The sequence below is a fragment of the Passer montanus genome, unplaced genomic scaffold (assembly GCF_014805655.1).
Source record: "Passer montanus isolate IOZ18808 unplaced genomic scaffold, ASM1480565v1 scaffold5, whole genome shotgun sequence".
Taxonomy (NCBI): Eukaryota; Metazoa; Chordata; class Aves; order Passeriformes; family Passeridae; genus Passer; species Passer montanus.
The window spans coordinates 6,369,468-6,488,475 of record NW_024369929.1 but is presented as its reverse complement, the minus strand read 5'-3'; the positions used below and the strand labels follow the sequence as shown (position 1 = coordinate 6,488,475).

At 44.0% G+C, this 119,008-nt stretch overlaps 3 protein-coding genes and 1 long non-coding RNA gene across 13 annotated transcripts; 3 read left to right on the top strand and 1 right to left on the bottom strand.

Annotated features, from left to right (window-relative positions):
- The first annotated feature begins 4,382 nt into the window (after positions 1-4,382).
- LOC120509043 (tropomodulin-3-like) lies at positions 4,383-28,709 on the top strand. Of its 3 annotated transcripts, XR_005629144.1 has the most exons (12): positions 4,383-4,544; positions 5,165-5,338; positions 10,451-10,647; positions 12,008-12,164; positions 19,041-19,163; positions 19,747-19,836; positions 20,344-20,474; positions 21,416-21,523; positions 22,948-23,091; positions 23,421-23,565; positions 24,630-24,769; positions 25,672-28,709. XR_005629144.1 is itself a non-coding variant. In XM_039723255.1 (10 exons), the coding sequence occupies exons 2-10, from the start codon at positions 10,522-10,524 to the stop codon at positions 25,701-25,703; spliced, it is 1,056 nt and encodes a 351-aa protein (XP_039579189.1). In that variant the 5' UTR covers positions 4,383-4,544; positions 10,451-10,521; the 3' UTR covers positions 25,704-28,709. The 3 variants fall into 3 exon arrangements, 1 of the variants encoding a protein (XP_039579189.1); XR_005629143.1 differs by lacking the exon at positions 5,165-5,338; XM_039723255.1 differs by lacking the exons at positions 5,165-5,338; positions 24,630-24,769.
- Positions 28,710-29,053: 344 nt separating this feature from the next.
- Positions 29,054-39,442, top strand: LEO1 (LEO1 homolog, Paf1/RNA polymerase II complex component). Of its 5 annotated transcripts, none has more exons than XM_039723313.1 (13): positions 29,054-29,173; positions 29,913-30,626; positions 30,871-30,975; positions 31,440-31,534; positions 32,204-32,349; positions 33,823-33,907; positions 34,224-34,318; positions 34,595-34,729; positions 35,410-35,545; positions 35,855-36,041; positions 36,313-36,410; positions 37,881-38,019; positions 39,152-39,295. In XM_039723313.1, exons 1-13 carry the CDS (start codon positions 29,116-29,118, stop codon positions 39,157-39,159), a joined length of 2,001 nt encoding a protein of 666 aa, XP_039579247.1. In that variant the 5' UTR covers positions 29,054-29,115; the 3' UTR covers positions 39,160-39,295. The 5 variants fall into 5 exon arrangements, with proteins under 5 accessions (XP_039579247.1, XP_039579246.1, XP_039579249.1 ...); XM_039723312.1 differs by having other exon boundaries at positions 30,868-30,975; XM_039723315.1 differs by lacking the exon at positions 37,881-38,019 and having other exon boundaries at positions 39,152-39,442.
- Positions 39,443-53,559: 14,117 nt separating this feature from the next.
- MAPK6 (mitogen-activated protein kinase 6) lies at positions 53,560-116,709 on the top strand. Of its 4 annotated transcripts, none has more exons than XM_039723600.1 (6): positions 53,560-53,669; positions 107,697-108,903; positions 109,563-109,707; positions 112,736-112,900; positions 113,534-113,735; positions 114,337-116,709. In XM_039723600.1, the coding sequence occupies exons 2-6, from the start codon at positions 108,349-108,351 to the stop codon at positions 115,433-115,435; spliced, it is 2,166 nt and encodes a 721-aa protein (XP_039579534.1). In that variant the 5' UTR covers positions 53,560-53,669; positions 107,697-108,348; the 3' UTR covers positions 115,436-116,709. The 4 variants fall into 4 exon arrangements, with proteins under 4 accessions (XP_039579534.1, XP_039579532.1, XP_039579535.1 ...); XM_039723598.1 differs by lacking the exon at positions 53,560-53,669 and adding an exon at positions 89,110-89,307; XM_039723601.1 differs by lacking the exon at positions 53,560-53,669 and adding an exon at positions 102,702-103,175.
- Positions 113,779-118,496, bottom strand: LOC120509209. Its single transcript, XR_005629189.1, has 2 exons — positions 116,738-118,496; positions 113,779-113,842 (listed from the first exon to the last, which is right to left on the bottom strand). It is a non-coding gene; the product is annotated as an uncharacterized LOC120509209 (long non-coding RNA).
- Between the last annotated feature and the right edge of the window lie 512 nt (positions 118,497-119,008).

The following is a 119,008-nucleotide window of genomic DNA, read 5'->3' as shown; positions in this document are numbered from 1 at the left end:
TTAGGCTGCAGGTGGGTGCCCGGCGCGGCGGCTGCGCAGCGCGGCCCCGGCCCTGCCGGGCACGCTGGGACTCGTAGTCCGGCGGGGCCGCGGGCACCGGCAAGCGGCACCGGCCCGACGGCAGCGCAGCAGCGGCTGCAGCTCCCGCAGCTCCCGCAGCTCCCGCAGCTCCCGCAGCAGCGGCCCTCCCGCCCCCGGCCGGGCCGCCCTCCCTTCGCCCTGCCCTGCTCAGCCCTCTGTGTGCCCCAAGCCTGCCGGTGAGGTCCCAGCTAACCCACATGTCGCCTTTGGCTTGGCACCATGCAGGCTGAGCCTTGCCCGACACGGCTCACGACAGACCGCGCTGTGCCCTGGGTGCTGTGCCGGCCGCGGCCACCGCCCTGCCCGGTTCCCGGTCAGCGCTGGGCACGCGTGCCGCCAGCTGGTCCCAGAGAACGCGGTTTGCTCCTCTCAACACCTGCTGCAAACCGAGCCAGCCGAACAGGTCCTGCAGCAGAAACCTGCTGGCCCTCACCCTGAGTCAAGATGTGTCACCCCAGGGAGCCAGTTTTGGAGTAGAGGGTGCTGGTCTCTGAGACCATTTTGATGGTTTCCCTTTCTTCTGTTAATTAGTATTGGCAAGTCAATTTTATTTGTTCTATTATTCTATAGTAAGGTTAACCTTTTGTTGAAATTATATATAATATTATTTGAGGGAACCCCTTTTAATTAAGCATGTCCATAAATTAATTTATCAGAATGCTTTCATGGGGTGTTGTGATTTAGTTGAACAGAGGCCCTTGGTTCTGAGCACTAAGTGATGAGACACAAGCAGCAGAAAAGCTGTTCCAGTGGTTGGGATGTCTTTAAGTTTCATTTCACATTGGCAGGAAAAGAAGACATTGCCTTGTTAAGAAGCAGATGCTGCACTAGAGTTGAATTTTCCTGCGGGAAAAAAGTACAACTAGGAAACACCAAACCTGCCAAACACCTCAGGTGTCTGTAGCAAGACCTAGAGCAGAAAACTCAGGCCACTATGAGGGGCTGAAGGGTCACGGTGGGGGTTTTGCCACTGCTGCTAAGGAAAACACCTGTATCCACAATAGTATGCAGAGTGTAGAAAAATCCTCCAAAGCTGCAGTTACCTGCTTGGAACCTCCTTGCCTCAAACTTTGCATAAAATGGGATATCCAGCCATAAGTTAACAGCTTTTTGCCAAACATCTAAAATGTTATCAGAGCAACAGAAATGGGAAATAATCAGATTCATTTATTCCACAGTCTTTCCCTTTCCTTCCCTGCATTCAAAGAAAACAGGGTTTGCATCTGTGGTTTTGTTTGTTCAGTCCCAGAAGCATCAGGGAAGCTGAACCAAATTGCTTTGAAATCTTCTGCTCTGTAACTTGGTGGCTCAGGCTGAAAAGCAATATTTTGACACAGATCAAACCCTCTTTTGGGATTTAATCTTGGTCTGTAGGATCAGGGCTTGAATGAGTCACTCATAATTATACAAATACTGGGAAAGGGAAATGTGTGCTATCTACACAGAGTGAAAGTTAACATTAGGGTATTTGTTTTTTGATAAACTTCTACAAGTTTTTTCACTCAGATTTTCCTGTCACGCCTTAAAATGTATTTATTAGGTTGATATGAAGGAAAATAAATCCTTCCATGCTGCTTTATATCTGATGACAAATTCACTTCGTATTACTTTCTGTTAAAAATGTAACAATCCTCTGCAATGAGTATAGAGCTTGGCTGAAGTCAAGGTTCTGTTCTTCTTTGGCTGTGGTTTCATGTTTCTTTCTTCCTTATACCTCATGCATGGAATTTGCAATCAAGAAATTAGAAATATGATCAGTTTCTGTTTAAGAAAAGGTGCAGGTCACCTGTATTTACGAGGCATTCCAACAAAACCATACACCATGAATAGATTAAATGCAGATGTACTAGATAATCTTTCATTCTTCCCAAACTGCAACATTAGAAGACAAATGTATTCAATACAATTCATGAATCTGAGCTCCATCCCATGCCTGGGCTGCAGGAGATCCATTTATGGGCTATGCCTGCTGTGATACATTTACATCAAATGCCTGTGGCCACCTGCACTGACCACATTTCCCATGTGTGGCTTTTCCCAGGCTGGCACATCTGAGAGGGGAGGGTAAGGTCCCAAGAAGTCCTTTTTTCCCCTGGCATAGCCTTTTAATTTTATTTTATTTTTATTTATGTATTTGACCTGTTGAAAGAAGTGCAGTGGCAGAGTAAACACCCTAAGGGTATAACACAAAAGGGGACAACTACTCTTGAAAAAAATGTACTCCACTCTGGGGGATGCCTTTGAGAGCTGGGATCCCGTGGATCCCAAAACAATGCATTTCCTGGCTCAGCCTTCCCTACACCCAGTGACAGTTTGTTTCAGAGGCTCTGTGGTGAATGCAGCCTAAATGTTTGGCATTTTTCCAATTCTGTCTAAACTGGGCTTGCTGCCAGCAGGTTGTACCAGTAAATCATTAACTGGGGCACCCAAAAGCAAGTTTTATTTCGCTGAACTATGTGTGGCCAAAATGTGGTCAGTTGTTTCAAAATGTTTGTGGCATTTTTAAAATAAAAAGCCACAGGGGCTGTTGTTTTCATCTGGTTTTCTTATGACACAGATTCTAAGTCTTTGCTTAATTAATTCCTGCTAGAACTGGAGCTTGTCTTCTAGACAACATCTGGACTTGATTACTGTGTGCTGCATGTTTTGATTTCTTCTCTTAAAGACCAGATATTGATCAAATTCAGTGACTTGTGAATAAAACCCCCTGGTTCAATTCCTGATCAGCAAATTCCAGACCTAGGGTGGAGAAAATAATTGACTCTTGGTCACATGTAAAATTACTGAATTGGGGAGATACTTTTGAAATGGTCTGGAAAGAAAACCAGTCTATGTGAGCAGCCTCCATTCATATGATCTTGATGGTTCAAGTCTTAAAATGTTGGCCAGCAGCATTTCAACTGGTCAATCCCCAACTATATTTGGATTGGAAGTTTTTTTGTTGCATTGCTTTGATAGCTAATAGGATTTTCTTGGACTGTTTTATAAGGTGAGGTACAGTAAAACATTAAATAACACTATGGTCAAGTCCTCTGTTATTTCATCCAAACTTGCTTCCTGTGAACCCTTCTACATCCTTAGCACAATAAATCCTGAATAAATGCATTTCAATTTAGACACTGCATTTGCTATGGTAGCAACACTAATAATAAATATCTGTGCCAGTTAATTTGCAGCAGATATCCAGCTGAAGCACAATTTTCATTTTGTGGTTGTGGAAGGTGAGACACAGAACAGATGGCTATTTGAAGCCTGGGGCCCACCTGGCAGGCATGCCAGGAACAGGAACAGGCTGAAAGGTGGAAGGGGTTGCCACAGGACACATCCCATGTGAATTCCCGAGGCAAGAAGATATTTCTGTCTCAAGTCACATACTTTGAATCAATATTCTTCATTTTTACCACATCAGCACTGTGGAGAGTAAGTATGTTACGTTTTAATCAGCTTAGGATTATGTTGGAGGCTTCTTTTCCTGCTGTGCTCAGCTCAGTGACCAGCAGTGAGGAGCTCTGTGCTGCATCTGCTCTTGCTGTGCATGTGCAGTTTCAGCACCAGTTTGAATTCCACTGCTGTCCAGGTCCCTAGCCACATTATAAACCTTTAAAAAATTGTATACAGAATATTGTTTGCTAACACGTGGTGCTTAGTAGGTAGCTGAAACATCCTCAAAATCCTGATTACGCACACAGCAGCACACAGGGCACCTTGGTGGTGGGACTCCCCGTGTCAGCAGGAGCGCTGCAGGAGCTCTGCCCGCAGCCTCCCAGGAGCAGCGCTGTGTCCCCGTCCTTGTCCCTTTGCTCAGGGAGTGACGGGGCACTGGAGGCCCCTGCGCGGGGACCCGCCTGACAGCCCTCAGGGGAGGCTGCATGTTTTGAGCAGACGAGAAACAAAATGCGGGCAGAGGTGCAGACGAGGAGCCTGAGGTGGCCAAAGGAAGAAAGAAGCCACACGGGAGATGTGGCAGGCCGTGGAGCGCCCTGGTACCCGCGGGCTGGGCGGCGCGGCGCGGTGCCCCGCGGCAGCGCGCTCCGGAGCGGCCGCCTCACGGCCCGAGGCTGGGCTGAGGGACCCGCGGATCACCCCGATCCACCGCCCTGCCGGACAGCGGCCCCTTGCACAGCCCAGCCTGCTCAGAGCGCAGAGCAGTGGCCTCGAGCACCTCCATGGCCGGGGCCGGTCCCCGGACAGGGACAGTGACATGGACAGGGACATGGACAGGGTCCGGGACCGCCACCAGCCCCGTGCGGGCCCCGCCGCTCCCACGGCCCCGCCCTCGGCCGCGCGCAGGCGCGGGGACGGGGGTGCCGGGCCGGGCTGGGCTCGGGTGGGCACAGCCCTCCGCCCGCCGCGGCTGGAGCTCGGTGGGAGGAGGAAGACGGGCTGGGTTGACGCCCGCCCGGCCGGCCGGCCGGACCCCGGCGGCTCAGGGGGCCCGGAGCCCCGCTGGTGCTGCGGAACGGGTGGGTCCGGCCGGGGCGGCGCTCGGCCCGACAGCGGGGTCCTGCCCGGGCAGGCTCGGGCGGTGGCGCGGGGTGAGGGCCCGGGGAGCCGCGGGGCGCGCCCGGCTGCGGGGCTGGGCTGGGTGTTCGGAGAGACCTCGGAGACTTCGGAACCTCGCCCGTGGGGCTGGTGCCCGTAATCCCTTCGGTTCGCTGCCTGCCTTTGCCGGGGCTCTCGCAGCGCTCGGTCCCGCGGTCGGTGACGGAGGGATGCCTTTCCGGGGCGGGGTGCGCTCCGCGCCCCGGGCCCCGCGGCTCCCGCGGCTCCCGTTCCCCCGCTCGGGGCTGGTCCCGGGAGCACCGAGCCTGGGGGCCTGCTCTGAGAGCCTGGCGCTCTGCGGGTAGGCGCAAGCTGTGTTGAAATAAGTGGTGTTCTAGGGAGGTTGCCGTGTACTTTAAGTTTGCTGCAATGTGTTGGATCATTCCTCATAACTGAAGTTTGGTTACTTAGGTGTCAGGTGTGGAGGGCTTGAGAGGCAGCCAGTGGTGTAAGGGAGGACCTGAAACTGACTTGTACTCAGAAGTTTTCCTGAAGTAATAGAATGGAAATGAATTCAATTTCTTCTGCTGTTCTGTTCCAGGCTTGTAAGTTTTGCCACTTTCCTTCAATGGATGAAAGATACCTGAATGTTTATTGACACATTCAGTTAGCTTGCATCTGAAGTTTCTTTTTGACTAAGACACCAGCAGGCAATTCTTCCAGGAGCAGATACTGTACATTAATGGGCAGCAGGTTTCTATCGAAAAACATCCAGGTATTTTCTGAAAAAAAATTATGCTAAACATCCCTCATCCTGGCCAGTCAGTAGATTCCTGCATGTTGGAGGGAGAATGGACAGCTGGAGTGGTGATTCCTGACCGAGCAACTTCTCGGGGCACCTGGGATTTTTATCTTATCCCAGCCTGGTATTTATTTGGGATTGTAACACCTGCCCTGCAGCAAGTTTGGTGAGCATGCCATGGGTGTGCTGAACTGCTGCCACTTCCATGCCCTGTGCAGCTTGCCAAAGCTTGGCTTTGGGGCTCCTGGCCCTGTCACCCCTGCCTTTGCCTGGGCTGACTGGGTTTGTCTGTTTAGCCCTGCAGTGTGGGTGAGCAGTATTCAGGAGCAGGCACACAGGAATAAGTTTTTATGGGACAGTGCCAGCTTGGCAGCTCAGCCATCACTGGGAGCACCCTGTCTGCAAGAGAGCTGTGTCCCAGTTCTGTGTCATTGTACACAGGATGTATAAAAGAGCAAAGTGGGCTTTGGTCACAGGTGCCCTCTGATACAGAGGAGGAGCTTGCAGGAGCTGGAAACACAGATGTGTTCAGATTTCCTTCATTATGGAAGCATCTTCATGGTCTGTGTAGTTACTCTGCAGTAGCTGCCTGTCCCCCTCCACTCCCTGGGTCACTGTGTGGACAAATGTGACATTAGAGAAGCTCAGTTTGCCATGTATAAAGCTTAGTGAATTGTCTCTTTGAACAGAATGAAGCCTTGGGCTTGCTTTTCTAGGAAAATAGCCCAGAATAGTTGTGTCTTCTGCCTGAAAAACACAATTTGCCCTGAGGAGAAGGGTAGGCAAAGGGGAGCTGCCACCTGCTGGCTCCAGGAGGCTCTGGGCTGGGGGGTGTCTGCTCCTTCCCGGGGCAGGACAGCCTGGATCCTCTGCCCTACCCCAGGCTGGGGGTTTGGAAGCCTCAGGTGGCTTTATACAAGCTTTCTAAGATAAGAAAGATAGTGTTGGGCTGTTCAGCAGACTTAGGAGGCATTACAAAAATATCCTAAGGAACCTGCTGGGATTATGGTAATATTTATATTTACTCATTTTTCTCCTTGCTTTAGTAAGTAAAGATAGCTCTTTCAAGTGCAGTACATTCTTCATAAACAGTTCTGTATAATCTTGCACACTGGAAAATAGAATTGTTGCCATCGTAGGGGTTCCCTGGGGAAATGCTCAGATTAGGCTCCCCCAAGCAGCTGGGAGGGTCTGGGGCCCTGCGTGGTGCAGGAATGCTGACAGCCCTGCAGACCCCCGGGGTCACCCAGAGGCTGGGGGCAAGGAGGCTCATGAGGAACAAATGAGATTAAAGTGAGCTCTGAGTGTGCTGGCCAAACCCAGCTCAGTTTGTTTTTCGTGATGTTGCTTCTATTTTAAAATCCAAGTCACGGAAGCCATTTACAGTGGGCTTTAACAACACTGTTGTTTCCTGTGGGCAACTTATATCTGAAGACTTTCTCCTGTTTGTGTCCCAAGAAATTATGTTCTTGAATACAACAGAAATTTCAGGGGGGGCAAGGGGTGGAGCTTTTGAAAGATAATTGGAAGCTTGCTATTTTTAGAATCTTCTGGTTTTTAAAAATATACTTTCAGAGAGGAGGGAGAAAAAATGTTTTGACTTGTGCATAAAAAGTGTGTGAAAGTTGTTTGACAGTCTTTTAAGTGATTATTCAGGTAATGGCATATAAAATGACATAAAGTTACTGCTGTTTTCTCATTTCTTTAGTTCTTCGTTGATTTTCCAGTGCAGGAATAATGGCAAGATTTTTTTCTCTGTGATGTCCAGCAGAATTTCTTCCTTTCTGATTTTTCAGCTTCTCTTCTGCTTAACAAACAGAGAATTGACATTTGATAGACTGAAAGTGGTGGCTTTCTTTCCATTTCTCTAAATGTGGCTATGAAGTTGCTGGAGTGAAGAACTTCATGTTACAGTTATATATCTGAGAAAGAATATTATCTCTGTGGACTTTCATACAATGTTTTCATGGTAAAGCTAAGAAGGATACTTAAAAGTAAACTAGCTCTGCTCATGAAAAAAGGGCAAACTATTTGCAAAGCCAAAATTGATGGTTACAGTTTTTTCCCATGATTTTGCATTAAGAGCATATATATATATATATGGGTGTGTGTGTATATATATATAAAATGTGCCACAAATTATCACAGGCCAAGTAACTGCTCCTTCTAAAAGCTTGTAGTTTGTTTTGCATGTGTCTCTATGCTGAGCTGCTACAGGAGTGATGGAAAGCAAATAGAGCACTAAGTGTGTTTAATGGGAGGTGAGAGGCTTGTTTGATTAGATTAGGGCTTTAGCTGGCCTTTATGCCCTTTTTAGGCAATGAGAATTCTTTACACTGTGTTTTAAAACCTGATTTTTAGCATGTTGTATGCAAGCGTTGTATATGCTGTGTTTTCTTTTGTAGGGAACGTTTCTGAGAGTCATTGCCAAGCAACCTCATTGTGCTCACCCGTGCTACCATCATACAATTTAAAGGTGTCTCACATTAAGGATGCTTTTATATTTAAAAAAATATCCCTGATAGATACTAGAAAATATGTCCAAAAATTTGTATTTGCCAGGCCACATGTGACTTTTCACTTCTTGCTGAAGTGAAGCCTCAGTTACAGAAACTGGGGTTTTTTATTCTGCTGCTTTATTTTTCACATTTGTGTGTGTGTGAACCCTGTACCTGAGGATTTGACTTGACTTCTTTGGTTGTATACAAACAAGTGAGACTAAGGGCTGTGACCTGAAAATTAATATATTACAAAGGATGAGTAGTTTTCCAATATGAAACATCCCAATGCAGTAAATAAAAGGTAATTAATTCTGGATGACAGCATTTTGTGGCAATTAATGGAGAGGAAATACAGATGATGTTGATGAAGATAATGTATGGTTATGCAGTGCAGCTCTCTTTCAGAGTAAGGGCAGCATTATTCTGCAGCTTACTAACCATTCTGCTCCCTGTAATTACCTGTTAAAACTGCACCTTTTAATATTTGAATGCAAATGGACATGCAGAAATGTGGTGAAGAGCAGTGTCTTGGTGTAGGGCTTGGATGTGCAGCCTGGTCACAAAGAGTGATGTGTAATGAGCTGCAGGAAATGTTTTTCTCCTGTGATCCTGTGTAATGGCTTGAGCTGTAAGGAAGGGCAGAGCATTAAGGCTCCAGGAATGAGAAGTTCACATGCAGATTGTGTGGCATCAGCTAATTGTCCATCAGCTGCTTGCACCTGGAGAAACAAATACTGGCAGACTATGAAAACTGTAGGAGGTGGCTCTCCAGGCCACAGAGTCACTCCTTTAATAACTTTTGGAACTTAGGAAAACATAGGTGTGCTACCCTCTGCATTTTTTGCAGCCAATAAATTGGATGTCTCTAGCTCTGTAGCCTCTTGCAAAAGGTCTGGGCTCTTCCAGCATGATTTGGTTTAGTTCAGAGGAAGCCAGAGTTCTTTTGATGTATTACCAAAAAAATGAGAATTCCTCCTTATGTTTGAGAGAGCTTTGCAAAGGTCAGCTTCGGTCCCATCAGTGTCAACTGTAATTCACAATAAAGCTCTTCTGTTTATATCAGCAATACTTTTTTAAAAGCAGACATCCTGAAAATAGCTGAATATATTCCTCATTCAGGTGTAGATGTTGATAGGACCTGGAAATTCACTGGTCTTGCAAAGGCACTTGTTAAAACCAGATTAATTTTACAGGTACACTTGACTGAATGGTGTGGATGAACCTCTGTGTGCTCAGGTCTGTTTAGTGTCTCTGAATTAAAATGTCACCAAATGTAACTGTGGCAGCCAGGGAGACCTTTCTGGATGTAAACAGCTGAGGTGGAGGAATCCTGTGTGAAGGATTCCATGGTATAGCCTGTATGTATATACAGCCTGCCTTTTCCTGCTACTTAAGAGGCAGCGACTAAATTGATCTGGTTTTGAAGGACAGTGTAAGTGTGCATTTGAAGTAATGCAGTTGTATTTATGGTGAGCATCTGTCCTTGGATAGGGGCTACTGGAGAAAAAAAGATTTTTACTGTGTGCCTGGTCTGTGTTATTTCTCTAGAGCCAAAAAAAGGGATTAAGGAGAGTCATGAACAGGAATGTATACATTTAGCTTTTGCTTCTCAGATACCTTATGGACTCTCTTGCTTAGTTACAGAGAGTCATCTTTGTCTGTGTGGTCAGCTTGAAGCAAGAATTTGGCTGAACAAAAGGAGAGTCCTAGAACTTGCTTCAGAAAAATGAGAGGAAACAACTTGTCTGCTTGAACACTGATGGGATTAACTGTTTTTTCCAAGACAAATGCTCAAAAATTGTGGGTGTTAGAAAAGATGTTCCCTGCCCTCTCCTTGTCTGTGAGAAGTGCTTATAGAGACTGTACATTTTGAAGGACCCTGGTTTCCTCTAAATACAACATTTAGTGACCAGTTTATTCTTTTTTTAAAATTTTTAAATTTTTTTTATGGTCGTAGGATTGACTGGAGTGCTGCCACTTAGAAGCTGTATTTCCTATGCTTTTCATCAAGCTATTGTAATTTTCCTTGGACAGAACAGAATGTTGTTTCAATGGTAGTGCTATAATTAACTTGGAGGCAAACTTCCTTTGTTTCCTCTGTAGGTAATATGCAAGGGTATGAGTCAGTAATAACCAATTACCTTGTTTAGAGGAAGTTATCCTTAAGTGCCCTTGAACTGTTGTAGCAACAATAAATTTGGAGCATCTTAACTCTTCTTTTGACTTCATTCTGTGTAAAAAATGAAATTGTTAAACTGGACTCATGAAGAGTAGGATCTCCTACAACCTGCCCTGCCCTGTGGGAATTATGGCTTTGGTGCTCTTGTCAAGAGGACTGGCTATTGAGTTTGATTTGAAAATAGATATAGCTTAATTAGATATAGTTTGATTACTGATGGACAAAGGCATGGTGGGACAGGATTCTATCAGTGAAGAAGCACAGCTTCCAGGTGCTCCCTGTCAGCTGTAGAGTAACAGATACCAATACTGGTAACAAAGCTTTCCTTTCACAGGTGTGCGTGGAGGCTGAAGATGCTTTGTGGTTGGGATATTAACCTTAACTCTGCTTATTTCTTTTTAAAAGTTTTTCATAGATCTGGATAAGAATTGAGACTTGGTTTTGAAGTGCTTGAGGAACTTGCTACTGCCCAAGTCATGACGCTCCCATTTCGAAAGGACTTGGACAAGTACAAAGATCTCGATGAGGATGAAATTCTTGGCAAACTTTCGGAAGAAGAACTGAAGCAACTGGAAACTGTTTTGGATGATCTTGACCCCGAGGTAGGCAGTAGCCAAGAGAAGTTTTATTTTTTTCATTTGTTCCATTACTAGTCTAGTTTTTTGGACAGAGTCTTTTCCATAGCCTGCTGATGATCTCAGAGATATATATGTGTATATAATGCTTATTTCCTGTTTGCAAGGTGGACACAACTGCAGCAAAGGAAAACATAAGAAGGGACAGCTGGGAGGAGCTTTCCGGGATTGATTTATAAATAAGAATTGCTGTTGTTCATGTTCTTGAAAAGAAAGTTTATTTAGAAAGGCCTGTTTAACTTTCCTGTTTCCAGTGCTGTCTGGTAAACAGCCCTTTTGCATCCATGTTTGTTTTATTTTTTCTGCTGTGGAATTTGGTGGGAGTGGGAGGGTGCCAACCTCCTCTAATGATTCCTGGTCCTGTATCTGGTAGGTTATATCTATTCCTGTCCTCATGCTGACTTCGTGAAGAGAAGACAAGTAATTGCTAAGCTCCTGAATGATTCTGTCAGCATGGGGTGCCGAAAAAAGAATATTACAGCTTTCTGCTACAAAGAGCTGAGTTGTCCTCTACAGATATTGGAGCTAATTGCAGACTTCATATTTGTGTTCTCACCTCATGGTTCTCTCTGGTTTTGCTTTAATAAAATCAGGATTAGTTTAATCTTGATGTTCAGGGATCAGTTCAGAATATTATGATCACCTGTTCTTCACTGCAAGATATTGCAGCGGATGGCTTTTGTTGCACTGCAAGATATGGCAGATATTGACTTTATGGATGTTTTAACAGAAGAGGACTGGTTGTCTTTCATGGCAGTTTGGAAATCCTATACATTTTGGTCATTTTGTACTAATATCCTTTTTTTTCACTTTACTTGAAATATATTGATATTATCAAAGAAACATCCCACCTCGAGTCAGGTCAAAACTAGAAATACTGTATTAAAATAATAGTGGACTCAGTTGTCTTAAAGACTTAAAATCACATGGATGTAAGTGACAGAGGAAATAGTATTTTGCTGAATGTCTAAACTGTAAATAGCTGAGTTTTATTTAGTACTGCTCATTTAAACAGTGCTGATTCTAGCAAAGAAATGCAAAGTAGCTGGCAAATTGAATGCTGGGAGCTATTGCACTTAAGGAATTGCTTCTATCCTACTGAGAGCACAGTGTGCTGTATTTTCATTATATTCTCCATGTCTAGATTACCTTGTGTCCTTCCCTGCCCCAAAAAAAGGAAGTTAGCAGGGGGATCAAAGATTGCCTACAAAAGATGATGCATCAGGGCTGAACCTTGCAGAGAGGGAGAAGGAAGTGGGAAATGAAACTAAGCAGGTGCTCAGCCAGACTTTCTAAGCTGTTGTTCTTTGCTGCATTTGTTTTGCAGAACGCGCTGCTGCCTGCAGGCTTCCGGCAGAAGGACCAGACTGCCAAGAAGGCCTCGGGTCCCTTCGACAGGGAGCGGCTCCTGGCCTACTTGGAGAAGCAGGCGCTGGAGTACAAGGACAGGGAGGACTATGTGCCTTTTACAAGAGAAAAGAAAGGTAACACCACCCCTTCCTGTGTAAATCTCTGAAGTGGAGGAGCCAGTACTTCTGTAAACCAAATTTGATGGAAGCACTGGCAGCTGTAATGCTTCTCACTCACAGCATTTCCAAATGGCTGCTGCTGTGCAGGGCCTGGAGGTTTCCTGTTCAGGCATTTGTGCTGCTGGGGCTGGTGTGCACTTTGTGTGTAGCACAGGAAGGAAATAAGACTCAGAGATTTTATCAGAGATTGCGAAGTTCTGATGGGCATGGTATCCTCAAAGTAAGAGCTAACTCTGATTTCAGTCAATAATGACAAATGCTGTCATGGTGCCTGTGGCTTATGCCTTGTGTTGAATACAGACAGCAACTTTTGTAACACTGCATTGGATTAGAGAAATAGCAGTTGACTGATGTTGTGGTAGACAGTAATGTTTGAAGATGGTGTAGTCTGACAAGGCCATACAAGTGGTGTATGCAGTCATGGTGTTTTTCTAGCATCCTTACTGAAAGGTTTAATAAGATTGCATAGTTACTCCTGACTAATTATATAGTTAACATCATAAGTTTTGAAATCTGTCAGTGGTTTGTGGTCTTTTCTTAAGGGTTTGAAACCCTTTAATTCTACTTAATTCTCTGGTGTGAATCATTGCTTATTTCAGAATTGAGTCTCCATTCATTCACTGAGTTTGTGTATGTGATTGTGAGGTCTAGTTGGTGAAAATGTTGTTTGGGGTATTTGCATTTTCTCTTCCTGTGCCAGATAGCTTTACCTGACAATGCTGGTGCCTCCCTTTTTTTCTTGAAGTAATGGAGAGTTTGTGGCTTTACAGTGTGCTGCACTGTGTATGAGGGACTTCCTTCACAGAGTGTTTTTTGCTTTATTTTGTAGCTCAGCTCCCTTTGTGTCGAGAGATAACTGTGGCACTCTGCTGACACAGAATGGGAGTTTGGTGACTGAACCTGTAGGAGTAACCAAGTGCAGGACCATGCAATGTTTTGATTTCAGAAGATTGTAGAAGGCAGAGGCACCCATAGCAGCAGTGCCTTGGTGGTACCTCTGCTGCTGCCAAGTACCTGCTCATGTTGTGTCCAGCTGTGCCTGGCTTCTGCTCTCTCCTGACACATCTGCCAGTCTGTGCTGGAGGCAGACTGATGGTTAAGTGTCATTGAGTTCAGTATGTTTGGGGCTCATGGGTGATTGGGGAATCCTGGAATCCTGTGCCCAGCTCCATCAGGGAGTGAGCTGGGCAAGGAGGATGTGCTCTAACACTGCATTTCTGTTGACTGCTAGTGCTTCTTTCACATAGATGGCTCTCTATGTGCTTACGTCTACATGCACACATAAAATATTTGCTTGGTAGATAAAATCTGTGAGAATCTTGCAGAGAAACAGAAGGGTCCAGCTGTAATGCAGAGCTTGGTTAGGAAAGATCAAATGTCATTTCCTTTATGTAATAAAGTATTACTAAATAGTCTGTCTGCATGTTGCAATGAGTCATACCAATGTAGTAAAATTTCCTGTATCTCATAAAAAAAAGTTGCTATTTACTAACTCCTGTCATTTATTTTAGTGCTATAGGAGAAGAGAAAATAATATAAAAAATTCAATGTCGATTACTTTCATTAAAACTAAACATTCATTAACACAAATGTTTAGTATCCAAATTGATGCTCTGCTGAGTGGGCAGGAGGCAAGAAGGTCAAGCTCATGTTGTAGTAGGTGAGGGATAACCTTTTCTTTTCCCCTCATGAAAGTATTATGGTTCAAATTTGACTTGCTGCCACATTTGTTGCCATTTTGCACAAAATGGCAAATGTAAATAATTTAATATTTTAAATCAAGAAATTATTATATTGATCCAGATATAGAACTTGGAAAATCTTACTTGATTCTCCTGTTAATTTAGGAGAAATGTGACAAATATAGCCTTCAGTTCCAGAGGTTTTGGGAGGAAAGAGAGGGATAGGAGCTGCAGCTGGTTTTTTTTGGTGCCATTTTTTGGGTCAGAATTTGCTAAAATATTTCTGTGTCCCTGGCTGGTCTTGTTGCTCTAACTTGTTCCAATTATTCATTTCATGGAGCAAGAAGAGGGAAAATCTACCCTTCTCTTTCCTTTTTCTGTTTTAGTAGAACTGATGTCCTGCCTGGTGATTTGGTCTGCAGATTTATCAAAGAAGCTTACCCTAGGTTAATTTTAAATATCCTGTCTTGCTACTGATTCTGATAACCTTGTTTTCCTACTAGAGTGTGAAGGAAAAGGCTCTGTTCCAGATGCCCCAAGTACCACCTAATTTTGGGGTAACATGTTAAAATAGTGTTGCTACTCTTTCAGTGATAGATGATGTAATTTCTTCAGGTCTTTGGAACCTCTTCTGTTTTGTGCTATGGCATGTGGAAGATCTGAAACAATGTAATGTCCTGCTGTGGTGAAATGAACAATGTTAAAGAAATGTAAAGTTTAATCCCTAAATTATACTGTATTCAATTTTCTCAGGGCCTTGATTTTGTTTCTAAAAGCATCCTTAAAAACTTACTTTGTTTTAAAAAAGATTTAATGATTTAAGTCACATTCTGTTCCAATTAAGTGTTGAACCATACAGTAAACCATTGTTCAAGGGATTCATGAGACCAATGTGGTAATAATTGCAACAGAACTAGCTTTGTCTCAATGTGTGTATGTAATATGTCATAAAGATTTTACAGGGTATACTGCAAGGAGAGGGGGCTCTCATCCAAACAGTAAAGCAAGGCTTCAGCACTGAAGGCTGTTGCCCTCAAGTGTGTTCCACTCATCTGACTGAGTCTGACCAATGCTCCTCCTCCTTCTCTCTTCTCTTGGAACAGCAGAAGACAATTATTGCTGCTGAGATAAAGAAATATCTGAGACAGTAATGTACTTTGTGCTGTATAGTGCAAGGCATTAGCAAAGTGTTGTGTAAACTAAGCTTTGCATTTCTAGCCTTTGCACTCTTCTCATTGTGGCTGTCTCTTCCCTTTGCATTCTTGCCGGGGTGTGTTTGTTCTGTCTACATTTACAGTTCATGTAACTTCTGCTTTAGGCTTGGTTTGGTTTGGTTTTCCCCTTCTCTGTCACCCAGAAAACAGAGTGAAACTGTAGCCATCTGGCTAAAGCTCTTTCATTGGCACCCTGCTCAGTTGCTGCTCCAGATCACCATTGCCTTCTGCTGCAGCAGGATTTGGGATGCTGTGTTATCTGTTTGGCATTGAATCACTTTAAAGTCTTTAAAGGAAGTGTGTTACATGTTGTGAAGTTAAACTAATATCCTGTAGGAGCTTTGCAGAAACAGCTTGTCAAATTGATATTCTCCATACAAGAGCACTAGAACAAAATAACATGTGATACTCCAGCCTTAATGTAAAACAGTTTTCTAATTTACTGCTATGTGGTCTGTAATCAGATCAGATAGCAGATAACAGCTCTGCTTCTGCACTAAGACATTGAGGAACTCACTTGTAAGTTGAATTAAAAACATTAGTATTTAATTGTGCTTACAAGGGAATTGATAAACTTAAATCTGTTACATGGTAAGAACTGGAGATTGATGAAGTGTGGATTATATATATTTCTGAACTAAGGAAAGTGCAAGGAACATAAGATGTAAGGAGTACATCAGATGTTGCTCACTTCTTCTTGATCTCAGTGATGAGAAAAGCTTGTATTCAGTTGTTCTCAGGTAACACTTGATTTTTTTTTTCCCAAATGGAGTACCCCAAAAGTGGAATTTAGACTTCCTTCTGCTGTGCAAGGTGTGGCTGCCACTGTAGCCACCCCACTGTTATTGTGGGGTGTGTGAGAATAGTACCAGCAATGGCCCCACTGAACAGACCTGATTTCTGCAAGGTACTGAGTCCCACCTTAAATACTGTGAATTGGTGTGGGAAATGTCCAGGGCACTTCCATAAACACCATCCAGTGTTCCTGCCTTTAGAGCAATCCATTTGGGGGAACTTGGAACTGAAAGTTCATTCTGTAGCAGAGGAGGTCTGTGACTTAATGCTGGATGTGCAGCATCTAGCATGTAGCTGAAAGGCATGGAACACCTGCCTGTATAATTATTATAAAAATGATGTGAACATCCCTGAAATTTGCCTCTTCACGTTGTATTGCTTCATCTTTGCATTATCCTGGCTGGCTGTAAAGGAGCTGTCATGTTCCTTCATGTAATCAAATCCCTGCTATTTGGAAATGTTCCACTTGAGGGCCAGGCAAGCTGCACATCTCATGGGCTGCACAGATGTGTAGTGGTTTTTGGTTTTATTTAAAGCTTGCATTAGGAGGGGGGAAGGGACTTGCTGAACTGTACTGGCAGCAGGCCTTGAGTGAGATCATTGTCCCCAGAGACACAGGGGTCTTACCCTTCTGGAACTAAATTCATTGCTAGAAGTGGGGAGTGGGGAAGGATCTACTTTTGTATGTGCATTGTAAACCTCTGATTTTTGTTCTAGAATGAGACGAAGCCAATGAATGAGAAATTATGTACACAAGGGTGTGACTTGTTTTATAGCAAAAACTGCTCCTGACCCAGCTCATGTGACTGGAGTTGGCTGCAGTGAACATTTCTGGAGGGCAGTGGCTTTTAACATTTTTACTTTATTAAAAACTGATTATACTTCTCACTTTCTTTAGGTTTTCTAAAGAGTCAGGCACGTATGCATAAGTTTAATATTACTCTTAGGAAGCAAATATTTGAACCAGACGTTTCTAACCTATGAATGTAAGAATTGCTGAAAAGCAACATCAGGAAAAGTAGTTCCTTTTTTGTGAGCACTGTGGGATGAACCAGACAGAAGGCTGAATTAGGTTAAAATACATTTTTGCTAAGTTGCTTTTAATTGAGATTAATTTCTTTTTCCTGGTCTCTTCCTGCTGCGCTGGTGCTGCAAATAGGATGGCTGAACTGAGGCTCAGGTGCTCAAATCCCACTGTCCTCCTTCCTTGTACTGCAAAATCCTCACCTTTTTACTAGTCCATATTACTGAGGGAAAATAACACAAACATAGCTGCTGAAAGGCTTTAGATCATGTGTATGCTGCTCAGAGTGTTTCATGGATTGATGAAAAAAGCTTGTCAAACATTCTCTTCTATAAACTACAGTTTAAGTTAAAGGTTAATCTCTCCCCAGTAGGTGATGCTGGCAAAATAAAATGATAGAAATGTATTGCATCATTTATATCAAAACAACCTGAAACAATTGCTACATAAGCCTTCCATTTATGAAGAAGAACTGTGTAATTTCTGAGGGTTTTCTTTTAATCCTGAATCACCAACAGTTTCTTTTGCACTGTCCATCAAAGCTGAGGTAATGCATGTCAGCTGCACTTAACTACTGTTTGGAATGGGTGCAGTTATGTAAGGAGGTTTGTTTTCTGCTTCTAAATATGGATAATGACCATTTATACAAGTTTCCAAAGAGATAGCAACCCAGGAACAAAGATACCGTGTTGCTAGCAACAGCTCTTGGTCATCAGACTGTGTTGTCAGAGAAAACCTGATGTGCTTCTCTGTACTCTGTGCTAGTGGGCATGCATTAACTTCCTTTAAAAGGAAAATGACCACAAGCCACTGTAATCTAGAGAAGATATGGAATACATGATTTTGGGTTTAGTGATGCTAAACTCCACCTACTATCACTGTAATTGGAACATTGGGACAATGATGATTCCTCTGTGGAAATACTTTTTATAGCTATGGATATGGCAAAGGATGGGCTCCTGAATTAGGACTGAGGCTTCATAGGATGATTATCAACACCACTTTCTACTCCAGGAAATAACAAAAGGAAGTTGGAACTCATTTTCCATTGCTACTTGTGCAGATAGCTCAGGCAAATAGGAAAGTTTGAAAAACTTGAACCTTAAACAGCTGTTAAGATTTGATTCACAGTTGTGTAGTTGGGAATGATTTCTCTCAAATCCATCAGTACAACAGCTTTTGTTTGCCATGTTAGTTTGTCCTGAATCTAAGCACCCCTTGCCTGTCCTGGCTCTTACCCAGTGGAAGACTTCTTTGTTCTGAAGGACCAGTTCTAAAGCATTCACAGCTGAACTGGTAGAAAGCCTTTCTCATGTTCTGATTTCCTACCCTAACTTCCAGCTAAAGGTGTATGCAGGAATTATGATAACTACACAAACCTCTACCTAATTCATGTATTCTAAAATAAGTTTTCCCATTACCTGCCTGTAATAACTTAAATATTGGTGTAGAATGTTACTGCACCTACCTTTAAGTTGGTTGGTGCAAATACTACTCCTGGTTCTTTTGCCATTGAATTGTCGATGACCTTTCTAAGTATCATTTTAGAAAACAGTGTCACTGGCAGAGAAATTTGTTACCATGTTTTGTGCTGTTCACAAACCATGGTTTTCTCACTCAGCTTTGGTTTTTTGCTTCAGAACTGAGGTTAACATCTGAAATCAGAAATATTTTGTATGGTGTGAAAACTGCAGTAAATAGTCAGGTGTGTGATTCCAGTGATATTCTGTGATAGTCTGTCTTTGACACATTCCCATTACAGTTCTGCCTGGGTCCCTTTTTCCCTTGAGAGGAAACTCGGCATTCTCTAGTGATACTAAATCTTTTTTACTAAGTCTTTCTAGACTATTCAAAATGTATAATGCAGGTCTTTATGTTACTTTCTAATCCTTTGGAGAAGCAAATAAGGTTGGAATAATGATCCAGATTCCTGAAAATTTATTCTTGTTTATACTCTTTCCTCATCTCTGATTTGCAACAGCAGAAGAGCCCTTTATGTTGTCTGTGGTTCTCCTAGTATTCACTAAATGTAATGTTCTTTAAATACATAGTATTTGAAACATAAGTAGCAATATAATACAAAGTAACATCAGACTTTCCATTTTGTTTACTCCAGGGAAAATATTTATCCCCAAGCAAAAGCCTGTACAGTCTTTCACAGAAGAAAAATTCTCTCTTGATCCAGAACTGGAGGAAGCCTTGACCAGTGCCACAGACACAGAATTGGGTGACCTCGCAGGTGAGGGTTTTTGAAGGATGGATGGGCTGGTACATTTAGAAAAGAAAGATCTATGATTAATGTGGTGGTGTATTGATATGACTACAGGATGTTGTAGTTGTGAAAGAAGCCACATTATGTTGTTTGCCAGTTTGCTTGAAGTGTTTTACTTTGTTGATTTGTGATAATTTGTGAGGATGTTAATTATTTTGGCCTGCAAAAATACCTGATTTTCAGACTCAAAACCTTTACATATATTTCTCAGACTGGCTGGTTTTTGATGTGTATGTAACTGCTTTTTCTTGAGTATAACAATGGGTTTGTATGTGCCTGTATTCCTAAAGCTTCATTTTTGTGATTGAGCTGTACTTTTTAATGTCGGTGCTGGAACCTGATGAGGTCAGAACTTTCTGAGATATGAAAGTTAACTAAAATGTCTAAAATTAATTATTTTTTCTACTTTTTTCAAATAATTAAGATATTGAATGGCTTTTTGTACTGATAAGTATTGTATAAACATCAGGTTTTGTTATTTAAAGGAACCCTGCATCTGATCTGAATTAGTCAGGAAGAGTAAAAACTGTTTATTGCTTTCATTTTTCAGCAATACTGGGAATGTCCAACTTGATAACAAACAATCAGTTCTGTGATGTAGTAGGAAGCAGTAATGGGATTGACAAAGACAACTTCTCAAGTAAGTGTGTATAGAAGTGCTAGAAAAATCAATTCTCTGTACTGCATGCAGTTAGTATAGCATTCACCAAAAGTTTTTTAGACTCTTCAGTCTTAGTGTGGAAATGTGCATGCCTATATTTGCTAATTGAGTTCTGGCAAGAGTGGAATTCAAATATATATACACTAAAGTGTCCTCTGCATTTAAGTCATTTTTTGGTGACAAAAGAGGCATAAGCATGCATTGTGTGTGTTGGTTCTTAGGTTTTGTATTTCTGTTTGTAATTCAACTCCTATGTGCTTTCTGGAAAAAAAAAAGGCAGAAAGGCTGTGATGACTTGGGAAATTCAAGAGAATTGAACTTTATGAAAATATGGTCAGGAGAGGATGGTATGCTTTTTTGGTGGGGGAGAGATGTAAATACTGATGAAATGATCTTTAAATACAGTAAATATTTGGAATGTGTATAATTTATTCACAATGAGTGTGTGCAACCTGTTTGATTACATTTAAATGCCTTACTTTTCAGATATAGTAAAAGGTGAAAAAATGTTGCCTGTTTTTGATGAACCACCAAATCCCACAAATGTGGAGGAGACACTGCAAAGGATTAAAGATAATGATTCTCGTCTTGTTGAAGTTAATCTAAATAACATTAAGGTAATTTCCTGAAGGCTGCAGTAAATATGCTGCTTTTTCTCAGTAGAAGACACTTCTAGCTGCAAAACTCTCTAAGAGAGCATGATAGGCTTATTCTAAGTACAGCAATCTTTCTGCTGAATGTTGTAGTGTGTATAAGCTCAGAACCTGCAGCTAAACCAATAAGCCATCTTGGTTTCTTTTGCCAAATGTGTATTTAAAAAGTCTTAGACTTTCTCAGTGCCAGCCCAGATTTCTGTCGCTGCTAAGCTGGCAGCAGTTCCAGCAGCTCATTATCCTGGAGTTAACTACTGTGTTGAATCCTTTGTCCTTGATGAAGCAATGTGCACTCAGTTTCTATTGCAAGCAAAGCGATATTTGTGCCTTTCATCCTTCTGATCCTTGTACAAAAGGGCTGGTGGAAGTTAGGGCAGATTCTGCTTCTAAGTGTAACAGTTGTGTTTTTACACATGACAAGCTTTTGTATATTTGCTTGAAAGAAACCAGAACTGCAGCACCCCTGACTTGCAGTGCAGACACCAGAGACAGCCTTGCCAGCAACCAGAGCTGCTTGTTCCCCTTACTAAGGGGGGGAAATAAAATCCATGGTTTAAGAACACTGTGTAGCAGGTACATGCTAGCCAAAATAACTGCCTAAAAAGGCAACAGATCAAAGTTTCTGATACAATGAACTGAGACATTTGCTACCCTAATTAATTCTTTACAATTATTCCTTTTAAGCTTGGTTGCTACTGTTCTGTAGAAATGATTGCCTTATAGAATTGGTGACTCTTACAGCCGTTGCATCTTAGGGTAGGTCTTCACTGTGAGACTGCTGGAGACCAGTGGTAGTAAATATTGTTGGGCATTTTGCTGTAAAGGGAATAAGATAGTGGCAGAATTTGGCGGGAGGGGATAAACTTGTGTATCTCAAGAGAGTGAAATGCTATTTTTAATTCAAGAACATACCAATTCCAACGCTGAAAGAATTTGCAAAAGCCTTAGAAACCAACACACATGTGAAGAATTTCAGCCTGGCAGCCACCCGAAGCAATGATCCTGTTGCTGTTGTAAGTACTCATGAAACCAGCTTTGAGTGGGGTGCAAGGGAAGTTAGGATGAAAAGGCAATGGTAAGGGATTGAATTCAATCCAGTTTAAATGCTCAGGGATGAAAATGTTTCCATTCTGCTACACTGTAAATTATGTTTTCTTTAACAAACCTTTGTTGTATCTAAGTTGGTAAATGATTACTAGTAACTTAATACGCAGCAATGCTTCAGATGTGTGAGGGAGAATTCTTTTTTCCAGTCCCTTTCCCTGATTTTTCATTTTGCTAACCTACTTCCTTTTTTTCTTTCTTTCCTAATTGTTTAGTTCCTGCTGTTCATTCCAGTAGCCAATAGTTCATTCAAAATTAATTTGCAAGAAGCACATTTGAGGACTTAAAAACACCCGTAATATTTTTCAACTAACTAGAGTTTTAGTTGAAGTTGTAAAATACGTATTTATCTCCCTGCTACCAAAGATTGGCTTGAATAGCATAATAGTAGTCAAAGTATCTAGCTTGATACAATTGAAATTTAAATATAATTTATTGTCAGGTTGTTTTTTTCTATGTTGAATTAAAGCAGTACCTTATTTAATTACAAATAAAGAGGTAAGAAAACAAAGCTAAATGTTTTGCCAGGACAATCCTTTGCAATTGTTTTAAATTCAAGTTAGAAAAAAAGCAACTAGTTTGAAAGACTCCATTGAATGAACAAATGAGCATTTGAAAGCTTTGGGTTTGGGTCAATTTAAAAAGTTTTCTTTTCAGCAGGACTAGAACATTTAATAAAATCTATAAAGGCTTTTTTTCTCAGGTGTGGTTTTGCTATATTTTTTTATTGTGACTTGATAGGAAAAAAATTCAAAGAGTACAGTTTTTCTGCCAATAAACTCAGCAGTTAGCCATTCCTGTTTTCTTCCTTTCTCAGAAATAACATCAGGTATAAAAGTGCCTTTAGCTACATCCTGCTACTATGCTTAGAGCTTTGAATTTTACCTCTTCCTACCAAATCTGTAGACAAAAGCATTTTCAAAGTCAGATCTCCTGTTTACAAATTAACCATATCTAATTCTCCTCTCAGTTGACTAATGCCCTTTCTTTGGCCTTTGCTTGCAGCCTGCATTGCTCGTTGTGTGCTGTGAAGGCTTACAAAATGGAATTGGTCCAATATGCTAATTTGACACCATTTATATTCTGTGTAGCTTTTTAGTTTGTAACAAGAGAAAGACAGGCCTTCTCTTGACTGAATGCTACTTAAGAAGGGAATGTAGATAATGCCTGGCTAAAGAGTCATCTCAGTCTCAGTGAGAGCTTGCAAAGTTACACCTTGCATCTCTGAACTTGCTGGTTCCATGGTACTAGTTAGTGGAAGTGGTTATTGCTGTGTCCTATGAGGTACTGCAGCAAAATCCAAAAGTTTAATGATGCTTTCTTACATTTAAAGGCTCTTGCAGATATGCTGAGAGTAAACACAAAATTAAAAAGTTTGAACATAGAATCAAACTTCATCACTGGAGTTGGAATTATGGCATTGGTTGATGCACTGAAAGACAATGAAACGTTGATGGAGATCAAAATTGACAATCAGGTAAGTGAGGTGGTGGTGATACCATAGCTAAACCCAGCTAATCCTAATTGACTGAATATTTTTGCAAGACCGCTTGTGATAAACTCTTAAAATATTTTATGTTTAATTATCTTAACACCATCAACAATTGCCCTTAAGCATCAGAAGCATCCAGCTGAGGTTGATTTCTGTGCTTTAAAATATACAAATAAATTTTAGGACCTTCTGCCTGTTTGATTAACTAGAATGAAGCAGACTTTTCATTGACTGATATGTGGAAAGTATTTTGATCTCTTTCAAGATGAACACACCTAAGCTCTGTTGTCTTTGTGTACCTTTTATTTTAACAGAGGCAGCAGCTGGGTACAGCTGCAGAAGTAGAAATTGCCAAGATGCTTGAAGAAAACAACAAGATCCTCAAATTTGGATACCATTTCACACAACAGGGACCTCGAGCCAGGGCAGCTGCAGCTATCACAAAAAACAATGATTTGGGTAAGACCTGTCATTATTAATTGACTGGGTGTGTGGCACAGGCTTTAAAGGGGTTATTCCCCTTCTCTCTTGACAAAACCAGGATAGCACAAGATTAGTAGTTTCAGGTTTCTCCTGTGCTTTACTCCTACTTTTTTGTTGCTGCTTGATGTTTTCTGTTTTGTTGCAGGGAATTTTTAGCATAGTCTAGAACAAGAGCATTCAAATTTCATGTGAATTGTGGCAAAGGGAATGAAAACAATAGTTTTGATCACCCAGTTGTATTCAGATAAGATTAATTTCCTCTTTAAAAGCAGTACTTGAAATTAACAGTGTAGGATGCCGTGTTCCATGCCAGTATCCCAATGTCACTGGGATTGCTTGAGCGAGGAAACTGAACATACTGTCATGTACAGGGTACTGGGTAGTCTCTTCCTTGGTGGTTCTGTTCATGTACAAGTAGCTGATAGCAGTGGCATTTTTATTTGCTGCAGTCAGGTTTGTTGGAGCTCATTAGTTAGAATCCTAATTAAATGGATCAGCAGAAAATTGGTTAATGACATAGCACATGAACGGAAATAATTTGTATAATAATGTCAGATACTTGAGTCACTCAACTACAAAATAATGTCCATCTGTTCAAGTAGAACTTCATTTTAAAACTCTATATAATTAAATCTTTTTGGTTGAGATGCTTTGTGGTGACCTCTCATCGGTGTGAAAAGGAGCCAGCAGTTTAGTAGTAGTAGCAGTAGTTAAAGAATATATTAGAGGGAATGACACAGGAAATTGGAATTTGGTTTAAAGATCTGATTCCACTCTGAATAAAGGTTAAAGTAGAAGAGAACAGCTCTCAAAGATATGGATGAGTAACTAGAATAGAGCACAGAGAGATAAGAAAGGCACTCAGACATTGCATATCTGTTTCTCAAAATAGATTCTAAACCAGTTGGGTTTTATATCATAATGCTTCAGGTGTCTCAGCTTTCTAAGATTTTCTCTCTCACTAGTTCTCTTATTAGTGCTTGACTGTTCAAAATCTATGCTTCTGTTGATATCTTGCCTTTTTTCCTTTGCTTTCTTAGTCTGGAGTATGGGAGTAAAAGTTTCTGCAAATACCTTTTCATCTCTCCAGCCCTGAAGCTACAGAGAAGGTTACTCTGAATACCCACTTGGGTATTGAGCACTGAAACCGAGATGTTGGAAGTCTCTAATTTCTCTCTTTGTACGTTCCTTCTAAAAAAAAGTCTACATGTTTTTCTTTTTCCATGCTCACACTGTGTTGTACCACTTTCCTGTTCTTTGTCTGTGTACTTTTAACTGCATGATTGGAGAAGTCTAGGGCTGGAAATTCTTTTCATCTGTTTTTGCAGTTTGATGGAAGCAGGTATGAATAACTTCTGCCACCTACTTTCCATTGAGTGAATTTGAGAACACATTTACTTTCTTCTTATGTAGATGTGCTTGCTTCACTTTTTTAAACAAAATGGAAATGTCCTTTATGTGTCCTAGAAGACCTTTAGTGCCATTTGCTTTGTCTGCACAGAAAAGAAAAACATAATTTGATAGTGTGAAAACATCAAAAACAATACAAGTCTTCAAGAAATCTCCAGTCATTCAATCAATATTGCATATTTTCAAGTCTTAATAACATGAGCTCTTAGTTATTTTAATAATAATTTTTGTTGCTCTTGCATTTTCTGACAGTTGAATGTTTTTATTAATAAATAGAAGGTTTTAGGCTGTTGATTGTGACATCTGGTTGTGTATAAATTGTGTTAGATATACCATGAAGCTCTTGTAGTGTTTCTTTTGAAGCCATGTAAATTAAATTCACCTGTAAAAAACTGCAAAAACTGTAAAAAAAGAATCCTGGCTAAATCTGCTTATCAGACAAAAGATGATTAATGTTTCCCACAAGTCCTTCCTTGGAAATATTTGCAACATTTTTGTGAATAAGGCGATAAGCTCGGCTTATTTGCTCAAAGTGCTGTTTAATGCTAACTGTTAGCTACCTTAATTTGTGGTACTTCATGTGACAAAGTAACTGTTCCTGTTACAGAAACACAAAAAATAGTTCCAGTGCTAATACAGCAAAACTTGTCTTTCCTGTCTCCCTTGCTGCAGTTCGGAAGAGGAGGGTTGAAGGAGACAATTAGCGAAGCAATGCCGGAGCTGTGGAGTCAGCGCGGGCAGCACCGTGGGCTGCGGCACTCCTGGACTGCATTGACCTGGGTTAGAAGGGAAAAGACTGGAAACCCCATTCCTCTTAAAGCAAAGCAATAGAATCCTCTGCTGGTGTGCAGCACGGTTTTGGGATGGATGGAGACACAGTAACTGTGCCAGTCTCTGTACCATAGGTTTTGATTGGGTTTTTTTAAGAACTTCTTTTTTTTGTATTTCGAGACTTTGGCTGTGCTTTCTACTACAAATGTAATTGCAAATCAATGGTATAATTGTCTGTAGTCAAAGAATGGGACTCTTAAGATGATTGGGCAGATGCTGGCCCAACTGAAATGTTTGTAAGAAAATCTGGGGGTGTGTGTATTTAGCAGGAGGAGTGTGTATATTCCTGACAACAATGTGCTAGAGAAAAGGGATTCTTCACCCAGCAGCTGCACTCATGTACAGCTGTTCAGCTTTGTTCATCTGCACTGAAGAGAAATCTTTCACAGCAATGTTATTTGTAATTCTACTGGTTTATTTTTCATTTGTTCTTGATACTGTAATCAAGTTCAAAGGCATCCTTTTAAGTCAAACAAAAATAAAGTGGCTAAGGACTTCTTCCAAGAAATTAGAGGGACTAACACAAAAATGGAAGCCTTGGAAAACAAGGAAAAAATTTAGGAACCTTGCAAAAATGACGGTTCTTCTGTTACACCTTAATCCTTAAGGTCTTTTTCAAAAGGTCCCATAACTGTGTCTTGCTCTGTATCTAAACTGGATACATTTTTAGACTGATTTCATGTGTTCATCAGCATTATTTAGTTTATATTCTTTGTTTAAAAATTGTTATCTACATTCATAAGTATCAATTTCTCTAGAAGTAGTGGACATTCATATTTAAAATTCTGCATAACTATACAGGAAAAGCAGCCTTAACTGTAAAACCACTGGCCTAAGTTGCATTACATTGAGCTATTTGTACTTCATACAAATCTAACAGTTTTCAATAACGAAGTAACACTTTTAAGAAAGAGTTTTTCCATTCTATATCTGTCTTGATGTTGAAACACTACCTAAGACATGCAAAACCAAACCAATATATTGTGTCAAATCTCTAGGGCATAGTCATTGTTAAAGTGTTTGAAGTTCTATAAGCAAACTAATAAGGCAACAAGAATCACTTCAACTTCTGTACATAATCACAGTACACTTTGAAATATGAAAATCTAGAAGCTTTTTGGTGTAGGTCTGTTTGGACTGCCTTGTACTAGTTTGCTTTGAGATCACAGAAATGTTCTGCTGGACTGCTTGGCTGTATTTATAGCAACAGAGGACTCAACTGACAACTGTTTTCATCCAAAGATCATAATGTGGTGAGCATTTATGTGTAGAAAATATATTGGACTGAGAATTTTGGATCAGGTTATATATACTGTAAAAACAGAGCCAGTTTCTGACACTGTGCCCACGCTGTAATTTGTTGCAATTCTTGGTTTGGATCTTTAAAGAGAGACTTCATCCTGGAAGTGACTTCAAATTTTACTGCAACTGTACAGAGAATTTTCAGCTATAGTGCCTTCAGTGGGGATGTATATAACTGGTTTGTACTTGTGGAAGAACCTTTTTTCCCCCCTACTTCTAGATTGGCATTTTATTAGAATTACAAATAAATGTGTGCTCTGAAAACCAAGTTGGAATTAATTCAGTTAAAACCAAAGACTACACTTACTGTAACCTCACAACACCAGAAGTGTTCGGATTAGTAACAAAAAGGGCTTCTTTTGGTTTGGGCTTTTGTAAGTTTTCAAGAACTTTTTAGATTTTGAAATAAACTTTGAAATAGTTCTAATACAATATGCCTACAGTCAGAAGTTAAGTGTATTTTTACAGACAGCCACTGGTGTACAAACATGGCCAAAGCATGTCACGTGCTGAGTTGCCTAAAGCTGTACGTTACTTTTGATTTGCTAGGCACATTATCATTCTGTGTCAAAAAGCAGGCTGTAATGTCTTCCTTCATTTGTTGAAGGGCTGTGTGTTCACAGAATCTGTTCATGTATTGGGATTCTATGATGGGGTGTTTTATCACTACCTAAAAATATTAGGCAGTTATCTCCTACTTGAAAATGAAGGAGAAAACTGAAAAGCTGGATTATGGAAATAATAGCCCAAATCCCTTTCTTGCTTTTATTTAATCAAATTTGGCTGTTTCATTATTTATATTCCAATCAAAGGCAGAGCCATTTAAGTTTCAGCTCTCAGGTGTCCTGTCACAAATGATGGTTAAATGGTTTAACTCTGTAGACAACAGCTAAAAATTTGACTGCTTGTGACTTTCAGGACAGATACCTGACAGGCTGGGCATGGAAAACAATTTTTTTCAACCAGAAGGGTTTAATCATCCAAATTGTTGTGAGACCTTTGGTGTGGGGCATGGAAGAGTTAACAGCAATCACTTTTGTGCCTGCAGTGTGTATCGTTTTTGGAATAAATGAAGAAATTCAATCTGTAGCCAGGATTTTTCAACAGTCTCAGCAAAGGAAGTGAACACTGATGTAATGCCACCGAGTGGGGTGAGATCCTGCCTATGATTTCAGATTGTGAGTGCAGGAGTGGTGTTACTGTGACAGCCGGTTACATTAACACAAGGTCTTTCTGAAAGAGATAGTTTTCTTACTGATTATTTTTCCGGATTAATGCAGAAATCAAATGACTGCGTATGTTGATTGTGTCGGTTCCAAGCTAAGCATGGAAACATAACCAATATTTCAGAGCAATTACCTATTTACTCTTGTATTTTAAAGAAATAGCCTCACTCTCTCTGCAACTTGAGTAATCCTGCGTTTGTAAGCTACAAACGAGCAAGTGTTCAATTTAAATTTCCATTGGGGAAGCAGGTATTGAGTATTTTAGCATATCAGCACTGTATGCTGTCAGATTGTAAAACAGCTACTAATCTTTGGATGATTAAAGTACTGTATTCTTGTTGTGGCTTCGGGGTTTTGTTCGTTTGCTTATTTTAGGTCTGTACTGAGTTGCTTCTCGTGTTTCTCTGGGAACAGCGCCTTTCCCGCCCGGCGGGGCAGGGAGCGGCGCGGTGCCGCTGAGGGGAGCGTGTCCCTCAGCGCGGGGCGGGCGGACAGAGCGCCACAGCGGCACCTGCGGGGCCGGGCGGGCGCCGCGGGCAGGGGAGGGCGGCTGCTCTGTGCGGGGCGCTGCGGAGGTGCACCGGGCACCGACAGCCCCGGCCCCGCGATGCCGCTCCCCGCCCAGGCCATGTCCCCTCACGGCCGCGGGCGCGGCCCCTTTAAGAGGAGGTGCCCCCTTTGAGGGCGGCGGGCGGCCTGCGCGCGCGCGCCGCTCGGTGTGACGTCACTGCGCGGCGCCGTGGGCCGCTCTGCCGCCATGGCCGACATGGCGGATCTGTTCGGCAGCGACGCGGACTCGGAGCCGGAGCACAAAGGTGCGGGCGGCTTCTCGCCTCCCTCTCTCTCGTTCGCTCTCCCTCCACCCGGGTGCCCCCGCCGTGGGCTGTGCCGCCCGCCCGCCTCGCCTCTGCCGCTGCCCCGAGCGCGGGCGAGCGGCGCGGAGCCCGGGCCGGGTCCGGTGCCTGCAGGGAAGGTTGTTCGGCCGCAGCCGAGCTCTGGAAACAGTGGGACACCTGTTTTAGGTCCCTGCCGTTTTACAAATTCTTGTACGCGTTCCTGTAAATTACTTTTCAAGGCAGGCGTTCTTTTATTTTCCTGTTGGAAACCGCATTTACCAGCCTCGGCAGTGAGGAGTAGCTCCATTGTCATAAACCTCCCTGGGTAGATGACTTGGATTCAATACAGAGTGACAGTTTTGGATTTGTAGGGTCTTATAAGCCGCGTTTATATAGTTACTTGTTTGAGTCTTCACTATTTTAATTGTTACTTTCGTTTGTGTAATTCTTTATTTCTTCTACAGTTTTAGAATCTAGACCACAGCTTGTGGTTTGAAAGTTTTGGGCCATCCATCATTTTTCAAAGTGCTGTGCCTTTATTAGCAGCCATTTTATTTTACTATTCTGGCTCCCTTTGCTGACCTTGCTGACCATTCTCTGGAGGTTCTCTCTGGGGGCTGGTTCTGTTTTCGGGGTTCTTGTGACAGCAGTGCACATCACCTCTCGTGCCTCCCCAGAGGGGCACCCTGACTCCTGAGGGGCCGCGTTTGTTTTGCAGACTCCGACTCCGGCTCCGACTCCGATTCCGAGCAGGAGCACGCGGGCTCCGGGAGCAACGCCTCTGGCAGCGACAGCGACCAGGACGACGACAGGGAGGCCATCAAACCCAGCAACAAGGAGCTGTTCGGAGACGACAGCGAGGACGACGGCGCCTCCCGCCACTCGGGCAGCGACAACCGCTCCGAGAGGTCCTACAACCGCTCCGAGGGCTCGGGGCACGAGGACAACGAGGACAACGAGCAGTCGGACGCGGAGCAGCGCAGCGCCTCCGAGGCCGCGCACGACGACGACGAGGACGAGCCCGAGGAGGGCAGCCACCGCTCCGAGGGAGAGGGCTCTGACAAGGCGCACTCCGAGGACGAGAAGTGGGGCAAGGAGGACAAAAGCGACCAGTCGGACGATGAGGAGAGGCAGCAGAACTCTGACGATCAGGAGAGGCAGCAGAACTCTGACGATGAGGAGAAGGTGCAGAACTCGGATGAAGATGAAAGGCCACAGGTGTCTGATGATGAGGAAAGACTCCAGAACTCGGATGAAGAGAAAATGCAGAACTCTGATGATGAGGAAAGGCCACAGGCCTCGGATGAGGAGAAGATGCAGAACTCTGACGACGATGAAAGGGCCCAGCGGTCTGAGGAGGAGAAGATGCAGAACTCTGATGATGAGGAAAGGGCCCAGCACTCTGATGAGGAGGAGCAAGAGCACAAATCTGGTAGGAATGAATACAGAAATAATGATTTGCTGCTGGTTTGTTCTCTCTTTATTGTTTTGTTCACATTGGCCTGAAAAGATTGAAACTTCACTGTAAAGGCATTGATTTCATAGTTTTTAACTATAGTCATCTTTGCAATTTTTTTTTTTGATGCAGCACTTTGAGGGCTTATTAATAGAGAGGAATTTTTTAATTTGTGGACCAAAATTTTTAATTTGCTGAGAATAATTGTGCTCCTTAGCAGAGTCTGCAAGGGGCAGCGATAGTGAGGATGAAGTTCTGCGGATGAAGCGGAAGAAACCAATTGCATCAGATTCAGAAGCAGAGAGTGACACAGAAGGGCAGAAAGGTAAAAGCTGGGGGGGTTGTGGGATTTTGGGTCCTTTAATCCTCCTCTTGAGCCTGCAATTCATCACCTATAAGCAAACAGACATGAGCAGTTCTGTGTGGGATGCACATGCTGATCCTCTCCACATAGCTCTGAGAAGTTTTCTCTTCTGCAAATATTCTTTCATGCATCTTTACTGAAAGATATTGAAAAATGGTTCCTTTAATCAGAGCAGCCTGGGGAACCTGTACTATGTTTTGTGATGGTTTAGCTGGCTAAGGAAGAGGCATTTATTTTCTGAGAAGTAAAACCTCCAAAATGCGTAATGAAATTTCTTTACATCTGTTCAATTACTTGAATAAGGATTATCTTAAATTCTTCTATTGCCATTTTTCAACTTGATTTCCTTATTTGATAAATAAACCTTGCATTAGGGTTGTGTGTTCATATATGTGTGGTTTAAAATTGTAATTTTTCTGCTGAAGAGCATGCAGATGTCATGGATCTGTTTGGAGGTGCCGATGACATTTCCTCAGGGAGTGATGGAGAAGACAAGCCACCAACCCCAGGACAGCCCATTGTGAGTGGACTTGACTTTTGAGATAATTAACATGCCATTGCACTCTGAAATGCAGAACACCAATTGATTTGGGTAATATTCTAGTGAAAAAAAAGAGTAGTGACATTAAGTAGCGTTACAGATAATTTTGTCTCAGCTGAAAAAATTATAAAAATTTTATACATAACAATATCAGATTTAATCTGCTGTACCCCATCCCTGCTCCACTTTCTGAACTCTAAAAAAATTATAAAGAATAGTTTGATTGCTACCAAATAAAAACCACAGCCATAGCTGTCTTTGGCATCTTATTACAGCTATTTGAGAAATATTTTCATTTTTATGATAATGTTTCATCTTTTATTGATAATAGATAAAAATACCTTCTTTAATCTTGTAGAAAGTGTCCCCCAGTCTCCAGTGCTCAGCTGAAAACTCTGTTGGCTCCTTTGCTGTTCTTTATTGTCTTTGGTCTCCTGAGTTTGCACTGGTGCTTGAAGTCACTTAATGTGCCACGTGACAATGCTGCATTGAATTCCTTTCAATGAAAATGCCTGAATTCTTTAATCCAGATCTTCCTGACCTCTCTGTGCCTATGAATGACTTTTCTTTTAGCAAAATGTAATTATTAGAGCAGCAGTAGCCGGATAGATTTTTTTCACTTATGCTCCTGTTCTGTTTTTTCACTAGGATGAGAATGGGCTGAGTCAAGAACAGCAGGAAGAGGAGCCTATTCCAGAGACCAGAATAGAGGTAGAAATACCAAAAGTAAACACAGACTTGGGTAATGATTTGTATTTTGTGAAGCTGCCCAACTTCCTCAGTGTGGAGCCCAGGTAATTGCACATTAAATACAGGATTGATAAAGTCTTTTAGTGTTTCCCTATATTGCTTTTGTTTAGTATATGTTTACCCTATTTAAAGTTGTTGACATTAAGATGCATATTTTTGGTTGTGATTAGTCAATAGTAATGGCTGTTGTTTTCTAATCAGGTAATTTTATTATGAAGGTGGGTTTCAGCTTGATTGAATAACTTATTGTCTGTAAAAAACAGACAAAAATGTGGTTTAATTGAAAGCACATGCTGTCAGTTGAATTGTAAGCATAAGTTTAGGCTCTCAGAGATGTGAAAGGCAAATGCACCGACTTTTATGCACTTTCCAGTGATTCAAAACATCATTTTGAATTTCAGAATAAGGCCTTTTTTATTTGCATATGTTAAATGTACTATTTATGAAGAGGCTGGTTACTTGTTTTCCTATTCATCTAACCCAAACTGAAGGCATTTACTGGAATGACTAAGGAGTAGGCTGGTTACTTGTTTTCCTATTCATCTAAATGAAGACATTTACTGGAATGCCTAAGGAGCAGCAAAATCTATTATGAGAACTGTTTGTGATGTTAGGTTTGGCCCTAAAGGCCTCCTTCAGCACTTGCAGCACGGTGCTGTTGAATCTGATTGTTCTGCTGAGCACCTTTCTTGCCTTGTTCCCAAGGTGCAGTTTGAGCTGGCAGCACAGCCTTGTTGGGGTCACACCTCAGCTCAGTCATTCTGCTGGGCTGGGGCTCCAGGCTGTTTCAGGGAAGAACTGTTCCAAATCTGGGTAGTGGCTGCTACCAGTGAGAGAACTCCTGGTGATTTCTGGAGGTCAGACAGGACTGAAAACAGAATTGTACAGTAGCAAAGTCCATCACTTTTCCCTTGAGCAGCCTAGGAACTGTGAGGAAGGAGGTTAGGGAAAGGGTTCCCCCCACTCACTCACTTGGTTCTGCAAACATTTTGTGGCACAGTCATCAGATTTTTTTTGGTGGAAGAGAGGAAAAACAATCTCATCTTCCTTTCTCTTTGGTTGGTTTTGAGATTGAAATAAAAACAAAGAAAAAATCAACAAGGATTGTGCTCTTAGAAAATCCCCAATTCACCTCATTTATGAGATATTTCTTTCATTTTATTTTCCCTGTATGATCTCCTATATTTTTTGTTCCATGCTTAACCTGACCTTATCATGCTGACATAAGGAAACAGAATTTTCCGAGGCAGACTTGTTTTCTTCAGCTGGCACATTCAGAGAGTGTGAATGTTACCCTGTAGCTGATGGTAGAGAGGAGCCTTGGGTCAGACCCCCAGGCTGGGAATCAGTGCAGTGAATTCCCTGGCTGCAGGAAGGGCTGTCCCACACTGCAGTACCTGCTGTTGTGGGCAGGAATAATCTGAACCTCTCAAGCACCTGTTAACTTGCAGAACTCTGCAATAATCTTCTTTAATTTTCTTAGAAGAATAAAGAATATGTTGTAAAATTCTTTGCAGACCTTTTGATCCCCAGTATTATGAAGATGAATTTGAAGATGAGGAGATGCTTGATGAAGAAGGTAGAACTAGGTTAAAACTCAAGGTATAGTATTCATTTTCCTTTTGTCTTTTACACTCACCTAGGTACTTTCCTTCAAAGTCTGTTTCACATCTTTTGGAATGATGTTTTGAGTTTTCAGATTAGGAAAGTGTGGGCACTGACTATTTCAGTAATAAATTTTTTAAAAGCTTGATAGCTGCATTTCACCTGTAAAAGCAATACTTTGCACCTTTATTTCTTTGCATTATGCCACAAATTATCAAGCCTTTCTAACTGCGATTCTTGACCTATATAGAGTGTATTTTACCCCAGCATTCCTTATGAGCTAGAAAAACTGTCTTGTTTTTTCCCCCTACAGGTAGAAAACACAATACGATGGCGGATGCGACGAGATGAGGAGGGGAATGAGATCAGGGAGAGTAATGCACGGATAGTTAAATGGTCAGATGGAAGGTTAGTTTGCTCCCTTTGTTACTGAAGTAATGCAGTTGTTCTTGCTGTGACATGCAAAATTGGAAGGTCAGCAAACTTTGACATCAGTTGTGCACAGTACAAATTATTTTAGTCCCAGTGCTTTGAAAGGTTTATGCTCTGCTTAGTTTAGATTGACATATAATTATTGGCTAGATATAAAAAGGAAACATGAAGCCTTTCTCCATTTAGAAATGAGGCAAAAAATATAGACTGCAGTGGTTTTATCAAGTGACTGATGTGGGAATCTCTTTTAAGCATGTCCCTCCACTTGGGCAATGAGGTCTTTGACGTGTACAAGGCGCCGCTGCAAGGAGACCACAATCATTTGTTCATCAGACAAGGGACAGGCCTGCAAGGACAGGCTGTGTTCAAGACCAAGTTAACCTTCAGGTAAACTGCTGTTCTATATCAAATGTTGATACTGTTTTTGCAATTAAGTGTTGTAACTGGTATAGAAAGATTAGATATACCAGTTTGTAAAGCTTCAGAGCTTCACTGGTTAGTAAGAATGTGCTATTTTCCAAACTCAGTTTTTCAGTAAGATTTGTCCTACATTAGGTGTCTAAGTTGGGAATGTTAATGTGCCATTTCCTGCATTATGTAGGCTACCTATAGGTTTTTGTATTCATGTTTAATTTGCATTTTTACATGTAAGTCCTCATTTGAGTCAGAAAAAATATTACTATTCCCTGAAATTAATCTTTTGTCTGAGGTACAGTTGCTATCAAGGTGGCAACTGTTTCTTGAGATATTGATGTGAACTGTGAGGAGGATGTATGTGTAGGTTGATAAGGGTCAAAGATTGTAGGATTCTAGCATAATTAAGGGTTTAAAAGGCCGTAGAGATATTTGAGTCTAGCTGTTAATGGTTGGACTGGTGATTTTACTGAGAGAAGACTTGCTGTCTCCAGTAGCTCTTACAGTGCACATAAATACTTTTCAAAAAGGGTTGGTGCTTTTACTTTTGTGCAGATGAATCTAAATTCTCAATTATGCTGGCCCTACCATTGTCTTTTGAAAATTGATGTGTTCCTTAAAGAAGTTTTTAACCCCTAGCAATTTTTTACCAGGCCACACTCTACAGACAGTGCCACTCACAGGAAGATGACTCTGTCTCTGGCAGACAGATGTTCCAAGACCCAGAAAATTCGTATTTTGCCAATGGCAGGCCGTGATCCAGAGTCTCAGCGCACAGAAATGATCAAGGTACTGTGGCATGGAACTCTCCAGTGTGCTGGTTTAATCTTAATTATCACAGCTGTAATAGAGCTGGACATTTTTGAATATTCTATGTTTTATGAAAAACAGTAATGTTTTGGAGTTTTAAGCAAGAGTTCCAAACCATGGGTGTGGCTTGCAAATGACAAAACAAGGAGAATATTTGCAGCCTTTACACTGCTGTGTAAAAGGCTACAGTAGAATACGAGAATAATGATGCTACAGTAGGATAGGAGGTTGTCTTGAGGAGGTTTGGGGGTTTTTATCCCTCAGTACCTTGCTTGTGTGTTTGGCCAGAAAGAAGAGGAGAGGCTGAGGGCTTCCATCCGCCGGGAGTCGCAGCAGCGGCGGATGCGCGAGAAGCAGCACCAGCGCGGGCTGAGCGCCAGTTACCTGGAGCCCGACCGCTACGACGAGGAGGACGAGGGGGATGATGCAATCAGTCTGGCAGCTATCAAAAACAGATACAAAGGTGGCATCAGAGGTAATCATGAACCTTAACAGCATGTCATTACGGCCTGTGTGATTCAGACAGGGTAATTGCACAGGAGAGCCTTGGTGAGACAGGATTTTGCCCGTTCGTTCGATACATGAGGAGACGTTAATTGAGTTGGTATGAGTTTATTTTGTTTACTCTGGACTTAGGTTCTGCAAACATTGTGTGGCACTAAATATAAGACGTTTTTAATATTCTCTCTTCCACACCAGTTTCAGATAAACATATTTGGCTTTTTGTTTTTTTCTGGAATGTGCAGAGGAACGTGCTAGAATCTACTCTTCTGACAGTGACGAAGGCTCAGATGATGATAAAACCCAAAGACTACTCAAAGCAAAGAAACTTAATAGTGATGAGGTAAGAGAAGGACTTTGTTCTTAAGCTGCTCATTTTTAATGAGGAACATTTCCTTCACTAAATCTAGTGTTTAAACTTGGGGTTTCTGTGGTTTCATTCACACCATGATGAATGTGTTATTTGACTTGGCATGCTTTCCATGGTAATTAATCACCAATTTCTTATGCACTGCATTAGTTCACAGACCTGAGTGATTCCCAAAGGAGGACACTATTGTTATTGCTGATTTAAAGATGGAAAAATTTATGCAGAGTTATGTAAAATGAATTTACTGAAATTATGCAAGCAGTAAGAAGACTTAATATTGAATCCTAGTGCAGTGTTACCTAAGTTACATGGTCCTCTCCTGTTTATTATGGAAATAGTGGAAGCATTTTCACATAGTATTTCTGCTCTTTTTAAATAGAAGAGTTAAAAAACTGAGTTAAAAAGACTTACTGTCCTTTACTAAACATACATGTCCCATCACCCCAGCATCATCTGAAACATTGGGCCCTGATCAAATTAACTGTTAGCTACAGCAGTAGTGCTGTTTCCCAATCTAAATGGTGTTTTATTGGTTTGTAATTTATGACTGCTGGGTCTTATTAACTGAGTTTTTGTGAACATTGTATTTGAGGTTCTGTTCAAGTCTGTCACTGCTGATACAGCACTGCAGTGTTACACAAGGAGTAAGCTGCTCTCATTTTCATTTCTGTGCTGTGTTTCCTGTAAAGTCCCAGGGAGGCCTCACTCCCCAGCCCCCTGGGTGTTTTCTGTGTGCTGAATGCAGGTTCTTGAGTTCTGCTCTTACAGTCAGCTGAGTTATTTGCACTAACAGGCATTGTAATGTGAAGTGGAATTAGTAAAAATTAGTTTTGTCTTCTAAAGACATAGATTCCTGGATTTTTATGATACATCAGAAAAATTTAATATATCAGGGAATATAACAGCCATAACGAGCCATGTAGTCAAATCTGTAATTTTGTGAGCCCTGTGAGCATTTGTTAGTAGAAATTGAATTGTTTATTTTTAAGACTCTTACTAGATGTGTTAGTTCATGATACAGCAATGTGAGGACTTGTCAGTTCCATTCTCACAGAAGAAAAGGTCTAATCAGCAGCACTTCTCTGCTGCCTGAGGAGCAGCAGCCTCCATTTTAAAGAGTGGCTGGAAGGTAATGCTGCTGCGGGGCCTTGGAGTGGTGCTGCAGTGTCACAGAAAGCCCCAGTGCTGCTGCAGCTCCTGTGTTCACTGCCCGCAGGGGGAGTGTGCTGTTCAGTGCCTACCCACACGTGTGGAGCTCTGGCTTCCTTGTACACTCACTCGCTTTTACCTGCTGTCAGTCAGCAGCACAGCACAAATCTCTGTGCTGATAACAATTTGTTACCGTTACTGCAAATGTCAGTCTGTTATTAATAATATACTTTATCACCACACAGCAAGTAGTTTCACTGTTGCTGCAGTTAATGGGGATATTCTGCTGAACAGGAAGATGACTCACTGAACAATAGCCCAGCTAGATTACAAGAGAATGTTTGTTCTGAGGAAGAAGCTATCATTGAGATTCCCACCCCTGTTAATTTCTGTTTTCCCTGCTTAAAATTCCTTCGTAACTGCGATTCTCCCGGTACGTACTGAACACATTAATATAGAATCAAATGCTTTTGGATAAATAATTATTCCTCGGAGTTCTGAAACACTAAAGTTATAGAACTCAATCTTTCCTCCTTAAAATCCAAGCAAGTTGCTTTAAAAAAAAAACCAAACCAACAAACAAAACCAAACCCCCACTTCCAAAACCAACAAATGGAAAAAGGGATGAGGTTACTTAGGCCTGAGAGTATTTTTAAAGATACACTTCTTTTTAGCTATAATTGAGTTACCACTTGTTCCTCATGTCACTATTGATGAGTTTTGCATGAACAAGTCATGATTTAAAATGTTGTTTGGATGGATGATTCAAACTGAACTCATGGAAATATACATGGAGCAAAAATCAACCTGTTGACTCCATGACCTAAAAACTGAAGATCAACCCTATAAAAGTCTTTATGGTATTTCTTGTAAGCAGGTAATTAACTCAGTGATTTGAGTTCCCTTGACCAGCTTTTTGCAGCCTCATAAACTATAAACTCTTACATATCTTGGACTGTTAACTGGCTTTGATTCTGAGTGATTCCTCCTAATTTTTTTTATTTATGCCAGAGAACAGTTAGTTTAGTTTTGTCTTTCTGATGAGCAAAATGCCTGCCCACTTCCTGAATTCCTTCTTTGCTTGAGTAGCTCTGATTCAGGCCATACAGGTATAAATAGTCTGAAAATTTAGCAAAGCTGCAGGGGCTGCTGCAGGGAGTGTGTCTGTATGCTGGAGAACTCACTGCAAATTCGAGGAGGTGTCCATGCTCATGAGACCTCTGAGAGTGCCCCTCATGCTGTAAATGCAGATATTGCAGAGAGACTCTGTGCATGCCATGCTCAGGCAGAGCAGGTGTGGATGCAGGGCCAGCAAGGGGATGGAGCTGCAGCTTCCTGGACCCTCCTGCTCTGGGGTGTGACACTGGGAGCAGCCACTGAGTGCTGAGGGTGAGGACTAGCACAGAACCAGCCCTGCTTCACAGTAGCACAGAATGGAAAAACTACAAGTAGTAATTTTGCTTTTCTTACAAGAAAGACTTTGAGGTCTTTTTGTTATTGTTCTGTGTTTTTTCTACCTCAGCTGGAAGTAGGGTGGTTTATTTTTGTCATTTTTTTGCCTTCAGGAGGGTGAACCTTCTGGAAAGAGAAAAGCAGATGATGATGACAAAGCAAGTAAGAAGCCTAAGAAATACGTGATCAGTGATGAAGAGGAAGAAGATGATGATTAATATTAAGGAAGCGCAGCAGTTGATTTTTTTGTTGTTGTTTTTTCTATATATATGTTTATATATATTGTACAGTTCTGTTAGAGCACAGATGTAAGTAACCATAAGGGGCTTATTTTGATAAAGGAAAATTCCTATGTCTGCGTTTCTGGTGTGAATAAAGTTTTTTTGACTTCCTTTGACTCTTAAGAGTTTTGTCTCATTGCAGCAAATGTTGCACCAGGGATTGTCACAGTGCTGATTTTAATCTTGCACAGTGCATTTCAGTTTTGAGAACTGTAGTAGCTGTTTACCAAGTGAATTGGTCATTAACTTAGTGAGTTCATTAGGAGAAGCCATGTTAACCTCTGTGGAATGCTTAAATGAGAAGTGTGCCTGACCAGGGTGTGATGATGGAGCTTGCTAAGAACATACAGTGGTACAGTGCAACTCTGTTTCTTCCCTAGATATTCCTTATTTCCTGTTTACTGGACAGTACATTACTATGCTGGTAGAATTTGCTGACTAAAAATATTTCTTGCCATGTTTGAGTAAATCATTTTAACTGCATGAAATTCACAGTTAACTGATCACATAAGATGTTTCTTTTTCATGCATTGAAGTCCAAAATGAATATTTGCATCTTGCCAGAGCAGTAATAATAATAATAATAACAACAATAATAATATTCATGTGCTAGTGATGTAAATGTCAGAGTGAAAGCACTTATTTCAACAAAACTGACATTTCTGCCAGCAGAGCTGAAAGTCTCCTTTAAAAGGTGAAATTAATCACAGTGCAAAAAATGCAACATGACAATTGTGTCTCACAATCTCATGTAATTCTTATGATGCCATTTCCTCTTGTTTCTGGTAGGTTTTATAAATATTTTTTTTAGCTGGGATGTCACTGGAGGAGAATGTTCTAGACAGAAACAATTCTGTGCTTACACTTCTTAAAAACACCTTATTTGACAATACAATACCAGCTGTAAAACAGCAGAAGAAATGGCTGAACTTTTCCACTCTTTCAGAGATGAAATACCATGTGCAGTTTTTCTCACTGATGAGAGAGCATGCATATGTTTTCTGTGCTTTCAGCTTTCTTCTTTTGGCTGACTTCTCACACAGTCCTGCAGAGCCTGAATGTGACTTGAAGCTGAGAAAGCAGAAGTAGCTGAACTCCCCTACAACCGAAACCATTGAGTGATGCTGTGCAAAGTTTATGATGTGGATTTGTGCTACACAAGCTGAAATAAAGTAGCTGGTAGTTATTGAAGAGGGATTGGTCCCCATCTCTCTCCTGCCAAACTGAATTTGGCTTTTTTTCTAAAACAGAAGGGACAAAGTGCTTCTTAATGACCATTTTGTTTGTGACATTCCCTGGCTCTTTGACTTAGAGCTTTCAGCCTGGACACCTTGCCTTTGTCACCTTTAACTGGGATAGTTGTTTGCCACAATGCTCTGCCTCCACTTCTCCTGTCTGGAAGGCACAGGAGCCTTCTGGCTGCAGAGCACACAGCTCTGCATGTGTTAATATTTTCTGCTGAGCAGCTGACTGCACTGGAGACTGCGAGTAAGAAAAAGTGAAAAAATTCACTTGGAAGTCTGAAGGCCTGAGAAACTCTTTTTTTATACTTAAATACTTATCTGAGAATTTCTGTGCCTCTTTCATGTGCAGATGAAGTCCCCCAGCTGCTGGAATTTTGACCCTGTAATCCTCTTAGTTTAGACCTCTGCTGGGAGGCTGGCTCCTTACATGAGGTTACCTGCTCTCCACTGGTAACCTTCTCAGGAAGAAGCCAGTTTAGGAAGGGACTCATTCTAGATGGATGTAACATGCTGTACTTTCACATAAAAGCCTCCCAGATACCTCTAAAATAACAAATTTGGCATATGGAAAAGACAGCATAATTTCACTGGTAATGTGTTTACTTTTATAACAGTTTAATGGAAATGTTGGCTATTTTTATTTTTACTACACTCCTCAGAATGAAAATGTTTTAATCACTTTTGTAAGTTTGATGACTACTTAGCTGACTAAGCCTTTACTAAGTAAGTGGTCCACTTTAGCTTCCAAAAATGAGGCTTTTTGTGGATTACAAAGATGAAAAGAAGTAATTTTTTACACTGTCCTCTTTTGTAAATTACTCCTTTAAAGTTTTATTAAAATTTGGACTTTTAGAAAGTGTTTTCTCAGCTTAAATTGGTTTAACAATCATCTTGTAATTAAAGTCACTTGAATGAACTTAGCCTTATCCCCAGTATTTTTTCAGTTGTGGGTCCAATGTATGGTTTTATTTAACTCGAAGACAGATTTTGCTCTCCCTTTTCCCAGCCTCCCAGTCTGTCTGTTGATGGAATGAGGGTTCATAAAGCCTGTTTTAGTGCCTGGTGAGTACTTGTGGTGGGTTGGTAAAAGATTCAGGTGTGCTGCAGTGTCAAGAGACTCAGCCCTGACCTCTCACTGCCTGAGTGGGCTCTGCTGTGAAAGCAAAATACTCCAGGTAGGAGGGGGGCAGATCCCTGAGGAAATAAGTTTTCTCCTTCCTAAGTAGGATGTGCAAATGAAGCTATCTTGGGAAGAAAGACAAGTACCTCCAGTGGAAAGTACAGGAATTACTAGATGTTCTCTAAAGTCATCAGGACAAAATTGTCTTTATTTCAGCACTCAGTGCAGCGTGCAGTCACAGGCTGTGCCTGGTCTGTCCGTCTTCATTTCAGGTCTGGGCTGAAACCTTTCCAGAAATTTGCCAAACCAGCCAGGAAGCAGCAGCACAGCTGCCACAGGGCAGTTTGAATAGGGGCTGTCAGAGCCCAGGGGGTGTCACAGGGAGCAGCCCTGGAACTGGGATGTCCTGGGAGTTTCTGTAGCCTTCAGGTCAGGGAGGAGCAGCCCAGCTGAGCACAGCACCCTGAAGGCATTGCTGCCCACTGACCAAAGTATTCCATTATGGAATTACATCTTCAAATAAACCCAAGGGCACTTCCTTCTCTTGCAGTCATGGATAGTGGGAATATATAAGGAATATATTGACTTTTATCTTGACAGCCAGCTAATTTGATCTGGCTGCCCTTACTGTAGACATGCTGGGTAGGATGTTGCTGTGAATAAAAGTGTTTGCTGGGTATTAAAATAGCCACATCTAATTTTAAATATCCTTAATTCCAGTGAGATGAAAAAAATATGGGACAGGGGAATGAATATTCAAAGATACCAAATGTTGTCCTGTAGTGACTGAATGAGCTCCAGAGTTTTCTGCAGCTCTAACTGCTCCTGTTCTTATCACAGAGGTAACATCTGTGCATCTATTTAGGTTATTTATGGTGCTTGTCTGGTTGATAATTAGGTTTGTGTCTGCTGTGACTGGTTAGGTCATGTTTTCCCAGGATCTCCATTTGCAAATGGCTGGTTTTTGTTTTAGAATAAGAGTGTTGTAGAGAGCTCCTTCAGAAGGGCTCCTTCCTGCCCACATCAGGGTTGGTGCTGCAGTCAGCTCAGCCCACTGCAGTGTTTTCCCCTCATCTAAGGGGCTGCAGATTCTTTTGGAAGCAGTGGGCTTGCACTTGTCTTGGCTGAAGGCTTTTCTGTTGAGAGCTGAGTGAGTGATACTGCTGTTTGCACAGTAGGGTCAGGGCACAAGGAATTAAGAGCAAAAACCTGGAAGTTTCACACCTGTTAAGACCCTTGGTGACAGTGAGGGAAGCTCTTCAGAACAGGTACTTTGGCTGCAGGTAGGCTTTGGCACAGGGAATCCCAGGGGATCTCAGGCTGGGAGGGAGCCATAAGGATGGTGAGTCCAGCTCGCTGCTCCTCAGAGCTGCTTCAAACTAAACCATGGGACTGAGAGCAGTCAAACACTTCTGGAACTCTGCCAGGCTTGGTGCTGTGACCTGGGGCAGCTGCTCCAGTGCCCAGCCACCCTCTGGGCAAGGAGCCTTCTCTAAATGTCCAAGCTGAGCTTCCCTGACAGAGCTTCCCCATCTCCCCGTGTCCGTGGCTGCTCCCCAGGGCTCAGCCCCTGCTCCCTCGAGGCAGGGGGAGGCTGCAGAGTGCTCCCCTCCATGGCCCTGCTGCCTGGGGGCCACTTGCAGCTGGGCATCACTTTAGAGTCATTCTCAATTAATTCTAGATGATTCCAGCTTGGACTGTGTCTTTGTAAAAAACTGCTGCTTTGATAGTGTCCTGAAGTTCCTTCTCCCAAAGAAATCCTTGTTTAGAAAAGTCAGTCACTAGAGAATGTTGATTCTTTCTGTGCTAAGGAGATGCTATGAGCATCTGTGTTGGTGTGTTCCCTTTGCTCAGAGCAGAAGAACCTTCCTGTATGAGTGAGCCAAAATTCATGAGGGGTGGATAAGGAGGGATTGGTGTTTTATGAATATCATTCCCAGGTTTTTTTCACATATATAATATATATTACTATACATATATCCATATATATATGTCTCTATATTTATATATATTAATATACATGGAATGTGTATTTTTCACTTCTCATGTCTCTCATGGTCAAAACTTCTTTTAAATCTACAGATGAAAATACTTACTGGGCATGATTGCAAAGTGACCGCATTTAAACTGAGAACATTTCACTAATCTGTGGATATGTTACCCTTTTGCAAATCCTGTTTGATCTCTGAGAAATAAATAGGATTATTCTGGCTCTCAGACTTTCTCAAACACTAAACTTCAGTAGCTCTGGCATGCAGCACCATGTATGTGGTTGTCTGTCGAAGATTTAGTCCTGCCACAGCACAACATTGCTAGATACTGGGAAAAATAAATTTCTGAATGCTGCACTGCCAGTTTGAAGACTTCTGTCACTTTGTAATTTGGCACTTTGGTGGACATCAGGGCTGCTGTTTTCCTCAGTTATTTACTGCCTCTGCTCCTGTTTTTTCCTTGGGACAATTTTCCCTTCAGTTAGCCAGCAAAATTTTTGAGTAAGCTGGATTATCTGAGATTTTTCAAGCCATTTAAATGTCCTTAATACAAGTGCAATGACATTTATTAGGGGCATTCTGGATTTACATGATGGGAATTACATAAATGTGCAAAGCATTGTGATTGCAGTGTGTTCTTACAAATACTTACACCTCTGCAGAAGTCCCACACTGTGTGCAGCAGCATTTTAAAGTCTGATTTCTGGCTCTGAAGTTACTTGCCAGAGATCCAGACTTGCTGAAAGGCTGGGAAGAGGCTTCTGTTGGAAAAGCAGATGAGCTCATGCTACTGTCAAGAACTGAGGCTGTGGGTTGGAGAAGGTTGAGAGTGCTGACCTGGATGTTTGGGACAGTTCATACTTTGGACATAGCACTGGGTATGACAGTAGTTTACATCTGACACTCACTTTCCTGCACAAAATACAATTCCCAGACAAGCTGGAAGGAAGCTTGTTTGGGGAAATAAATTATTTTGAGCGTCATGGACTCCTTTTGAGCCTCTCTTTACCTCTGTTTTTGCTTTCCTTCTTGTCTGCCTTTCACAATTTATTAAATCTCTTCAGACTTTCCTGGGCCAAACAGGTTTCTGTTGTTACACAACATCATCCAAGGTGTGCTGGCAGATCAGCTCTGTTGCCAGGGGTCTGGACATGAGATCTCCAGCTTTTTGACACAGTTAAGGTGTTACATTTGAGCTGTGTGAGAAGATCTCTGGCAGTGGTTTAGGACTGGTGTATTGCATGCTCTGGGGCTGAACTCTGAGCAAACTTTTTTCTTCCCCCCCAGCAGACTGTGACTGTAAAATTTTAGAAGAGTAATAGCCTTTCCAAAGTTATTACAGATTTTAGGTAGGTTGGCTTTTTGAAGAACTTTTCTGGTATTTGCCAGGATCCTATTAAATCTCTTCAGACTTTCCTGGGCCAAACAGGTTTCTGTTGTTACACAACATCATCCAAGGTGTGCTGGCAGATCAGCTCTGTTGCCATGAGTCTGGACATGAGATCTCCAGCTTTTTGACACAGTTAAGGTGTTACATTTGAGCTGTGTGAGAAGATCTCTGGCAGTGGTTTAGGACTGGTGTATTGCATGCTCTGGGGCTGAACTCTGAGCAAACTTTTTTTTTCCCCCCAGCAGACTGTGACTGTAAAATTTTAGAAGAGTAATAGCCTTTCCAAAGTTATTACAGATTTTAGGTAGGTTGGCTTTTTGAAGAACTTTATGGTATTTGCCGGGATCCTCGTGGCAGGAAGGAATGATGAATCTGACTCCATGTTCTCAGAAGGCTAATTTATTATTTTATGATACTATAATAAAGAATACTATACTATATTCTACTAAAGAAAACAGAAAGGAGACTTACAGAATGCTAAAGAGATAATAATGAAAACTTGTGACTCTCGCCAGAGTCCTGACACAGCTTGGCACTGGTTGGACAATGAGACAAAATAATTCACAGCAGAATCCAATGAAACAATCACCTGTGGGTAAACAATCTCCAAACACATTCCACATGGGAGCACAACACGGGCGAAGCAAAGGAGGTAAGACTTGTTTTCCTTTTTCTGAGGGTTCTCAGCTTCCCAGGAGAAAAATCCTGGGCGAAGGGATTTTTCCAGAGAATCTGAACACCACAGACTTTGATCTTGAGCAAGTCCAGCTTTTAGGTTTTTCTTACACCACGTTGTTTCCAAAACCTGAAAAGCTTTAAGATTAAAGGAAACCTGACATTAAATAGAGGGGGGAAGTCTTGTTTTGGGAGCAGAGCTGCTGGCAGGTGTTTGCTCTCACAGAGGGGCTCTGTGGGTGACGCTGGGTCTGTCCCAAAGTGCCGCTGCCTTCTGCAGGGCCCCTGCCCTGGGGCAGTCCCTGCTTTGGAGGTGTCAGACCCTGCCCTCTCACACGGTGGGTGCTGCAGCCAAGGCTCAGAGAGGCAGAATGTTATTTCTTGCACTTGGGGAAATGTGGGAATTAATGAAGAGTGGGCTCACAAATAAAAAAACCCAGGCATGCCCCAGCTTTCTGTAAACACCCTAATTACCCATTACAAGTTGTCTGCCAGAAGGATGTGTTTTTCAAGTCGTTATTCCAGATGGTTCTTTCCAAGCCATATAAATATATGTGTTTTTAAACTGGCAACAAAGAGGGCGATAAAATAAACCGGAAAATTGCATTATATATTAAAATTTAAAAATTAAACATAATTTTTTTTAAAAAGAAGAATACATACTAATGCAATTTAGGCTGAAAAAACAACCCTGTATTCAGCAACGAAGGCGTGAGGTCTCTGCCTGTCCCACAGCCCTGAGCTCGGGGAGGGAGTGGAGCAGCCCCAGGCAGCTCCTGCTGGAGCCCAGCTGGGCCAGGAGCTGCTGAGCCCGTGCAGCTCCAACACGTGCCTGCCCTCCCATCACTCACGGCTCATCCTTGCACCCGAGGCTGTGGGCTCGCCCTGTGCTGCTGCTGCAAGGCAGGGCTGCACTTCTGCTCCCAAGTGCTTGGCTGTTGCCTGAGTTATGGTGTGTTCAGCGTTTTATTCCACTCCAAGAATTTTATTCTGCTCCAAGGTGGTTTATGGGAAGGGTCCTGAGAGCTGTGAACAGTGCTGGGGTTTGGGCTGTGTGTGAAAGCTCTCTGAGGCTCAGGTGGTGAATTTGGGGCCGTGGTGTGGCATGGCAGCTCGCCTTACAAACCCCTTAAAGGTTTAGAAAGCAGGGAAATGTTTGTGAGATGCAGAGAGCAGCAAACCTCTGAAGCCAGAGCTCTGCAGTACAGAGCACTGAGTGCCTTGGTCATCGGGTTGCTTGGCAGGAAACTCCACTGGGTTTAAGTTCATAGAAAAATAGGTTTGCACATGGACCTCTGTCCTCTGAGACAGGATAAACTTGATGTAACCTTTTCTGACAGATTTTAACCTGTGATTTCACAGGGCTGATTGTGCTGCTCAGCTGTCTCCAGTTTCCCAGAGGTTTTCTGAGCCCCAGCTCACCTTTTGCTATGGCTTCAATCTGCACATTTTCTATGTGTCATAAACAAGGCAGGACTGCAATTTACATGGCTGCCTTTTGAGCATTTCCTAAATGTGGTGGCATCTCTGTCATTCAGTTGTGGACCACCAAGCACTTATCAGCTCCCATTTGCTCAGACCCTGGATTATTCCTGCTTCTGGGAAAAAAAAGGTGCCTTTAGGCCTTACAGCTGGAAGTTCTGTTGTCCGTCTGTGTGTGGGGAGTCTGTTTTGTGAAGATGAAGAAAGGCTGCACATTGCATGAGGTCATTTGGAGGTGGGAGATGAAATATCCTTGTGCTTTAGTGTGACCTTGACAAGGCATTGGCAGAGCTTTGATGTGAAAAGCTGAGATTGCTGCTTTGGGCCAGCTGCAACTAGTTCCTGCTGTTGTTCATCAGTTTTAGGGTTTCAGAAGGGAACAGGACAGATTAGGAGAGAGCAGCACAGAAAACTCTTGTCACTGGGCAGCTTTTTGGTTCTTGTGACTGGTTTCCATGGCAGGAAAATACGCAGCTTTGGTTAAACCTGTTACGTGTGCCTTTGCTGTGCTCTGGAGTGATTCCTGCACTTCACAGCAGCGTTGAGCGGTGTCAAACCTCCTGTTGCCAGCAAGAGTGGGTGTTGTGCCAGGGTGTTTGTGCAGAGAGGAGCTGCTCCAGCAGCTGAAGGGCAGCTGGCAGCTCTCCTGCCTCGTCATGTGTGCTGGCAGGAGCTCCTGGGCTGATTCACACCCCAAAATAACCTGCTGGGCCAGGCGGCTCTGGTGAGCCTCAGTGGGACCACAGGACACAGCGAGGCTCCTGCTGAGGGCTGGTGCACTGTTCATACCAAACGGGAAGGGGATTCACGTTCTGGGCACGCTCTGGGATTCCTCTCCTCCACCTTTGGGGGAGCAGGCAGTGGCTGTTTTCTTGCCAGACCCACCGAGGTGATCCCACAGGTGCTTCCATGGAGTTGGGTACAAGCACGGGGCCCGTGTGCTCTTTCACTTTCAAGAGAAGTTTCCAACCCCAGTGCTGATCAGGTTGTCACCTGTCCAACAGCAGCACTTCATGGCTGGTTTTCTTTCTTTTCCTGAAAATCTGCCCACTCTGTACAACCACAAGTGTGGTTCCCAGCTGCCATTTAGAGAAAGGCAGTGGCAGGAAAGGATTTCAGATTTTGTAGGAGTGAGGGGTGTCCCTGGAGCATGTTTGTAGTAAAACCTGGTCATTTTGCCCTCTGCAAATCCCAGGCACTGCTTCCTGGAGGGGTGGCTCATGGAAATTCCACCCTGTGTGGATGTGAGCAGCCCTCGTGCCACAGCAGCTCTTTGAGTGGCCTTGGGGAGGTACCAGGGCAGCTGTACAGAGTGGCCTCCCCTTTCTGTGCTTCCTCACTGCATTTCCCCATGGCTTTGGCTCCTCTCACTCCTCTACAGGACTCAGGACCGGTAGCTTCGTTCTGCTTGTGGTAAATTCTGAAATGAAGTGTGTATTTAGCAACGGTTTTATTATCTTTAAAAAAATAGCGTTGCCACGTTTGTTTCCATTTTCAGGATCTGCTGAACACCTCATTTCCCCCCAGCCCCCCAGGCTGCCGAGGTGCAGAGCTGTTCTCCCTGCGGCTGCTTTGAGCTGACAGCAGCCAACCACCACCTTCTGCAAAATGGCCTGCAGTGCATTCTCTTTCTGCTGCTCTCCTGCCAGCCGGCCCTGTGCTCCCTGGGTTTGATTTAGGCTGCACACGTGGCTGTGCTGGTGGCGAGGGAGCCGTGCAGGCTGTGCTCAGGCCCTGCTGGGTTTCCATGGCTGCGCCGCGTTCGTTCACGTCCCTCCTCACCCGTCACAGCCCTGCAAATGCTCTGATGGGGGCTGTTGATTCAGCAATGGCAGCCGATAGAGCCCATCAAATGCTCCGGGAATAGTTTATCACATAAATGATTCAGCAGCTGTTGGTGTTTCTTATCACATAATGTGTTTGACCACTTGGTGTGCTTCGGTGCACACGATTGCTGAGGGGGCTTTTCTGCTTTGCTCACCTCTGGTGCAGGTACAAAGGTTTCCTGTGCTCTTTGTGGGTGATACAAGAGGAGAAGTGGGAGTCTGGAAGGTCTGGTAAAGGCTTGAAGTCTTCTTCAAACAATTCCCAGTTGGAGCAAGGCCAGATGGAGCCTCTGAGAGCTGCTAGCTCTGTGTGTTAAAGATGTTAGCCTTCAGTTTTGCCCCACAGTTCAACACTGCCACAGTTATTCCAGTAAAAGGGATAATTGAGCATGCCCTGGGTTGTGACCTGGGGTTACCCAAGTGCCTGTGCCCAAAGCTGGGTGTGCAGGAGCTGCTGGGGTGGCAGTGGCAGCCTGCAGCAGGAGCCAGCTCGGGCAGTGGGCATCAGGCTCTGCAGCAGCTCGGGCTGCACTCACCCTGCCAGCAGCAAACAGCTTCACGGTCTTTTGTTTGCCTTTGCTTGACTGTGTGTCCTGTTTTTCTACAGAAAGTTTGGTTGCTGTCTGATGTGACACGCTTATATTTGTGTCAGGACTTGTGGGGTTTGGCTATTTTGTTGTTTTCTGGATGCTTAGGTTCACTGCACAAGTATAAACCTTCTAGGATACAGCTAAGAGGTTTAGGTGTCAAGTACTGAGGGCACAGTGTAAAACTGCACCTAAGAAAGATCCTTTGTTATCTTCCCTCTGTGGTTGTCCCTGTCACCTGCTTGATTTGATTGGGTCTCGCCACAGGAGCAGACTTTTCCCATCCACAGGGCTAGAGTGTACTTATTGTGGATATGCAATATCAAAACACCCTCTTAGGGTGGGAGTGGCAGGGGCACCCCCAAGAATTTTGATTTTTATTTTACTTTATTTTATTTTTTAAATTGCATTTAAAATAGTTGGCTGATCCCTCCACTACTAGTGGGCTGCTGGCAGTGCATTTACAGTATGAACATCACTGGTGAGAACCCCATTTTCCCTGTCAGAAGTGAGAGAAGATCAGGCCTGCAAGCCTGTCAGGGGCTGTAACTTGCCTGTGCATGGTCAATTTGCATTGCAGATGTTTCCTCACCAGCCAGGGGTGAAGGCAGGCTGTTCTCCCAGGCATCCCACACCCATCCTTGTCTGTTGGGCACTACCTTGTCCCTCAAGCAGCCTCTGCAGTATTTTAACCCAGGGCTTGCTGGGGTGAGTGGTCAAAGCAGCCAATTAACCCCTGCCTGTGGAAGTGGAACTGCCAGTGAGGGTTTCTGTGGCAATTTGTGCGGCTCATACCACCCTGAGCACTGAAAATTCAGCAAGTGGTCTGGAGAAGGAGGGATTTAAAGTCACAAGGCAAGAGCCAGCTGTCTCCTGACGTCCCTCCAGTCACCACCCCTCATGTGCCTCCCGGCTCTGGTGGAGTGGGAGTCACCAGCTCCTCATCACTGGCCTGTCGAGGGAGAGCAAGTGGGAGCTGCAGCCTGTGGGAGTATTCCGTGTACCAAAACGTGACTCAAGGTGCAGCTCAGTGCCATGTTTTCTTTAGCAACAAAACCTTCTGACAAAACAAGCCAAAGCCACTTGACAAAACTGTTCCTGCTCCAGCAGCCTGGGTTTTTCCTCTTGTCACTAGTGGGGCCACAGGGTAAGTGGGAGTACTGAAATAGTCAGAGTTAAGTTTTAAAAAATAATCTTTTTAAACAGAGGAAAATTTGTTCCTGAACTAAGCTCCTTCACTCCGGAGCTGCCTAGTTCCTCAGCATCTGATAACATTGAAAAGAAGTAGAGAGAGCACTGGCCTTGCAAGTGTGTGTCTGAGGAATCTGCCTCCACCCTGAAACCAGGGGGAGGAGAGGAGGAACTGTATTTTTGGCACAGGTTACTTTGTGTATTTACATTTTCTGCTGTGATGAATTGCCTGTAATGGCCAAATATGAGCGATTCAGTTAATTTGGGGCTCTTTTCCTCATCGAGCCTCTGGTAGCTTTGCAGTGCTGCACAGGGATGCAGATCTGGGGCTGTTTAAATACTGCTCACTTTTTCAGTTCATCACACTCCTCCCTGATCCTTCCTCCTGGCAGTGAAGCAGTGTGTAAATGTGTGTGCTGAGCCTTTGAGTTTGTTGTTAGGGTGAATTTTCTGTTAGCAGCTGAGGAGAGCGCGCTGGAGCGCCTCAGCATCCTCGGGGCAGTGGCACGGATGGAGCAGGGAAACTGCAGCTGGGAAAGCCCTGCAGAGGAGCTGTGACACCGGGCCAGCCTGGGGGGATGGCCGAGGTGGGTGGGCTTAGCTGAGCCCCACGGTGCTTCATCAGGGCTGCAGCGATGCCCTGTTCCTCAGGTGGGTGTTTTGGAGCTGCTGCTGCACCTCCCCTTGGCAGGAACCCTCGTCCCTGCAGGGCCCCCTGTCACCGTGATATTTTCTGAAAAATCCCTTCGCCAGGACTCCTTCTCCTGGGAAGCTGAGAAGCCTCAGAAGAGAATGAAAACAATAATTACCTGACTCTCTTCTCCCTGTTTTGCTGCTTTGGAATGTGGTCTGGAGATTGTTTACCAGCAGGTGCATGTTTGATTGGTTCCGTGTGAACTGTTTTTACTTAATGACCAATCCCAGCCAGCTGTGTCAGACTCTCTGAGTCAGTCACGGGTTTTTAATATTCGTTCTTGTTAAGCCTTCTGATGTAGCCTTTCTCTATTCTCTAGTATTGGTATAATATAATATAATATAATATAATATAATATAATATAATATAATATAATATAATATAATATAATATAATATAATATAATAATAATTTCAGCCCTCTGAGAACATGGAGTCAGAGTGTCAGTCACCTCTTCCCTCCTCCTGGGACCCTCACAAACACCACAGCTCCCTCCCTGCAGCTGGCAGTGTGTGTGGAGGGAGGGCAGCAGGCCCTGCAGGGACTCCCCTCTGGTGGCTGCTCACACCAGCCTTGAATCCGGGTGTCCCTGCCAGCCCTAAGGGCTGCCTGGAAGCCAAGTGGGGAGGCAGGGAGTGCAGGAGCACACCCGTGCCAAGCTCGGTGTGCCACAGTCAGGTGGGGCAGCTGCTGCCCAGTTTGGGGAAGGATGGTTCTAGAAAGCTGGGCCACCTTCCCACAAGCCTGCCTGCTGCACAGGTGTGCCAGGTAAGCTGGGGTGGAGGCTCCTGGCTGGGATCTGGGAGCTGCTTGCGGGTCTGTGGGTTACAGGACAAGGAGTGAGGCACAGGCAGGCACCACTGCAGACATTCCAGTCATGCTCCAGAAAGTATGTTGTCATTCTGACTTGCAATTTACTACCAAGATGCCACTGCGACCAGGATTTTATTTTATTTTAGTAGCTGAACAAACATTTTTCTCTCACGACAATGTACTGCACTAGGCAGAAAGGAGTTACCTCTCTGGAGAGACACCAGTTTGGGCAGTGCCAGGTTTTCAATGTCATGGCAAAGGGTTTTGAGCAAGGTGGAACATGCTACCTTCTGTGTCATCGAGCTCAGCAGCAAATGCAGCATCCCCCAGGGACGGAGAGTGCTGGGATTGGTTCTGGGAAAAGCAGTGACGCTGCAGGGCAGTTACACACAGGTAACAGAGCCCAGCTGGGGAAAGGGGAAACTGCAACACGAGAAGGTCATGTTGTGCTGCTTCTCTGGTTTCCCAAGCTAGGGCCCACTCCATGTCCCTGAAAGACCTAGGTAAAGCTAAAGTTAAGTCAGTCAGATAAATATTTATAGTACAAATCTTGGAATATAATCCTCGAGGGGTCTGGTTGCTCTCTCTGTGCTCCAAAATGTACTAAAGGGGAAATAATAGTGCTATAAATACAGTCATGTTTAGCTGGGTCATTACCTTGGGGTGTTTCTGGCCCTTCTCTGGGGACTGGAGTTGCAGCAGTGAAAAAATGAGCAGGGAACTGAAAATCCAGTAGAGGGTGATCCCTTTGCCAAAGTTACTTGGTTTGCAGGGCTCCTCAGTTATGCAATGATTCATCATTACAGTAGCAATCAGGTTTAAAGTCCTTGTATGTGCAAGTCATGGCAGCAACTAGGGCAGCCCTTGTACAGGCTGGTCAGACCATCTTGTTGCAGGTTTCTCTGGAGAAGCCTCGCCCATCAGATCTTTTGGGTTGTTTGTGGTGAGGTTTTTCAAGTTTCGTATTGCCTTGTATTAGAAAATAGAGCAGTGCACAAGATTTAAGGACACAGAAAAAAGTAATAAAATTATTATTGTGTTTTTCTACTGCCAGTTTCCCACACCAATTTACAGAGGCATCCTCCAAAATAGTTAATAGCTACACACAGAAAAAGTGCATCTTTGTGTAGGAGAGGAATTTGATTTGGTTTTGCTCTTTCTCTTTATAGGAGCAAGACTTGGTGCTGCTGAGCACGTGTTTCTCCTGGACCAGGCTGCTCCAATTTCAGTAATCAGTGGGTAGAGTTTGCAAGAACTAAAACCAGCTTGCACAGAAAGTGAAAGGACCAAGCTTTCCTAAACCCACCATCCCCAGCTTCTGTGGGAAAGACTCCGAGGTTAGTGTGCTGCTCCTTTGCCCGTGGAGTTCCTGATGTGCTCAAGCCTTGCTGGGAAACGCTGAGTGTTTGATTTGGTCTGAGATGCCCCCACGGTGGGGGAGGCTGGCTGGAATGTGGGGCTGCACCAGCCTTTCTGCTCCTGCTGGGAAGAGGAGAGGCAGGGGGGAGATGGGGGAAATGCTGCCTGCCTTGTTTTCCGAGGGGGGAGCCACTGTACCTGCAGGGACTCTTCCTCCATCCTTTTTTCTGCCCGGTAACTCGATCCCAGGTGATCTCCTTGTGTCATGTGGTCTGTACTTGTTATCCTAAGCAGCCTTGTTGCTCTAACTCCTGGTGCTCCGTAGTTAACCCTGAAATTGAGTTTGTGCAGCCTGTGCAGGACACAGCAGTTTGGGAGGAGCAGGTATTGGTTATCCTGCACATGACTCCAGTACTAGCCAAAATCTCTCTAGCTGGTGCACACCACGCTCTGCAGAGAGTGCACGGGGTATATTTAGGGTCATTACTGTATTTAGTACATGGCTGTGAAACATCTGACTGCCAGAAGGTCTGGGCTGTGGGTGCTTTGCTGTTTGAGTACCAGCAGTGAGCTGGAACTTTCTCCTGTGCCATCAACGTTTGGGCTACACACCCAGCAAAGGATTGGTTCTGCTTGGATTTATATCACTCTGATGATCTTCAGCTGATCTTCAGCTTCTCTGTGACAATAGGACCTCTGAAAGAGAAGGAGTAACATCCCTTTCTTTTGCCAAATGCAGTAGCAATGATGTGCAAGACCAAGTGTGCTGTGAGGGATGTTCTGGCCTGGATTCCTGGGGCCAGCCCGCTGTCCCAGGGTGTCTGAGCGTGTGGGGACCTCTGACTGTCTGTGAACCTCTAACAGGGACCAGTCTCACCCAGAAAGAGAACTCAATTTCTCTGCTCTAAATCATGTTTGCCACAAGGTTCATCTGTTGTCATCATTGATCTTCACACCTACCTTCCCACACTCTTGCTCCCTTGACTGCTGTTTCAGATCTTTCTCTTGTGGTTGTGTATTGTTACATGGAATGGGTGGCTGCAGTCACTCCCCAAACACCCGCTGAGCTCTGGAAATTTTATCACATATCAGTCAGCATCACGTGGTAGGACTAGATTATACTGAGACAAAATCCTCTTCTTCCCTCCCCCCCCCCCTTTTTTTTGGGGGGGGGGTGGGTGGGTTGGTTTTTTTTGTTGTTTTTGGGGTTTTTTTGTTTGTTTGTTTGTTTTGGAGGTTTTTTTGTGGTTTTGGGGTTTTTTTTTGGTTTTTTGGTGGTTGAGTTTTTTCCCCCCAGGTGGATAGCTGAAAATAGCCTTGTTCAAAACAGACCTCCCACAGAAGCCTGTATGAGTCTGGCAGACACTAGAGCTTGAAAAGTGCTTCATGAGTTCATTTTGACATCATAATTTGTATCAGCATTTGAAAAAAAAATAATGCTGCCTCTTCTTCACTGAAGAGCTTTCAGCTTTGTGCTTGACAAGTGCATTTATCTGATCATGTACAAGAAGACTTATTTTCAGGTGATTTCCCTCTGATGTCAAGCCATAAAGCAGCCTGGAGTCTGATCCCAGAGGGCCTTACCCAGCACTGTCTGCTGGCTGCAGCAAACAGTCATTTCTTGCAAATAATTAATCCCCTGTGGAGCATCAATAGCTGGGTTGCTGATATTGCATTTAGATAAGGAGGAGGAACTGTAGGTGATGCAGGGGAGTTACTTTGAAGTATTTGTTCTCTCTCTAAAGCACTTTCTAACTGAAAGGAGATGCCTATCAAATCTTCCTCTTGCCAATTAAATGTAGGTCTGAAATTGCTGCTTCTGTGGAGTTTGAGGAGGTCCAGCCCTCTCATCAGCCTGCTGCTGCAGCTGTGTGTGGATGGGTTCAGGCCAAGGCAGTGATCAGACAGGTCCCTGGCGTGTTCTGCCCACTCCTGGCTGCCCTAACTGCAGGTACCAGGGCAAGAGCTGGAATCCCACCTTGCTTTTCTCAGCCTGCTCCTGTCCCTGCCCAGGGCAGCCCCGTGCTCAGGGCCCACTTTGGAATAGTTTCCCTGAGCATTTACTCTCTGCCCCTCACATCAGGAGCTTGAAGCTTGCTGACTGCAGCTGGAGCCTCCTGTCAGAGCCAGGGTGTGTGCCCTGCTCCCCTCATCCAGCTGCTGCTCTGGAGGAGCTAAACACTCACAGCTTCTGCTGCAGCTAATGGGAGCTGCAGAAAAAGCTCAGCAATCATGAAAATCCAGCCTTCAACTGCACTCCTGGGAATGGAGATGGCTTATCCTGTCATGAACCCTTAAAAGCCCTGGTAGTGCACTGGAAGTGGTTTGTAATAGCAGGAATTCATTTGTTAATAAATTTCCCCTCGCTTGCCCTGACACTAATTCAGTGGGCTTCAGCTGCCAGGTGCCTGGTGCTTACACCAGGGAAAAGCAGCTCAGGGTTCCAGGGATGCTGGTGGGGTCACAGTTCTGAGAAAAGCACCCTGGCTCCTTTCATGGTACAGATGGGGTCACACACAGCTTGCTCAGCCTCTGGTTTCCTTCTGGAGTATAAGCTGTGCATAAAGAATAACAACTGTGATAATTTTAGGAGAGCAAGTTTTAAAAAAATACATGGGAAAGTGGGATTGACTATAAAAAAGACTAACAGGAGACAGTCTTGCAGTGGCAGGGAGAAAAAAGATGTTTTAATAGGCTTCTCTGATTACCACTCAACAGAACCCTCTACTCTCCCTAATGAGAGCAGGTGAACTCTCCTGACTTTAGCAGTGACCTCCCCATGACATCTTTTCTTGAGGCTCGAGCCAGGCTGGTGTTCCTGGAAGAGGTGGGAGGATTCAGTTATTTATGGCTAAGTCTTTTGAAAGAAATTAAATGGTACTGCATCAGAATAACTCATTGCATCTCACCTGGTATTTATCCTGTCATGAAAATAAAACGTTAAACATGTAATCAGAAATTTCAAAAGTAGTGTTTCTTTTGTTAGCTGGTTTTGAGTAAGCATTGCTCTTAAAAACTGGAGAGTTAGGAGGCTGGTGGTGCTCTTAGAGTGGTTTGTCATCTGCAGCCTGGAGAGGTGCTGCAGAGCCCCTGTGACAGGCAATGGATCCAGCTGTGAAGGGATGGCAGAGCAAAGCCACAGGAGTCTAAGTTGCAGCAGTGGAAAAAAAAAAATTCTCTGCAGGCCCTTATCATGCTGTACACCAAACAAGCTTTGTGGCCCCGGGTCCTTTATGAGCTGAAGGAAGGTGGCCTCCCATGTCCCCTGTGGCTGGGGGGAAACACCAGAGTGCTTTGTGCATGTGGTCATAGGAAATCTCTTCTTGGAATAGATGTGAGGGCCCTTGTTGTGCTCTGCTCTTTTCCTGCTTTATGCACAAGCCCGTCCTTGGAATGATGTGCTGTTTCCTGATGCTCCTGGAAAGCAGTTTCCTGCCACTCCTGGAGAACAATTTTCTGCCCTGAGATAACCAGGAGCCGTTTACTTTCACCAGGATTTGTCCCCACATCCGATTCCCCAGCAGTTCCCACATGGGAGCAGTGGGAATAGAGGAGGCTGTTGGTGTGCCAGATCCCTCCATGGGCCTCTTCCAGCAGGAGCAGGACAGGCAGCCTCTGCTTAGCTTGTGCTGGAAGAGAGGAGGAAGAGGGGGAAAACAGAATACAATGTCTGTCTTTTCTTTGTTTCATTTGCATGGATTTTCTGGATGGCTTTTCCTGCTCTGACTCAACACGAGTGAGCCCTCAGTGCCCAGTGTGTGATTGTTCTCTGCTGACAGGGGAGGAAGGAGGGTTGGTGAAATGGCCTCTGACATTTCTCTTAACTTGTTTAAACAAATACATCTCAAAACCAGTTCTCTGTAAGAGGGCAGCACACAAAGGTTAACTCTGTGTGTGCTATGAGTACTTTTATGTGATATTATGCTTTTTCAAGGAGCTTTAGGTATGTTTTCATTGAACTTGAGCTCCTAATTCTGGGTTGTTTAACAATGTGTAGCTCCATTGCAAATAAGTTAATGTGAATACATTTTTTGCTGGTTGTGGAGTTTATCTTGTTCTTTAGATTAATTATAATGAAAATATTCTGTCTGCCTTTCCAGACTTGTGGGTATTTTCATTCCTGTTTGTGAAATTGGTAATATTACATCATGATAATATTTTCTGGGTTTTAAGAGGGTTATGACATGGCACTATTATGAATGGACAAAAATTACCAAGAAAGCCTGTGACGGTGTTTAATAGCAATGTCTGTGTCTTTTATTACTGCAGGCTTGTAGTCTGCTTTCCCCAGTAAATTCACAGCACACAGTTCAGTCTCATGTTCATGCATGTCTTGGAGAGTAAAAGAAGTTTTGTCTGTGCAGGAGCAACTGGAGATCAGGAGAGATGTTACGAGTTGTTTTCTGTCATTTTTGTTTCACTGACCAGTTCCAATCCCAAGGGAGCTGCTGCCACCTTTCCAGGGCCTCCCAAAGCCTGGATGTGAGGAGCAGCATGCTCCAACTGGAGCTCCCCATTTTCCATGCCTCTGGAACAACACACTGAGTTTCCAGATGACAGCAAAGGGTTTCAAAGTGAAATAATGCCCAGGCTTGTTCTGTTCCTGACATCAACCCCCTGAGTTCTCTCTCTGGCATCTCAGAGATTTTGTGGAGCTCAGTAGCCTGCACTGTGCCCTCTGAGCAGCAGGTTTGCCAAGGGCTCTTGGAAAGCCCCTGACAAAGACCTTCCTTGGTGTGCTGAGATACAGAAGTCTTTTAAGGACTGGAATTAGCTAAATTGTGATAAGCTGCCGGAAGAGATTTTTGGGCTGCACTGAGCTCCAGGGAAAAAACTTTAATCCACAAATCATACCCTGCTGAAGGAGGTTTTGTTTTGCATAGCTAGTCAAATAGCAGTTTGTCTATGTTTTCATTTCTGTTTAGAGCTTAGGAAAAACCCTGACCTATTTGAGCCCTTGAAAGGGTTGTGCAGATTCTTACAAAAGGAAAGGCCTTCTCCCTCTGAGCAAGGAGCCACTGGAGCTGGTGCTGCTTTATGTAAAGGGTGAAAAATGACTCAGTAAATGTGCAAATTCAGCTGGTGAACTGGGACCTAGAGAGGAGAACAGTGATAGATGGTCGTCCAAGAGGATATTCCAGTCCAGGTTTATTCTTGCTTTTGGACTAAGAGTGCTACTGATCACAGAAAGTTACAGCTTTCCACTGAAGTTCCTCTCCTCAGCCTCTTCCACCCTCAGCAGAAGCCCACAGAGGTGTGTGTTTCACCTGTAGATCTCCCAGTGTGTGAGGAGATGCTTCAGGGAAATGCTCTCCCCAAGCACATCAGGTGGGGCAGGTCCTTGACCTGTCACCTCTCTGCTGAGGCTGTCAGCACAAAGCCAGGCTGGGAACCTGGCAGTGCTGGGTGACACCCTGGCTAGGTCTGGCACAGGTTGTGGTCAGCCTGTGGGCCATAGCTTGTGTTTTTGCAAACATTTTGCATTTAGTAGCTGTGTTTGTGCCCATAGGATCAGTTTCTATAATGTGCTGACATGCTTTGCTCCTGTAGGAATCTGTCTCTTGACACCTCTCTGATGCCCACTGGCATAACAGGAGAACCTTTCCAAAGATCTCCTTGTGTTACCATTGTTTTTAGCACTGAAATGCACTTTCTTCTCTGCCAGGCCAGCAATCCTTCCCACAATGCATCCTCATTCTTGCCTCTTTTTCTCCAGGCAAACATGACCTGCAGGCTTTCTAGCTAACAGACGTAAATCATGTGGCTTGGATGGTCTTGACATCAGCAACAACTGCCTGTCTTGCTGATTGTCTTGCACATGTGTGCTTGACACAGGTATTCAGATGCTCGAGATTAGGAGGAATCCTGGCAGGGGAGGCAGACAGAGCCTGGATGAGTTCACCTTCCCCGGGGAGCAGAGCACACCTGCAGAGACCTCCTCACCCTCCGTGGAGCACCTGAGCTGCAGGGCAGGAGCCACAGCTCTGCCTGCACGGGGTCACACAGCCCTGGCTGCCTTTGGGGGAGTGGCAGCCCCAGGGGCTGCTTGGCAGCTCTGGGTAACAGAAATAAGGCAGCAGAGATTCAGGGGTTGGGAGTACCACCTTCCAAGTGAGAGCAGTGGGTTAGTGCCAGTTTTCTGGCTCTCCCAGTGAAACTGCACTTCAGGAATATTTTTTCTGAGGCTTGAGCTTTGCACCAGTGTAGCCAAAGAATGGGTTTTAAGCCAATAGAGCACCAATCCTCTCTGGCTGCTCATCTGTTGGGAACTGGCATGCTTGTGTTTGGCTCCTCCTGGGAGGGGCTTGGACAAACGCCTTCTTCCAGCTCCTGCCTTCACAGCAGAACCATCTGCTTTTCCAGAGCTCCCTCAGATCTGCCACTGCAGCTGCACAACCTCCTCCAGTCAAAATGAATTGGTATTGGAGCTACTGTTTAATATCTTTATACATATAACTTTTGTGTGCAGCTGGACTTGCCAAGCTTACAGCAGCTGTTTTGCTATAAATGTTGCTTGCAAGCTTTTCTAACAAAGACCGGCCCTTGGCAAGTGTTTCACAGCTCTCTAATCATATCACAGCTTGGAGGGCCACATGTTGGAGGCCTCTCCTGTGGCAACAGGTTTTGTAATCTGTGCTTTAATGTCTGGTTTCTGGCTGCTGGAGTGAGGTTTCCTGCTCGGTGCTGCAGGAACAATCAGAGCTTGTGTTTGACCCGCTGATCAAAGCCAGCCTTGTGCCCCAAGCCCTGCTGGAGCTGCTCAGGAGCCCAGCCCTGGCACCCAGCTCCCTGCTGCAGCATCTGCAGGGCAGCATCCTCAGGGACACGGCAGAGGGGCGAGGCTTTCTGACAAAACCTTTGTTGAGGGAGTTGTCCTGTCTGGGAGCAGGCTGTCAGCATGGCTTTTCCTGCGCTGTCTCGGGGACTCAGCGTGTGCTGGGAGCTCCACTCCTGCCAGGAGAGCAGCCCCTGGTTTCAGTAGATGGCCCTGGGGAAGGGACCTTATGACTCCATGCTCTGGTTTGCCTTTCTCTAAAGGATGGCTGGGGATGCCTCCCTCGCTGTGGCACCGCATCCGTCTGGGAGAGGATGACGCATAGGGCACAGACTGTCATTGTGGGGTGCAGTCACGTGAAATTCTTCAGAAAAAAGGAAAGAAAAGGAAAATCACTTCATCTCTGACTCCCCCATTGTGAATAACCTTTTTAGATAATACATGAGGCAAGGAGTTTTGCACTGAGATTACAGAGTAGTCTTTGCTCCCAGGTATTACTCAAGTTCTTCCTTCTGCTATAATAGACCCATCTGAAGTGGTAGGAAATGCAGCAAGTTGCTTAAAACATGTCTGAGCAGGCAAAAAGAAAAAAGGACTGGTATTCTGGTTAGCCAGCAGATGTAAAGGCTGGCAGGTAGGTATGTCAGGCATACCTCAGCAGCTCTGTGCTGGTTAGTGCAGGTAACACAGCACCCCAGTCCAGCAGGGCAGCACAGCCCACGGCAGCTGGAGAAATGGACACTCAGCCCATGCTAAGGCCTTACGTTGCTGCAGGTGAATTTGTGCTGTAACCCAGCAGCTGTGCTTCACTGAGAGGTGACAGCCGTGTGAGTGAGCTCTACTGCACCATGACCTGTAAAACATTGCTAGTTTGAGATTGCTGCTCTTGCACTTGTCTTTGCATCCAGTTAAATTGGTGCCTGAAAATATTCTTGAACAACTCTGATTCATTCACTATGGGTTTTTTTTCTGGTAGCTGTTTTATTTTTTTTTTTCTTATTTTATCTGTGTTTAAGTAGAAAACTTAGATGAGCAGACATGTTATTTAGACACTGTGAGAGGCAGAAGTACAAAATGAGGCAGTTTGTTTTTCCTGTCCTAGCAATAGCCTGCTCAGTCAGCCCTCCCAGCCACAACTGGGTGCAGCCCAAGGCTCCTACCCCACACCACAATTACAGACATCCACATTGTTCCCAGCTAATTGCTTTCTCCTGTACAGAAGCTGATTTTCTTTGAACTGCAGCACAATGTGACACCAGGCATCACGTTGCCTTCCTCCCCACTCTCCTGTGGCCTTAGCAACCTGATACAGCTGTGGCCAAGATAAATGCCCGAGGCTGTTAAAGTCAACGCAGCTTTCCAGCTTTTATGAGAGAATTGAGGAGAGAAATGCTGCTGTGATGTGGCCTTGCATGAGCCTTCATGGTTCTCTGAACTAACTAGACTGGTCTTCCTCCCTACTTTCAGGCAAGCTAAGCTGTATTAATCACTTTATAAAGAAATAACACAGTGCAGTGGGGTGAGATTTCCACAGGCTCAGAAATGCAAGAGGAAAAGCTGTGTAAATCTTAGTTTAAAGCCAAGACTTAGCCTCATCTGGGCTTTAATTGGGCAGACTGGTTTCTGCTGTGGGCAGCTTGTTTCAGTTCTCTGCCTTACCCCTGTACCCAGGGTACCCTGGGTTGACTCCCAGGGTTTGTTTCTCCTCTGGTTCCCTGTGCAGATGGGAATGGCCACTCAGTGGTGAGGCTCTCTCTGGACTTTCAAGTCTTAACATCTCCAAGTCATCCTTGTGCAGCTCTTCCCTCTGCCTGCTTTCACTGCCCTTCTTGCTTGGCTGCAACCTGTCAGGATGGAAATTAATATCCCATTGTCCCATTGTCCTTGGGCTTGGTGCTGTATTTGCCATGTGAAAGCTGCTGGAGTGTTCAGAGTTCCTTCCAAAAGAAGCTTTACCCCATGTACTGTGCTGGAGCCAGCTGGTGCCCTGTCTGTGTCCCAGCCTGCTCTGGCATGCACAGGTGAGATTAGAGCCTTTTCACTGCAGGTCTGAGCCTGGTGGGGGATTGGGTTTGTTTTGAAGGAATATTGAAGAGATAACTGTTATTGCATGGTTGTACTGTGAGTTGTTCTTCACCCCAGAAGAGCAAATGCTGCTGCAAGTCCCTTTCTCCACAGGGTACCTTGAATTGTCCCACAGGGCCCACAGTCCTTCAGGACTCATTTGCATCTCACAGATATGCACCACCAGCTGGTATTTGTTCCTGTGAAAGAGGGAGTATTTCATCCTAGCTCTGTGACTTCGCTGGGTCTCCATGCAAATCACTGACTCTGCTCTCCAGTAGAATAAGTTAGGGGGATTCCCTGATCTGCACAGCAAATTTTTCAATTCAGTATTGCTTTGCTTTTAGACTGGGACTATGATTGCTTTGCTTTTAGACTGGGACTAGGGGACATTTTCTTTTTGAAAGCATAAATAAATTTGCCCCATTTTTCATGAAATGCAAGCAGCAGTGCAAGTCCCTTACATAACAAACTTGTTCCAGCTTCTTCCTAAGAAGGATTGATTTGGATATACAGAATAACATTTCACCACTTGGGTAGGGAATGATTGGGCAAAATTCTCAGTAAATACGAGTACTAAGCATCCTTAACCTTGTGAATGAAATTGAAAAAGCAAGAAGAAACCTGTGTGTCTGTAGCACCACCAGCCTTCTCCCAGGCAGTTCTGGGTCATCAGGTCTGGGCAGCATTTTCCTTCCATCCTCTGCCAGATGAGCTGGCTCCATGGCTTCAGCTCTGCACTCTTCTAAGGCTGAGAACTTCTGTAAATTCTCACTCAGCTGTGTGCTGTCTGCCCAGCTGCATGTGTCCTATTTTAAGTTGTGCTGAGCTAGGTGCTTCAGGTACTGGCAGAAAACTCATTTGTATCCTGGTGTATGCTCCAGGATTTGCACCATATTAAATTAAATTTCATCAGGAATTATTGCCAAGCACTTCAAAAATCTCACATGAAAGTTGATTTGAAAGCAACAATAAATTAATATTTTCAGAAAGGTGGAAATTAGGGCAAGGAACATGTTGGCTTTAAAGTATTTACCAAGGAACCAATTCACAAAGGTGCTGGCCCTGCTTGATGTCAATTTATTGCACCACTTTACCTAAATTGAGTTTCTGCTGTCTCTGCTTCCTTCTGTTAATGCTGGGGCACTGTTACTGCTGTGGTTCCTGAGAATCCCTGGTGGGCTGGATGGCTCTGCCCACTGAGAAGGTTGTCAGAAATAGAACTTATGAAGTAGGACCCTAACAGCCATCAGCACACAAAAACTGGGGCACGTTGGTGGGAAGGATTTGTTGGGTCCTGTTGATGTGTGTATTGTGTGTGCTCGATGGTGGCAGAGCAGCAGAGAGGCTCTGTGCTTCCATGGAGCTGTGCCACCACCCAAACTGCCAGCTCAAGTTTGATCCTGGATTGTGCATGGTCAGGGCTGAGGTGGGGATGTCTTCCCCCAGTGCTGTTCTCACAACTGCCATAAATGGAATAACTCAATAACTCCCCTAAAGGGAATTACCTTGGGGCAAATGCTACACCCCACAGCTGGCAGTGTGTTCCCTCAGCAAAGCCTTGGCCGCAGGACAAAGGGCGTTGGAAATGTTGGTGGATGGGATCTGGAGCAATGGATGGCAGTGGAGGGGCTGCTCCTGCGTGGTGGGTGTGTGGGAGGACAGTGAAGTGGTGTCAAATTGAAAGCTGCTTTTGATCCCTTGCAATGAATTTTTGTGATGTCAGGTATTTAGTGGTTTTCTTTTTTAAAAATTCTTTTTATTTCCAGCTTTGAAATATCATAGTGTTTTAATGTTCTGCTATGTAACTGGGTATATACAACAGTGATTAGTTTGGGAATTTCTTCAGATCTTTAGGGATGCCACAGTTTCTTACTTGACAATATAATAATATATGAGAGCCCCTCTTGGCTGCAGGCTGTGGTAATTAGCTAGTTTTGCTATAAAGCTGCTCGAGCAGTGCTTTGAAGCCCTGCCAGCTGACAGAGCCCTTCAGCTCAGCCAGGCCCACACGAGGTGCTGGGAGCTGCAGGTTGCTGTCCCTGACGTGGGGCTCTCAAACCACGGATGGCAAATGTCACACACAGCACACTTCCAGCTCCAGCCTCTGGCTTCAAAGGCTCTATCAAGAAGCCCTATGTAAACACTGCATTTTTGTAAAAATATTCCAGATTAGTCCTCTTCCAGAAGGCAATATGAGTGAACAAACCAGGCAACAATGGTCTACATAGAAAAGTGATAAAACTCATCTGTGCAGTGAATGTGACTCCGGATCTTACTTCAATCAGACATTGGTGGGCTCTGTTTCTATTTTCTTTTGACTATAACTGCTCCTGTGATGGTCAAAAAAGATGGATTATCTCCAAATCAGAGGCTTTAAATGGTTACCTGAAGTTTGATTTTAAAGAAATACAGGAGACTTCTCAGAAAGACACTTTACATAGAAAACATACTTGGAAAAGGCAGTAAAGAGGAGGTTAGGAGCCAAATCTAAGGAAACAGTCAGAGAATAAGATTCCTCAATGACTTTTCCATAGGCATACTTCTAGGAGCCTTTCAGAAATTACTTCAATACTGAAGCCCTTTTTCCTGTAGTACTGAAAGTCTTTGCTAACACTTCAGCTCTATCTCCTTTATTTATTATTTGTAACACATGACTGCCTCTACTGTATGTGCTTTCTCCCTTTAAGTAAGTAACACCTCATAAGCATTCAAGATTATATCTTTAAAAGAAAGTATAATGTCCCAAAGAACAAACACAGCACAGCACAGCATAACCTTTACCTCGCTGGGTTTGAGACAACAAAGCTGTGAAAGAGCTTTGGTGTTCAACACTTAACTACAGTGGAATACAAGAAGTTTTTAAAAGCTTTCTTCTCTTTTATTTTCATGGAATCATAGAACGGTTTGGGTTGTAAGGCACTTAGTGAAAATTTAGTTCCAACTCCTTGCTGTGGGGGTTGCCATTAATGACTGCTTATCTCTTTTTTTATGTTACGTTTGTTTTAAAAAGAAAGTTTGACTTTAACAGTCAGCATATATCCCTTCAAAATGTTGTAAAGGTACCTGCCAGCTCCTTCTCACACAGTGACTCTAGAAGCTATTGTTTTTTAGCATCCCCATCAGCCACTAGCTGGACTGGCATGGACATCTTCACCCAAATGCCAGTGGGATCACAGTGAGAGCCTTCTGTGGCTGTTTTTCATTTTGTTTAACCACATCACCACCCCAGTGAGGTTACAGCTTGCATGAGATCAGCTTATGGAGGAAAACCAGCTTTTTGGGGACAGAAGAAAGCACTCTGAAAAGTCTACAGAGTCCTTGGCTGAAAGTAGAAATCTGTAATTGTCCAATTTCATCTGCAGTTTAGGAGTACTATTGAATTTCACAGTGTTCCGAAGCTTTTTCACAATAGCACCCACCTGTCACTTTTCCCTATTCCTCAGATTGGCTTAAAGGCTTGTGCCATATCATTTTGTCAAAACTTTTCCATAAATGGGCTCTGAGGTGATATTGTTCAATGTCTGCTGTGCATTTTTCAGTCAGGTCCAACAACAAGATTCCACCCTGCTCTAAGTAGATCTCCCTCTAGGTGCATCCTTTCTTCCACCTACAGGTGTTAGCCAAGGGGAATCTGGAATGTCTGGAAATCCAGGAAGTGCAAGGGCTCCCCAGGGTTTCAATGTTTCAGGGGACAAGGACAGTGAGCTGCAGCAGCCTTGCTGTCTGTGGCAGAAAGAACACTGGGTACAGGCAAAGTGGAAATGGAGATTTGACAAGTCAGCAGAGAGAGTCCTGCCATGTACCTTCACCTGTGCCCAGTCCTGCTCTTCTCTACATCTCCAAGGGAATGAGGAAACATGAAACTGAATTCCTCCTGATTTCACCCCCTTCTCCTGCTCTTTCCTTGCTCTCCTGTGGTGGTCTGTGTCAGGGGCAGGGCTGGGGTGGATTGGCTGCTGCTCTGACCCAGCCTGACCCGCAGCAGTGGTTCTCCTTGCTGTGTTGTGAAGACTGCAGCTTTTGCTCCTGTGCTGGGAGTCCTTGCTCATCAGCACTGTAACCCTGGAGAGCTGGAAGGGTTTGAGGTGGTTTTTTGCTGTTTTTGTCTTTAAGGTGAACCTAACCCTTCAGGAATTGAAGGGTGCTGACGGCCCCATGGAGAGAGCAGAGTGTGGGCTCTGGGAGGAGCAGGAGCAGGAGGTGTCCTGGTGGCACAGCACACCCTGCCTGTGCCTGACCAGAGCCTGCTGCTGCAGGAGGGTCTCTGCAGTCATACAGCCCTCTGAGCTTTGGGGGAAACTGGGTTCTCTCCACACCCTTCTGTCACACTTCTCCTTCTGCCTCCTGTCAAGAAAGACGGATCCAGCCAGGGCAGGCTGTGCCACTCCAGCTTTCCCATTTCTGCTCCTTCAGTGCAAGCATTCTCTGCCCTGTGGGTTTTGCACAGAGCTTCAGGGCTGTTTGCTGGCTCTTGACCTGCTTCACAGTGGAAAATTCTTCCACAAGTGTTACTTACAGGAAGCAAATGAATATCTCCTCTAAATGGTCTGGCTGAGGAAATGGGTCATTTAGTGAAGTACACTGTTTACTGGATAGCCAGTGGCCCATCTCCAAAATACATACTTAGTCTGAAGGAAGAAAAATATCTGAGATTATTCACTTTTTATGTCAGTTTTTAAATGTTATGTAGTTCATAGCTAAAATTTTAAATGTGCATTTTCACGTGGGCTAAAAACTTCCTATCCTCTTCCAGAAAACTGGTAAAACCAAGTTTTAAATTTCTTTCAGTAAAAAATCCTGGGTGTGTATGACTTCTTGAGGTTTTCTTTGTTTTGGTTTGTTGGTTTTTTTTTTAAACTGTGTCATGGTCCTCCACATACTGTAACACTTTATAGCTTTGTTATAATGCCTTGTGGCAGGGCTAATATCTCCCAGTGATAAATTGGGAAATTTTGTACTTGTTTTATTCAGTAATTCTAAATGCAGCAGTCAGCTCAACCCTGGAGCATGATCTTGGTTTTATGCAGGGCTGCTTCTGTGATGTCTTCATTTATAATTGCAGTTTCTGCCTTTGCCCCTTTGGTATTTTTGGTGCAGCCTCAGGCTGAAGGGAAAGTGCCTCATTCCTTAACCCAGCAGACATGAATAAGCATGTTGACATGGATCTGTGCAAGATTAGCGCTGCTCTGGCTTCAGATTATCTAGATCAGACATTGTTCTGTAATGTGATACTATCCACATTCAAAACATCATAATCTGGCAAAAACAAAATGCACCCAAACACAGTGTTTAATTTTTTGCTCTGGCATGGGAACTGCATGGTTGCCAGGGAAGGCAACAACACCTGAGCAGAAGTGCAGCATCAGGCCAGGGCTGGTGCTTTCAGGGAACTGTGTTAGCAGTACAGAAATGCCTGTAGCATTTGTCACATGGGTGTTTTTGGTAACTCTCCAATGTAAAAGAAAATAGGGAAAAAAAAAGCAGCAGAAATATGTAGGTATGGAGGCTGAGCCCCATGAAAGTGAGAGGGACATTTTGGAGTGCTCTAAAGGTGTGTAGTTGGCCCAACACCCAAGGGTCATCCAGACCTTCACGGTTAACATTTGAAGCTGTGTCAGAGCACAGGAAGGACCCTGCATGTGCCTGTGTCTGCATCAGCACTGCACTCTCTATCAGATTTGGCACCATCAGATGCACAGCTCCTCATGTTTCCAGCACGTAGGTGTGTGCACAGGGCAGAAAAGCCTTCCTTTTCCATCCAGAACCATTCATCAGTCTGCTTCAGAGGTCAAATCCTCAAACAGTTTGGTAATTCTACCATCATCATCTTCATGTGATTCCAGCGCAATCTGGTAATGACTTTTAAGTAAAAGTATGTCCAGGGCTATGGCAAACTCCTCTGAGCAGTTTCATTAAGCAAACTCCCATATCTCTAGACTTTGCTTAACAATTGCAAAATGGTTACCCAGTTAATGTTTATCCTATTGTTACCAAAACTCACAATTCAGTGTGCCTCAGTTCAGAGAGCAGTATATACGTCAGTAGTAATTGCCAGTCAAAGCCTCCCAAGCTAAATTAAAAGCAACTGTGCCTTGAGCTACATGACTAAAGGACACATTTTCAAAGGCAGCCAGTCTGCCAAAGGTGCAGTTACATATAGTTCCTATAACCTATCCTTTCTGATGGGAATTTAATTCGTAATTTACTTTGTGGGTTTTGAATTCCTGGGTATATGTACCCCCCTTAAAAATACATTCTTTTCTTTAAAAGTCCTGCTTGAAATCTCCCAGCTGATGACTGTTTCTGTCTAGCATCTCCTCTGGATGACACAGATGCAGAATGGCACAAGCCACATCCTGGCTGGAGACTGCATCACTTCATGGACCGTAAAAAGCTCAGCAGTCATCAAGGAGAAAAAATTTCAGAGCTGTTCCACCAGCTGTAGGTTTTACAAGCATTTGAAAAGTTTTTAGTACTATGACTTAGTGTGTCTCAAAAGGAAAAGACTTGTGTGAAGTTGTCTGTGAGGTGATGAAAGTCCAAGACATGATACAGAGGGGGAAAAGTCAAGTTAATGTGTCTGCCCTGGCTCTGGAGTATGATGGTGTGCAGGAGCTGTGCTGCCCCTTGGACCCCACAGAGCCTCACAGCCTCCTCTGTTGTTTTCCAGACCACGTTTGCAGCCTGCCAGCTGGGCACGTTAAGAAACTCCCTCCTTTTGGCACTGCATTGGCATGGAAAGGCAGCAGCCTGCTCTGGAGAGGGCTGCTAGGGGGTGGAACTGCATGGCCAGGGTGACTTCAGTATTCAGTTGGCTGGAAGTCCTTGTCATAAGGACTTGTTTTCACAAGGACTTGAATCCTAGAGTAGAAGCAGCAACTTTGGTCCAGTTTGGAGTAAGCTGGCTGCCGGCAGCCAAGCTGGGAGAACTGATTCAGCCTGGCCAGCACTGCCTGGGAAGCCTTGCCCGACCATGTGGTTCCTGTGCTGAACAACTGGAAAAAATTACTTGCTTAATGGGATGCAGGCTCACGAGCTGAATCAGCCTCGGCAGGGTTTTTGTTCCAACTGTTTCTTGTATTGAAAACCCCGCTCTGTGGCCATCTGTGGAGGCTGGCAGTGTACCAGTGGTGTTGAACCAGGAGTGGTGACTGGGGAGAGCAACCCCTGCCCCAAGGCAGCGAGGGGAGGTGGAGAGGGGCAGGTTAAACCTCACCCCTTTGCTCAGCCCCTGCGAGGGAAGGAGGGAAGGTACAGCCCAGCCATGAGCACATCTCTGCCCTCCCAGCAAAGCACAAGCTGTGCACTTCTGTGGAGAGCACAGAGACAGCGAGAGGGTGGCAGCTGTGTCACCCCACGCTGCGTGCTTGGTCCGTGAGGGTTTTGTCTGTCAAATGCATGCAGGCTCTGCTGCCTCCAGTCAGTGAGTGCAGCCACAGTCATTGCTGCTCTTTGTCTGGTGCAGGCAGCTGTGCTGGGCTCAGCTTGCTGAGGCACTTTCAGGTCAGTGTGACTTACAAAGGGAAATGCTTTTCAAACCTCCTCTTCCCCTGCCATGTAGAAACAGACACAGAGATCAGTGGGGATGCAGTCAGGGAGTGATCACTTGCCTTCCTGAGCTCCTGATTTGCCTGGATGCAGTGAAACTGTACATTCACCTCACACAGCAGGGGACTGTGCAAGGCCACTGTCACACAGGCTCAGACAGCAGTGCAGCCAGTGAGACCCAGACAAACAGGTCTCTGACCCTGATCAGCAGAGGTAAAGCTACAGCTGAAATTCTGGATCTGGGCTTTGTATGCAGTAGTTGAGGAAGGTGGTGGATCACACTACAGAAGAGCAGCAGAAATAATAATGGCAGACCCATGCAAAAGTAATAGCAGCACTCCTCCTCCCACACCATGGAACAACTGAAATAAGGGTTTAGCCTAAACTACAAAGGGCTAAAGAGGCAGACAACAGGCTTCAAGTTTGAAGTCAGGGTTTGTCTCCCAGGACTGTGGGGAATCACATCAAGAAAGGGGCCAAAACTGCAGCAAGAAAGGTTGGCATGAGGCATGAGGAGCCAGGGCTGTACTGCTGCCTTTCTGCTTCAGGAAATCTGGTCTTCATAGTATGTGCAACGCACTGACTTCCTTTACCAAGAAATGGGGATAAGAAATAATGGCTGGTTACTTTTATCCCAACCATCTACTTGTTTCTGAACCATTCCAGTGCCTTGGAGGTGGCAGGGAGCCCAGCCAAGCGTTAGACTTGAGCAGCAGCTTGTGTTGATGGTGTGAGGCTGTAGCTGGTGCCTGTGTGTGCCCGAGCTGATGGCACCCCCAGCACACAGCAGATGCTCCCTGCACACACAGCCACACAAGCTGGTGGCTGCTGCCTTCAGCAAACGGAGAGCAGCCGGTGTTTTGCCTTGTGACTCTGGCAGTGTGGCTGCTGCTATCTCAGGTCTGCTTTAAAGTGTGACAGAGAGCTGGTGCTGTACACAAGAAGAATTTGATTTTGCTCCTGCACGGAGCTCCTCGGGGCCATGAGAATGTATGCAGCCAAGATTGTGCTTTGTGTGAGTCTTGTGGATTGTAGAAATAGGGCCCAAAGCAGGGATGCGGCTTGCCTTTCATCTCCCAGAGCTTCTCAGCCACATGCACAGCTTTACCAGCTCTTGAGACTCTATTGTGGCTGTCAAGATACTTGGTAGCTCGGCAAAGACACAGATCTTTGATGCACAATATTTCAGGGAAAACAAAGTATTTTTTTTGTAAGGGGAGATGAAGAAATTGAGAGATGTCTCCAGCTCCTGTGCCTGCAGAAGGAGACCTCAAAACGCAAAGGGGTGATAAACTCTTTGTTGTGCTGAGCCTTGGTTTTAAGTTCAGATCTGTGCAAAGTTTCATACTGCCAGAATTGTCTCTGACTCCCAGCAAAGCCCCTGAAGTCTTTTCAAGGCAGCTGGATTGAGTGCATCTACTGTTCCCTTCAGGAAAGGATCTGAGCACCTTGGGTCTGAGGGAGCACTGAGGTTTCATCATTACACCAGTGCTTCCAGTTCATATTTCTGCAGCATTTTATAAATAGCAGGAAATATGGTCTTTGCAGCATGCTGTTCTAAACCCCTGAATACTCAGCCTGCAGCACAGCATCTTCTACAGCTAAGGTTGTCTCTAATTTTTAGCCTTGGCAGCCTTGACCATGACCTGGTTGGAATCAGACCTCTCTAAGCACTGCAGGGCACCTTAGAAGGATGCTTCAGCTCAGATCTGCTTCTGCCTGGATCTGATGGCAGAGGAGCTGAAAGCTCTCCATGCAGATTGCTCATTGAAATGCAAACCTCATCCCAGTAAAGCTTCTGTCTGCCAGCCTACCCTTTGACAAACTGATAATCCATGATAATAGAGAATTTTATCTCCATTCTTAAACATCATCAGGCATGATTATTAATCTCTTCCTATTGCACAATAAACAAGACAGAACCCTCAGCTTTCCTGAAAGTGGAAGGCAGGCAAATTACATCTGCACTGTGGGTGAGCTGTGCATTTGCTGCTTCTGCAATCAGCCAACAAACCCCTCCAGATTTCTGAGGCCAGACTATTGCTCCTGGCAGCTTATCTCCTTACTCCACAGCAGAGCAGGCTCTTGGGGTGAAAAGCTGGGCCTGTTGAAATCAGTGGCAAAGTCCTGCTCATTTTCCTTGAGTCAGGATTTCTTGCTTAAGCTTGTAATTTCTGACTGGACAGAGGAAAATATCCTTTATTTTTTGAGTGCCTTCTTGGAGGGCAGCCTGTGTAATGTTCTGCTCTTGTCTGTGCAGAAGGTGTGCAAGGTGTTGGAGGTCCTGCAGTGCTGCCCTGCCCTGAGTGTCCTGTGCTGGGCAGGCAGGAGCAGGAGGACAGGATCTGTCTGTACTCCCAGCCAGGGCACATGGCATTCCAACCTGAACTCTGTACCTGCTGTTCATCCTGTCAGGACTGAAACATATCTCAACAACACACCCTGAAGATTTCCTGGTATAGGCCAGGAATTTCTCTTTCTGGATCCTCTGGTAACTTGGGTGACCCCTTCATGTGATTAGGCAAACAGGCTCTGTAGTACTGCTAGAATCAAATTAATAATTCTCTTTGCCAAGCATGAACTTCCCTATGGGCAGCCTCCACTTGCCCATAGGTAGGTGAGCAAAATGCTGCTCTTGTGTGCAATGAAAGTTCTACCTTGTGCCACCTTCCTGGTGGCTGTAGCACCAACACAGCTGAGGGCTCTGCAGGAGCCTGTGAGAAACCCAGTGATTGCAACCCAACCATACCCACGCTTGTGGCCGCTTTGGAATTAAAAAACCCCTCCAAGTGGCAGTCCAAAGATGATTTCTGAGCAAGCCCAGCTCGAATAGGCCCAGTGCTAGATCTAACAGGAGAGGGACCTTGCGTAACTCTAAACTCCGCTGCTCCTGCTGACGCACTCATGGGATGGGCACTGCGAGGGGCCGTGGCAGGAATCCTGCTGCTCCCACAGAATATCTGACCTGCCAGCTGGCTGCCTCCAGCTTCGGTGAACCCATCAAAGCCACGGCAGCCAACTGCCCCAGAGGCCAATGACCCTGTGCCTCGTCTCTCACGCACTGCAGCACAATTGCCTTTTCTTTCTGAGCTCCTGAAACCTGCCCTGGTTTGCTGGCTAAAGAGCAATTACACAAGTCTTTCTCTCATTGCCTATATCTTGCCAAAGACCTCAATTGCACCTCAGGAGTGGGGGTTGTTGGTATTTTTTCTCCCTTTTATCTCCTAAAGACTTTGATGCGCCTGGCCCCTTTTTCTTCGAACACCACCTTGATCACAGAGCACCTTACAGATAATTCTGGTTGTGTTGTTTTAAGGCATTTCCTCCTTCTCTCTTTTTGTGGTAAATGTTGGTAGAGCTCCACTGAAACGTTGCCTGAACTTCTAGCCCAGTATTAGACTTTGCTTTTAGAGAAAAGCTTCTAAAGGTGTCCTTTTTTTGGCTCCAGAATGCCCATAAAAAATCTCAATTAAAATGAAAGGAATGTGCTGTGAGTAACTGTGCTTTCACTGATGCAGAGCTGGCTGGTTCTGACCTGACTGCTGTCCCAGTGCCTACATGCCTGTGCTGCACCTTTGTAGGGCTGATGTGCACCTGAGTCACCGCTAAAAGCTGCTGCTGGCACAGCCTGTGTCAAACTTGATCAAACAAGGGCAATGAAGGTGGTGAAGGGTCTGGAGGTGAAGCTGTGTGAGGAGCAGCTGAGGGCACTGGGTCTGTTCAGCCTGGAGGAGACTGAGGGCAGACCTCACTGCAGGTACAGCCTCCTTGTGAGGAGAAGAGGAGGGGCAGGCACTGATCTCTGATCCCTGGTGACAGTGACAGGACACAAAGGAAGGGCCTGAAGTTGTGTCAGAGGGGTTTAGGCTGAGTATCAGAAAAAAGTTCTTCACCCAGAGGGTGGCCAGGCACTGAAACAGCTCTCAAGACAGTGGTCACAGTACCAAGCCTGACAGAGTTCCAGAAGTGTTTGGACAAGCTCTCATGGTGAGACTCTTGGGGATGGTTCTGTGCAGGACCAGGAGTTGTACTTGATGGCCCTTGTGGGTCCCTTCCCACATCTCAGCATGTTCTGTGATAAACAGTCATAGAGGACAAAGACTGGCTTCTCTGCAGCACAGACATTGCCAGATTCAGACTGTGACTGCAGAGAGGGAATTTGGCAGCCCTGCTCACCAGTGCCACAGAATGGGGCACTGCTGCTCCACGTTTTCTGTGTTCACTTTTATACTGTTAAGATAAGCAGTGCCCCTGTGGAGGTGACTCAGTTTGCAAAGGTGGCAGGAGAATTCCCAGTTCTCCTCTCCACACTATGGAGGCCTGGTCTGTTCACTCTTACCCAGCTGCTGCCAGAGGCTGGGCAGGGATCCCCAGGAGCTCACCACACACACCTGGGCTTTTTGTGCCTCCTCTTGGGAACAGGCCTGGGTGCTGTCATGGGAAACATGGAGATGTGCACTTCCCTGTCCTCTCACCTTTCACAATGGCCTGTGTTCAGCTGCTGCCTGCCCGAAGGAGCAGGGCTGGACAAGGCTCCAGAGACTCTATTCCCACTGCTCCTCACTTAGCTGGAGGCACTGGCATTGAGTAACCCTGGGCACACCTTCACCCCAACCCCAGCACACTGCCAGGGCACGTGTCAGCACTTGGCCATGGCAGAGCCTGGCCACTGCCCGTGTGCCACCAGCCCCATGGTGTCTCCAGCCTCGTGGTGTCCCCAGTCCCCAGTGTCCCCAGCCCCTGCCTGCCTCACAGACCTAAGGCAGCCCAGCCCTGAGCACTGGGCTGGACCCAGTGCCAAAGGCCTGCTGAAGTGCTGCTGAGCACAGGGTCACCAGGGAGCAGGAGCTCCCTTTGCAGAGAAATCTGTGTATTCATGTGTGTCTGTCTGTGCATTTGCAGGCCCAAGACACCAAATTGGTTCATTTGTATTTTCATGCATTTAAACATTGCCAGCTGTGCTAATGATGGCTGCAGCACACCAACCACTTCTGTTCTCTCCCAGACTTGTTATTTTCCCACTGGTTGTTCTATCTGTTCTGTGAGAGTGCTAAAGTGCTATTTCTCTCACACAGGCTCAGGTAGGAAATTGCAGAGTAGCCTGTATATTTTAAGCATTACTTAATTTGGAGTGGAAAGATCACGGGTTTGTTAGAGCAGAAAGAGACCTCATAGCTGGGATCAGTTAGCTACAGAGGCTGTGAAAGACTGAAAAATACAAAAAGAGTATATTGTCGTCTTTGGGAGATTTAAAAAACATATGTCTTCTCTCCAATATTTCAGACTATTGAGCCTTATCAGTTTTACTGCAAACTACAAATGCTTTTTGTGTAATGACAGCTCTTTAATTAGAACTTGGAAGCAATAGCATCTGCTGATTATAGCATGGTCCAGCATGTTCTTATTCCTCAGTTTTTATTTCCAGCTTTGCAATTAAATTGTTGCACGCCTCAAGGCAAGTAACTTCACCCCTCAGCGTCTGTACTTCCACAGATGGAATTAAAACCTCCACTGGAGATCCCTGGACAGAACCTGCTCAAATGGCACAGTCTTGGGTTACTTTTCCATCCTGTGCATGTCAACCCATGTATCAGCCCAGTGAATGAGGCTTTGGGATTTACCTTGTCCAGGCATAGTCTGTGAGACATTCCAGGTTTGAACAATGGAAATTTTATAGGCTTCAGTTATACCGGGCTGGGCAAGAAACAACAGCTTCACAGTAATGAGTCCTCACTTGCATGGAATGCCTTTTAGTGTCTGATCTCTCTCACCACAGTGAGATATTAAAATTTGTCTATCCAGAGCACATTTCTGGAGGGATGAAAAAGGGGCAAAATCCTTTCAGTTCGAACTGACCCTCAGTTCTGTATGGGAAAGGTCTGGTTTCCCAAGAGGAATATTATATACTAGTGATTATGGAAAAAATTAAGCAATGCAGTTGAGAGAGAGACAGCACAGCTGGTTCTGCTGTCTGCAGTGTTTCCCCCCACACTGGCAGACATTCTGGTGGAGATGAAGGAAAATGACAGTGGGTTGTTGTGATCACCCTCTTTAAACTTTTAGTTTTGTGATTGCCAGCCTGAGCAACAGGAATAGGTTATTGGCCTTACAGCCAAAGGTAGCAGGATGCTGCACAGTCTGAAAGTCTCTGCAGTCCCTTCATTGGAGATTTCAAATGAAGCCAACTGAAGATTTTTTCAAGTAGTCCCAAATGGAGCCAAATGGGGCAAAGTCAGAAGGGATGTGCACAAGGGAAGGAGGCTGAGTCACACTGAGCACTGGCAGTACATCAGTGTTATGTGTGCTCACAGGCAAGCACTGGTGTAAAGCACAACAATCAAGTGGCAATTTTTTTTCCCCAGTCTTACTTAAAAATGTTCCCAAAATCTGTGACTAAAGCATCACAGAACGTCTGATATTTTGTAATGCCACAAACACTGACCTTAACAGACACCAGAAATCCCACTGGGAGTTTCATCCATTTGCAGTGGAAACACGATGTCTTTAATAGTAAGGATGTTTCAATAACTTTCCGGGATTTTTTCCATTTTGGCACAGCTGTTCTCTGACAGATTGCAAAAGAGAGCAATTCAGTAGTAACAGCTTGATTCTGCAGGATGCTAAAGCCTTTCTGTCCAGGACTGTGTGTCCTTAGCCCCTACCCAGAGCAGCTCAGGATTACTCAGCATTTTGCAGCTTGGAGCCATTCTTACCCACTTGGCCTTGCCACCAACATTTCTATTTCTACTTCTATTTCTGTTTCTGTGGAAATGAGCTGAAACAGGTGCCTTTCTCTGGAGGAACTCAGCCTTTCTGTCTAGGAAAGGGCTTGGTGGTGTTGTAGGAAAGCTGTGGAGCAATAACATGTCTTGAAAATTTATGCCTCGATTTCTCCCTCTTAGAAAAGCAGCACCTTGATGTCAGATTTAGTAACAATGGCAGCATAACTGAATTGTTTATTATGTTGTGTTAAGGTTATGTAGAGGAAATGTCAAGGGAAATGGCTTCCTCCCTGTTTCTAAACTAAGTGTAGACTCCAAACAGGTGTTTATTCTGATAGAATTAACAGACCGAGAATGGGTGGAGGTTTATGTTGATTAAACAGAAAAAATATGGTATCTTTGCTATGGCTGGCATGATCAACATTTATTAAACCTCTTGTTTGGACATAAAATATCCAAATTTCATAAACAGTGCCTGGGCTTTCCCCATACAGCATTAATAGAGTCAATGGTAAAGTTCTTGTCAGCTTCAGGAGGCCAAAGGGGTTTGTACTGTTTTGGCCTTTCCTGGTATTTGCTGCCTCACAGATCAGTGTATTGCAGAATCCTCTGTAGTTCAGAAGGCTGAAAACATGTTTTCTCTCTCTTTGCCCTGGCTGTTCCTTGTCAGAAGAAGGGAGAAGAGCAGGAGGCTGAAGCAAAACAAACAAGAGCAGGGCAGGATGGTTTTGTTTACTTTGGGGCTGAGTGAGCAGCAGTGAGGTGCTCACTGTTCCACTACAGCTGTGGCAGTCTGTGTGACACAGAGATGTCCCCATTTCCCAGCAGGACCCTCAGGCTGCTGCCACTGCCCTGGGAAGGGCTCTGCAGGGGGTGCCTTCCAAAAAACAGGCCCAAACTGCTACCCTGGCTTGTGACTGGGAATGGTGACTGCTCTTTAGCTGGCCCAGCACCCCAAAATCCACCTCTGTGAGCACAGCTTTGGCACTGCTGCCAGATTCCCTGCTGCCAGAGCAGTAAGCCACCCTGTGCCCTGTCTGGTTTTGGAAGTCCCATATCCTAGGCTACCAAGGTCCCTGGAAAAGCCTGAGCTGGTGGCAGTGTTTGGGGCAGTGTTGGGGCAGTGTTGGGGCAGTGCTGGGCAGTGTTGGGCAGTGCTGGGCAGTGCTGGGGCTGTGTTGGGCAGTGTTGGAGCAGTGCTGGGCAGTGTTGGGGCAGTGCTGGGCAGTGCTGGGCAGTGCTGGGGCTGTGCTGGGCCGTGCTGGGCAGTGTTGGGACTGTGTTGGGCAGTGTTGGAGCAGTGCTGGGCAATGCTGGCTCCCTCAGCAGGGACACCTGAACTGGAGCTCTTTGTGTTCCCCGTGCACAGTCCGACAGGACCCTCCACTCACCAGCTGCAGGGGCTTTAAACTCATCAGGTTGGACTTTTCAGCCAGTGGAATAATAGTATTTTTAACTGCCCTAACTTGATTGCATACAACCATCTGCCCTTCAAGGAGAAAATGCAAGGAAAGATGTTTTAACACTCAGGTCAACCTCTTCTGATTGCTCTTCCAGGCCTGCTTTGCAAACTTCCCATTTGATCACTGCTGAAACTCAGACCAGCATTTATCTGAATGGAAGCTGCTTTTGCTGCCCTTCACTAACCTCTTGGTTGTTAACTATAGAAATTAATGTGGACTTTCAGCTCATACATATATAAAAAACAGATATACAGCATCCTGTTGGATTGCAGACCACTGCAGCGTGTGTGTAACTGAGGGGGTCAGATCCTACAGTACTATCAATGCTGCGATGATTTTTAAAACATAAAACCATGTGGAAACAACTTCAAATCCCAGCCTGCTTTGGTTTGTTTGGGGTTGCTTTGGTCTGGGATTTATTCCTCAATAAAACCTTTTCAGAAATGCCCACAAGGCCTGGCTCTGAGGCTGTTGGTCTGACGGGACACGATGTCGCACGATGGAGCTGGCGTGGGGCTGGGAGCAGCCAGACCTGCCTCGGGTGCTCCAAGGACCTGCCATCCCTGCTGTGAGCCTTCCTGCTCCCCCAGCACTCATTTCCTGCCCCCGAGAGCAGAGCCTGTCCTCTCCCTCCTCCCCACAGCAGCGTGATGTTGTGTGTTTATTTTGAAAAGCCGTCTGCGAAACTCTTTAGGGTTGTTCTCTATTGTAGGGGGGAAAACTAAAATTAAAAGTCTCCTCTCTGAAAAACACCAAAGCAAGTGCCTTTGCTTTGTGTAGCAGAGTGCACTGGCTTCTGTATCTGCAAAGGATAATGGTTACAGATTTTTCCAAAATAAAGTGTCTTATGGCTTAAATTTGTCCCCCAGGTCTTTAAGGCCAGGGCCACATTAGAAGCTTATGATAATGAAATGCTTGTTGAAGAAAAAAAACATTATACCATTTTTGTATCATTAAAATACCATTGTAGGTGGATAATTAAATCAATGTGATCTTTTTCCTGTTTAGGTTATTTAACTTACTGAACTGGGAATTGCTCTGCTAGCAAAAATACCTTTGGTAGGAAAGTTTGTCATTTTTATTGCATTGAGAAAATCTTGTGTTAAAGGCAGGTCTGTTATATTATGATTCTTTTTTAGTCTACATTGTGTCTTCAGAGCAGAGATTTAAGAGTATTTTGAATAGCATTTATTTGCCAGACTGTCTTTAGCAGTCTGACTCCTGGGGACCGAAGCCCATTGCCTGTCAGTGTCACTTTGGACAAGGTGACTGCCTGTTTGTACTACCCAGCAGTGCCAAAGAAGAGTGAATTCTGTTAGAGATAGGACATGCAGGTTTTCCTACAGAAATATCAACATCAAAAGCATGGGAGGAAAAGAAAAAGTATTTCATTTACATGTACTGTTTAAGTGAAATGCACAACTGAGGTATCAAAGAAACTTTTGAGTGGAGCATCTGACTATTCTTTTGATTCTGATTCAGCAAACTGCTTAGGCATATGCTTATCTCTGCTATAGATCTGCCTGTTTGAAAAATAAAGGAGAGAATTGAAGTGTAGTAGCCAAATCTCCAATGCTGATTAAAGGCTTTTCTTCCTTCTGCAGTTTTCTTCTGTCTGTGGCTTATTAGGGGAAAATAAAAACAAGGAAAGAGCAGCTTCTGGCAGTCCTGGCAGCCCTGAGTGCTGAACAGCCTTTTATCCAGGGCAAAGAGCAACAGATCCAACTCACAGGAGGGAAGAGTTGTTCCCACATTCTCCAAGGCTTGCAGTGGTGTTTGTCAAGCAAGGTTTGTCAAGCTGCAGTCCTGCTCCAGGAGCCAGGAAAGCTATTCCTGGCATCAGGTGTCCCATCCAAGTGTTGTTGTGTCCCACGTTCTTCACATTGCTGACTTCGCAACAGATAAGGAGAATAGGCTGCTAAAATGAGTAAGTGGAGTAGGCTTCCAACCTGGAATACAACAGAGGAGGAAGGCACAAAGTCATGGCTGGAGCATGGGCAGAGTGGCCAAAAAGCAGGGGGAGGAGAAAGCTCAAAAAGCACCCGTGCAAGTGTTGGAGAAGGTTACAGTCCTATTCCCATTGGGCAGCAAACAGATGTGGTAATTAAGGCAAAGAACCTCATTGTCATGTAGAAGGATTGAGTTCAGAAATGCTGACAGCTCAGGAACTGGTGGTTCAAGGGGTAGATGTGCAGAGCTGCTGGGCTGCTGCTCTGCCCAGCGGGGCTGGGCTCCTGGCTTCTCTGTTCTCTCTCTGCTTTACTTCTTCCCCTGGAAACCCCCAGCTGCTGTCCTCCTTACCAGCCCGAAACCCTGTCCCCTGCCTACAGGAGAGATTTGAATTTTTAGTAAACCTGAGCTCAGGTAGTTATTTTGAGCAGAGTTTCTGTAAAAGTCTGTGGTTCCAGCAGTTTTGCTTTGAGTTTTGGGTGGAAACCTGCACTCAAAGTGAGGTTCACGTGCTGCAAAAGAACCAAGCAGAAGTGCTTGCCCATACTTCTGAAAGTTGATGTTTCAGATTTGTTCAGTCCCAGAACACCCTTTTTTTCAGTTCTCAGGGTGTTGAAATGTAAATGTGTCTCTCAGCAACAGTGGAGTCAGTGTGAGTCTTTCTGCTTCTCACCCTCCTCCCCCTCAGGAGGTTTTATCTGGGGGACCACTAGCTGGTGACTGACTGGGTCGTTCTCCCAGCAAGGGCATCCCAACTCTGTCTGCTGAACATGGCAGACTGCTTGGCTGTCTGGGAATGCCTTGGCCATCAGCTTTCTCAGGATGAGGGGATAAAAGAGATGGGACCTGCTTGTCAGCCTCTGGAGAGGTGGGAGAGAGGCAGGACAGGGTGGAGGTGATCTCTCTGTGGGAAATCAAATCTGAGGGCCTGCTGAAGACCAGGGGAATGGCATGGTTGGGTGCTTTAGTGGCAAAAGGGTGGAAGTCTGGAATTTCAGTCCCAAATGTCCCTCTGACTGGGAGAGCTGTGACTAGTAAAGCAGACATCTGAGAAGCACAGGAACAGTCAACCATCTCTAGTGGGATGATGATGCAGAGGTAGCAGGGCCTGAGGCAGTCCTGCTGCTTGTCTGTACAGACCTGCAGAGGTTGTGGCCCTTTTGGTTGTGTGTATTGAATAAAGTGGTTGAGCCTTAGAGACTCTTGACCTGCTTCTCTTTGGCCTGGGCCTGTTGCTGGTTCCCAGGCAGTTACTGGTTCTGCTGCGTGGGTAGCGCTTGGACTTTTATCAAGCCCAGATTTTGAGAGGGCTGTGTATCATGGTGCTCAATCTTTATTTCAGTGCTAATCCACTGGCAGGTCACAGATGTAGTTTTCTTTCCTTCCCTTGTCCTGTAGCCCTCGTTGGATGCCTTGGCTGCATACTGGAGGATTTCTCCCTATCGTGTGAAAGATGAGGTTGTGGCTGTGCCCTTTATTCTGTGACAAGTTCAGTATATTTTGGAAGTGTCTGGTTTGAAATTTGTGAGTGAAGAAAGAAGGGACACAAGTACAATGGTAGGCTTCCAGACCTTCCTCTTTTTCCTGCCTTCCCAGGCCCAAGGGAGAAGCACTGCTCTTAGGACTCAGTGTGATATCTGAATTCATGAAATAGCTCTGTCCTGTAATGAGTTACATGAAAATCCAACTATTAATACTGTAGAATGTTGTGGAAGCCTGTCTGATTTGAGATCCAAGTGTGTGGCATGTTTCTATGTGTCATTGTGTGTATTCATCCCTAAAGCCACCCCCACTCCAAATACACAAATGGAGCATCTAGAAGAAAGGAGCTCTGTGACTTCTCAAGCTAAGGACAGAGACACTGCTCCATTTGTCCTCCTCCACTGTGCTCTCCATGCAGGGGCTGGAAGTCATTAACTGGCCTGTTTCCACCTACTCTGCACTCTGATCTAAGCTTATTATGGCAGAGCTTCCTCTTTGGATCTGTGCAGTGCTGGTTTCATTGCTGCTCTGATGAAAGAATAACTGTTTGGTGGCTTAAACACTACCTCTTTGCTCCCACTATGCCCTTGTGACCTGCTCAGAAGATATGGGCTTGATAATGCAGGGTCATGGGTACTTATGGTCCCACCTGCATGGTGGGAAGGAAGTCTGTGCCTGTTTAAATGGGAAACTGTCTGGGATACAGGAAATCTGCCCTGGAACAGGCTGGAAAGCCCTGGCAGTATATCTGACCCATACGTAACCTGGAGCATTATAAAGTATGTTTCTTGTCCCATAGGACAAAATGAGGAAATGAGCCCCATTCATATTTGCAATCAGTGAGATTTTGTCTGGGCAAGTGGGGTAGGACTCAAGATGTTGACTAACCTTCTGGCAAAAGCAGGGATTGAAATAAAAAAGAGTAATACTGCACCAACTTTGCCTATAGTGAACTGAGTAGATAGGGACAAAAGCTTTTTAAAGTAGGAAATCAAAAACAAATCTGTGACTAGGTGGTCCTGGAGAGATTTAATTGAGGGATATCTAAACTGTTTATCTGTTCCCAGGGGTAAGGACAGTCATGAGTAAACCTATGTGTGCTTTGATGGACAGTCAGTGACTCATGCAGTTTGTCTGTTATCTCACCATGAGAAATAGTTATGGAACAAAGCCCTATCCAGCCTGAGTGTATAAATGTATTAAACAGTTTCCACTTGAACTTGATATGCTGCTCTGAAGTACTTTGTAGGGATACAGGTACATACCACTAGTGAGAGGAATTGGTTCAAAAAGGAAAAAAATATGGCATCATTCAGGCTGTTGCTATAATCACTGAGGGTAGCTGCAGTTTCCCCAGGAAGAGCTGCTATTTCATTTTACTGCAGAATATTTGTAAAAAGGATTTTATGGCACTTTAAGCTGCCTGGTCCTCATGCACAATATAACCTCTGTTGAATTTTCTTCCTTCCTTCTTTCCCTTTCCTCTTTCTCCATTCTCCTTCTCTATAACACTTCTGTTTGTTCCACAGTTTGAGCCGCTAACAGAGGCTTTTCTACCTTTGCCAGCATTAGACTTTGTTCATTTACAGGGCCAAGACTAAGCTAGCTACAGTAAGGATGTGACAGAAATATTTCCATGTTTGGCATGGTATATTTGTTGGGAATGTCATGCTTCTGGTCTCTGAATGTAGACACCCAAACCTCTTGGGTCAGGTCAGTAGGCAGCAGGGTTAATCACTCCTTATGGATTTGCCCGTCACTACCTAAGGGGGCTGCAACAAAGCTGGAGAAGGACTTTTGACAATGTCATGTAGTGATGGGACAAGAGAGAATGGTTTTAAACAAAAAGAGGGTAGATTTAGATTAGATATGAGGAATAAATTCTTTACTATGAAGGTGGTGAGGCACTGGAACAGGCTGCCCAGAGAAGGTGTGGATTCCATATCTCTGGAAGTGTTCAAGGTCAGGTTGGCTGGGGCTTTGAGCAGCCTGGTCTAGTGGAAGGTGTCCCTGCCCATGGCAGGGAGTTGGAACTAGATGATCTTTAATGTCCCTTCCAACCCAAACCATTCTGTGATTCTACAGTTCTGTGAATTTGTAGGACTGCATAAGGATGGCTGTGTCCATGTTGCCGTTACAACCTCCTCCCAGCTGTGACCTAAAGGTTAAAATGTTTTACTATCCAAGTTGCTGAAATTACTTTAGCTTTGCCAAGGGAGGGCTGTAAGGGAGGCTGAGCAGGTAAAGCAGGCAGAGCAGAGTTCTGGGTTTCTCAATCCTGCTTGAGCATCTCTGTTGAAGTACGAGAGATGCTGCTGCTGAAAGCAAAATAACAAGAGTTCGACCACAAGCTCTGGAGGGAGATGCCAGACAAGAGAGTATCCCAGAGCCAGCTCCACTGCCAACCCCTTCATGCTGAGCCAGCAGAAGGCCAGGACATGCTGGGTGGCCAGCGGTGAGCAGGCAGAGCAGCCACTGCAGCGGCAGCGCCAAGGCCCTGGTGACAAATCTCCCGTGTGACCAGCCTCTGTGGCAGGCAGAGGCACCTGGCCTGGCAGGAGCAGCTCTCACAAGTACAAGTACTTGCAGGCAGCCGAGTGCCATATGGCTTTTTCCTTTGGTTTCCTCCTGCTGGGCCCTGCAGGTTGGTACCGCACGCCTCCCACTGAGCACGCAAATGGGCAGCCCTAGGCCTGAGCCTCTCGTCCAGAAGCTCCAGGGCAGCTTAGCGCTCTTTGTAACCTTTTGCCTGGCAAAGCCTGGCCACAACGTGGCATGTACTTTGTTCTCTTTGTCCCTCAGATCTGCTCGGGGCCCCTGGGAGCACAGGCTCCGAAGAGAAGCTCGGGCACAAGGCAGGGAGAGGGTGCTGCCCGTGCCGGACGCGGCCGGCCCTGCTGGGAGCTGTGTGTGCTGTGCGAGCTTGTTCCACACATTGCCCTAACCTCTCCTCACCGGTCCTGGCTCTGCCCTGGCTGCTGTGTACAGCTTACAGGACTGACTTCTGAGTAAGAGTGGATTTTTTGGTTGTTTGGTTTGGCTTTCTTTCTCTCAGGGCAGCACTGTCAGGCCTGAGCTGGTGAGCAGGGCTGCAGCAGTCTTTCTAAAAATGCTGGGTGCTCTGCTGACACTGAGGGAAAAGTGGGGCTTGGTCTGGTTTGGCTTTTAATGAAAAGAAAAATCCTTTCCTGGATGAGCTTTCCTTGTGATGACATTAAACTGCCTTATGCTTCTTTACCCAGCCTTTCCACAAAACACTCTTCTGTACATGTCTCTTAACAACTCCTCTTGTTTGAGTGAAGCATCCTAATTATGAAATAGCTCTGGGCTGCTGGCGCAGGCTTGGCAAAGTCATGCAGCCCTCCTGAGATGGATCGCTGTGCAGGGCAATGCCACAGGGAGAAAAGGTCCTCTGGAGACATGGCTGGAAGGGAGGTCTGGTGTTCTGCTTGGCTGGCACCCCACGAGCAGGTGCCTGAGCAAGGCTTCCCTTTCTGGGCCTGCTAACAGCAGTGAATAGGCTGTCGTGGGCTTCCAGCACAGCCAGCGTGCACACTATGGCAGGTGAAGGAGAGACATTGTGGGTGTGGAGGAGTGTGGGTGTAGAGAAGCTTACTCAGGGCAGGGGCGAGGTCGGACAGGGAAGAGCCAGAGGCACAGGTGTCAATCAGGACACTGGCCAGGTGGCTCCTGTCCACGTGCTGCTCTGGTGTCACCCATGATCTTCTGGGCACATCCTCTCTTGGTGGGCTTGTTGGAGTGGTCTCCCAGAGCTTCTCACCCTCTGACACCCTCATGAATTTGTCACAAGGTCCTGGAGCTCCATGGTGGACAGCCCTGGCATCTCCAGTGTCACAGTTCCTGTCCAGCAGCAGTGGGAACAAATTTGTGTCCTGGATGAGGAACAGTGGTCCTGGCACTATCTGCCCACTCCCACTGTATAAAATGCTCAGTAGAGACAAGGAAGTTGCTGTTTCCTATCTGCTTCTTTAAATATAGGTGCTAACTCAATCCCAGACCTCAAGAAGGTGCGCTGAAAATATGGGAGTTCATGGTGAGGTCAGTCATGGGTCACAAAGCAGCAAAACACAGTCTCTGCCACCACGGGACAGGGAAGGAGGTTAATGTTTCACAGTATACTTAGCTGAGCAGCACGGCTCTGTCAGTGTTTCACTTGGTAGGAATTATTTATTGACAAGAAGGGTTTCCAAACTGTCCCAAGGAAAATTCTTTGTGAAACTGTATTGTTTTCAAGTTAAGCTATTAGGAACATGAGTTGAAAACTGACCCAGGGATGTACACTCCCTGTCAATCAGTTACATTTAGGACAGGAAAGATTAAAACATTCTGAGGCAGAGCCAAGCACTTAAAAGGAAGAATTCTTTGCATTGATTCCTGTGGTAAAATGCCAAGACAAGCCTCGTGATTTCCTGGACCAAGTGCAGAGAAATGAAATTAAAAATATGAATAGGCCAAATACTGAGATCCTCATTACAGAAAAGGGCCACTCAAGGGTACCTAAAATCTGGCCTCTCATCAGGGAGAGAAAATAATTGAGAGAGCTCTGGTTGCAGCTCAGCCATAGCCTTGTGCTCAGCATCTTCAGCAGCCTACTTTTTCCTCATCTTTCAGCTTGCTGTTCTCATGCCAATTAAGAGGGAAAAAAAAAGCAAGGAGCCGAAACTACCTGCTCTATTTTTAATCCTATTTGTCTGTAGATAAACTGCATGTTAGATGATTAATAGATCTTTATCACTTCATAAAGTTTAGACTATAAAAAGCCTACCCCTCTCTTTTGCCTGTTAAATAACTATGTAAGCTTTGCTGCTGTTACTTGGAATCTAAATTAGTCACAGCACTTCTGAGAGCATTTGTTAATATCTCAAGTGGACCACGTGGCCTTGGCAGAGCCAGAGGGGAGTTTGTCCCCTTGTGTGGCCTTGGAAAAGCTCAACTGCCCTGTTTCCACTAGGAAAACCAAGCCATGGAGGCTTGGTTAAGGAAAAATTTGGCACAGATGTAGTCTGTGTTTGACCATGCCAGGGCTGCACCCAGCCATTTGCACCTGGTGCTTGCACCTCTAACACATGCTAATTCAATTAGAATTTGCACATGATTAGGGTTTGGGGATTGTGGTGTCAGCATGGCTCTTCACATTGACCCTTCTGTTCCCGGGGCAAGCATGAATTTGCCTTTTTTTTCCTTTTTAACTAAGAGTTAAATGAGGAATGGTGTGGCATTTGAGCAGGCATTAGACAGAGCCTGAAAAAACCATAATGTACTCATCAACAGAGGCTGTAGCCTCTTCTGAATCAAGACCATGGATTTGGACTAAACTGGCAATTTCTGTCACTGAAAGAAGAGCAAATCTGAGCCTGGGCTTCTGCACCTCCTCAAACACAGCACACTGATCTGGTAGCCACCAAGTCCAGATGGAAATTGATGGTTGCCTATAAAGACAGTTGTAAAAGCTGTTGCAATCTGGTGTTTTATGGAACCTATTAAATCTGTCAACTGGCCCAATCTGTACCTGAAAATGTTTGTCTTCCATGACACATTTGCTTCAATTAGCTATTCAGTGGTTGCAAAGAATTTTTTAGCCTTTGTCCATGCTTTTTTCTTCTGAATTAAACTGGCCCAGCAGTGTAGATGCATTAGATGGTTAATTCCAGCCTCATGGATCTGTCCTACCCATGGGGCAGGAGCAGTGATGGAGCTGCAGGGAGGGCTCTGCCAGGGATTAAAGCCAGTGTGGGTGGTCTCTTCCTCCAGCACTCCCAAACTCCAGGAAGGAAGAGCCTAATCCTTGCAAGCTAATGTGTTAGTGTAATTACTGAAGCAGAGAAGAGGTATCTTCCTGCAGACCCTTGTCATCTATACTCTTCGAAAGCAGCCTAAACCAATATTCTCCAGTCCTCCAACATATCCAGGGGCCTGATTCAGTTTTATGTAAAAACCTTTGGAGCAAGTCATGAGGACCAGTTTTAAAGGTTGCTTTGCTGGGATACTGACATGGATATGGAAAAGATCTGACGAGTCGTGTTTTCTGCAGTGTATTAATAACAAATCATTTTGTACAGGATACAGTAAATAAAACCTTCCTAACAGTCAGCTAAAAATATCAGTGTTAACTCAGGCTGCTTGCAAACTTGTTCATAAAGGATTAGACTAACAAAATGAAAGGAGGGAGGAACATCTTTGCTTGAACAGGAAAAATTAGAAAATTTCTGAGGAAGAATTTACCTTGGTGTGCTGAGCACTGATGTTGCACCATGAGTTTGGCATCTCCTAATGTTGTACTTTGTGTACCTTGTATTTTCATGCCAAGCACTAAACCAAATGCTTTTCTGTGGATTTGTTCTGTTACAAACTAATTTTTATTTAGCCTCATGGCCATTTCTGGAGTCCATGTCTGCTTCTGGTTAAATGGTTGCTTATTACCTTTTTAGAGTTACTCAGCCAACAAGGCAATGCTCAGCCAGGGCTATCACAGTAACACTTCTGCTAACAAAGAGGAGGGAGTTGTACAGAATTCAAAAGAAAATCCCAGCCTCCCAAAACCCAGCATGTGAGAGGTGTGTTTATATTGAATTGTTGGATAAAGTTGTGCAACCCTAAATGCAACCAAGCGTAGTCAGGCTGCCTCTCCTGCCAGGGATGCCACCCACATCTGTCTGGGTTATGCCTACATCAGCTGTTTCCTCCAGCCCTGCACCTCGAGCTGAGCCTGCTGTTGCTGGGTGTTGCTGCTCTACCTCCAGCAGCTCCCCAAGGCTCTCCAGGGCTGAGGCTCTGCTCCTCACAGCACCCCCAGCCCCTCCTGCTCCTCCTCAGCTCCCCTGACCTGCCCATCCAGAGGTTCCGAAGGGCCCAGGCAGTGCAGCCAGCCTGGAGGTGAGTTAGCCCCGTAAAGAAATGCTTTTATTTCTTTAGTTAACGGGCAAAGCACAGCAGCAATTCAGCAATTCTCTGGGAGGGACTGCCAGGCCAGGCTCCTGCAGGCAGCTCTTTGGAGGAAGTGTAGAGGCTTGCTGGAAATAGACTGAAATCCAAGAAACACCATGTGCAGACCTAGAGCACGGGTTGCTGGATCAATTTTTTCATTTGGCAATGGCTGCTTCTGAGACTAGAAACAGAGTTTCACTTGCTGTAGTAAAAGCAGGATAATTTCTCGACGTCTTCAGGGACCAGTTTGCCCACTTTTATTCATGAGGTAGTGAAAACAAACCTTCCCACTCTGCAGCTCCTAATGCTCTTTCTGTATTGGTGGCCTATTTTTCTGCTTGAGGACAGGGAGGGACCATTGAGTCACACACAATCTCGTGCCCTCTTCCTCCTCCTCCTCTCATTTAAATATTAATATGATGAATTATTACTAGAGTAACAGCTGTGCACTACTCATATCACAGCAACATAACCTTCCCCTCCTCATCGGAGCACAGCTATTCCTGACTCGTGTTTTCTGGTTGACCTTCTCGCTTCTTCTGGATGACTTTTTAAAAATTACTTTGTTAGTTCTGGTGTGGTATCATTACAATAATCGCTTGTCCTGTTCTTTCTGCTTAAATATTAATGGTACTGAGGAATTCAAAAGATAGCTGCAGTAATGGTAAGTTAAATGTCTGTGTGTATTCTCCCATGAGAGCTGTTTGTTTAGAGAGCAAGGAGTGTAAAGATGAATCTTTCTAACTAACACTTGGAAACATCAATTTCTCTTTGAGAATTGCCAAAATAATGATATATTCTCTTCTATAGAAATAAAATAATTTCATATTAATCAGCTAGTGTCGCTAGATAATTCATAGGAATAGCTAACATTGTCCCTAGAAGTACTAACGTTGTCCCTAGAAGCCCTAATGCATTGTGTTCTCTGCAGATAAAGAGTTTTAAGAAAGACTGCTAATAAAACCATGAGACAACTCTGTATAGATTGCTGAAAATAAATGTTTGGCATGGAATAAAGAAGGGGAGGGAAAGATAAAACACCTCCAGTTAGCTCAGTACAATTGGAAATAGCAAGGTGAAGCATTCCTGGGCAGATTTGGAAATGTTAGTAGATGTTAAGTTTTGTGGGTAAAGGTCCTCTCTGCTGAGCACCTTTTGCATGGGTGTTGTGTTTGTGCATGTGTGTGCGTGGTTTACAGACCCACAGGTTTTCTCCTCCTTGAAAATGTGGCTCCTTGGGGTACTCTGATGTTGCAGAAGGGTTTTTTGGTTTCTGCACCACTGTTGTGGAGAATGTAATTCCAGCAGGAGTGTAGAAATCAGGTCTACTGCATTAGCTTGTATTTAGCATGGGATGAAACTCTTTGCCCTTGTTGCTTAGGAAAAAAAATCTGAAATGCTCTTACAAAGATTTCAAAATTAAATGTCCGTATTCTCTTTTGAAAGTTTTCATTTTGAAATTTCATTTTAGTAAATTGTTGTTCTTAAAGCCAAACAAAATACTTTAAATTTTAATACAATATTGTTTTATTGCTTTATTGGGGAGAGGGAGTGCTAAGAGCTCATAAATATAATGGGAAACCTAAATATCTATCCAAATTTATAAATTATGCCTTTCTTTTCCCACCCATGATGAAATCAGTAGAAACTTTTTTCCCCAATCAGCCTTACCAGTGACAAGAGAAAGGAAGGCAGGAGAGCTCTGCTGTTCTCTTCCCATTCAAAACCAATGTCTAAGCCTTTGCCTGTCTAGGGGCTGGGGAGAAGAAAGAATGAAAAGAGAGTACTGCAAACTTTGTTTGTAAGTCGTTGACTGCTCTGATACAATCCTGAAAGTAGTGCTGTAACTTTTGGGTACTTTTTCTACCTTTTTTTTTGTGAACAAAGAGCCTCATCCTGATTATTTACAATTCCTACTGCAGTCAACAAAAGTAAAACCATGAATTGAGACATGCTCAGTACCACCTAAATACATATATATTGCGGGTTTGTTTTTTTTCCTTTGTGTTCTGTACCTCCTAAAGTTTGTTAAAGTTAAAAAAAACTTTTGTTCACTCAGTTTACCATCCCTATCAGGGATGTCTTAATTCTCATGCATGTTACTGTACTGCAAATCATTTGGCAAAAATGCTGCTCTTATAAAAAGCCTTGACAAACTTGTAGCATTTGCCCCAGATAAAATCTCCTTTGAAACAGTCCCGTCAGATGATTATCTGCAGTGATTGCAAATGAACCTTGTAGCAGGCTCATAACAAGTGTCCTCGTGGACGGAAGAGAAACCTGCTGTCAGAACTACAAATAATTTACGTAACCCAATTTAAAGCTCTAACAAAATGTTCCCTGTTAAGAGGATTGTTATACTTAACGTGTGAGATGAAAATGCTTTCTGAAGGTCAGGAATGCACAGAAGATAGATTAGATCTCTTGAAAACACAAAAAAGTAGGTTTTTACCAGAGGTTTTTCTTCTGTCAGACTTTCAACTTGGCATTCTCAGAAACTTACATAAGTGCAGCTTTATCCCTGCAAATGCTGTGTTTGCTCTGCAGAGGGAGAGGAGCCCCAGAGCTTTCAGAAAAACACAACTGAAGGTAGACTGGAGACTCAGGTTATTTTCTGTATATTTCAGATAGATTCTCAGGTATATTTCACCAGCAGCAGCGTAAATAAAAGCTTGTTTTAAAGAGCACAATGTGGGTTTGGGGAAGTATTTCCTGGATTCTGCCTGCACGGCAGCCAGTGTGATGCTGGAGGGCTCCAGGCCGTCTGTGCTGCTGCTGCTGCTGCAGGTGAGCCAGTCCCTCCCGCAGCAGTGGTGTCCCGCAGGTGACACTGGCGTGGCACTGGGTGGCCTCAGGGATGTGCTGCAGCATTAACCCCTGCAGCAGGAGGGCTGGGACAGGCTGGCTCCCCTCGAGGTGTCCTGCTCACACCTGCCGGCTGCTGAGGGACAGAGGGGTGGGACAGCCTCTGCTGAGGCTGGAGACAGGGGCTCCAAGAGCACATCCAACCCAGGCAAGGCAGCTGGGCAAGGAGCCCTGCTCTCCTGGTGTCCAGTGGCCTGGCTGCCTCTGCTCAGTTGGAACTTAATGGAAAACTGTCAAACAGAGCCACAAAACCTGAATTCAACACACTGGAAAACAGCTTTACGAGGTCTGGTTTTTCTTAATAGGATTTAGGGGGTGCGGCAGGACTTGGAATGCTTTTCACATAGGATGCAATGGAAAGAAAATGAAATTACAGCCTCTGTAACCATCAGAAAGCTGCGCTAATGTTGACATTCTCCTCATCCCCTGCATGAAGTCACATGTAGTTTGTGTCCATCTCTCCAATCAGCCAAAACCTGAGATTACTGAGAAGGTGATGATGGAGATTATTTAAAAACTTAGCCTCTCATCTCCTGCATTCCCCTAAAGGTCTCCCTGTTACTCTGTGTGCCCTGCCTGCCCTGGTACTGGCTGTCCCACAGCCTGCAGCAGCTGCAGTGAGCAGTGTGGGGTCTGCACCAGCACACCAGGCAAGCAGCAGGCTTTGGCTGGGAAGAGAGGCTGTGTGGCCACGTGTTGGAGCAAAAAAATAGGAAAAATCTTTGTCCTGGAGAGTGGGATATTTTCTTACAGCCTCCTGCTTTGCACTGCTGAGGGTCTTTTCCCAAAATATGTGTGTGAAGGGGAAAAAAAGCTTGAACAGGGCCCTCTGCATCACAGCAGGTGCCCCTCAGTCCCCCAGCAGCCTGTCACCCACCCCTGAGGGGACATTTCTTCTTCAGAAACTCTCTGGGCCTCTTCTTTTCCTCCTTAACGCCTTCCCGTGCAGCAAGACTCTTTCACCTCCACCTTCCTCGGCAGCTAGAGGCTTTGCTGGCCGGCAGGATGAGGAGAAGGCACCTGGAGAGGTGAGGCAGCCCGCGGGAGCTGGTTCTGTGCGCTCCTGGTGCTGGGCGAAGCGTGGGAGAGGTGGCACTGTGGGAGTGCTGTCACTGCACTGGGGCACTCGCAGTGCCACTGCACTGGGGCACTCGCAGCCCTCTCTGGCTCGGGCAAGGTTCGTTTGATAGACCATGACTGTGCTGACAGTTAATTCTTCAGATGGAAGCCTTTTTGTGCCAGGTAGATTTCCAAATCTAAACTTTGCTGTAATGTTTTACTTATTTTACAAGAACTGGGGCAGAGGAGACCACTGATTTTGCCCTACTTAAAAACAAGCAAACAACAACAAAAAAGTTTTTAGAAGACTCTTGGCTTTTGCAGAAGAGGAGGGCACTCTTGAAATCCAGACTCAAAAATGCCTGTTTTATCTTTCTTGGTGTTCACGAACTGGAGACCTCAGGTTTTGCAGCCTGAGAGATCTGTTAGCAGATTAATTCCTGTGCTGTGAGTCCTGGGTGTGCTCCAGCCCACGCAACTCCTGAACAGAAATTTTCCTGTGACTGCATCCACAGGCTTCTACAGGCTACGTTGGGATTGGGCACCTGAATTGAATTTAAGTGGACTGTTCCTCCCATGTAATGCTTTTAGTGGCTCCTGTTGGCTCCAGCAGCTACCTGACTCATGTGGAAGAAACAAGGACCAAATAGGTAGGGTACTTTTCAGAAATAGGTTGGGAGAGAAAGCTTGTAAAAGTGAAATTTTAATTGGATAGGAGAAAAGAAAACAGAAACCAGGAAATAGAGACTTGGAGAAACTAGATGGGCTCTGAAAGGGAGTGGAGAGACTGGCACAGAGGGTGTGCAAACTCAGGGTGTACAAGCTCAGCCACTCAGGGGCTTCTGGTGCTGGGCAAAATCAGAAATGCCTGGACAAAGCCTAGACTTGTAAACTCAGAATTCAGAACTTTGGGGATCTGTACTTGGTGCCAGGACCAAAAGTGAGTTGAAAAGTTGAACCTTGAAATAAAGTACAAAACCCTTGCAAATTTTAGTTCTAGTAATCCTAAATCTGCTATTAAGGGCTACATTGACCTTGTTCTTTTGTGACTCAGTACAGAACAGTGGGAATGATAATATTCTGACATTCTTTCAAATTGTAGAAATTAATGGTTATTTACAGAATCCTTAAACCCTGGTGGTTCTGTCCTCAGACTGGGGCAATATGTGATGAACAGAACATAGGGCAGTACACTGATTTTGGTTTTTGTCAGTATCCAGTTGCTGGTAATCAGGTGAACACTGTCTTATGCAATGAATGAAGGAGAGCACTGAGCACTTGTGAGGAGAAAAGGGAATATCTGCTCCTGCAGTAAAGCTGTATCAGAGCAGATAGAGCTTGTTCTGATTACTGTGACTGTCATGCCACATGGAGCTCGCTTCCAAGGTCAGAGAAGTTTACTGGCTGTCATGAAGGCCCATATTCCCATGTTCACCTGCAATCTGAAACGCTTCAGCATTCAGAAAGACAAATCTTCTTGTTCCTCTGTGTGAAAAGGTTCAAAAGTTTCTATTACTGCCCTGCTGCTTCCTTTGATTTCAGCAGTCCCCGCAGGTCCTTTGTTGGTGTTTCTTAGCTGACAGCATCCTGTTCAAGCCCTGCCTCTGACTCCCTGCTGCCTAGCAATGATTACACTGCTATTGTTTACTAACAAACGTCTTTGGACCTGGGATGATAAACACGGGGTACAGGGCAGTACTTTGATCGCAAATTGCACATGCCGGCCTTGAAGCAATTTTACTACGAGCAAATGAGTTGCCTTAATTATTGAAACAGGGATATATTATCACAGACCATAACAGCCTCACTTTGTACTTCGAGGAAGTATCTAGGTCCATGCAGTTGTGGAAATACCAGCTTGGGTAGTCTGTTGGGAGAAAATAAACAGCTGACATCTCAAAACCTTTGTTGGGTTCAGGGGAAAATCACCACCTCAGTTTTGACAAATACTGTGCTGTTTTGTGAAGTCTTTGTAAAGCATCTCTGGCAGACAGGCTTGGGAGTGTTAAGTCCCCCTTGGAGCTACCCTTGAAGGAGGATGGCTTGGGCAGTGGTAATAAGATTCCTAGTCCAGCCCTGGCAGTGTGGTTTAACTCTGAAGGCAAGGGCTGAGTCTTCTGTCTGTCCTTGATTTCTGGGACATACCTTTTCCAACACAGAAAGCAAGGATAGTCCTGGAAAAGTTAACAGTGAGAAAAAGGACAGAGGTTTGTAAGCGGCAGTCTTACTCTCTGGGCCACCATTTCAAGACAGAGGAAGAGTTTGCTCAATCTTGTCTGGTGGCTGAGCTGGTTCTTGATTGCTTTGGGTGGCCACGTAAGAACTGCCCCAGTGCAGCCTGGCCTCATCACTCCCACTACTGAACACGAGTGAGAGCGTTTGTGCACCTCACCTCTGTGGTCATGCATGCCAGGGGCACAGGTCTGTCAGCTGGTGTGTGAGCTGGGGACATCAGATGACACACGGGAACCCTGTGGCAGCTCTTGCTGTCACCCAGGGCCGTGCTGGAGTAGGTCATGGAGCACACATGAACACTATTATCGTGCTGGAGTTGATTGCTGCTGAGTTGCAGCAATCATGAGAATCGAGTATTGCAATCAGAGCTGGTCCAAAGGTTGGAACTCATCTTCTTTGAGTCATCTTGATTGCTTTTTTTGGGAGTGTCCTGATTAAACAATAAGACACAATATGAGATAATGGTTAGCAGCTTTTTGTGTTTAATAAAATAGGTTTATCAGGAATTGGTTTTATTTTAATTGAGGCTTAAATAGGTCTCTGGTGTTTCATAAAACACAAAGAATGAGGGAGGAATATACTTTTCTTTTCAAAAAATATAATTTTAGGGGCATGGGGTATCTCTTAAGTTTTCATTTAACAGGTTTTGACTGTTGAAATTTGCAGTTCATATCTTTAAACAGTTATGCTGGAGATAAGAGAATGCTGATGCACTTATAAACAGAAGATTTTTCTATATCTTTATCTTTCTTAATTCCAGCTCACTTGCAGGGTAAATATTGCTATTTATATAATGAAAGAACTTCTAGGTATAACCCTTCAATGAAATATTTACCTTTATGAGATAATTTTCTGGGTGGAGGACTGCTTCTCAGTGCTTCCTCAGCACTGAGGTGTCCAATGGAGGTATTTCTGACAAGAAAATTTGAAAGAAAATTCTCCTGAAGGAGAATTTCTGACAAGAATCAAGGTCATGAAGGTCAGTTGCACCAGCTGGCACTGGAGCTCTCATTAAGCTCTGCAAAGGCTGGCAGTCTTGCCCACCTTCTCTCCTACTCTGCTCTCCTGTACACACTGTATGTGTTTGTGTCAGTATCCACTAACAGGTAAAATTGTTTTTCTGTCCTGCAGTGTGTGCATGGACAGATGTATTTCATTTGTCTAGCCCCTGACTGAAAAAGTTTGGCATGACCCAGTTTCAGCACTGTTGTACCTCTAAGAGAGCTAATAAATCTTACATTTCCAAAATAACAACAATTCTGTCAGATTTTATGTCTATGGGGGGAAAAAAAAATTGTTCTTCAAACTTCCAGAAGGGTAGATCATGGGTAAAATGAGTTAGTACAAAAAATGTGTAATGTATTATTTATCCCTTTCTTAGGTAGGAGTGCTTCTAGGCTTTTCTGTCTGTCAGAAGAACAGATAACTCAAAAATCCTGGTAGAAACCATCCACTCCTGAAAGCAGGATGCCTCTGAGCTACAGTCGTGAGAGAGATCAAATATGCCATTGTCTTTTGAAGTAACACCTCAGCAGAAGTGCCTGCTGATGCTGTCTCTGGGAGAGAAAGCACTGGGGGGTTATGATGGTGTGAGATGAGCTGTGTGCCTGGTGCTGATGCTCCTCCTGTGCCCAGGGCACAAGGGAGGAGGCTGGTCCACACCTGCTTTGAGACCCACACGGTGCTGAACTGTGCCGTGGGGATGTAGAGGGCCTAAAGGCATCCCTCTCTGACTGACTGGCTGGAAAACAACCTGCTGAGGAGGTACACCATGTGTTTCTCACTAATTTAGCAGTTCTCCATGTGTAGCTCGTTGTCCAGCCATCCACAGTGCCCAAGTGTGGCAGGGAGTGAGCTGGGAGGTGCTTCCTGCAGCTGGGAAAAGGAGCCAGCTTGGTGCTGGAGGTGAAGGTTGGAGTCACTGTGTTCAGGTTACATCTGTTCAAAGTTTTGTCATAAACTCAAGAATGCTGAGAGTCTGCCCCTATTCCAAATAAAGCATTTATTGAGGGTTAAATCGTTGTGCTTTGTCTTCATGGGAGTTGATAGAAACAGGACTTCATGTTCCATTCTGTATTACTGCTGCAAAGAGTAACAGGGAGTTCTTCAGATGAGATGAATAGACACAGCTTAACCTCCAGGCATCTGTTATTGGAGTCCATTTAAAGCACTTCGAGTTGGAAGAGACTTTGCTGAAGCTAATGGGAAATGCCAGGGTAGGAAGATGATCCCAGTGTTTGGCACCAGTCAGAGCCTGGAGAATTTCCAATGTGTGTGTTGGCATTTTTATCATGTAAGGAGAGTGTCTTTTCTTCACAAGAGTAAAAGACAAAGCGAGTTTAGACAATTCTGGTCAGTTTTTCCTCTTCAAAGGAAAAATTAATTTTCTTGTTTCTCATTGTAGTGCAATTGCAAGCAAATACTTTTTGCTTGAGTTGTAATAAGAGGTCTTGTGTTTCATAAGTCTAATACCCTTTGTAGTAAATGATGCTTTTGTGCATTAATTTTTCCCCCTGTGCAGTAGTCAGTGGTGCAAGTCCTTTCCTCGGCACTTCAAACAGTTGTCTTCTGTAGAGTGGCCTGAGATCTTGCATCATTTCCTGTCATCTATCCAAAGCTATTTATAACACGTCTGCTGATTCTGGCACATAACCAAAACACAGTTTTCATGAGAAAACAAATACTTTGGAAATGCAATCCCTCCCATCCAGTGTCTCAAAACTGCTGAGAAAACCTGAAACAACCTTGAAAATCTTAATGAAGGCTAAGACATAAATGGTGTTGGGGAATATGGGTAATTTAATAGTCCCATATGTTTTTAGTGGAAATCTTTAGAAATAGATAGTGTAAGATGTGCTGAGAGAAAGTTACAGAGTTTTAAGGGAGAGGAGGTTTTTCTAAAATATATTTGTTAGTGAAATGAAAACTTTGGGTTTTGCTGTCTGACAATACAACAAAACTGATTCAAGATAGCTTTTGCAATGCTGAGTGTTCACTGTATAATTTGATGGTAGATGTTCTATAAAAAGTCCCTATTTCTTGATATTTCTTAGATTTTCAATCTCTTTAGCTTCAGGAGACTGACTGGGGTAGGAGTCTGGCAGGGACAGCTTGCAATCATTACTTGAAGCAGTGTGCTTCCAGTCAACCTGCTGCTTTTGATAAGTGCTATTTTGGGAATCCTGAAAAAGGGTGTTGGCCCCAGCCAAAACACACCCAGAGCAGCAGAACTGCTATCGGCCTCCCGCAGGCCTGCCCTGACCCTGCAGGCACCGCGTGGCCCTTTATCTTTAGCCATGCAATGTGCTGCTTGCCTGTGGAACAGCTGCACCCGTGAGCTGGGGCACGCTGGGCATCGCTGTGCTCCACGATGGCCTCTGCCTCAGCAGCCACTAAGGCACAGTTTCTTAAAGTGCCTCCCAAGGCAGTTTGTTTCATCCTCTTTTCACAATACCCATGTATTTGTTTTGAGCTTTGCCCCTATACATGTATTTCAAGAGGATTCTAGTGTGGATGAAAATGTTAGTGAATGTTAGTCCAATTTTTTCTTCTCTGTAAATGACAAACTCCACAGCACCAGCTGTATTTACAATCACACCAGAGGCTTTATCTCTGTAATGCAATAGGAATCAAAATCCTACATGTAGGAAGGCTTAGAATGCTATAAGAATGAACAAGAACAGTTCTGCATAGCAATATATATATTTCTGCAATTAAATGCAATAGTTCTACAAAAACACAGCATTGTTCTATATAAATCCATCATCAGGCATTCATAACTTGCCCAAGTGCTGACATATTTTCCAGTAGGGATCCAAAATCACATGTATTTTTTTGCTGAGAGCACCCAGTGCTATTTCCAGGGAGTCTCTCTACCTTGAGATACTCAAAGTATTACAGATATTTAAACAATATCTGCTGCCTTTCAACTGTAGCAGCACTTCAGCTAATGCAATAACCAGCACAGAGGCCTCAGACAAACATGTTCTGGTGCCACTTCAGTTGGCAGATGTGCTCTCCTAACCACTTCACTTGAGGTTTTGGAGGTAGGATGAGAATAGTGCCTTGCTGAAGGTCTGAATGGGGAAGAACCATCACACACTGAATTTTCTTGCTCCTGAAGTGCTGGGACAAAAACATTTGGTGCTCCTTGTTTCCACTCCATCCCACGCTTTGCCTTGTCCTCCTGTAGAATAATTTTCATCTGTAGATTCACCCACTGACTGGATCTACAGCCTGACTCCAGCACACCCCCAATGTCCCATGCTGGGAAGTTGGAAGGAGCTTGGGTCATTTGGAGCACCCAAGTATGAAAATGTTGGTACCTGTCATCCTTTAAAAATTAAACTAACACACATACGGCCTTAATTGCCTACCTCAGTAAATTTTTCTGCATGTTTGCTATTCTGTGCAAGCTATCTCTGTGCAAGATAAACTAATGAGGAAATGATGAAAGGCTGAGAACCTGGGAGAGCTCCAGCCTTACACACAGAGGGCTGATGCTTCAAGTGATGACCCAGCTACAAGGCAACTTTTCTAAGCTTTCCTCTTCTCTCTTTATTGACATGGCTTTGCCAACTCCTGCTTTAGGCAGCTGCTCTGCCCTGTGCTGAGTGTTGTTTAAAACACATAAAAAGGAGGCAATGGAATTGCCTGACTTAATAAAACGGTGTGATTTTAAGCAGGGGGCCTGCTGTGCCAAAGTGTCCTAGATCACTGATGATCTACCAAGGGGGAAGAATTACTTGTTCTGTTTTAAGTGTTTAATGACTTTTTGTCCTACAGAATTTCCAAAGTATGTCACATAACCCATTTATTCCTAGTCTCAAAGTTGAACATCTTCTGTGACTTTCTTCTTCCACCTCCATCTGCCCTTTGTACTTTGCTGTCTCTGGTTGGATTGGTCTCTGTTAATGGTCTGCTCTTTTCCAGTCTGTCTGTGGTTTCACATAGGAATGCAGATCTTGGGGTATGGTTTTTTTTCCTTTATTCCAAGTCCTCATTGTAGTTTTCTTTGCTGATCAGAATGTACATGGTACAAATCTTGCTCTGGCAAACGCAGGTCCATCCAGGTGAGCCCAAATGAGGTGACAGCGTGTTGTCTGTGCCCAGGGAGCTCTACCTACCACCAAGTAAACTTTACCTAAAAAGGGATCTTGACACAAACATTTGTTAAAAGTTTCTAAGATGGCAATTTCTGTGTGATTATCTGACAATAAAGCTGATTGGAATTATATTTAAGATTTATTGGGAACTTTTAAAGTCTGCTAATCTAGAGAGTGAGTGCTTGTTAGAAAAATCCATTTGTGTTAAAAAGAACAAATTAAAAACCCCTGTGTCCATTATGGCAAGGTAGTGTCTGACACTTCCAGGAAATGAAGATGCCCAGGAAATGAAGCCACCTGAGCTATTGGGTTGCCAGTGAAACTCAAATTTATCTGTGCTGTTTGTGCTGAACATCAGCACTATGAAACTAAGCTGGAAGAGCAATTGATTTGTAAAGGTTTTGTTTAACACCTGCAGAGAAATAGGCTGATGGGAAGAGGCAGCAGTTAAAGGAGACCCAAACAATTAAAAACTCTTGGGATCTGTGCCAGGAAAACTGAATTGTATTTTAGGGCTTAGAGCACGGATAAGCAGGAATAAGCCAAGGAGGCCATAGAAACTGAGTATTTCTTGAACCTCTCTCCATCCCATTTTAATAAGTAGATTTTTTTCCTTTGAACTCATCCTTATTCACATGCAAAACTCATCTTAAACTTTGGTAAGAAATATTGTCAGTCCTTAAAAATGTATCCTAGGACACATTTCCCTTCTTCTGGGAGAATATGTAAGTCAAGCAATGAAACTGAGACAAAAGCCTGGAGCTGCCAAATTACCTTGGGCAACCTTTTCAAACTGTCTCCAAATCTTTCTTCCCTTGCCAATCATAATGGGTGTGGACACTTAAAAATATTTCGTTCCCTTTTATGCCACAAGTAACAATTCACACACAGGACTGAAATATTACACTGGAATTTACTGTTTGATCTTTTTGAACTTGGATATAATAAATGAATCATTGCTGCAGTTCTAATTATTTTTTAATTGCTGGTCTTTATGACCTTTGAAATCCAGTTCTCTTCTTGTTCTGCATTTCACTGACAGTTAACATCTGCCAGTGTTTTAGAATGAGTTGGTATCACCTAGCATATAATCTACATGCTATGAAATTGAATTCTTGTGGGAAATGTGGAGAAAACTTGTCACAGTAATTTATAGCCTAATCAATACGGTATTAAAAATCTGAAAACAGATTAGCAATTTGCTGGATTAAATAGTTATAAATTGCCATGAGACACACAAATCTGAGCAACTCTCATGTGTATTGTAATTCTATAAATAGTGAGGCCGAAGACCAGTAATATTCCTGCACCATCCTCTTCCTTTTGGAAGATTTTCCTCTAGATTGAAGGATCTCATTCACTAAATCCTACCAGAAACTACATTCCTGGAATGGGAGAAAAGCTTTTGGAAGGGGAAAAAAAGAATGCAGTTCATGACTTATGAATTAAGAACCCAGAAACTGGTGGCACTTCTGGGCTATGGGAGATTAATAAGTGAGCATGTGCTACCCAAGTGAGGAAGCTTGCTGCTTACTGCAGACCTCCTCTGTGTTTGTTAAACTACTTTTCAAACAGTCTGGGCTGCTGCAGAGCAAACTCCGTGGATGTGCAACTTCTCTACCTGCCTGAACTGACACTGGGGATATTGGCAAACAGTCCCAATGGACAGAGGTTATGGGCCCTCCAGGTGCTGTTTCAAGGATGTAATATAAAATTTTTCTTACTTCAGCACTCTAGAATCTGAGGATCAGCTTGCTCTTTTGTTTCTCATAATGAAAATATTTTGTATGGATGGAGGGGTTCTTTAATTAACTAAATAGCTCTGGATTTAGACATACAACCACTGCTGCTCCTGCCCTTTTTTTAAGCCCCAAATCTCTTCCTTTAATTCAAGTAAAAACTCCTCTGTGGCTTGGCTCTGATTGTCGTCCTAACATCACCTCTTCCAAATGTGCACTCCTGCAGATTTTTCTTTATGGAGTGTATTTAAATACGGGCCTTCTGGAGCAGCAGTGCAGTAATCTTCCAGCTCTGTTTTGCTGGGTGGGCAGAAGAACTGCAGCTTTGTTTCTGACTTTTCTGTGCTCTTGGCAGCATGGTGAGCTGCCTATCAATTAGCAAGCATTGGAATATAAAGTTGGTTACTGACTTCTGTATGTGTGCACAGTGCAGCAGTGCCAAATGCCCAGGTCACCTCTCCTGGTAGTGGGGTCAATGTCAGAGCTAGCAGTGCATCTGACTAATTGAAACAGAGGATGTTTGCTGCATAATTGAAAAGAGTTTAAAAGTTACTTTAAAAACTTTAGAAAAGCTGAGTAGGGAGATCCTTGGATGTTGATATATGGCTTGTTTATTTAAAAAAATAAAAGTTACATGATCTAAAAGTGCAAGGGTCAATTGGATACTTCTGTCCAAATGGCAGCAGAGCAATAGAGCTCTATTGCATATAACTTCTGTCCTAGTACTAGCTATAAATAACCTGTGTTTAACCTGAAAAAAAATGAATATTGATTGTTTTATCACTTTTTGAGCCATCCTGCACTGAAAAGGCATATAAGGAGCTGCAAAAGGAAAACTGCACCCTGCCTTGACAGTTGTACCGAAACTGGGCACAAAGCAGAAGGCTCTTCTGATACCTAGAGGCTTGGGGTCCTCATGCTTCTCTCTCCTTACTAAGAGTGCTGTACACGAGTCTCACGGGGGAAAATGTAAAGTTTGCATTTTTTTTTTTTTATTTCGCTGTATTAGTTGTGGTTTTGGGGAAAAGCAGACTCGTAGTGCCTTTGTTAAGAGAGACGCTATAGCAAGACAGAAATCCTTTGTGGTATCTAGAGGTGACAGCAATGGCAAAGATTTGTAGGCGCTCGTGGGGAGAAGACTCAGATCGGCCGTGGCACTAAGACTGAAGAACATCCGAGCCGGAGCGTCACCTCGGGAGAGCGGAACTGCCCGCGCCGCGCCCGCCTGTTGCCTTCCAACTGTTTGTTTCCCCGCCGGGAGGGACGTTTAGTGACGGGCCAGTTGAACGGGGCGCACCCGGGCGCTTCCCCGCCGGTCGCTGCTGGAGCTCCGCACACCCACAGCCGCGGGACAGCGCTCGTTCGGCGGGGACACCGGGAGGGCAGAGCCGCGGCCGCGCTCCCTTCGCTGCAGCTGCCGCCTCTCCGGGCCGCGTGTGACTCAGCCGTGCTTCGAGGCTGCTGAACCCCTCGGGCCAGCGGGGCACGGCGGCAGCGCCGTGCCTCAGGCCGACGGGCGAGGCGGTGAGGTGAGCGAGGGGATGCCGCGCGGGCCGCCCCCGGGACAGGCTCGGCTGCAGGGCTGAGCGCAGCCCGCACCGCCACCCGGGCGCTGCTCCGCTGCCGGCCCGCCCCCGTCCCCGAGGGCCGCCCGGGGCCCGGCTGGGCACGGCGGCAGCGGGCCCCTCGGCCCCGGCGGGCGAGGCTGCTCGGCCCGGGGGCGGCGGGAGGAAGGATGTCCTTTGCCGGGGGGGCCCGGCCTCCGCCGCCTGCGGGAGTTTTGCTGCTGCGTGCGGCGCGGTCCTGCGAGCCGAGCCAGACAGGGCACGGACAGGTACCGCGCGCTCCTGCTCCCGGGCGCCCGCAGGCTCCGGGAACGTTTTGTGGGAAAAGTGACTTAATGCTCCTAATAAGTCGCTTGAAACACCCGACGGAAATGGCCTGAAGAGAGACTGCCTGAGTTTTGGGATGTGGGGAACAGGTACCCTTGCCTAGGCAGGTAGGATGCTCTCGCTTGGCGTCTGTAGGATGTGTCTCTTTTTCTGGCTAATTCGGTGCGGTTTGGGATCAGCCTGACAATGGCTGTTAATTGTGTTGTGGAAAAAGAAACGGCGCTCGGCGTGTTGTCGTATGGCCAGTGCTGTTGCCAGCAAGCTTTCTATATAGATGTATGTGTGTATATAAAAACAACGTCGTCACAGCATTATGTGTTAATAAACCAGTTACAAATGCCAGGAAGCGGTGGCTTAAAATAGGGGTGCATTTTGGTTTGGCAATTGCGTTCAGAAAATGTGTGCTCTAAAGCTAAAATGGGAACTTTCATTTCAGCCCTTTGCTCAAGCTCAGTCCTTGCTTGTGTGGTTGTTATCTCGAATTCACTCTTGACTGGTTACCTGCTCAGTGGAACAGCAGATGGTGGCAGGTCTGCAGAGGTGCAGAAGGCTGTGGTTAGCTGATGGTGGGCTTCTTCTGGGGACTTTTCATTATTATTATTTAAAGGGAGAGCCAAACCATTTTTAAACACGATACAAAAAAGTACACTGGGTTCTTGTGTGTTTTTACAGATCCTTCAGAAGATTTATAAACTAATAGTAACATTAGCTTACTGCCAGCACCGAGTTCCCTAAACAGTGTGGGGAGCAAGTAGGAGGCTTTAGAAAGCAGCAGTTTCGTGAGTTGGACGATGACTCACTCTGCCTACTGACTGCAACGTGGCTGATCTAAAAAAAAGTTCTGTGCCCCGTATTTTTTAGTCAAAGGGATAGTACTTAGCAGATTGTATAATATGTCATTAGTCATTCTTGGTCTTTCTCCTGTGAGTAATAATTTGATCATTATATGGTCAGCATAATCAAATTAACTGGTATCTTTCAGTTTTATTTGTATTTCTGGCAAAGTAAACATCTCATACCTGACTATTTCGGTGTACATCCTGTTTCCTGACAACTGTGATAAATCCACGTGCAGGAGCTGAGCGTGATTTGAAGGGGCTGCTTGCGCAATGCCTGGAGCCAGCAAAGTGTGATGATCATTGCTGGGGATGATTTCAAAGCCCTTCTCTGGGTCACTTCTGTTACCCTTTCCCAAAAACTGACCCATTTTAAAACCATAGTTATAAACCACTTCAGAAACCTGTCTGTTTGTGTTTCACTCTTTAAACTTTGTGTAAAGAAGGCGTAAAAGTACCACTTATAAAAAACCTGGACGTCGTGGCAAGGTGACAACCTAGATGAAAATGTCAGTGCCTGCGTCAGTAGCCTGTCCAGAACAAATTGGGATGATAAACCCCTCCCACCCTTTTTTATACAGTAGTCCATTATATGTTTCAAGTGGTTAGAACATGGGATTAAGTAATTTGTTCACAGAAAGGAAGCTTGGAGCAGGATCAGGTCAAATGCAGGCTGCACCGGGTTGGTTGCTTCTGTTGTCACCATTTGTTTTCTTAGCTAAATCAGTCTGGTTGTGGAGATCATTGCAGGCTCTCTGAAAACCTTGCAGTTAGTGGACACCTAGTGAAAGGATAAGTGTAAACTGATGATTAAAAATGCATCATTTCAAAGATACAGAATGAAGATTTTAGGGCTCCTCCTTCAGGAGTGGGCCTTAGTTCCCTTTCTCCCTGAAGCAGACCTTTCATTGCTGCATTCACTCATGGCAGTAGGGGGTGAGATCTGAGCAAAGAGATGGTAGGGGTAGATCTTAATCTTTGCTGCTGATGGGCATAGTTTTGAATCTGTTCTTGGGCTGTTTAATGGAACTAGCTGAAAGAGTTTCCAGATGTGTCACACAGCTGGTGCAAACAGTTTCTGTATTGCTGCATGTTGAAGACATCAGCAATGTGAAACAATAAACCTAATTATGAGGCAGAATACAACTGGTTGTAGATGGTCCCAAGGATGTAAAATGCAGCTTAATGCAGGGTAATTAAACAGAGGCCTTGGACCTCAAGTTAATGTGGAATTTGAAGTATTGGTACAAATTTTAACCTGTAACAACTGGTGGGATGTTGGAGGGAAAGTGAATGGGGTGATGTAAACTGTTGTACAGGCAGCAGCTCAGAATGAGTGAACCTGAAAGTAGTACATGCGAGTGAGAAAATACTTTCAAGTTTAAAAATGTTAAAAATCAAAGAGGCTAGACGTCTGGGTTTCACAACTGTGAACAGAGTTGGATAGTCACTGATGCTGTCCTCTAGGATAAATTTTACTTTTGTTCTTTAAATAAATTCATAGGTATTTTAAAGGGGGTCCTCACTCTAGTGTCTTAATATTGCTAAAAATTCAAGATAGTTTGGGGTAAAATAGTAGTGTTACCTCATTGTGTTTGTACTGAGACTATAATAACTTTTGTAAAGCACTGTTTAAGATTAGGACTCTTGCCAAGGCACAAAGAAAGGATTCTTAAGGCTATCTTAAGTTCCCTGTGCTAGGTAGAGGAAGCTCTGAAGATCACCCTTGTGGCAGGGTATACCACATCAGTAAAGGGCAGCTCAATGCTTTTCAGTTCAGAAATACTACATTTGGTGATCTCTATTTAAAAATAAAATCTGAGAAGAGACTAGCATGTGTTTCCTTCCCCATGTTCTGCCCACATACCTGGGGGCAGGTGGTGTGTGGCAGGAGGGAGCCAGGCCAGGCATTGGGGCTGTCTTGATGACAGGCTTGAGCCAAAGGAAGGGTCATATTTAAATGTATTGAAGCAGTCTTGTTTCTCATTTACAGTGTGCCTTTCTTTTTTTTTTTTTTCTTTTTCTTTATACAATTCTGATTACTTTAGTGAATTGAGGCCATTATTTGAAATATGTTAATAACCTGTCAGCTGCTCTTGCTTGTGGTAGGAGTGAGGAGACTTGTTTTGCTTGCTCCCAGTTGTCCCACTGAAAGACTAGCACTGTTTTAAAGGAAAACATTCATATAATTAATTCTGAAGTGTTGGGATAGTGTGACGACCTTTACATTTAGGGAAGAGCTGAAATGTGTTAATCTGAGATTGAACAGGGGACACTTAGTGGTTTGATGTGACCTATACATGTTGGGGAAGAACATTCAAGTGACTTTAGTGGAATTGCCCAAAGGTTGCCACATTACCACACTGTGACTCTTCCCTTTGTGGCATTTTTGAACTTTTAAAAGAAGTGAGGATGTTGCACAAAAATGCACCGTGTGGTCTTTATGACTGCATTCTGCTGTTGCTGACGGGAACTTATTGAGAAAATTGCACATTTGGTTTTTCATGATAGTAGGTGAATTCATTACACTGTTAAAAAATAAATGATGTCTGAAAGAGCCCATATGTTAGGGGAAATGGTGTAGAACATATCAGTTACTCTGTAAAATGTACTTGCTGCTAGTTTTTCTTTGTAATCTACGTTGAATAAGTATAGAAATAATTGATAAAGCAATAGTATTTGTCTGATATGTAGGAATTACCCCTATGATTCCTGTAAGATTGAGTCTGTAGAGGCAAAGTTATTATTTGAGGTGCTGGTAAACTTTATCCAAAATCACAAGGATTGAAGCTTTATAAGTGGCATGGGATGTGTGTTGTATATTCAGTGTACTGGGAGTGTACAAGCCACCCTTTTTTTGTGACCAGTAACTAGTTACCTCTTATTATGGTGAAATAGTTAAACCTGATTTTGGCTTCAAATAAAAGTTCAGTGAAAATAATTATTTCAAAATTTGCTGACAGATGCTGTGGATACTGTTGCTTCTGGCTGGTTTCTTAACAGGTCTTAACAAAGCAAGTTTGCTTTGTTAGTCCCTGTATTAAGACTAGGGAGGATTTCTTGTTTTTTGCCATAAATTCAATAGATTACATTGAAAATGTTCACGATACATGTTTTAGAAATGGTGGTTGGTCATTATTGCTTTCCTCCACAAGTGTGAGAAGTATATATAATTTCTAATTGGTTTAGCTTTTTTGACGATTTATTATTTTTGTAACTGGACAGTAAATAAGTTATATATTTAGGACATCTCAATGAGCTGGGCGAGGAGGAACACTTTTGTATGTGCTGGGGTACTGATGTATTTTTCTCTGCTTTTCAGGTTGCCACGGAGTAAAATGGATGGTAGCTTTGATTGTGATTGTGGTGAGCTGGAGCCACCTGATCATTAACAGAAGGCATCTTTTGTAAATCAAGAGCTGCCAGTTTCCCATTTAACTAGACTGTAAACAAAGAAGAGAAAAAGGAGGAAGAAGGAAAAAAGAATAGTGCTTACCAGCACCATAGAATGACGCTGCTCAGGACCAGTCCAACACTGAATGTATCTGCACTGTGAGGAGGAGGATGTTAATAGAAGCCTATTATGTGCATATTTATTCACATTTTTGTTAAATGTTAACAGATTAGCACAGTAGAGCTGAGTGCATAGTATGTCATTTCATTCCGTTTGAGTTTCTTGTGAGTATTTTCTTTAATGTCTGCAGAAATGCTGCACCTTTCTTGAACTATGAATGCTGCAATCTTTCGATCTTCTGCTCGGTTTGAGTTCTAGAGCTTACAGGCTCTAAATTCAAGGGGACACAACAGGCCTGGCTGGCTCATAATGAAATGAGAGTGTCAAGAAACCATCTTGCAGTCAAAGCCAAGTGTTTCTTCTCCCTTTCTCTAAGACCTTTCCTTCAGATACCAGTGGAAGTGTCTCCGTGTGTTTACAGAAGCTTAGTAGTTTGAGGAAAAACGTAAAGAATTTTAAAATGGCAGAAAAATTTGAAAGTCTCATGAACATTCATGGTTTTGATCTGGGCTCTCGGTATATGGACTTAAAACCACTGGGCTGTGGTGGAAACGGCTTAGTTTTTTCTGCTGTCGATAATGACTGTGACAAAAGAGTAGCTGTCAAGAAAATTGTCCTTACAGATCCCCAGAGTGTTAAACATGCTCTACGTGAGATCAAAATTATTAGAAGACTTGACCACGATAACATTGTCAAAGTATTTGAAATTCTTGGTCCCAGTGGAAGCCAGTTAACAGATGACGTGGGCTCCCTGACAGAATTGAACTGTGTTTACATTGTCCAGGAATACATGGAGACAGATCTGGCTAATTTGCTAGAGCAAGGCCCTTTACTGGAAGATCATGCCAGACTTTTCATGTACCAGCTGCTACGTGGGCTCAAGTATATTCACTCTGCAAATGTTCTGCATAGAGATCTCAAACCAGCTAATCTTTTCATTAATACTGAAGACTTGGTGCTGAAGATTGGTGACTTTGGTCTTGCACGAATCATGGATCCTCATTATTCCCACAAGGTATGCAGAGAGTGGGAATATCTAAGTGATGCGTTGACAGCTGTGCCTTCTTAAAATAGCATCTTTCTTCCTTTTGCACAGGTAGATAGGCTGTGGAAGGCTCCTTAGCATGGTTTGCCTCAGAAAGGACTACTGCAAGCATAAAATATATCTATATTTTTTTACTAAATGTAAAAAAATATATCTATATTTTTTTACTAAATGGGTTCAGAAAAGCAAAGGTTTTAACAGTGAAGAAAGAACCTAAGATGAAGAGCAACATTTAATTATATTTAATTATAGAAACCCTAGATGAGATTGTAAGTAGTGCATTTGTAGTGCAAGTGTGGCTACTCTGGGGGATTGGTTTAGAGATACTGTCCTCCTGGTCTAGATGTTTCACAAGAGAGTTCAGTATCATCTCTGCATTTTTTTGGCATCTGAGAATGAGGAAGTTTTGCTGCAGTACCTCATTTGACTAATAAGTAGTGTCATATTTGTATATGGTTGCTGTTCACTCACAAAGGCATTTGTAAAGGTAGAAAGAAGGTTTGGTAGAACACACACAATAAAATCCCTGAGACTGCGAGAGTAAAAAAAATCTTGTTAGTAGTGCATTAAAAATAAATTAAAACATGTAAGTCTTAAAAATCTAATAATTTTTTAATTAATTTCATTAGGGCCATCTTTCTGAAGGATTGGTTACTAAATGGTACAGATCGCCCCGGCTTTTGCTTTCTCCTAACAACTACACTAAAGCCATTGACATGTGGGCTGCAGGTTGCATCTTTGCTGAAATGCTGACTGGGAAAACCCTCTTTGCAGGTGGGTACAATAAAATCAGTGATATATTCATAAAAGGAGTGGTACTGCTTAATTATCTTCCTCAGGAAGGATTGGTTCTTGTGGCTAACATCAGTAGTCATTGACTGCTGATATCATATCATATAATATAATCATATAATGCAGCATATCAGGATGTGCTGTATTATTGTGCACTATATAAGCTATAAATTGATGTATCTGTAGAGCAGAAGACATACCAGTTTCATTACTTGTATTGGTGTGTATTTAGATAAATATCAGAATTTATTGTTAGAAGTCATGCATGGTAAATATGTCTGTAATTGTGTTAAGCTAAATTTATTGGTTGCCTAAGAAGTGTTCTGAGACATGTGTGAATTGATGCATCCAGGGAGTATTTGAAGATTATGAATGCCCTGAATATCATAGGCATGAAGTTTATTTTTTTAATGTAGTTAACCTCATCACCTCTCATTTCTATATATTTTAAATTATGAAGCCCCGGGGGCGTAGATTTAGAGGTGTAAAATTTGGTGCAATACAGCAAGGAAATGTGCAACCTTCAACTGTTTCAGGTAAGACAGGAAGCAATGCTCTGGTCTCATTGGGTACATCAATATTAGAGCTTTGGTTAGGATCAGGAGCAAATTTTTGGAGCCCATCTCTTGATGGCCACCCTGTACCATATTGCTGACCTAGCTCAGAGCACAAACTGGAGCATTTTAGGTAAAGTGAAACTGTTATTTGCACTATAGGGGATCACCACCTGCTGACAAGCACTCAGTCCATGGGAGCAGATGAGCAAACTGCAGAAATACCTCTAAAATGCTTGTTTTTGTGCACCCTGGGGCCTCAGCAGCAACTGTCTCGTTCAGGCTCACTCTTGCATTTTGCTCCTGTTGGCTGAATTACAGGAGTAATGCAGATAAAACCTAGAGAGCTAGGCTTGCATTTCAAAGTTCACATTCCTTTAGACACAAGGACTGTGGACTGAATGCACACCTCTGCAGTCATTCTTAGCTTTGCATGAAAAGGCAATGGAATTGAGAGCTTCTTGCCATTAAGTAGTTACTGGAGAACTGTCAATTGAAAGCATTATTTGTTATAAAACAGTGATTAATACATGCAGAGGCTTCTCTTAACATGCAGTGAGTTTTTCACTCTTTGAGTTACTAACTACTGGAGTAATGTCCCCAGAGTATTACATGCTTGGCTGATACAAGATTTATTAGTTTCCTATTGGGAAAAAGTCTGCAGATCTCATCATTCAGCATAGATGGATCACAACTGCCAGCATTTTGGGGTTTTTTTCCTTTGAGTGTCATTGGTATTTGTCACAATTTTTTATCAGCCCAATTGCTGTGCAGAGTGTTAGAATTCTGTTAAAAGACTTGGTCTTAGTCACCAAAATCCTAAATTTGTAAGCTTTTTTATATCCCTTAATTACATTGAGTAGATACTTAGAAAAATATTTTAGATATAGGTGTGCCCCTCTGAAAATTTAGCACTGCCATGGTTTTCTAATCTAAAGAAAAATGCATTTCTTGACGTCATGCATTTGAAGAGGGAAGATGGTTGCAGATATGATAGTTATTCTGCCCCGAGACTCTGAATAAAGTTCTTCTGCAGAGTTGTTTGGAGGTTTGATTTGGTTAATTGCAACTTCCTGTCTGTTTCTGAACCATCCCTTAGGAATCCTGCTGTTCAGAAAGCTGATGAGGATGGGAAGGAAGAATACAGATTAATATTGCTGAATACCTGGAACAAGTGAAGGAAAGGAAGTTGAGGCTGTGGAATTCAGTAGCTTTGCCAAACTTTTCTCCTTCTTTGTTCTAAATCAATATTTTGCAATGGTTATTTTGCTGATAGTGGACAGGAAGATGATTAATTTTTAGGATGGTACTCATTACACAGTAGAATCTATTTTCCAGCAAATTACAAGCAATATAGCATCTGATAGATCATATTAAGTAATTTGTTGTAGTCTGAGGTAGAACAAAACAGCTCTTTCAGTCCAGTAAAGCAGATAACACAAGGCAGTACTGATTCATTTGGGGAACTCTGTCAGATTTTCTGCAGTGACTTTGTCTCAGCTTTTCAAGTCACCTGGCAGGTGTGTGACTGCTGTGCTGTGCAGGCACTGAAGTGAGCTGAGAACTTTGGAGATGGTAGAGTCTCTTGCTGCCCCTATTTATTTTTATATTTATTGTCACATACATCAGTATTGCTTGTGATTGCCCAGAGCTGCTTGGTGAAGGAAGGAAACGTTGGCATGCAAATAATCCTATATAATTTCATCTGCTAGTTGAATCTCTAGGATCCTACATCCTCCTTGGAGCTGAACAAGCTGAAGTTGGCAGGTTGTATTTCTGGGTACTCCAGTACTGAATATAGATGCTGTTCATTATTTAAAATTGACCTGCTGTATAGGCCCTTATTGTTCTTACTCAGAGAAACTTCAGGTAGTGCTAAAAGAGTACTGTAATTTCAATCATAATAGAGTACTTTTTTCAAAAAGAGCATCACTGTGTAACCAACACATGATTTTTGTCTTGCATTTGACAGTTACTGCAGGATTTCAGAGTAGAATATTAATGCAAATGGCTATGGCCTGCAAAATGTCTTTTTGAGCTAAACTACTACTGTTTTTATTAATAAGGGAGATACAATTCAAAGTGAGGTCAAATACTGTATTAATTAGGTGGATCAGTTGAAAGGGGAGGATAGCAGTATGTAGTGTGTAATAAAAAGGGTATTGCTGTAGAATACCTCATCCTTGGTGAAAACACCCTTACAAAAGCTTAAGGTTAGCTCTCTTTATCTGTGAGTAGCAGCTCTGTAATTCTTCATATGCCACAGCATTTCTTGAGAGCTCTTCAGATTTATTATCATTTAAATTCAGAACTTCAGCCTTTCCTCGGTTGCAGGAGATTATAATCTTTTACTAGAAATAGCTGCTCAGAGCACAGAATTTTGACATGCCTTTCATACACAGGGATCAGAAGTGTTTAAAGTTGAAATGGCAGCTTGTGTTTCTTTTGGTGCTCAGGTGCACATGAACTTGAACAGATGCAGTTGATTCTAGAATCAATTCCTGTCGTACATGAGGAGGACCGTCAGGAGCTTCTCAATGTAATTCCAGTTTACATTAGAAACGATATGACTGAGCCACACAAACCTTTAACTCAGTTGCTTCCAGGCATCAGTCCTGAAGGTAAGTAATTAAAAAAATCCTTGATTCAATGTTTTGATGTTTCAAAATCATCAAAAAGTGTGCAGCTTTGAGGTGCAGGCGTATGATTGGTAAAAGCAAGTTTCAGTTACAAGAATCTGTGTTCTCTGAAGAAGGATTATCTTCTGCCCTAATAAAAGAAATTTACTTCCATGATGGCTACTTGTTTATCTTTAGAGTAGAATTGTGAATCTCTGCTGGATCTATTTGCACTGGAGTGGCTCTGTTTTGAGACACTGGCTTTTTAAATACAAGGGAACATTGGAATGGAGTCAGTGTAGAAGGACTGTCTTTCACATGTTCTCAGAAGAGTCTCCCAGCCAAAGTAACAGCAGTGTTTCTGGTAGCCATTGGTGGATACTGATTCAGCTTGAAGCTTTCTGTCTGTTGCTATTTTTTTTATGCTTTAAGTTAAATTATGATTGATCTTAGATTTGACTTCTCTCTCTTTCTGATGGCTCCAGGATGCATATTTGGCAGTGTACTGTCAGTAGCTGATACTTCACAGGCAGCTACTTTCAAACAACTAGAGAGCTCTAGAGCAAAGCACTGCATCTTAATGTTAGGTTCTAAATGTCAGAAATTTCCCATTTAATGGTAGCTTATGTTCTACAGCACTGGACTTTCTGGAGCAAATTTTGACATTTAGTCCCATGGATCGATTGACAGCAGAAGAAGCTTTGTCCCATCCTTATATGAGCATTTATTCCTTTCCAACGGATGAGCCTATTTCAAGTCATCCTTTTCACATTGAAGATGAGGTTGATGATATTCTGCTAATGGATGAAAGTCACAGCCATATTTATAATTGGGAAAGGTAAATTTATCACTTACTGTGGTAAGATCACTGGATGGTTTTGTGCTTGAAGTGACATTGCTTCATGGGCATTATTTCCTTTTCTGTGTTTTTCCTCTTGAGTAGACCTGAGAATAAAATTTTCATATTTTCTTATAGCATTATCATTGGATTTATAATCCCTTAGATGTGACTTGGATATGCTGATGTTCCTGAGTTACATTCAGGACTCTAGAATCTAAAGTTAATATTTCCATTATTTTTTTTCTTCCCCAAAATACTTCTCTAAAAATAAACTTTGTTTAAGGAGAGTTTTAATTATGAATGTCTTGTCTAATGCTTAATGCACATTGTAGTAAAGAGATTTCACAGTAGTCATCTTAAGTCAATTAAACACACTTTAGAAAAAGTTCTGTAAATGGAGTGAGCTGTTGTACATAATTCTGTTTCCTTATGCTAGATTAAATTAAAACCCTGGAAGAGGTACCCAGTTGGATTAAGGAAGACCTTTGTGTTGAATTGTCATTATTTTGTAAGGGAATTTCTAAACGTGACTGTCTCTGTTTTGGGAGCCAGAGGACTCCTGTTTTTAGCTGCTAACACTTAGGAAATTGTTTTACAGATACCATGAAAGTCAGTTTTCAGACCATGACTGGCCTATTCATAATAACTATGAAGCTGATGAAGTTCAGCGTGATCCAAGGGCTCTTTCTGACGTTACTGATGAAGAAGAAGTGCAAGTAGATCCTCGCAAATATTTGGATGGAGATCGTGAAAAGTACCTGGAGGATCCTGCCTTTGACACCCACTTCTCTACTGAGCCCTGCTGGCAGTACTCAGATCACCACGAGAACAAGTATTGTGATCTGGAATGTAGTCACACTTGTAATTACAAAATGAGGTCCTCTTCATACCTAGATAATTTAGTTTGGCGAGACAGTGAAGTTAACCATTACTATGAGCCCAAGCTTATTATAGATCTTTCAAACTGGAAGGAACAAAGCAAAGAGAAGTCTGACAAGAAAGGCAAGTCTAAATGTGAAAAGAATGGGTTGGTGAAAGCTCAGATAGCACTTGAGGAAGCATCACAGCAACTTGTTGAAAAAGAAAGGGAGAAGAATCAGGGGTTTGACTTTGATTCTTTTATAGCAGAAACCATCCAGCTTAGTTTACAACATGAGTCTACTGATGTTGATAAATTAAATGACTTGAATAGTTCAGTGTCTCAGATAGAGTTGAAAGGAATAATATCGAAGTCGGTGAGCAGAGAGAAGCAGGAGAAAGGAATGGCCAATTTGGCACAGTTAGAAGCTCTGTACCAAACTTCTTGGGACAGTCAGTTTGTCAGTGGTGGGGAGGGGTGCTTCCTCATAGACCAGTTCTGTTGCGAGGTAAGGAAAGATGAACAAGTTGAAAAAGAAAATACTTACACCAGTTATTTGGACAAATTTTTTAGTAAGAAAGAAGATGCTGAAATGCTAGAACCTGAGCCAGTAGAAGAGGGGAAGCTTGGGGAGAAGGAAAGAGAGGAGAGCTTTCTCAGTAACAGTGGGGAGCTCCTCTTCAACAAGCAGCTTGAGGCTATAGGTATTCCTCAGTTTCACAGCCCTGTTGGCTCGCCTCTGAAGTCCATCCAGGCCACACTAACGCCTTCTGCTATGAAATCATCTCCCCAGATTCCCCACAAAACCTACAGCAGCATTCTGAAACATCTAAACTAAAACACTCAGCAGACATTTCTTTTATATTCATGAGATGTGTTTGTCTTTTTTTATTACTAGTGTAAGTAATTTTTTTACTTGAATCAGATGGTGTAATTTTGGTATGGATTTCATTAGTTTTCTGTTTACCATTGTTTTTACAATCCAGAATTACTTTCTATACATAAGTTAGTTTTGTTTTTAAACTGGCATGTCGTTTGCACACAAAATTAAAGACTAGAGCAAAATAATGCAAAATGCAGGAGGTAACAAAAAATGCACTAAACCAAGTAAAAAAAAAAACACATTCTCTCAGTAAAACAGTGTCCATGTTTTGCAGAAAAAGAACCTTGCCTTGAAATTTACACAGTGAGACTGTACATAATTGCATGAGAATATCTATTTTTCCCGAAACATTTTTTTCATTCATGCGTATTTTAGAGTTTTTCATACTCTACACATTTCTTAGACACATGATACCAGCAGCAACTGAAATGAATGCAGAATTTGGTACGCATGTGTTATCTACCTCAAGGTAACAGCAGTATGTGGCAAAACATTAACCACCCATAGTGCTTCTCATTATGCACTTCTATTTAGCCAGCATTATTGTAGTAGCTATTCCTATTGAAAATCATTCAATATTTATAAATGTTCTGGTATGCATTCTTTATAGTGAAGTGTTAATATGCAGCACTTTTATTTATTTTAGCAAATAAGTATATTTCTGTAATTATAGAAAGTCAATTTTTGAGTTACTTTTCAGATAAAAGTTTTTGTTTAGCACTATGGTTTTATTGCCTACATATCTGGGTATATATTAACATCGGCTTATTCTGAGGCTATCCAATACATTTTTATTTTTATTTTTTAGTTTTCATTTCAAGTAAAGCACTCACTGTGTATAGGAATTTGTAATTGGAGGTGCTTGATCTCTACAAAAGAAATTAGGAATTGCTTTATTATCAAATGCTCCTAGAAGTCTTAATTGTGTTCATTTTTTAAAAATTTTGTAATGTTAGTTGTGTGCATGGAAATAATTAAGGTACAACATTACTGTAGGTTAAAGTTCTATATGGTGAGACATTTTGTTTTTACTGTATGTTTTTACGAATGATTCCTGTCCCACTCCCAGCCCCCCTCAAAAGCAAGCATGAATAAAATTAGGTTAAATATAGCATGTAGCATCTCGGTCTTTTAAAAATTTGTTTTATCTTCTGATTTTTTGAAATACTGGATGTATCATTGGCTCCCCTGTTTAAAACTAAAAACAAATAAAAACATGGCCAGCAAAAGTGGCTGTTTGTGATGCTTTGTACACACCCTGCCAGATGAAGAGCAGCTGCTGTGCTGCAGCTGGGGCAGTTGTGAGGGTCACTGCCTAACACAGGGTGCTCATGGAAGCATGAGAAACTCCCTGGAAGGGATGCAGCATCCTGCAAGGAGACTCCCAAGAGTTTCCTTCTGTCCTGTCCTGCAGCCTGGACAGAGGAAATCCCAGGTAATGGTGTGGCTCTGGAAGCACAAATATACAGTGGTGTCCATAACCATTTCTGATCAAAAAACCAATTGGCTTTGGGAGTGTGAGTGAACCAAGTTACTGTTTTATCACTACTGTTTTAGCCAGATGAGTGTTAAAGGAAAAGCTGCAGTGTGTGTGTGAGCCCCTTCACGTTGCTGGCAGCCTGGAGTGAAGGTGAGCCTGCAGGTTCCTCAGCCAAGAGCCTGGCTGGAGCACTTCCACAAGGAGATTTTGGGAGCATGACAAGGTAACTCCTGTGGGATGATACAGACTGTGCAGGTCAGGTCTCTGTTGCAGCAAGCCCTCGAACAGTCTGTGTTTCTCTTCCCGTTCCTCCCATCACAGCTCTTCCAGAGGGAGCTAATTAACTGTACAATAAAGCTGCATCTTCTGGCAAACTCCTACAGCTTTTCCTATGACAGTGTTTTAGTTCCTCCAGATTCTTCCATCCCTGCTCCTCTGGCAGGTAGCACGGTCTAAAACAAGGATCTGTGCCCCGTCAGTGTGGCACAGGATGGGCACCTGGGAGGGGACAGGGAGTGTGTCCTTGGGCACGGTCCCTGGGCATTGCTGCAGCCACAGCAGGGGATGTGGGCTGTGGGGAGGGGATGAGCAGCTGCCCCCTGGGCAAGGGACTGTTCTCAAGGGCAGCAGGGCTTCTGTTGAGATTGGAGAGCAGTGGGTGGAAAGCATGGAAGAAACACATCTTGTACAAACGTATCTTTTTTGTCGTTTTTGTTTTTTTTTTTAACACATGTGAAACTCAGCAGTACTTACCAAGCCTGTAAGGGTACAAAGGAAATGTTCTACACTAGAAGAAAGGGGAGAGTCGAGTGTTGAGCCTAACCCAGCATGGTGCTTCATTAGCTTTGTCTTCTACCTGTGCTGAGGAGGCAGCCCTGTGCAGGCTGTGCTGCCTGCCTGGGTGCAAACCCTGCTCTCACAGCAGGCTCTGTCCATGGGCCACTGCAGGGTGCAGCTGCGCAGTCGGGTTTATTAAGTAGAAGGAATTCCCTTTGTGGAGACAAAAGTGTTTTGTAGGACCATGCAAAGTGAAATCACTGCTAGAAAGTGAAGGTGCTGTGGGTGTGGTGTTGGGTTCTCCCTTGGCAAGCTGCAAGAGTGTGGGAAGAACAGCCTGGAGAAAGTGCAGGGTGTCACAGGTTGTTCCCATGGGATGGAGGATGGTTCCTGCCCTGTACTCATCAGCCATGCCTATCCCTTCAGGAAAAAATAGATGTGTCAGCTACATGTGTAGCCCTTTGGCTGTGACCTAGCAACAGCATTGTCTTTAAAAACAAAAACATGGAAGAGGCTTAAATTATGAACCAGATAAAGGGACTGATGTTTCACGGCAAGGTGCTTGCCAAGTACAATGGAACACCCTTATTTAACAAAAAAGCAAATAAGAAATGAGAAAATTAACCATCTTTTGAAAGTGCCCTTTCTTCTCCAAGTGGCCTTTTGTTAAAAGGCAGCATTTTAAAGTATATTTAACAAGAGCTTCAGCTAGAAGAGGTGATGTTTACAACAGACCAGGACAGAGCCTTTTGCACATCCTGCCATCACATGAGGTCTAATAATTGCTGCACAGTTTGTTCTGATCAAGAGTTCTCAGCCGTGGTCAGTCACCTTTCTCAGAGTTGTATTTAATTTTAATTAAATCAAAGTTGCTATGTATAATCTTAGCTATTTTATGAGTCTTTGCCCATGCTGCTGGTAGTGGTGTGGTGGCACTGTGAGTCTGGCACAGCTCAGCTGGTCTCTGCTGAGCAGAGCTGGGGCTCCAGGCTGGGCGTGGGGCTCTGTGAGCAGCTGGGCACTGGGGCAGGCCCTGCTGCTGCTGCTGCCCCTCCCTGCCCTGCTCGGCAGGGCTCCTGTACCTGCAGCAAAGGGCTCACTGCCTGCAGCAAAAGCTGTGCCTTGATGTACTTTGTTTTCCTGTCACCTTGCTGTTGCCTTTTCTGTGCTGCAGAAGCTCTTAGGCTGCATCCTTTTAAAGCCTTGCCAAGTTCCCTCTTTGGTCCAGCTGATTGCCTGGAGGCACTGGTTTATGAACAGGTTTTTAATGC

What these genes read in the sequence shown, in the direction of transcription:
- LOC120509043 (XM_039723255.1), top strand. Translation starts at nt 10,522, where the DNA reads ATGACGCTCCCATTTCGAAAGGACTTGGACAAGTACAAAGATCTCGAT. An exon ending in AGAATTGGGTGACCTCGCAG is followed by an intron (nt 19,164 to 19,746) that starts GTGAGGGTTTTT and finishes TTCATTTTTCAG; the next exon opens with CAATACTGGGAATGTCCAAC. An exon ending in CACAAAAAACAATGATTTGG is followed by an intron (nt 23,566 to 25,671) that starts GTAAGACCTGTC and finishes CCCTTGCTGCAG; the next exon opens with TTCGGAAGAGGAGGGTTGAA.
- LEO1 (XM_039723312.1), top strand. Translation starts at nt 29,116, where the DNA reads ATGGCCGACATGGCGGATCTGTTCGGCAGCGACGCGGACTCGGAGCCG. An exon ending in CTCGGAGCCGGAGCACAAAG is followed by an intron (nt 29,174 to 29,912) that starts GTGCGGGCGGCT and finishes TTTGTTTTGCAG; the next exon opens with ACTCCGACTCCGGCTCCGAC. An exon ending in AAGACCAAGTTAACCTTCAG is followed by an intron (nt 34,730 to 35,409) that starts GTAAACTGCTGT and finishes ATTTTTTACCAG; the next exon opens with GCCACACTCTACAGACAGTG.
- MAPK6 (XM_039723600.1), top strand. Translation starts at nt 108,349, where the DNA reads ATGGCAGAAAAATTTGAAAGTCTCATGAACATTCATGGTTTTGATCTG. An exon ending in TCCAGGCATCAGTCCTGAAG is followed by an intron (nt 112,901 to 113,533) that starts GTAAGTAATTAA and finishes TATGTTCTACAG; the next exon opens with CACTGGACTTTCTGGAGCAA. An exon ending in CATATTTATAATTGGGAAAG is followed by an intron (nt 113,736 to 114,336) that starts GTAAATTTATCA and finishes ATTGTTTTACAG; the next exon opens with ATACCATGAAAGTCAGTTTT.